Genomic DNA, 144,179 nt, shown 5'->3' on the forward strand with positions numbered 1-144,179 from the left:
AATGCAGCAGAATAAGGAAGAAAGGATTCTGGCATGAAAGTGTGTCAGGAAAACAGCTTTACGCCTTTGTCTCCATACCATGTGAAAACAGCAACCTGGTACCTAGTATAATGTTGTGATACCTTTATCTGATCATTAAACGACAGCTGATGCCCAGACAACGTCCACAGTGTCTTGATCTTGACCATATCTTCCACCAAATGCTGACCAGGAATTATATGCATTTTGCATAAATGCTGGGCAATTGTGTCCTTTATGGAAATAAATCAGAACACAGGGAGAACTGACATGCCTTCCAAAAAAAATAAAAAAGCTTTTACATAGTTTCAGCTGTCTTTCCAGACTAATACACATATATATACACTTTATATATACATTCCAGATCAGAAAGGGAAGGCATTTCCTAATTTATATGCAAATCAGTGCTCATCTACACAGAAAGTTATTCCAGAATAGCTATACCTGACTAACTCCATGTGCGGATGCTTTTATTCCAGATCAGTGCCTTACCCTGAATTATTTTAATCTACTTGCATCCACACATAGAGTTAATTGGGAATAGTTAATCCCCTTTAAAATTCACACCCTAATTTACCCAAATTAACTTTCACATGTAGACGGGCCCTTAGAAGCCTTTTACAGCAGCAGTGGAGTATTTTCACAGGTTTATATATTTTAAGGTCAGAAGGTACCATTAGGATGATCAAGTCTGACTTTCTACATAATATAGGCCATAGACTCTTACCCAGTGATTCCTGCAACAAGCCAATAACTTCTGGTTGAAGCTATTTGTGTGTGCATGAGCAAGAATAAGAGTCTGATCCAAAAGCAAGTGATTTTAAGGGGCTTATCTAGAGAGAAACCTATTGGATTTGGATAAGTTATAAGACTGCCCCTCCATCCAAATTCCACATCCAATGTTTCACAAAGAAACTTCTGCTCACAAGGAAACTTCTGTTCACCAATACACAGTACAATGTGGTCCACACAGTTTTATCAAGGACTTGCTAAGTACATTATATATTTTTTTAATGTATATTTATTTATATTTATATTTATTTTTAAGTTTCCCTGATTGCATGGTTATTTTTGTTGTGCTGTATGTGTAGGAATCACATTTCTGACACAGTCCAACAAGCCAGTTTTGGAGTATTTGTTAAAGGTACTTCATCCTTGTTTCTGAGTGTTCTAAGGTAACAAGCAGAAAGCTGACTTAGTTTGTTTTAAATGTCTGCTGAATAACCTGCACGTGTACCTCCTGTCTGATCATGTTTGGCAGAGTTTTCCATTCTACAAGGGTTTTCATCTGTTTTATGGTTGGTTTGGTTGCATTTGTGACAAATGTGAAAATGAATACAATTTCATAAAACATTTAAAATGGTAGCATGAAAGGGATTTGCATGGTCTACTACAGCACAGGACTGGGAATCAGGGACTGCTGAGCTCTCATCTTGGCTCTGATACCTATTGCTTTGAGCAAGTCACCATCTTGGCTTCTCCATCAGTAAAAGGAGCATCATACTAAGAGATGGCCCCAAGATGCAAAACCTGGATGTAGATAACAAATACGGCAGAGTCTGGAGGAGTTTTGGATGCAGAGTTTTTGTTCAACCTCTTGTCTTTACAAGAGATATTTGCAACATTCAGATCTGGGTTGGGATTCTGAATCCCTCAAAGTTTGGATCCCAGGTTCTGCTCAAGCCCATCTCTAGTCAATACTTAATATCACAAGGGCTGAGGAGTCATTCATATTTTTAAAAATGGTTTATGGTGGGATTTTAAAAAGCACTCAGTCACTGATGTTAAAGGGAGGAGAATTAGGCCACTGCTGAGTGCTTTTGAATATCCCAGCCTTAAAAAGTAAAAGGCATACAAAGAGCTGAGAATTATCACTGTATCACAAGCAGAGGTTTTCAAACAGATTAGAGCAAGCAAGAGCTAACAGATTCATAATCATGTTCAGCGGTAAAAAAAGTCTATTAATAAAGAAAGGAGAAAAGAAAGAGGGAAGTTGAGATTTGCAAAGCAACGCAGGGGATTTAGCATCTCCCATTAAAATTAATCTCAGCTAGAGTCTGAATTGTATCTCAGTGGAATTGCTTTTAAACATAATGCATTCCAAAGTTTCTCTCTGAGAGGTTAGCTACTCTTTAAAGACTACAGAACTCAAAGCATGAAGAAGTGAGGTTACTAAAAGGGGGTGACACTTACGTTGAAGTCAGTTCTTTCACTATACGGTTGAAGGCTTGGCACAAAGACTGTGAAAGGCCCATATTTTGTCAGTGCCAAAGAACACCCTGAAGCTGTTAAAAAACAAAACCCCAAAACAGTTACTAAGCATACAGAACAACATAAATTACCAGTTTTATTTTTCCTCTTGTTGGGGAAGGGGGAGAGGTTAACACATCCCTGTGTCTTCAGCCTAAAGTGAGTGACCAGAGTGAATTTATGGGGAACTGGACGGATCAGGGGATTGGTAGTGGGATATCACAATGCTAGCTTGGCAGTGAATGTTATTAGTTAAGAGTTAAGTCTTTCTGTTACCTTCAGTGGGTTTTAGATCAAGGCCTTACCTTGCAGAACAGTTTCAACACTAAGTCTCAGTTTTCACATGCTTATAACTTTCTGATGTGTAGGGTTGAACTTTCTTGGTCTCTGCACAAAGATGAGTCACTTCTGGATATAGTTAGACTTCATTGCATGAATTCTTTAAGGGCCTGATCCAAACCCCAGTGGTGTTGATGAGAGTTTTTCCGCTGACTTTATGGGCTTTGGATCAGAATCCAAGTGCCCAACTGCACAAACTATTTAGGAAAGTTTGTACAAAAACGAGCTTTTGCCAGGTTGGGGCCTAAATGTGCAGCCTTCACATTGCATTAACACATTCCTCCCCCCCCCGCTATGCTTATAAGAAGCACCCAGATTTGTTTCAGGGGAAAAGGCAATATACCACATTTATTGGAAATACAACAATTAGCATATGCATTTACTTACACACACACACACACACACACACACACACACACACAGAGTTCCACCAGTCGATGTTATAGTTACCAGTTTAGAGTTCAGATTAATTTAGTGGCCAGCTACGTTGATGACGGGTAGGTAGGAGCTGGGTTTTGTCGGTTTTATGGCAAGTTTTATGGTTTTATGATTTTTTTTTAATTGGGACCAATGAGTTTTGCACCATCATGCTGTAATTAATTGTTGTTTGATGAGTGCTTGTTTTTTTAAATTGTTTTCTTTATTTTTTATTAAGTTTTTTAGGAAGTTATTCCATGCTGATTTTGATTATAGCTATTTTGTTTTTATTGATAGGTGCCTGTTTTATTTTTAGACTAGTTAATTTGCCCTCCTTTGACATTTTAATATAATAGGGGCATGTTGCAATCTTTTGGCGCCCTTACATTTATCCTTGGTTTTGTTTTTTTTAAGAACATTTGGTCAGGTGATGGCCTTTACACTTATTTTTTAACAAACATACATTTCTCATTCACACACAAAACAGAATTGATTTACACAGAGCATTTGAACAGGAACATCAAATTGCAATGCAAGAGAAAACAATCATTGCATTCTTTTACTTATTTTAAAATACTATACCTACAACAGATTGGTGACCCTAAAAGGTCTGTTACTGCCTTGAAATCAGCTCAGACACAGAATCTGGCTGATGCATCTTTACCAGTGGCCCATTAAGCCATTCCTTTTTTGCTTTCAGAAAGGGTGGCTGGCAGGATATGATCAAAGCATACACTAACACATTTAGTACATGCTACATTATTATTCTTTATTTTTTAATTTAAATTATACAAAATACAAACATAAAATCCTACTACTACACCCCCCATGTGTGCAGAGCTCTGACTTACTTAAGGAGTGCCAAAGTGCACAAAAAGTGGAAGCCTTTCATCTCTACAGTGCCAGCTCAAATCCAGCCTGTTGTCTGAGGGTTGTTTGGTGGCCTACGTGAAATCAAGGAGGTGGATCTCCATGAAGTCTTAGCGAACAAGTATCCACAGCACAAAACCTCTTTCATTATTTGTACCATTTTTGGACGTCCTTACAAAGAGCCCAAGGAATGAAAGAGTAATGATCTACAACCTATCCTGAAGGACGACCCATCACTCTCACAGATCTTGGGAGACAGGCCTGTCCTTGCTTACAGACAGTCCCCCAACCTGAAGCAAATATTCACCAGCAACCATACACCACACAACAGAACCACTAACCCAGGAACCTATCCTTGCAACAAAGCCCGTTGCCAACTTTGTCCACATATCTATTCAGGGGACACCATCATAGGGCCTAATCACATCAGCCACACTATCAGAGGCTTGTTCACGTGCGCATCTACCAATGTGATATATGCCATCATGTGCCAGCAATGCCCCTCTGCCATGTACATTGGTTAAACTGGACAGTCTCTACATAAAAGAATAAATGGACATAAATCAGACGTCAAGAATTATAACTTTCAAAAACCAGTCGGAGAACATTTCAATCTCTTTGGTCACTCGAGTACAGACCTAAGAGTGGCTATTCTTCAACAAAAAAATTTCAAAAAACAGACTCCAACGAGAGACTGCTGAATTGGAATTAATTTGCAAACTGGATACAATTAACTTAGGCTTGAACAGAGACTGGGACTGGATGGGTCATTACACAAAGTAAAACTGTTTCCCCATGTTATTCCCCCACCCCCACCGTTCCTCAGACATTCTTGTCAACTGCTGGAAATGGCCCACCTTGATTATCACCACAAAAGATTTTCTCCCCCCCTCCACCCTCCCGCTGGTAATAGCTCATCTTAAGTGATCACTCTCCTTACAGTGTGTATGATAAAACCCATTGTTTCATGTTCTCTGTGTGTGTGTGTATATAAATCTCCCCACTGTATTTTCCACTGAATGCATCCGATGAAGTGAGCTGTAGCTCACGAAAGCTTATGCTCAAATAAATTTGTTAGTCTCTAAGGTGCCACATGTACTCCTTTTCTTTTTGCAAATACAGATAACACGGCTGCTACTCTGAAACCTGTAATGAAGTATGAACAACCATCTAAGTAGTCCCTGCTGGTTGAGGCATGTTGATGGACTGATGTTGTGAAGCTTATGCCACCAAGGTCTACGCTTCACCTGCTTTGTGGATAGAGGACCTCAGTCACTAGGGCTGTCAATCAGCACTAATACCTCTCACACAGGAATCATCTCTGTGGTTTGTTAACACGCGCAGAGCTGGCAAGAGCCCCATCATGCAGGAAGAGTTCGGATGTAGATTCCTCTTCACTGCCTTATCTTTTCATATAACATTAGACATCTCAGTTTTCTTTCGAATCTTAACCATTCACTGGCAGCACCCAAGCCCCATCTTAGCTCCATTCCCCAAAATAATTCAGAAGAGCATTACCAAACATTTTGTTTGCACTGTTTAATTTCTTGTACCATCTTCCTCGAGTATTCAGCTGAGAGATCTCACTCATGAGATTTTTGTAGCAACTTCTTCCATCTCCAATCTCCCCATCTTTGCAGACGCAGCTAAAGAGTAAGATATGAGTGAGAAATAATAGTCATTACAAAAATGGTTCTTGGTATACTTGATAAAGTCTGGATGTGATCCGTTCATACAGACTAGAGACTTTGACTACACACTAATCTGTTAAAACCTAAATAAACAGCAGGGAGGAACAACATAGGAGGTGGAGAGATTGATGAGACCCATCAGATCAAATCTACCCCCCTCCCTATGAAATAGAATTAGCAATCCAAAAACACAATGTTGCAATATTTTATATCTGAAGATGCTACCTGGGAACTGCACATTAAACAAGATACCCATTATACTGAGAATATGACATACTCTTAAAAAAAAAAAGAGTATTTGACACCCATTAACCTACGACTTCCAAATGCAAGACAGAAAGGATGGGCTCTGCAGGATGTGCAGAATGTTAATAAATCTCTGGTGAACCAAGGGGGAAGCGGGGAGTGAATTCCAAAGCTGAACTTCCTTCATTGACAGAGCCCTGCCTGCAGCTCGTTTAAATCCAGGGGAGTGCTGCCACTGATCACAACTAGGACTATAATACATAGGGGAGAGGTGGTTTCTTACCCTGCACAGAACCCAAACCATTAGGAATTTACAAGTGAAAACCAACAACTTAAACTCCACCCAGAAGCTTATAGGCAGCCAGTGCAAGTTAGAGATCACCGACGGAAGGTTCTTTTGGTGAGGCTTTGATTGTATTAGGGCATTTTGTTTTCCAACAACAATGCAGCTGCACTGGGCGGTAGCAATAGTGTATTAGTGTAGACAGGACTCGGGCCTTTTAACCACTGTGTCATGAACAGCAAGTTGATATACTGAAACTGATAAAATGAGCAAGTGGCCTCATTCTGCACGAGCTTCAGTTTTCAGATAGTCTCCAGGTGTCATTCACATAGAGTGTGTGACAATAATTTCACCTTGGGGGTGGGCTACAGCTGCAATGTCAGTAGCCAAGAGGTGAAGTCACACCCATCTCACCAGGTACAAGTGGGATAAAACACTCTTGGCTACACCTGTCACTGGTGAATCTTAACGGCCACAGTCGTTCAGAACCTTGGTTTTACATCTCTTCCAAAAGCAGCTGTCCCTTGTACCATGCTGCAGCCTGGGGTTCAGGACTGACTCAGAAGAAAGAGCACCATCTAATGAACCACCCATAGCACTTCCTGATTGCCCTGAGATTCCCTTTGGAGTTTTCCAGTCCTACCTAAGGCCTAGCTATTGAGCTGTTTCGTGTCTGAGCACTTGAGGCCATGCTTCACACCCAAAGTATTAGTGCCAATCCAGGGAATGTTATTTTTCTAATGCTATGTCTCAGAGCCCTCAACTTCTACTCATCTCAGTGGATTTCCAGCTCTACTGGTCCATACAGACTGCCCAGTGTTTTCCAAGAGCCAGCTCTAGGCATATTGAGGCCCCAGGCAGGCTAATGAGTTTTGCAACAAAGCTTATCTGCATGTGACAATCTCTGCCCCAGTTCACACAGCTTTGCAGCAATCAGACAGCAGCTACTTGGAATCTCAGTCTGAAAACTGCACTTTTTCCTGCCTGGGTTCAATCCAAGTATCAGTTCAGCTATTGTTATTTCAGAATTGCAGATAGCCACACACAGGGCAAGGGGAGGAGGTTTACATGGCTCCAGCCTCGCAAAGGGCCAAATAACGGCTGCTCCAGAGCAGAGGCCTTAGAAGAAGAAGAGTGAGCAAGAAGCCCTTCCCCCACCTTGCACATCCCCAGAAGTGAAGCCATAATGTGTCTGATTCAAGCTGGGGAGCACAAGAGGAAGAGACCTTTTAGTGCAGCCAGCAGTGTTAATGGCGCCTGAGGGACAGCATCAGAGATGGGGCCATGGCTTCCCTCTCCTGTCCCTGCGAAAGGCCACGGCTACGCCTTTTGTACAGAGTAGCAAGGGGCACCCCTCACCATGCTTCCTCCGTGGCCCAAAAGGCATTACACCAGGGTTGTTACCAGACACTGTGGCTCAGGCAGCGCTCCCCTTTCCTAGGGCTGCTCAGCCTCACATGAAGCACGATTAAGCCCAAAGTGTTTGCTCCGATGAGCACTTTTTTCTTCTACAGGAATTGTTTTAAGGCTAGTTTTAGTATGTCTCTCCGCAGTGCTGAGCAGTCAGACTCGGCACTAAACTGGCCTAAAATCCTAATTCATTCTCCTGCACACAGGCCTACACTGGAAGAGTGTTGAAGATTCTTTCGTCAAACACACATCACAGGGCCCTGTCCAGGAGTCCTTCTGTAACGTGCTGACAAAGGGTGTGCTGTGTCCCTCTTCACATGTCTGTGCCACTAGATAGCTTACTACTGCTACCAGCTAATGAGGTTACTCCTTTAGCTCAAGTGGTAGAGGACTGATGAAACACTGAATGTCCCATGTTCAGCTCCTCTTATAGCCCAGGTGAGGGGCTGTCACAGCTACTTATGTAAGATTTTTATTTGTTTCAACGGACTCTTATTTTTGTTCTTTTCAAAATCCTGACCACAGCCAGTATTCCCCACCTATCTCTCTGGTTTTCCAATATTATTCAGCTCATCCAAATAAAAGCCTTATTTTAGTTACAAAAACAGGCATCTTTAATGGCGCTTTTTGGAGCAACTCACCTGGCAGTCCCATCTGGATTGATTTTACATTTTGAAGTCACGTCACAGAAGTACCACTGACACTCACTGACAGACGAGCAGCCTTCTGAAGGGTTCAGGCCACTCATTCCAGGCTTACACACACAAGATGACTAAGGAAAGCAAAATCAGATGATTAAAATCTTGCAATCACAGATCAATTTTTATTCAAGAGCATCCCACAAAAAGTTTGGATGATCTATCCTTGCAAAAACAAAGTTAGGATAACAGCTTTGGCCAATGCAATTTAACCCAGCAAGACTTGCTGGAAGAATTAGTTACCTGGTTTTCTACTACTACATACAAATTCATTAGAAGCAATTCTTCACCTTACCTTTCCTGGGCCTTTATAGAGACAGATGGTGGAATTTTCAGGGCAGCCTCCATTATTGGTAATGCATGGATTGATGGGTTGGCATATCTTCCCATCTCCATGATAACCATCTTTGCAAGTGCATTCATATTTTCCTGGTCTTAGAGCCTTACAGACCGCTAATGAGGAGCATGGTGATGAAGTACAAGGATCCTGAGCTATACATAAACACACAGAGATGAGAGGGGAGCATAACCAAGTCTCTCATTAAAAACCAGCACTTGAAGTACTACAGTAGAAACCCTCTGATATAATGGGGGATGTGGAATTTATTCAGTTTAAACTGGGAAACTTTTCGACTTATATAACCCAATGTCAGACAATGGAGATTTTTTGGCTGAGGGATTTGGACGAGTGAGCTGAGCAGTTCTCATTTCATATTAATAGCGTAAAAGTTAATAAGAAAAGGGCCAGAAATGAGAAGTTTGGGTCTCTATCTGAACTGTTACAAACTCTGAGGGTATTTGAAACCAGAGATTTGGTCCATTAAGATCACCAAATGTGTAGGGTGTTTGGATCCATCCACCTCTAAATAGTAATTTATGTTTAAATAATAGTGTCTTTTAGTCCTAGGAAAAGCAATTCATGAACATTAAACAAATTTTAAATGACAGAGAGAGAGAGAGAGCACTATCAATTTATGAAATACAGCCACCTCTGGGGTGGAAAACAGCAGCCATTAAAATTGCATAGTTTTACATGTCATTTAAAACTGGCACTTCCATAAGCACACTAACCTAGCTCCATTTTGGCACATTAACCTAGCACAGACAGAGAAAAAAGTGCTGTTATGGCCCAGGTTACCAGGAGTTCCTAAACACAAGGTCATTGAGGACTTCTCCATATGAACACTTAGTTCGTGGCAAGCTGGGGTATAAAGCCACCCTGCACTAGCCTGTCATGCACTAACTGTCCATGGTGACCGGCACACAAAAAGTTTCCTACCACACTTGATCTATTCCCATTTCAAAGTGGGGCAGTGCACATCAGGCTAGTGAGGGGTAGATTGATACCCCAGCTTGCCACAAATTATATGTTCATGTAAACAAGCCCAGAGACTCCACAGTGAGGTACATAATTACATGCATTATTTAGCCTGGCTGCACCCTATGATTATTCACGCAGAACTGATTAACGCTCCAGAATCCTGTCCCAACACGACACATTCTCTCCAGCTTATCTACCTACACAAGGAGCAGCCTCGAGGTCTTTACACTTTGGTTTTCCAAAGCTCCCTTACACAGAAATCTGTTGAATCCAGAACAGCTCTTGACACTCAGTTCTGCCCAAGTCTAGGGCTCAGGCTTGGGCCCCATGCATGTGGGAAAACCTGGCAGCACAATCACATTCTGCTAGAGGTACAGCAGTGTTTGGTGCGTCATTGGCAGCCCCACACCATATAGATCCAGTCACGGAAGATTGTCCTGAATATAGGATTAGGAAGATTTGGTCACAGGGAGGTGTCTCACCTTGGCATATGCTCCCACTCTTTCTATACCCTGGCATGCAGTCACATATTGGCATCCCGTTCATCAACACACACTGGGCATTGTTCTCGCAGGCTACACCTCTGCATAGGGGAAGTTCTGAAATCATAAAACAAAAGGAGGGTTCCCTCAGCTGCAGCGAATGCCTCTGGATAATACAATTTATCATCTGAGGAGGCCAAGAAATAATTTAAATGATTCCTATTATTATTTGGGTTTCAGTAGCATGCAGAGGCCCCAGACCGAGATCGGGGCCCTGTTGTGCTAGGCACAGTGAACAGCACATGTGAATAATAAGGAAACTGCCCACGCCAAGGAGTTTACACTTTAGACAGATAAGGCAGACAAAAGGTAGAAGAAAGGAAGCATTAGCCCCATTGCACAGATAGGGAACTGAGGCCCAGAGAAGGCTGTACGACTTGCTCACGATCAAAGCCAGAGTCTGTCGCAGAGCTGGGATTGATTCTTGCTCTCCTGAGTCCTCACCCAGTTCCTTAACCACAAGCCCATCCTTCCTCTGTATTTTCAGACTATTTCTCCTCCTTGACTATATCTAAAGAACTCCTCCTCTGGGGGCACATATATTGAGCCCACTTCATGATTTCTAAATTATTTGGGAGGGAAATGCCAACATTTACCTTGATCACACTTCGGGCCAGTGTAACCTCCATGGCAGGTACAGCTTCCATCACCAGAGATCCCATGATTGCACACTCCATGCTGACAGTCACACACTGCAAGAGAAACCCATACAAACACGTACTGGAAGCTGCAGGGAACAGCATGGGTGCTTGGGATACATCCATTAAACACACTGAAAGCTTATAAATCCAATCCAGGCTTTTAAGTCTACAGTAGTGTGACCAGATAGCAACTGTGAAAAATCAGCATGAGGGGATAATAGGATATAGGACAAAGCTCCTGATATTGAGCCATCTGGACACCTTAGTCTACAGGCAACTGTACTTTAGCCTCTCGCTCTTAGAGGCCAGGGCCATAATGAGGTTTTGCAAGCCACTCTCAAAAGGTGGAGGTGCAGGGACTAAGAGCACTGAATCCCTGGAGGTGTCCTGTCTGGGGAGTGCAGGGGCAGGCAGAACACGCCCATGGGTGGAGCATGCAGCTCAAATGCAGCATCCACACCACCTTTTCAGAGATGCAGTTCGTCCTCCGTCCCCTCCTCCTCCAGTGATTGCTGCAGTCCACCAGCTAGCATGGAAGGAGAGAGGCCAGGGGACAGTTAGTGTCACTAAAGATGCTAGCACTTCTTGAATGTAAACACGAGGATCTTGGCTATCCCCTATGCCAATACAAGGGTGGGGGAAGAGGGGCAGGCATAATCTGGTTCTATGAAATGCATCATGTGAGAAGCAGTGCAGGGATCTCTGCCGACATCAAATTTATTAGCTTCATGGGAAGGGCAATGTGGGGGAAGCTGAGAGACACTTGGGGGTGAGAGGGAACCAGCAAGCAGCCAGTGGGTGGGAATGGAGGTAGCAGTAGAAGATGTGTGGTTTTGGTTTGGGAGTTTTTTAAACCAAAAACTGCAAAGAGTTTTGGGTTATGGATGCAAAGGACAGTGGGAAAGGGGGAGATAGGAGAAAAAGGGACTGATCTGCGATCCCAGGTGGGAGAGACTGAGAACACCCATACTAAGAGATGGCTGTGATGATTCTTCAGTTTATTGACTATAGGAACAACAAGCTTACAAGTGTGCGGCAAACTGCTTACTCTGTTCCCAATGATTAAAGCCATCGACTGCGGGCCTAACTTTCCAATGTGGGCACCCTAACAGGACGCCCAAATCCACATCTGGGAGCTCAGGAGTAGGTGAGGAACACCAGCACTGAACAAGTCTCAGTGCTGATTCCAGTGCCCAGAAGTGGGATTTAGACATTCTAATGCTGGACCCACATTACACACTTGATCCCATAGTTTCAGCATCCTCCCTGTCAGGCAAATGCAAAACAGCCTTGTCCCGGAGGAGGAGAATGATGAAAAAAGGCTGCAGTTGCAGTTATAATTTTCAGACAGCAGCACCCGCCTCTCCACTGATCAGCCCTCCTATGCCATCCTCTTCCACTGCAATCATTTAGCGGTACGTGGGGATGTCTCTTTGCAGTTGATTTAGATTGTTCATTGCTGTAGTTTACCTGATTTACAGTCAGGGCCAAACAGATTCTCATCCAGACAATCTTGACAGGCAGAGCCGCCATACCTCCCCTAAAAGGACAAAAAAAAATTGGTCAATCATTATTTTCTTATGATGTCACTTAGTTCAAGCTGCAAAGTGATAAATAACTCTTATGTCTCCCCTCTTCCCCTTTTTATTTTCTGTTCATGCTCAAGTGATACAAAATAGAAACCTGCTCTTACAAGTGCCTTACCAATAACCCTTGCAGTAGAAAGGAGAGTTGATGAGCAATGAGCAATGAGCAAACAGCAGAACAATCATGGCAGTCATTGAAGAAACAATGTCCTTATCATGACTAGAAACAAAAGTACCAGTTCTCTCATGTGCTCTCTCAGAGGGCTTGATCCGAAGTTCATTCATGTCAATGGGACTTTTTCTGTTTACTTCATAGGGCTGAGTATCAGGCCCTAAATTATTAGTATATCCAGTTTTCTTTCAGGCTTAGCTGTGCTGAACCACATATGTTAAACCCAGTTTTGATTTTTAGCTGGCCTCTTTTTCTGCGGATCTGGAGAATATATTGAAATTTTGTGGCCTTTTTTGGTCTTGCTCACAGGTCTCGTCAGTCAGTCAATGGGGTTGTGATTTTACAATCCTCACAGTGTCTGGGTGAATTCTTTTATGACTGGGTTAGACCCTTCCTATGCTCTCGGGAACCAGCTGGGTATATGAGGCATGTATGGGTACTGCGAGGCAGCTGCAGGTCTCATCTGTTAGATCTGAAGCAAGGAAGGACCTGACAAGGCCAGAGAGCTGTGTGCTTAATTTTGCCCCATTGCCTCCTCTAAGGTGAACTACCACATGCACGTTTAAGCACATGTAGGAGGGGTGTCTTTCAGCTTGTTCCCACAGGACTTGTATGAGGGGCAGTACTGACCTGAATCCATAGGAGCCCCTGTAGGAGCAGAACAGAGGCCCCTTGGACCCTCCACCTTCTGGAGGGTGTTTGTCAGAGGAATAGGTACCCAGACCCCTAACACAGCAGGCTGAACAGGGCCCTGGGGATGGTCTCATGTGGACAGCCCAGCTAGAACTAGTAAGGATTCTGCTCATCTAGGTCAGTATAAGGCCCAGATCCTCCAAGCTATTTAGGCATTTTGATGGGAGTTAGGCAGCTAAACACTGTTGAGGACCTGGACCCTAAACTCCTTGGTGTGCACATTATTGTCAAAAAGAAAAAGTAAATGTGAGGAAAGTCCTGCCCATTAAGGTCCAAACACACCAGGCCTTCTTTCAGCCCAAGAGAAGCTATAAGACACAGCTTATTTCACTCAGGGAATGGGGAAATCCCCCCACACCACCTATCAGCTCCATCTCTTCCTAGAGATTCTTCCAAACTCTCACAGTCCTTGCTTCCTTATAGCACATGCCTTGTATAACATGCGGAGGGGAATTCATTAGTCCTCCACAGCTGGCCCAGCCCTGCTCCTCTACAAATCCGTACACTCATGGAAAACAACTATACACTTTTGGCCAGCCAGAGGGTTAACGCCTTCCCTGCCGGCCCCTGGGCTGGACCTATATACCTCCATCACGTGGCATTACATTTCCTCACATTTCCTCCTCAGTTCCTCATCCCATACTGACCTCACAGGTGCAGGTTCCATTCCGTGTTATACCATCCAAACAGGTTCCATGGCCACTGCAGGGCTTTTCAGGTCCACCAGGGCATTCTGGCAAACAGGAGGCAGGCCACAGATAAGCAAAATCAACACTTCTGTGTCCCCATATGTGTGTTTACAACAACCATTATTGTTATTGCAAACAGATGGGCTCGGAAGGAATGAAATGTCTGCCTGTAGGTGGCTTCAGTTGTGTTAAAAATGGGGGTTCCCATCTCCACTGGATCAAAATGGTTTTATTTTTCTGTTGTCATATATGACAAATATTATTCATTCCATTAGGGACAAAGAGCTATAAAAGAGTCTAAGGAGCTGTAATTTACTTAGGCCAAGGGGAGCTGAAGACATTCAGATCTTTGCAGGATCAGGCCTTATATTGTTAGCTCCATTAGAAATAGGGAAAACCTGGACAGATTTTCAGCCAAATATTCGGGAAATGCCAGTCATGTTGGAAGCTCAAATTGAGACAGCCCCAGGCCTACTTTTCAGAGATGTGGAGTGCCTGTAGCTCCCACTGACTCCAACTGGAGTTGAGGTGGGCAGCACCTCTGAAAATCAGGTGCCTGGTGTCTCCAGATGGGTCCTCCAGAACAGGAGGGGGCTGCTTTAGAAAATGTTATGCTTGGCCTTTTGGGTCATCTGTGCTCTGACAGAGTCTAGATGCTTATTCAAGCCACCCAAGGCTGAAAGTGGGCTAGAAATCTCATCACCTCAGGCTCTCTCCAGAAATGGGGAGTCTTTTCTATTTTCAACTGGGCTGGTAAGCGCGTGGGATTTGCCTTGTGTAACTTAGGCCGTGTCTATACGTACAACGCTGCAGTGGCGCAGCTGTACCAATACTGCAGCGCATCTGGTGAAGGCGCTCTATGATGATGGGAGACAGCTCTCCCGTCAGCATAAAAAAACCCCATGTCCATGAGTGGGAGGAGCTTTTCCCACTGACATAGGGCTATGCACATGAGCGTTTATGTTGGTGCAACTTATATCGCTCGCAGGCGTGGTTTATTAACACCCCTACATGACATAAGTTATGCTGATACAAGCTGTATTGTAGACATAGCCTTAGTAATTCAGCTTCTTGGCCTCGCTACAACCAGCAAGTGTTAAAACAACAACAGGAAATGAGCCAAACATTTTCGGACTCAAATAGTTTGGTCTGAAATGTAACTGAGGATTCAGATTGATTATTTTAACTCCTGGCTGGAGATGTCATGTGTTTACAAGTGGCTGTAGAGGCGACGAGCTGCAGAGTATACAGTGGTACTGAAGTTCCCAGAAGGGAATCTCTTTCTTTTTCCTTGGAAACTTAAAGAATAATTCTCTTTTAAAACATTTTTTTTAAAATAAGAGCATCTTCTGCAAAAGGGAGTTTTGCCATAAGTCAAAACACAACAGGGCTCAAATCATGTGCTGGGGAGAGATTCCCTTCCCAAGACCTTCAAACTTCCCTACATGGATATTGAAAATCTTGGGATCCAGTCTAAGCGTCTTGGAAACATGAAAGAGAATCCTGAAAATAAATCTCTCCCCATGGAGTTGACCTGCAGGACTGATAATTCTAGGGCAGCACTTTGAAGTGCCTTGATCTGTCAATGACTGGAAGGACCCATGAAGAACCTACCATAGCACTCAGTACCCCAGAATCCCAGGCAGCATTTTTTCTTCTCAATTTCCATCTTACACATGTGACTGCACCCTGGTAGGGAAAGGGTGTCTTCTCCAAGCTTTACGGTGTATCTTAAATAGAAAAAGCCAAGATCCAAGATCAGTGATTGTAACAAAGAGTTTGGGACCCAACCTATTCCGTATGGATTGGACTTGATAACAGATCGGGACAATGAGGGGAGATTTCTGAGCTGCTTTTTGATCCATACTGAGTAAACTGTTTGAAAAGCACTCCATACGAATGAAGAGTGCAATACACTGTCCTGGGGCATGGAACCACAAGCACAACCCAGACTTAAGAGGTTATATTATGCAGGGCTCCGATTAATTCATTAGCTTCCAATCAAATACTGGATCATGTTTTGAGTCCTAGTCTTCATCTTCAAAGCTCTGAAAGGGCTGCGTTGTCTCCAAGACCGATCCTCCCTGCCTCCCTCATATTTGCGATCCATGGAAATAATGACATATTCACTGGCACGGTCAAGGTTAGTGGGAGATGGAGACAGATCACCAGCCTCACTAAGGTCACGGTGTGCTGCTGAAGGGGCTCAAAGTGACCTTAAAGTGGCCCTAAAGAGCAAACTGAGGATTCCGCCCCGGGGTGGCGGGGAAGCATGTCAGAAACGTAAGCTGATATACAGCAGGCATGGCTGGCTTTAGAGCTCCCTTGCCCTACTTCTGCCAGAGGGGTCATGTTGTGGGCAGGTGGGGACAGGGGAAGATGCTCCAGAGGCAGAGCCAGAGAGCAATGCACTCTGCTGATCTCCAGCGTGGTAGTGCAGAGTGCTGAGTTAAAGTCACTAATGCATTTTTAATCCTTTGTCTAATTCACAAAGGAAAGAATGACCTTGTGATTAATGCACTCGATGGGGATTCAGGAATCTCAAGGTCAGTTCCCAATTCTGCCACAGGCTCCCTGTGCAACTTTGGAAAAATTACTATGTTCCCTCAGTTGTAAAATCAGTCTGATATCCTTCCTCTCTCTCGTCCCTCTGTCTGCCATATTTAGAACATAAGCTTTTCACAGAAGAGACTGTGTACACAGCTCCTAGCACAGTGGAGTGTTGATCTCACTTGGGGCCTCTAGGTGCTTCAGGAATCTTAATAATCATCATTTATAAAGGAAACATTAAAAAATATTAGTGCCCAGTTTTATAATTATTACTCCCTTAAATTTATCTTTGGCAAGAGCTTAACCTTCCTTCGTCGACTCAACTCAAGTCTCAAGCACCTTGTTTCACACTTTTATTGCTTCCATTGTGCCAGTCTGATTACCAAATATATCTGCAATAACTGCAAAATGGCTGGGGCTATTTTAAAAATGTTTCCAGCTAGTAGTAAGGCACAGAAAACAGTGGACAATGGAGCTCCATGTTAGCTGCTAAAGTTCACGATTGACTAGATTTGCAGATAATAAACTACAGTGTTCTGTTTTTTTACAACCTTTTGGTAAATTCATTCTCCTTTCACCCTTTTCCCATTACAGTTCAGCTACAGAAACATGTGCGGCTTAACAGAATGAGCATAATAAATACAGGAAGAAGCAGCACTTCAAAAGGGAAATAAGAGGGTTAAAAAATTTAAAGGTGACACTGCATTTGGTTTGGTTGTTAGAACAGCAGAAGGGAAGTAATGACTTCTGGGTCTATAACTGGTTCTGTCCTTGACTCAATATGTGACCTTGGACAAATCACATAGGCTAACATTTTTAATCTTGGGTGCCTAGAGTTAAGTACCTCACATCCCAATCCCGCAACTTGTTCTGTGTGTACAGGCCCCTGTGACCACACAGAAGTCAATGGGGATTCACAAGGGTCTATTCCCAAGAAATAAACTGCAGGATTGGGGCCATAGACTGTATTTAGGCCCCTAAATAAAAGTGTCTTGATTTTTATGGGTACTAGTACCTGCAACTCCTGTCTGAACTCAGGTGAAGCTGTGAATTCTCAGTACCTCTGAAAATCAGGCTACTTTTATTAAAGGTGCGTAAATATGGGTTTTGGTGCTTAACTCTGGGCGCTCAACTCAGAAAATTTTAGTCACAGTTTCTTCCACAGGGTTATGAAGTGTAAGGAATTAATGTCTGTTCAGTTCTCTGAGATCTTCAGATGACTGCACTAGAGAAATATCACTATTAAATACTCATTATCTGTATATCTATACACATGACCATGAGTATGCATATGTGAACTATGCACTTCAAGCTGCCTCTTCTTTAACCCTAAACCAGAATTATATTGCTCCCCACTCAAAGGTAGAAACCAGCCACATCTCTCTTTCTTTATTCTTCTATAAGGCAACTTCTCCCTGGCCAGCAAAAAGCGTGCCTTGAAATGCTGACTTATATGTGAGTATATACAATAAATACAAAAGAGTTATAGAATGGCCCTGTAAACCTGATGGGGCAGGCTGAACAGGGAAATGGGCCTTACCTGCAGCCTCTCTCTCCTAGTGCCTGGGTCATCTTTATCCACCCTTTTGGACACACCACTTTGGGGGCCGCAGCGCAGGAGGTGCACGGTGTAGCCAAGGTAAACATCGTCTTGACATTGCATTGCATGGATTTTAACTTTAAAAAAAAAAGAGCAAAGATGAAATTGTTATCTTTAGTCATGGATCTGATCTTCCCCCATTATCTCCCCACCCTGAGGACCCTGGTTTACACTGGGAATTTCATCAAGCGAGGCCAGCAGGCTGTGTGCAAAGCACAAATGCAGACAGGCTAAACCATGACTTTACACTGGTAGCCGCTTACTCCTGCTTGATCTGGATAAGGTGCATCAGTGCAAATACAGCGATTCTGGTGGCTGACTCCAAGACCTGATTCTAATTTTATTTTCTTTCATTAGAGTAACAAATGTTAGTGGGTAAGGTTCCTTAGGGCTAGTCTACACTGGCAACACTAAAGCGCTGCCACTGCAACGCTTTAAGGTGGCTTGTGTGGTTGTGTGGTCACTCTCCCAGCGCTCTAAAAAACCCACCTCCACAAGGGGCATAGCTTCCAGCACTGGTGCACTGTCTTCACTGGCGCTTTACAGCGCTGAAACTTGCTGGGCTCAGGGGTGTGTGTTTTTCACACCCCTGAGCCAGAAAGTTGCAGCGCTGTTAATTGCCAATGTAGACAAGCCCTTATTGTGCAACAAAGATGAGGTCAGATGCTGACTTTGCTTCTCTTTGTAAATAATTGAGCTTTTTCCAGCACATAGAGGCTCCCACCACAATCAGAGCCCCATTGTGCTAGGTGTGCACAAACACTATGTACTGCTGGAAAGAGCTTACCGTCTAACTAGACAAGACAAAGGGTGCAAGGGGAAAAAGGTGTGAAGTAATTTGCCCAAGGCCATGCTTCAGGACAATGGCAGAGCCAAGAACTGAACCCAGAGTCCCAGTCCAGTGGTCTGTCCACTAGAACACCATGCACTCCTGTTTTGCTCGACCTGCTTCAGGGCTCCACAAAGTACTGTCACCAACATGATGGATTCATCCACGGCCTTTGTGGTATGTTCAAATTATTGACAGCCCACCCAAAAAGAAATGACACCCTAATCCATCCTACCCATTCTGCTGAGACTCTGCCCTGCTGTACAAGTGATGGCCTAGGCCGGTTTGGAGAATAGGTCTGAGGCCTGCATGGGTAGAATGGATGGGTAAAGTGGAATTCATGGCCTGCATCTGCGGGGTAGGAGCTCTGACTGTCATCGGGGGATGACTATGGAAGGTCCCAGTCCGTACAGAAAGGACAGAGTGGTGCATAGTGGAATGGTGAACAGGGTAATGGTGTTATTTATAGACTGTATATGGAAAATAAGGTATGATAAAGCAGCAGCAGCAGCTCGAGCCTAGGACTGTACAATGGAAGGCCTGCATTCCAGTTCTGACACAGTTTCACTGGGTGGCCTTGAGCAAGTCACTTATGCTCGATATTCCTCAGTTTCCCCATCTAATTCCCCTCCTTCACAAATGAGGTGGCAATGCTTCATTCATTAATGTTTCTAGGCACCTTGAAAAGTGTGGCTGGAAGGCATGACAGAAATACAGTATACATTAGATTCCTTGTTCACTGCACTTTCCAGACAGAGTCCCTCCAATTTTGCATTATATCTGCCTTTGATCTGATTAATAAAAGAGCCACTTGAAGTTTTGGCATTTGAATGCCCTTTAAGTGCTCTACCTCCTCCTAAATCATGCCTTTTTAGATGGATGGACATCCCTAGCTCCCTTTGCTAATTGTCATAAGGTCTCTCCTTCCATGGCCAACCCCTCTCTACTTTTTGATAGCCCTTCCACAACTCTTTCACTAGAGAACAAGATTCCTAAATTTCTCATGCAACTTTTAACTTTATAGGCTCTGTCAGCAGGAGACAAGAAACGCAGTGGCAGCAGACACTTTGTAATATGAATTAACATGCCTTCCATCCTACTGAAATGGCTAATCTCCACCACAGAGCTGAGAAAACCAGTCTAAATAAAGCCACATGTACATTCCTCACAATGCTGCTAAACATGAAAATTGAACTGGATGTATGAACCAAAACAAAAATCTGTCTAAGGGAAAATATTTCTTATTACTCATATGGACACTACCAAGAAACAGGTTTCATGTTTTTCTTGTTGCATCAAGGTGCTTAGATACAACAGTGAATGGTGTGAGGTATTCACCTAGATAGATCTATTTAAAAGTTAATTACACACCTACATAGCACTGACATATAAGTCTACAATAACTAATCACTAGGTCCACTATCTAGCACTTACATGCAGTTCTACAACAAATCAGTATGCAGGTAATGAAGGGATTTGTTTATTTATTTGGTAAGGAGAGAGATTTCAATTGAAAGTTTTTAAGGTTTTATTGTAAAATCTTACCATTTTTTAAAATCTGTGAGCTATGACAGACAATTCTTTGACAGTGAAGAAGCCATTGTTTGTTCATTCACTGAGACAGCTGCACTGTCTGATACGAATAAACATGCTGTACAGATCAGCATGCAGTAGTTTACTGCCACCTTGTCATGCTCTCCTGGGCAGGTTTGGGATTGGATTCTGGACTGGGTTTTGCTTCTGTTGGGTTTTAAACAGGGTATCTTCTCAGTCTCTCTGAGAAGTATGAAGGCTCATCACTTAAATCTCACATTGGGCACAATGTCAACCTTAACCATTTTCAAGCCAACTTTTCAACAGCTGCAGTTTAGAAATACTTTTAGAAAACATTGAGGAAATTCTACAAGGCACTTTAGGGCTCAATTCTACCGGGTGCAAAGTCCCCTTGAAACCAGTGAAGTTTGTGGGAGTCGAGGATGCTCAGCCTCAGAGTATTGGGCCCACAGTCCTCATGCTACTATTGTATCCTCTTTGCATTTAGTGCTGATAATGTGTAAATCAAAGTTTACTTAAGATCCAAGCAAAACTCCATATCCTCAATTTTACATATACAATATAGACTATAGATATTACATACACACAGAGGAAAGGTAACAGATGGTCTTATAGCTTAATTAGGGAGGTAATTCAACATATAACTAAATTCACACTGAAACCATTGTTTGGGGGGGGGGTGTATCCTTCAGTAACACAGCAGCCATCTAAAAACAAGTAATTGCCCCACGATCATTTAACTGCGAAATAAAGACTTGCGAACTTACCTTCTGACTCTGCCCTTCCACTGTGGAAATGAACCATGCTGCTAAGAAGGAAAACAGTAACCTAGGAGGATGCATTTTCATGCTTTTACAGATGGGACCCTTTTCTTGAGGGGGGGGGTTGATGTAGAGGATGCAATATCAGTCAGATGAGACCGCCTACTAAGAATCAGATCCAAGAAAAACCAGAGATTAAACATAAACAGGGAGAAAACACTTTCGCACTCTGAATCTCCTATTCCAAAGTATACAGAAGTAATTCTGCTACTTTTAACGTCAAACATGAGTCAACAACAGCTTTTTTTCCTCTCTCTTCTTTTTTTAAACACACACACACACACACACACACACACAAAACCCTGTGAGTAGAAGGTTTACTGAAAACAGGAACATCTACGGATTTCCTCCCACATATCAGTTCAAAACAGATGGAAGGAAATCCTTAGCTTTCAACTGATTGGAATGAAATATGTTAACTGTATCCTTAACTGGAGGCAAACCCAAGAGACAAATATATACTGTAGAATCTGGATGGCAAATCAATTTCATTTCATTGCTGATAATATGACCAAGCCAACCAAAAAACACATACATCCACTGCCTGTTGCAGCAGATATTTATTTATTCTATAAGGCAAGTCTTTGCAGACGGTCTATACGGTACTTAATAAAGATAACAAATATTGCCTATAAAGCAAAATTGGCCCCTTCGTTGGAGTTTGATGTTTATTTAAAATGCATGAGTTGCTCAACAAAAAGAGTGTTACATTTAGCATACCAGCGACTCTGTGGGTGGCAGCAAAATATATAAATTTTCTAAACACTTTACTGGTAGCTAAAGTAATTCAGGGAGGATGTTTTTCAACACTTGGAGTAATCAAGCCCTGAAATTTAAGAGACATGCTTGGCCTTGCATTGAGTTTGCAACTGAATATCTCTTGCTGGTGACAGTAGAGAAAATTAAGAAGATTCACAACATGTTTGATGGGCGCTTTATCTACAAATGTTGCCAATAACATTCAATTTATTTAGTGGTGTAAGGAATTGTCCAAACAGCACTTAGCTGTAAACACCATTAGACCATGATGACAGTGACTAAGTATATTAATAGGTTTTTTTAGCCATTTCAAATGTGTGTATAAAAGCAAATCAGTCATTTTTAGACTGTGTTTGTGTGTATATATAGATGAACACAGAATGTATTAATTCTTAATACTTATATAGGACTTTGCATATCTATACACACATACACAGCATGTATTAATATACAGTACTTGGCATACTTGGCATTCCCACCAGAGTACATAAAAACATGATAGGAAAATAATAGGCACTGTACTTACTAATGCTGTTAATTGTAGTCTACCTCTTTTCCCATCTAACAGAGAGATACAGGCTGACAAACAGCGGTGCTATACATCTCCCAGCAACAGGAAGCAACCAAGGCAAAAATCCATCCACTGTGGCCTGCAGAAAAAGTCCCCGTCCTGCAACTCACTTCCAGCTTGATCAAACGATTCAGCCCTTTTGCCCTTATGAGGCATTCTGATGTAACTGCAATCGTGGGACAAGGGCCACGCAGGCAGCATATCACTACAGAGAACACCCGGATAGACCCAGCCTCCAGTCCATATCAGAGTGAAGTACAGATCAGCGGAATGGTGTCAGGTGCCAGCACAGTCACCACGGGGCCTGACATTCAAAAAGGTTGTGTTCGGATAGAGTGACGGGAGAAGGAGGCCAAAAGACAAACTGATATTCATGAGAGGAGAAAAAGGGTAGGCCATGCATCTGTCCTTCCCTTTTCCAAGCATCAAGTACTCCCAGCCCAGCTCTACTTCAGCCATCATCTCTCTGGCACCATACCCACCCCAATCCAGCCACCTTCCCAATGGCAAATTTTCCCTTGGCTTCCATAGTGAAAAGCACCAGCAACCTAAAGAGCTTCCTAGCTGGGAAAGCTTCCTCACCTTTCTTTCCTCATGAAAACCAACACCTCCCATCATGAGCATCTTCCGAGGCCCCAACCCATTGAGCCTTCTGCATCCCCCAACTGAAAGATATCCTGATTTGGCTACCCTCCTCCTTGAGAAAACCCTCTCCTTGATAATAGAGAGACAAGTATCTCGCTTTGCTGTGGAAACAGCCCAGCTACCCATAGCAACAATATCCTAAACTCACCACAGATGACTCCCTTGGGTCAGGCTGTAGATCAGAGCAATCGAATAGGTAGGGTAGTTGCAATATATAAAATATATTATCTGCTAAAATACATGAGCTCTGTTTACCACCACACTACTGCAATATATGCCAGTCAAGAAATTAAAGGCCTAAATCTATGTACCCCAAGTCATGTTACTAGTCTTTAGTCATTTACACAGACTTCTCCTTAGTAATTCTCAGTGAGAGCAAGGTTTGCAGGAACAAGTCCAATGCTCTCTATTTATAATCCCCCTTACATATAGCTGAATTTATTCACACAGCATATAAAAAAATCACTAAAAAGTTTGACCGCACAAGTGATCATTCAAAAATCCAGCTCAAATTATTAAAGCTGATCCAAGTTATAAAGAATGAGGAAGTCACTCATTATAAACAAATCAAGGCAGTGTGAAATGGAAATTTACATATTCAAATTGCTGACACACTGCACAATAGTTGGATAGCAACATTCTTCTCTGCCTCTGATTTGAGATTTAGGCTTATTCAGCAAATGGCTACATTATACATGGCCAAAGCAGAAATTCAGTACAATGCAATTGTTGGAACTGTGGTATGGTTACGGTTAACCTGCTACCAATGTTGTAGGAATGTGCTCATGTTCATATGTTTTGGGAGTGGGAGGGTAAGAGTTGTGCAAGGATAGATACGGTAATCTTGCTGGATCTTACACTTTAAGAGGGGACTTTGACAATTTATAACATTGGTACTTCCTATATAAATTCTCAGAGAAGTCCTTAAGAGCTGCCTTGGCAGCAAGAGAGACTTCAAAGCTTGAAAGAATGAAGAACCGGAATGTTCAAGAGATATTCCCAAACTGTGGCCCATAGATCACTCGTGCTGAGCAGCATACTTGAGTTGGCTGGTCACATGGGGACCAGATTTTTAATTGCTCAGCATCCACAGCTGGGGGATAGATTTTCAAGAGAGCCAAGCTCCTACTGAGGGACCTAAAGAAGGGCCAGATTTCCAAAAAAAGTCAGCACACAGTAGTTCCTAATGTGACAATGATGGCTAGATTGTCAGAAGTGCTGAGCACGCAAAGTGTCACAGACACAAAAGGTGAAACAAGGACCAATCTTAGGGTTTTATATTGCTGCCTATTACCATCGTATCTGACCTACTGTAGGGAAATTCCCTTCTGAGTTACATACATCATGGTGCCAATGGTTATACCTTCTTATCAGAGCATACTTCAGTTAAGACAAACAAGTTAGAGGAGGATACACAATCTAAAATGAACACTGAGCAGTTCCATTTTACGGTGACAGGGCATAAAGTAAGGGATTAAAAGGTTTTTTTTAAACCAGACAATGTTGCTGCCTCTTAATGGAACAGGCAGTTTATTCCAGTTATTATTCCAGCAACTTGTGTGAAAACTTGCAGCCCTAATGAAGAGAAAACTTTTATCTACATGTTACTGCAGGAGTTGGAATAATATAAACAGCTACAGTAACTTGCGGGACTGACAAAAACCCAGAAGCATTAACAGGGTCAGATACCTTTTGCCCTGGGTTTCTGGGTGACCAGTAGTAATTACCATCAGATAGCAGTCTCTGCCCCAGTTCTGAGACTTATTAGAGAATTCAGCAACTTGTTATGATGATGGAAATGTCTGGGACGTGCTAAGAAAGAAGCCAGACCATCTGCCATGACAGACCTGCCTTTGTGCAGCTGAAGGAAAACATAAAAGGGGCCAACTGAGAGAACCCCTCCATCAAACAGTGCTTAGAAAGGAAAAATGTATGGGACTTGACATCAAAGACATAGAAAGGGTAGCCCATGAGGAACAATGGTGGCAGAGCCTTGTTTGTGCCTTAAGAGACGTTTGAGAGCACTAGAAGGATTCAGATATTCAGATTAAAAAAAACCCAAAACCATACTCAGGAAATGTGCACTGTCCTCATTCAAACATTTCCGAATCCTCCCCCACACATTCTAGTTTCAGAATGGGAGCATGTATTTGTTCTCGGAAGCATTGTTCTCCTGGAGGTTGAAGAAAAAGAAGTGCTAGTGATTAAGTCACCAGACTGGGACTTTGGAGAGCTGGGTTCAAGTTCTGTCTCTGCCACACACTTCCTGTACAAGTCACTTAATGTACTTGGTGACTCAGCTCCCACGTATACAATGGGGTAATACTTCCCTACCTTCCAAGGGTATTGTGAGGATAACATGAGAGTAAAGCACCTAAAGTCCTTTGAGGATCTTGGCCTTAATAAGTCAGGCGCTTAAATACAAGAGTGATGAGAGCCACATAAATATATCAATAGATAGGTGTGGGTTCTCAACTCTCATTGACTTCAGCAGGAGATGACAATGATCAACACCCCTAAGGTTGTGAGCAACTACATTCAAGAGGCCTTTGATATTTATCCTACATGCTCTCACACACCCATCTAATTTGTCTTATCCATAACTGCGTGACCCAAACAAGCTGAGTGCTATAACTGCTGGGAAGGCAACTGCTTTTGACATTTGTTTTGTAAATACAGTAAATGTAGAGTTCATGGGTTTTAGTCAAGTAACTGAATGAACCCCAATTGGAAAATAAATTTCTCTAACAAAGGCAAGATATGTAGCAATGTCTACTAACCCTTCATACATCCTCATCCATCTGTATTTTGAAACACTGGATCATCAGCCTTCTTTCTGTAGTGTTTGCAGTCACAGCTAGCTTGGGCAATTTCCTGCTATTGATATCTTTTATTTACACAGTCTTGACTGAAATGAGAGAGACAAATGATTTACCATCCACTCTATCATACCATGTGGCTTTTTTTGGCGGGGGGCGCGGGGTGGTTGCAAATTATTTTAAAACCATGGAAAGAAATAAACACCCTTGTTATGCTCTTTGGAAGAACAAATTCTATTTGCTCAGAATTATATAAGCCTAGATGACTGTGGAACTGCAAAGGTACCGTTAAGGGGTACAACCAGCCAAGCCACAAGTACTATGTAGGAGAATAGGGCCTACTGTACCACAGAAGTGGAACAAAGTTCCTAGAGGCAGCAAAATTCCCTTTTGTTAGTTGCCAAAGCAGAGAGTTATTCTGCAAGGGACTCATTTTCTTCTTTGGCAGGTTGGAAGGGGCAGGCATTCAACAGTCTGCTTAGGACAGCAAAAAACAGAGGTCGCAGAGTGACTTGGAGAAAGGGTTTCTCTCTCTTTTGCACGCGCGCACACACACACACACACACACACACACACACACACACACACACACACACACACACACACACACACACACACACACACACACACACACAAAGCAACTGCCATATTCCAAGCAGCTGAGTAGTGCCTGTGTTGACTTCCATCTCGGAGCAAAAAAGCTGCTGAATGACTCAGGAGGATATTATCTAGGTTCACATCCCGTTAATTCAAGTAGTTCAGGAGCAGCATGACGTTTGCAATAGAAATATTGGCAAGTGATTGCTGTCTATTCTGGCTACTTCTCCCCACGGCCTACATCCAGATCTCTTACACACATACTAAAATCTCTCTCTACTCTAATGAGTGCCAGCCACATGTTCCCTTCTAACAGCTTCACTTTGCTGCCTTTCTAACCCACTAGGTAATGTCATGAGGATGGGATTTTCAAAGGAGTCCAAGGAAGTTAGACACAACTCCCACGGAAATTCAGTGGTTTAGGCTGCTTTGAAAACCCCAGTTCAAGCAACCACCAGCTCCAGCCAGCAAGACACACTAGTTTACTGTAGTGCAGCTCCCCATGACTGTCCTATACGATAATGACTTGGCATGGAGACACCTGATAATATAACTGGCTAAAGTGACAGCAAGTGGATTCAGCTGAAACAAAGCTAAGAGACTATGATTCAGCTGCTTGGCTCATGCTAGAAGTGCTGCAGAATTGAAACAACACAGTAACTTCCAGGAGAACATCTCTATGTTGCAATCTCAGTTTGAGCAGGTCAATGCGAGAAAGGTAGTGGAATATCACATTTAACATGCAAATTTCCAAAAGTTCTTGTCTCACAAGAACCCACAGAGCATTTAAGTAGCTATGGGCTCACTCTCTCTCTTTGTGGGAGTCTGCAAATCTCTTTTGATCCCTGCCCCACATTTTTAAGTTTCCCACCCTTTTGGCTTGTCCATCACAGTAACCCTCTCCTGAGTAGACAGCTTTACATCACTGTCCCACCATGCATCTACTTGAGGCCTGGATTGCTGGCAGGCAATACACAGTGCTCCCTCAGTCTCAGCCTGCTTTGAAGCATCCTAGCTAGTATTAGGGATATGGGGGTAGAAACCACCACCCTGAAGAGTTTAAAATTTCAAGGGGACACTGTTGTTCAACATACATGCAAATACCAGCCTGGTAGTTACATTAGATTTGCTGCTATTAGAAGTGATCAAGCAGACCATGCATAGCATAGGTCCAAGAGACATTTAAAAAACATTATTGTAGGAACTGAAGAATTACCCTATGGGATCAGACCAGAAGTCCATGTAGTCCAGCATCCTGCCTCTGACAGTGGCCAGTGGAAGAACCTCGCAGAAGGCAGATTTGGGAGATATTCTGCCTCTGACATATCTCATCTTGATCTCTAATAGAAATTGCCTTAAGCCCTGAAGCACGAGGTTTTATATCCCTTTTAGGGTGACCAGATAGCAAATGTGAAAAATCGGGATGGGGTAATAGGCGCCTATATAAGGCAAAGCTCCAAATATCAGGACTGTCCCTATACAATCGGGACATCTGGTCAGCCTAATCCCTTCCTAAATTTTTATCATTATGACAGCTCTGGATTCTATTACTCATATAAATGTTTGTCCCTTTACGAATCTTGCTAAATTTGCAGTTTCAATAACTTCCTATGATCAGCTCCACATTCTAACAATATGTTGTGTGAAAGTATTTATCAGTTTAATTTGCCACCTTTTAATTTGACTGCCCCCTTGTTGTATTATGAGACAGAACCGATGCTCCTAACACACCTTCTCTAGACCAGTGGTTTTCAAACTGTGGGTCGCGACCCAGTACCAGGTCATGAAATGTAAGGCACTGGTCACGGCGGCTCTGGTCAGCACTGCCAACCAGGCCATTAAAGGTCCTGTTGACGGTGCTGCCCGGCTAAGGCAGGCTAATTCCTACCTGTTCTGACACCGCGCTGCACCCGGCAATGGCCAGCAGTAGGTCTGGCTCCTAGGCGGTGGGACCATGGGGTGCCGCACACTGGCCAATGGGAGCTGGGGGGTTGGGGGGATGGTGCCAGAGTGCAAGAGCCATGCGGAGCCGGACCTGCTGCTGGCCGGCAGGAAGCCTGCCTTAGCATCCCCGCTGCGCTGCTGACCAGGAGCCACACGAAGTAACCCTTACCCCAATCCCCTGCCCCAGCCCTGAGCCCCCCAAACCCAGAGCCCCTTCCTGCACCCCAAACCCATCATCCCCAGCCCCACCCCAGAGCCCGCACCCCCAGCCTAGATCCCTGATCCCCTGCTGCACCCTAACCTCTGCCCCAGCCCTGAGCCCCCTCCCACACACTAAACCCCTCATTCCTGGCCCCACCCTGCAGCCCTCACCCCCGCCCCCCAACCCTCTACCCCAGCCCTGAGACCCTCCCACAACCCAAACCCTCATTCCCAGCTCCGTTGGGTCACAGGCATCAACAATTTTCTTCAACTAGTTCGCCAGAAAAAACGTTTGAAAACCACTGCTCAAGACCATTCATTATTCTATATATTTAATCATATCCCATCTTAATTTATTTTCTTTCTAAGGTAAACAACAACTGAAGATGAACTAACAATCTTTGGCATTAATCAGATAGAAATTTAAACAAAAAACACAGGGCTGGAGTTTTATTTTAATTCTCCCAACAGTTTATTATACAGAAATCTGCATCTAAGTTGACAAGAACAGGAAAACAAGTAAAAGAGGGGCTGATTATTATGTAAACACACATATTTCCAGGCAGGATGGTCAGCTACAATGGTGCAGACAGGCTATAAAAGTGGATATGGCACAGATGGGAAGTTATGGGGACATAACCAGCAGTGTAAAATTTCATCCTGACACAGGAAAGACAAAATTCAGATCAGGATAATGTGGATTATTTTCCTTCAGTCACATGTTCTCCAAAGAAGATTAATTTAGATGCACCCTTTTACAATAATAAAAAATAGGGGAAGTTAAAAATGTAGGGCCAGATCCTCATTTGGTGTAAACCAATATGGTTTGGTTGAGTTCACTGGGGCTACAGCAATTCATACCAGCTGTGGGTCCAGCCTGTACAATTTAGGTAAGATGGTCTTGGGAAGCCATTTTTATTCATAACTGGGTAATTTTCTTTCACTTATATATTTGTGCTCTCATAGCTCGTACCACCAATCTGAAGACTGTCTCAGAAGCATAGCAAGTGGTACATAGTACAGTAGAATTAGGGTAGAAAAAAAAATCACAAAAGAAACCTACAAAACTCCATACTGAAATTTAGCCCCAAGAGATAAAGAATGTTTGTTTTGCATTCCCACAAATGCTTACAATGCAGTTATATTTTGTAGGGCATCTTTTATACCGGAGATGGGCAAAATACGGCCTGCGAGCCACATCTGGCCCACAGGACTGTCCTGACCAGCCCCTGAGCTCCCGGCCAAGGAGGCTAGCCCCCGGCCCCTCCCCTGCTGCCTCAGCACCCTGCCAATGCTCTGGCCTGCTGCTCCTGCTGGGAAGCATGGCTGGCTCTGGCCAGGCGGTGGGGCTGCGAGCTCCTGCCGCTCTGAGCGGCATGGTACTGGGTTGGGGGGGTGGTTGGATAAGGGGCAGGGAGGTTCTGGGGAGCAGTCAGAGGACAGGGAAGGTTGGATAGGAGTGGGAGTCCTGGGGGGCCTGTCAGGGGTCAGAGGTGTGGATAGGGGTTGGGGCAGTCAGGGGACAGGCAGCAGGGGGGGTTGGATGGGGTGAGGTCCTGGGAGGAGGCCGTCAGGGGACAAGGAGTGGGGAGGGTTGGATGGGTCAGGAGTTCTGAGGGGGTCAGTCAGGAGGCGGGAAGTGGGCAGGGGCCAGACCATTTGGGGAGGCACAGCCTTCCTACCTGTCCCTCCATAGAGTTTAACACTGATGTGGCCCTCAGGCCAAAAAGTTTGCCCACCCGTTTTATACCAACTATATGCAAGATGCTTTCAGAGAGATATAAGAACAGAGGTATAGATATTGAAGTATAGGTGAGAGATCAGAGGCTTTGAATGAGAATAGAAATGGAGTTGATTAGGTGCAGAGATGAAGGGTGCCCTGAAGACATCTGAATACTGAGGATGACGTGCAATAGAATGCACAGGCAGCTGGTGCTGAGTGAAGGGAGTGGAATAGAAACAAACGCTCTGATCCTGTAGTTGAATCTGCATGGACAGATCGTGGCACCCACACAAAGCCCCAGTGATTTTAAGGGGGCTCTTCATGGGCATGAGGGTCCATGTAAAGCAGATCCAACTGCAGGATTAGGGCCAAAGTGAGAGGAGCTAGAAAAAATGCATAGAGATTTTAAAAACCAAACCCCCAGAAGAGCAATCATGAACTGAAACCTGACGTGAACGAAGAGCTGGTTGAGATGATTAAGGATGGAAGACGCTTTATACACACTACTCATGGCATGTCCTTCATCTGGCTGAATAAGTGATTGAAAATACTTAATTAGAAAAATGTCATTCAATTCACAGATCATTCACTCAGCTCCCTAAATTGGGTAAATAAAAAAAATATTTACATCATTTGAAAAATACTGCAATATTTGTCTAATAAATTATTTAACTAGCCCTGAGGTGGAGGAAAGTCAATCTGAAGCAGGTACAAAGATCCTGAGAAGGAATCCTACTCTTTTTTACTGGTTCCATGATTGCTAGTTAACTGAAGCTACGGGAGTGTGGATTTTAAAGCTTTTGTAGCCCTTTGTCTCTACATATGAACAGATCACATTTGATTGTTTCAACATTCGCGCAATTAAGGTATTGATTTCTTCTAGACAGATAGGTTCCATAACAGGAAGGCAAGTGGTTCTGGTTTTGAGCTGATCTGGCACATGCGATTCCCAGAACAGACCTCATGAATAGCAAGATGGAGTTTTCTCCTTAGAATATTGAGCCATACGTACACAAGGTGTGTAAGGAAAAGGCAAACCCCCACATCCCAAGTAGGAAGAATTATGAGCAATTTCCTCCAAACACACAAGGTGCATCTCATCAGTATTATAACAGCTCTTAATCAGGCTAGTAGCAGTCAAACGTCCCAATCAGACTCAAAACCCCCTTGTGGTAGGCAATCATGAAAATTTATGGAGACGAGGGTTTTCCAAGCCAGTATTTTGCACTGCTTGTAGCAACACTATCTGATGATAAAACGACCATTCTGTGTGTCCCCTGCCTGCCAGGGATTAGTGGCTGTTCCCAACAGAATAATCTGCACATTGTATCCTAGCTACATTACTTTTTGCTGACTTTGGAGAATTTTGGACTAAAGAATCTAGCAGAAGGCCAGCACCTGAGAGAAGCTCCTTCAAGAAGCCATTCCCTTCACATTTGCTCACTTTTATTTTTTTGAATGAGTGCTTCCTGGCAAGTAAGTAGGGGTACAGTAAAATAGGCATAGTATATTGCTTTCACCTTCCATTACGTTCAGGCCCAGGTGTTGCTTTTAGGAGGCCTCTATCTCTAAACACTCTTCTTCACTTTAGCATAGGTGCAAATAGGTGCTTTCACTTACTTGGGCACAAATCTAGAGTAACTCCAGTGGAGTCACTCTGGTTTTACTCTGGTTTAAACAGCAGATGCCGGCCCTTATACTTGTGTATAGAATCATAGAATATCAGGGTTGGAAGGGACCCCAGAAGGTCATCTAGTCCAACCCCCTGCTCAAAGCAGGACCAAGTCCCAGTTAAATCATCCTAGCCAGGGCTTTGTCAAGCCTGACCTTAAAAACCTCTAAGGAAGGAGATTCTACCACCTCCCTAGGTAACGCATTCCAGTGTACAAACAATCTGTTAGGCTTCTCTACAAAATATCTGCAAGACAGAGACTTTTTTAGTTGTCCTAAGGTAAAAATTTGCAGAAGAAATTAAGTCATCATTTTAAATGTGACTTAGGCACTGAGGAGCCTAATACTCATGGTAAGTCAACTGGACTCCAGCATTGTTGAATATTTTTTACCCTTAATTCTCCTCTTTTAAAAGAGGAAGTTTTTTTTGTCTAAAGGCAGCGAACCTTAGAAGAGTAAAAATGCTACTGGAGTTCAGTATGTATTAATTTCTTATGAAGTGAGCTATAGTTCACGAAAGCTTATGCTCTAATAAATTTGTTAGTCTCTAAGGTGCCACAAGTACTCCTTTTCTTTTTGTGAATACAGACTAACACGGCTGCTACTCTGAAACCTGTCATTAATTTCTTAGTTAACTAAAAGAGATGTCTTGCTTTCCTGAAGAGTCTGTGGTCACAGGGCAGTCTCCTTTGGTGCAAGGTTCACACCCACAATTGATTAATTCAGTCTGTAGTTTAGGAGTGGTCCTGGACTGCTCACTGATGCTAAATTCTGACATGGCAGCCAGTAACGCTTTCCAGTTGGAGATTCTGTCCTATTCTGGTGTATGACAGACTGGCCTCAGTTATTCACGCTTTTGTCATCTCTCAGCTGAACTATGGCACTGCAATATGCCTGGGAATGAAGACTTCTGTGCATAGGAAGCTCCAGTTGATATACATTTCCACAGCAACATAGGCTACTGCAAATATATCAAACCTGTCCTCTGCTCCCTGGCTTCCCATAGAATATCACATTGATATAAGGTCTTGGGCATTATCTTCAAGGCACTCAATGGTCTGGACCCAGGATATCTACAAGATCGACTGAAGCTCTGAGATGAAGACTGTGGTTGACAACTTTGCTCCTCTGGCGCAATGGAACTTTCTACAGTAAGGGTAACGCTCATCTGTTCAGGAGAGGACAGCTTTCTCTGGGCCTGGTCTGAGGCTGCAGAATGAACTCCCACAGGAACTAAGGACGAGCACAAACCTCAGCACCTTCCCGCTAAGTGCAAGGCACATTTCTTTGACCTTTCCTTCTCCAACATAAACACATAACATATGGGTATATAACACACAACATTCCGAAACAAAATTCTCCCTCTGCCATTAGATAGATTCTAGTAAAGTTAATGCACTACAGGAAGGCGCTCAGATACTACAATGATGAGTGGAGTATAAGAATGTATACAAAACAGCCTTGCTATAAATCAGAAGCACTTACTTACAATCATCATCAGAACAATTATTTATTCTTCTAGAGTTAGGGCCAGGGACTCAGTTGGTCTAAACTGGCATAGCTTTATAGCAGTCACTGCAGCTATGCTGCTTTACACAATCTTGCAAATGCTTGAAAGAATCAGTGTGAATAAAGATATACAGAAAACAGGTCAGGTAAACAAACTGTCAAATTTCACTTTATTTGTATTGAGAAAGTAGGCAACAAACACCACTTGGTACTCAGAGGTGCAAATTCACCATTATTTGCTGGCAAAATGTTAGTACATCAACGCTGGGCACTCTTCATTGCCATGATGGTTGCAAACTGATTTAATCATTTTACAAATCTATAATGAAAGAGTGCCACGGAACTATAATTTCAGATGAAAATGTAGCATTTAGTTGTGGTTCCTCCAGGTGACTTTTGCCACTAGGTTCATGATTAGCAGCAAACAATTAAATTTGACCTCAAAAAGACAGAAGTGTTTGTAGTCATTAAATAATAAGTGTTAGCAGCATACTCAATAAAATACATCTTGTACAAATATACCATTGCACTTTGAACATGTCACAAGCATTTTTCTTACCACTATTTACACAATAAGTATAATTTGTATAGAACAGCTAGACTGATATATATTGAAAAATAGTGGAAATGTTAACAGCCCTAGACAAAGTCTAGTGTTGACTCCTTTTGTTCAATACAGTTTCCCAGGATGCTTCATGAAAATAGTGTACGAATACCATTGCATAAAAATAGAATTTACAAAAAGCTTAATTCCCAGTTAACAAGTCAGAAGCTTATACTATATTACTGTATTAAATTGTTCACTGCACAAAGGAGGCATAATGACAAGAGAGTCGAGCATCAGCCTCTGATTAAGTTTTGAGATAATACCAGAAGTCCTGCTTATTCAAATACTGTGCTTTATTTCACATTCCAATCACTTAGCTGTGCGACAATTACCCAGTGAGTTCCAAAGGCAGCTCCCGACCACACAAAATCTCCCACTGTCTTGCAAGCAGCGATATTAGTTTCTCACGGCTTTCTGCACTTGGGATAAAGATGTACCACTGGATCTCTCTATTCCCTCTGCCTTTATGTTTAGCATTTAACTTTGGGGCACTGAAAGTATCTCCAAAGTGATCCAATGTTAGGTTCTGCATAAGATCTTGGTTCTGAACATCATCAAACACAAATGTGAGGGCCTGTGGATATGTCTGATAGCCCATAAGTACTCTGTCTAAATCCCGGATTCGTCTTCCATCTGTGAGTTGATACTTGTCTTTCTTTGGTGGTTCCTTTGCAAATTCAGGTAGCGGGTAACTGATATAATCCTCATTGAAAAGGAACAAATCAGAACTGGTTAAAATGAGTGTTTTAGGCTGAAGTGAACTATTGGCTTGAGCAGTTTCTTCTATACGATTCACTTGAAATGCCAACACATACAGAAGGATATTTAGCGACTGGAGGTTAGCCAAACTGTACATCTTCTCTGCCACTAGAAAAGCAAGGTCCCCAATTTCCTCTTCATTGGGATAAATAAACTTTACTCTACTAGAGTGAATCAGTTCATAATTCTCCATTTTTCCTGCAAGCACAAATATACATGAATTTTACTTTACACTCAATATTACACAATACTTCCCTGACACGTGGCTAAACATTAGATCCTTTGACACAGTTTGCTGCAGCTGGAACAACTTAAGTTTAGCAATTTATACACAGTTTTTATTTGTATAAAATAAATGAATAATTTATTTGGATTGCATGTCCTTACTGGATTTCTCATCTGCCTCTTGCATCATCTACAATTTTCAGTTCCAATTACAGAATCTTTATGAGTAGTGGTGACGTAACAGGCAGAAAAAAATAGCTGGATTCTCAGATGACAGATAGTGTTTGTCTTGCTAGTAGTTGGAGAGACAAATCAAGTTTTGAGTTCTAAATGGATTGAATCCAGTATGGAATCATTGAGAACACAAATATGAAATCCCTTATCACTTTAGCAGATGAACAGACATCTTTAAATGGTCCCTCTGAAAAGACCTCTCTCACAAGTTGTGTGTTATGTCTACTATTGCATCATGATGTGCACACTACTCCCTAAGGAGCAAGCTCCTGCGGTAGGAGGAGGATACACTGCTTCTGGTCTACCATAAATGGCTATAAGTAAAATGCTTTAGGCCAGACTTAAGCAATGATTTCCTTAAAAGATTTCTTAAAATAATCACAAGCAACATCAAAAAAATCAGCTTTATTTAGAGAACCCTCTGCTAAGTTTAGAAATCTAGCCAAAAGCAGATTTATCACAGCACATTTTAATGGCTGAAGGTACAAATTGAACATTTTTAAAATCCTTTAAATCTTATCTTATCTGTCATTGTTATTGGTCCATGAATGTACAATTTAGAGAGACCAAAAAGGTCCCTCTCCCTGTAGATGTTAAGAGAACTGTTCCTTAAAGAGCTATAAGTTACAAGTCTAACCTATAAATACAAGCTACAGCTGTAGATGGCCTAAAAGATTATGAAAGGGATGTAATTTATTGGATTCTACAAAAGGAGAAGGTATATCATATTGTCTCCCCCTGTGCAAATGTATTTGAAATTAAACATTTCTGTTCAGACAGGAAAGTCCAGGGTAAACTCACACAAGACTTCAAGTGGAAGTGGAAAGAGTTAACAGGAAGCAAACAATCAATGCATAAAATCTTTCACTTTTGGATTTTTTTTAAATACACGTTACACAGTATTTTATACACCAACCTAAGAGTGTAGAATGGACCATTTACCTGTATTTTTATCCCCAAATTCAGAGTAGAAGTCCTTATCTACTGGTTCTGGTGAAGGTGTGCGTGCCAGCAATGACAGAACTGCCATGAGATGCTGTATAAAGGCATGAGTACTGTAACTGTCCCTGGTTAGGCAGGTTACTATATGATCTGCAGAATGTCCTGGAGAAGATAGAACATAAGCCACTTACATATCTATTTGTAGCTTTACTACAACTTCAGAAGATGTTTATTCACTATCATAGAATATTTCCTGTAGTGATGGATTTGAGATGTGTCTTTATTTGGTTAACTAGTTAGAACTGATCCTCTGTCCAAAAGATAAGGGACCCTCCCAAACCCACTGAAAGATTAGTGGGTACTAATCTTGCACATTCATAAGGTACTTCATTTTGGAACACTGGATGTGAACATTTCTGAATGTAGACATTTAACTGCATGACTGTGCATTACTTTGAAAATGTACCTTCAAAAGAAAAGAAATTTCTGAAAATATTTTCATTACTGATGTTAAAAGTAAACTAAGTTAAAATAAAAACTCCCTGCTTTTTCAGTTTAATTTGTGCACTTACACTTTGATTAAGTTTCAGAGTAGCAGCCGTGTTAGTCTGTATTCACAAAAAGAAAAGGAGTACTTGTGGCACCTTAGAGACTAACAAATTTATTAGAGCATAAGCTTTTGTGAGCCACAGCTCACCCATCGGACGCACCCGGTGGAAAAAACAGAGGGGAGATTCACATACGCACACAGAGAACATGAAACAACGGGCCCATCATACACACTGCAAGGAGAGCGATCACCTAAGACAAGTCCTCACCAGCAGCGGGGGGGGGGGGGAAGGAGGAAAACCCCCCATGGTGACAAGCAAGGTAGGCTAATTCCAGCAGTCAACAAGAACATCCGAGGAACAGTGGGGGATGGGGTGAGGGGGGAGAAACAACATGGGGAAATAGTTTTACTTTGTGTAATGACTCATCCATTCCCAGTCTCCATTCAAGCCTAAAACTGCTGAGTTGGAATTAATTTGCAAACTGGATGCAATTAACTTAGGCTTGAATGGAGACTGGGAATGGATGAGTCATTACACAAAGTAAAACTATTTCCCCATGTTGTTTCTCCCCCCTCACCCCATCCCCCACTGTTCCTCGGATGTTCTTGTTGACTGCTGGAATTAGCCTACCTTGCTTGTCACCATGGGGGGTTTTCCTCCTTTCCCCCCCCGCTGCTGGTGATGGCTTGTCTTAGGTGATCGCTCTCCTTGCAGTGTGTATGATGGGCCCGTTGTTTCATGTTCTCTGTGTGCATATGTGAATCTCCCCTCTGTTTTTTCCACCGGGTGCGTCCGATGGGGTGATCTGTGGCTCGCGAAGGCTTATGCTCTAATAAATTTGTTAGTCTCTAAGGTGCCACAAGTACTCCTTTTCACTTTGATTAAGGTAACCTACAGTATCACCTTTTTACGGTCAGTTTCCTTATTAGGATCTTTGCCACAGCAGAGAGGATATAAGAATGGACATACCGGGTCAGGCCAATGGTCCATCTAGCCCAGTATCCTGTCTACTGATAGCGGCCAATGCCAGGTGCTTCAGAGGAAATGAACAAACAGGGCAATTACTGTGTGATCAATCCCATCATTTAGTCCAGCATCTGGTAATACTTGAACTCTTATATTAAATTCAGTAGATTTCAAGGTGACAGAGTCCTTTTAAACAAAGTATAAGGACTAGGTTTCAGTCTTAAAGTCTCCCATAAACTTGCCGTACAAATTGTACCTTCAATCGCAATCTTCACACTGCAGGGAAAGCGAAGAACAGAGTTGACAGCTGTAGCACTAACTTTGGGTTTCTTTGTTTTGTTGAGTCTCAGGTTCATAACATGAAATTTAATTTTTAATTTTTTATATTTTAATTAAATATCTGGCATAATGATGAAAAGTATATAATGATGAATTACTGATGAAAAGCTTTATAAGATCTAGATATTATTATTCTCTGATGCGGTTTGTTTTTAAGAGAGCTAAGCTACTCTATTATATTATGATCCCAAAAAGGAGGGGTAAAATTTTCAAAAGCTCCTAGGCTACTAAGTCACTTGAATCCCTTTGACTTTCATTGAGATTTAGCCATCTAAGTACCTATGTCACTTTTCAAAATGGGACAGGTGCTTTTGCAAATGTTACTCTAGGCCAGCTAGAAGTTTAGCGTCTACTTTTGCTGGAGGTCTCTGTTGGCATCATATCACTGAGACATGAAAATAGGACATACCATGCAATTTTAAAAAAATTGGTTAGAATGATGGAATAGAGGCTTCCAGGCATAAACATTTACAACAATTTATGGAGGCCAAAAGAAAAATTATAATGGGAAATGACATTTAATAAGTGACTTGGATACATTCACATTAAAAATGGAAGGTGCTACAAATTCTTAAGAATGAAAGACTAGGGGAGAATAGTTTTTATTTCCCTTGTTTACTAGCCCAATGTATCTGGGACGCGGTTCAAGCAAACTGGCAGAATGGTCTCTTGGTAAGAGACACTGACTCTGATAACAGAGTAAGAGTCAGGCGAAGTTTGCATCTATTTCAAAATATGATGGGAAATCTCAATTTGTGCGCAACTAGATTAAAGAGCTGGATGATCTCTACTCAGCAAGCCTGCCAAATAAACCATTAAAACATAACTTACTTATATTCAGTGTTTACAGTTCATTACTATCTCCATTTCTGTCCATTCAAGTCCTGAAGCAATAGCCAAATATCAAACCATCATAAAATCATTTTCTGCTTTTTGTTTGAATGAAGCTACAGCCACAGATTCAATAATCATCATCATTTTGTACTAGTTCATGGTTATCTGCCTACACAATCTTAATTGCAGAGGCATCACAAGGCTACAAGTTTCAATGAGAGCATTACATAAACACAAATATTTTCCACTTGTATAGAGCCACCCACTATGCACACAAATTAAGAAAAACATACTCAACATGCAGAGCACACCATTTTCATTCACTGATCACCTAATCCTTTGAGTGCACTGTGCTGTACAAATGTATACTTTAAATGCAAATCTTTATCAAAGTGCAAAAAGATATGAAACATTCAATTGGAAAAAGTTCACTCCTGGTTTCCTTGAATGTTTTACACATGGCTGAAGTGACTATTTCCCCCACATTTTATTTCACTTAAGATGAGGAAAGTGTAAAATTTTACACCCCAAAATTATTATTGGGCAACATAAGCCACTGGAAGTGGACAGTGTTTTCAGCCATGCTTATTTATATAGTGGCACCAGTGTGACATCATAAATGTTAACATACTGGAAATGTGTTAATCATAAAAAAGACAGCAGGATAACATGGTGCTCTGTATCAAGAGTGAAGCGAAGACAGGGATGAATTCAAGATGACAGTAGCATCTGTAACTAGAAAAATCTATAGTATAAAATGTTACTCACCAGCAATTCGAAAATATTGATCAAAAAGTCCAACATTCACCGATTGCAGATCGTTAAGTTTTAGCACAAAGCAGCAAGAGAGGTGGAAAGAGCGATTTTCACAATCTGAGTTTTCTTGGTTCCAAAAGTCTAATGAATGAGGAATATAGTATGATGAAGAGCAAGTCATAAAAAGGAAGTATGATAAGTTTAGACTACAAACACAATAATTACATTCATATCTTAGAGTGATCTTTATTAAAATTTAATTATTAATTTCTCCACTATTGTGCTTGAAACAAAGCCTTGAAAGGCATTTTTCTTTAATGATTATTCGTTTAATATTGGAAGATTTCTTTATGTAGATACATTCCAGAAACTCAGAAAGGAGAGACGATACTGCATTCAGTGAAAAATTTTCATCGTCACCATCTTTTTATTACTGACCTCGGCACAAAAAGTGGGAGTGTGCTAATAAAGTCTGTGGATGATACAAAGCTGGGAAGAATTGCCAATTTAGAGAGAGACCGGGATATCATACAGAAAGATTTGGATGACCTTGTAAACTGGAGTAATAGTAATAGGATGAAATTTAATAGTGAGAAGAGTAAGGTTATGCATTTAGGGATTAACAACAAGAATTTTAGTTATAAGCTGGGGACGCATCAATTAGAAGTAACGGAGGAGGAGAAGGACCTTGGACTATTGGTTGATCATAGGATGACTATGAGCCACCAATGTGATATAGCCGTGAAAAAAGCTAATGCAGTCTTGGGATGCATCAGGCGAGGTATTTCCAGTAGAGATAAGGAGGTTTTAGTACTGTTATACAAGGCACTGGTGAGACCTCACCTGGAACACTGTGTGCAGTTCTGGTCTCCCATGTTTAAGAAGGATGAATTAAAACTGGAAGAGGTACAGAGAAGGACTATTAGGATGATCTGAGGAATGGAAAACCTGTCTTATGAAAGGTGACTCAAGGAGTTTGGCTTGCTTAGCCTAACTAAAAGAAGGTTGAGGGGAGATATGATTGCTCTCTATAAATATATCAGAGGGATAAATTCCAGAGAGGGAGAGGAATTATTTAAGCTCAATACCAATGTGGACACAAGAACAAATGGATATAAACTGGTAATTGGGAAGTTTAGACTTGAAATTAGATGAAGGTTTCTAATCATCAGAGGAATGAAGTTTTGGAATAGCCTTCCAAGGGAAGCAGTGGGGGCAAAAGACCTATCTGGCTTCAAGATTAAACTCGATAAGTTTATGGAGGAGATGGTAGGATGGGATCACATGATTTTGGCAATTAATTGATCTTTAAATATTCATGGTAAATAGGTCCAATGGCCTGTGATGGGATGTTAGATGGGGTGGAATATGAGTTATTACAGAGAATTCTTTCCTGGGTATCTGGCTGGTGAATCTTGCCCATATGCTCAGAGTTTAGCTGATTGCCACATTTGGGGTCGGGAAGGAATTTTCCTCCAGGGCAGATTGGAAGAGGCCCTGGAGGTTTTTCGCCTTCCTCTGTAACATGGGGCACGGGTCATTGCTGGAGGATTCTCTGCGCCTTGAAGTCTTTAAACCACAATTTGAGGACTTCAATAGCTCAGACATAGGTGAGAGGTTTATCGCAGGAGTGGGTGGGTGAGATTCTGTGGCCTGCGTTGTGCAGGAGGTCAGACTAGATGATCATAATAGTGCCTTCTGACCTTAATATCTATAAATCTATGACAGGTTTCAGAGTAGCAGCCGTGTTAGTCTGTATTCGCAAAAAGAAAAGGAGTACTTGTGGCACCTTAGAGACTAAAGTGCCACAAGTACTCCTTTTCTTTTTATAAATCTATGAGGATGATATAACTTGCTTTCAGACTTTCTTAGAGTTCAAAGTATATCGCAAAGGCACAGGAGCCCTAAACACATGGACACAGGCTACATTCAAAGGCAGAGACTAGTCCTAAGATACCACACTTTATGAATGGTAGCTAATAGCTTTCTTGGGGCAAACTACAGCTCTGAACCTCATCTCTGGTAGTGTACCTGAAATAAGAATCTGGCCCACAATGCATATGCCAGAGTGAACAGAGGACTGTTAAGAGAAAAGAGGTTTATGAAGAAGTCTTATTCTTGCCCAAACGAGAAGAAACCCATCCATCACATGTGCCACTGATCTACAATGAACCACAGTATCATCATGATGGGAAATCTCTATTTGTGTGCAACTAGATTAGAGCTGGATGATCTCGACTCAGCAACCATGCCAGATAAGCCATTAAAACATAACCCTACTTATATTCAGTGTTTAGAGTTCGTTACTTTCTTCATTTCTGTCCATTCTTTGGTGGAACATGTACTTTGCCTTCTGAAGATGAGCACGTTCAAGGAACGGCTTATACATAATCAAAATAAAATTTGGCAACCTGAATCTAAAAATATTAAGTCTCACTCCTGAGAAGACCATCATGTGGTAAACGGGTAGTGCAGATTGGGAGACCCAGTATCAAAAGGAATTGAAGTGTTTTGCTCCTCAAGGGGGCAAATATCACTGGGAGCATATCACATTCTCAGGGCCACACTGTGCCCATGCACCACACAACTCCCACTGACAAGTACGTCAGTAAGTTACTCACATGAAAGAGGAGCACAATACAACCCTTAGGCCCGTCACACATTGCTGCTGGCAATGGAATGGCATTTCAATTGCACAGAAAATGCTGGGGATTGCTAAGTAACATCAGAAAGAAGCATGCACAGACGTCATGGAGAAGGGGCTATTTGAGGCGCAGTGCTGGATGAAGACCAAAAACCCTTCTTGCAAGGTAAAGCCCCAGGCATGCATACATGCTGCAAAGGGTGAGCCTGGAAAAATCCACGATGGGATGTTTAGAGTCCCTTGGCTGCAAAAATAAGAGTGCTAATCAAAATCACCTTGAATATAAAGGAAGACGAGTGTGAAGATAGAGGCTCACTTACCAATTAACCCTGCAACTTTATTAGAGATTCAAAATTAAGCCTTTTTGTCTTACCCAACTGATGCTCATTAGTATGAGTTACAGAATCATCCAACAGAAAGTAAATAGCTTTTGTTGAGAGCAACACACAAGCTGTCACTTCCATATCAGGAGTTTTATAAAATAAAACAGAAGACCACATAAGATGTCTCAGCTCTTCATTTTCCACCTGTAAGACAAATTGTGTTGCTTGATTTTGCACATCTTTCACCTCTCACTTGCTAGAAGCAGCTTTTGGGAACTGCTTTTCATGGTAAACCAATGAGAAACTAACATCTGAACACAAAAGGGTGATAATATTTTTCCAATAGTTGCTGAGTCCAGCTGTATCGGAAGAGTTGTCCGTGAAACTGTTCTAGTGTGCATGAGATTGAGAATGCGTGAAGTTTTTGTTGTGCTCTAGCCTGCCACACTATTTGACTCCAAGTTTCAGAGAGATGACGAGGAATTATAAAAAAAAATCTAAAACCAGCAAACCTGGCAGAGTTATGCCTGCAAAATCTAGTTAAGGCGCTTCTATAAGTAAATGTAAAGTTCACAATGCCTGCCATATCTCAAAGTTCACCACAAACCTTCAAATACTGCTGAGGAGATTAGTTTCAAACAGCTTTATGAAAAAAGGAGGAAGCATGACTAGCCACTAGATCAAGTATTTGCGCTAGGCCACCTGGCTTCTAGTCTAGATTCCCACAAATTTATTCTGCGACCTTGGGCAAGTCACCGAACCTCTTTACCAGCTTCCCCACATGTAAAAACAGAAGCAGCACTTGCTCATCTTGGTAAAGCACTTTGAAGGAAAGAGATTATGTAAAATGCATCTAATACCTCAGACACACGTTACACTGGGAAGTAGAATTAGAATGCATTTTACTATATTAACTTACTGGCATAGTTTCTTAGATGTTATGCCCAAAACACTTGACATCTGTTGAAGCTATGCTAATGATTTTTCCAAATTCAGTAAAACCAAACTGAGTTCACAAATCCTTCATCCAACATTTGCCACAATGTTGCTGTTTCTATTTCCTAAATCAGGGTTTCTGAGGCCCCCTTTGAAAATATTTCAGGTTGTGATGATCCCCCCGCCCCAAAGTGATAGCAAATTATTGTACATACTCATAGGAGCATACTCATGGTATTGCCACCCTTACTTCTGTGCTGCTGCTCTACCTCCCTTCCCTCTTCCCCTAGCAATATTTCTGTGATCTTGCAACCTCCCTACAATAGCCTTGTGACTCCCTTTTGGGTCAGGGCCCCCACTCTGAGAAACACTGTTCTAAACCATTATTTTAACAGCTCTTAATTTGATCTCATTCCATAAAAAGTCAGCAGGTTCTAAACTAAAACCATTGTCCTAAGACTTACGAACTGCAGAAATGAATATCATGTAGACTGAGTAAGTTCTACTGAAAGTCTGGTTAACTGCACTTTAAATAATTAGTCAGAAAAAAAAATTCTTTGATGTTCACTGCAAGTTCAAATAGCTTTTTAACTGACATTTTCATTCTGATCATAGTGAATTTTGTTTCAAACTACGGCAAAATGACTTAAGATAAGAGTTGTATTTTCAAGCTTGACATCCAATTCATTAACATCCCAACTAATATTTGCTTGGGTATCAGATATTGGATTTCTCAACTCAGAGAGCGCCAGTCTTTTTGGCATTGCAATAGCTGTGCCTATGTAATTCTGTATTTATACACAAGCATCACCTAAGAAGCCCTAAAACACTACCGTGAAATCTGAATGGCACACAACTACATTCCTTCAATTGTTTGTAACTTCCTAACTCTTACTGAAAAAAAGAGCTGAACCCTTGGAGAAACACTGTGTTCAAGACAAATATGACATTAATTCAGGTACCGATCCTGCACTGAGGACCTTGCGGCCAGACCCGGAGCTTTGTAGGGCCCCAACAACTTCCGTGAGGCTCAGCACAGGGGCTCACTCAATTGGAAGCAGTTACAGGATTGGGGTCTTGATTAGCAATTTCCAGATTTAGGAGTATCTATTATGTTCTGGGTTTAAGTTTGAACAAGGAAGATTTTTAAATATATTTCTAGTTTTAAAAGGTTGATGGTAGCCTGCATAAAGTCTCCCTAATTTGTGCACAATACCTCAGCAATGCTGTTATGGAAAAACTCCACAATCGCATTTCCTTTTAGCCCAGCCACATACTGAAGAGATGAAGAGATTGGAAGATAAGATGGAATTTGGTTATCTTCTGTAATTTTCTGCATCAGAAATCCAGATGGATATAAAGATGATAGCGTCAAACAAGGCCTGCAAAAGCTAGGAGGCAGAAGAGAGCAAGAGTCATGTCAGAAGGCACATCAAAAACTGTAACAAGCAGAGATGCAGAGTTTTTCCCCACATAAGCAACATTCCTTCTTTAAATTCCATTCAGTAGTTCAGAACAAGAGATTTGTGGTTTTAGTAGCAGTGCACTATATCTTTTCTCAATGGACTTCCTGTTCACTACGTAAATTATTTTACTTTAACATCTTTGTCGTTTGCTTTCCTTCTACTAGGTTTCAAGCAAATGCAAAGCTTCCTTTCACAAGAGCATACAATAGGTTGTAAACAAAGCTGAGCAGCAGGTGTGAACTCTCAACTGATATTGTACAACTCTGAATCCAGAGTGAAAGGAAAGACACTACAAGTACTAGTGGCCTGATTTTCATATACCAGGCCCTGCTGCGCAGTTAAACATAAGTTTCCAGTAACATCGTGCTGGTAAGGCCAGGTTAATTTCAATGCTGTACCATATGTATTTTAAGGGAGTCAATTACCCTGCTGTCTGGCCGTGTCTGTTTTTTGAATCCAAGAGGTGCTTTCTTACGGATTCCAAACTGTTAGAAGCTTTCAAAATAACTATAGTTTTAATATCCTGCAGAAGTTTCCTCAAAAGACTGTAGATTCTTAGAAAATGGAATTTTTCATGAGGTAGAACAAATACTGCTGTAACAAATTTGTGTCCGATGAGTAACTCTAGCACATGTCCATCTGAAAATGACCCTTTCTGCTGGATGGGATAATTGGTCGGATGTAACACAACAGAAGCCAGCGGAATCCTGCTCAGCTTGAATACATTTCTTGCATCTTCTGAGTCTATATATTTAGCTGGCATTACATTAAAATCAACCTTTACTATGTGCAAATGCTGGGGTGTCAGAAATATCCAACAAGGATGGAATGCATAGTGACTCTGTTCAGCAGATTTATACAATGTGGAATGAATTGCAGAACACAAGGCATGGTCAGACCATGTTCTGTTATCGCCCACTGATTCTGGTAGACGCAAGGCTTTCTGAACATCAGTTTTATTACTGTAAACTAGATAAGTTGGGAAGCAACCTTTTATCTCCATGTCATCTGGTGAAATGTGATAAAATCCCATCAGTTGGTAGACAAATTCTTGCAAGCTTGCTTTGCCACAGTACAATGTGGAACTTGAAAACAGGGACGTGCAGCTTTGAGAGCAGCATGTCTGTAAACAGGAATAGAAGTCCTGAAGATTTTGGGAATCCGAAACGACAAATAGGCAGTTGTCATTATTTCTCACTTTGAGGGTTAAACATATTTCTGGCATGAGAAAGCCAAACTCTGTAAGATCTGTATATGGAAAGCACAGTGCTAGTTTCAAGGCAGCAGGGATATGTTGGCAGCTGCCTTTTGAATCTTGATGAGGAATCTCAAACACAGCTACTACACTATCAGTCAAAACCAAACAAGAGGCAAACTGCCTGACTCCTCCTTTATGAATCTGAATAGAAAAACTCCAGAGAACTTTGACTATGTCTATGCTCTCTGCTCTTGTGCTATCCAGAGCTGGTGGAGCAATATCTGAAGTAGCACTGAACTCGAAAGTCCGGTCTCCAAGTCCCATTTCAAAATAGCCATCTTCAGTATCTGTGACACTGGAATCACTCACAGGGCTCCCTTTATTTTCTATTTCAGTAGAGGAAGAGGGTGATCTCTGCAAAGCCTGTGCTATCAAGGTGGAGAGGTGCTGGATAAAATCCTGGTTGGTGGCAGTGTATGACATACATGTAAAAGGCAAGATGATGGTGTTACGAGGGTCGGACAATGCACCATGTTCTTCATCTGAATGGTCCAAACTTCAGAAACAGAAAAAACAAGTGTAAGGTTGAGTTTAAGAGGAGTCATACCTATCCAAGATCTTTTCTACTGCGTATCAAGACACTGGTTCTCAAGCCTATACAATCACTTCAAGAGAAAGTATAACACAGCGTAGTTGGTACAGAATGTATGTGTTCTTCAGCCACCAATTTTTAACACAAGATTGGTATAACTTAACCCACAGAGCACTGACAAGTGCACAGAGGAACTCAAGTGTTCACTTATCTTCTCTTCCTCATCCCTAATAAATTTAATCACCACAGGTGAATTGATAGTTTAATCAGTATTAAAGCAGGATGGCACCTTGTCACTTGAACACTCCACTATACAGCCACTGAGGCAGTTGTGGACTTTCAAATACATCCCACAGTTCAAAAGAGAACTTTAATGAAATTTCATGAAGAAATTTTTAAGCTGAGAAAAATAGGGGCAGAGTTCCAGACACAGGAACATGTTCCACTTTAAAGGCCAGGACTGTGTCCAGAGAGAGAGACAGTGTCCAGAGACATTAGCCAACTATCATAATCAGATTTATATTAGAAGTTAGTCATTTTATCTCACCAAATGTGATGACCTCTTCCATATTCTTTTGATAAGTCCAACAGAGAAGCAGGCACCTAAGGAGAAGAAAGGAAGTTCAAGGAGCTGCCACATTGTATTTAATGAACAGAAGTGTCATACAAATTTCAGTAAACATGGGTTTAGTCATAGAACAATATTAATCAGTACAGGGTTCTTGAGCTGTTTACAGTTTGTCAGAACAATAAGTGGTTGAATCCAAAGGTGCAGCTGGTATGCCTCTTGAACTACTTGGTAATTAATTTTCACTTAAAGGACTTTATTTTGCCAAAATTACTTCAGCAGCCTGAACACCTCATGAGGTAGGCAGATATAGGTTCTATTCCTGGCTCAATTTCCCCACCTGTAAAATGGTTATTTACCTATCTCACTGGGTTGTTGTGAGACTGCGTATGAAAAGCAGTTTGAGATCTTTGGATGAAGGATGCTATGCAGTGCAAAACTTTATTGCTGATGGGTACAGGGAGGCATAGAGAGATAAAGTGACTTGTTGAATATCGTTTTAAGCCAGTGGCAGACCAAAGGCGCCAGCTGATTCAGCCTTGGATTCAGGAATGCTCCCAACATTGTTTAACAAATGCAAGTAGCTTAAAACTAATGAAGCTGCAGTAAAGGAGCCATCAAGAACCTGGAGCAGCTAGGTGGATGTTAGTGACAGTGATGTGATACTGACATTATGTCAATATGTCATGGCACTGAACTGCAACATCACAATGCAAGTACTGTGAAGCAAGCTCAGGACACTACATTCCTGTTCTCTGCAACTCCATACACTACTTGAGTGGTTCTAAAATATCAGAAGGTGGACCAAGCCCTCTAGCACTACAGAAGAGGTTACATTCAGTTCAGGTGGAAGAAAACTGAAAGTCAGTATTGAGTGTCCAAGGGACTGAAAGTTGTCTGTTACTGCAAATTAGGTCTTTAGTTCTTAGTCCATTAGAGCTGGATGGGCAGTGGGTTTGCCTTTAGCCCTCAGATACCTTGCTTAAAAGTTGAAAACTGATTTTATACCTAATTTATTATAAAAGTTCAGAGTAAAAAATTTAGTTTGAATATTTTACAAAACAGAAACCTCTTAATTGATAAGTAATTTGGGGATTTTCTTTGCCCCATTACAACAGATCACATAGTATAGAAATCAGATTTACAGGAAAATTCTGCTGTGGATTATTTTTAACAAGAAGAGTTTTTGCTCCAGAAAAAAACAAATTAAAAACCATTTTTAAACAGAAGGGACATGGGAAGAGAATTACAGTTACCTGATTTCTGTATCTGGAGTCTAATATGTCAGAGCATCTCTGGGTAACTGTATGGTCTGTAGGAGTCGAACTACTGGATGGCGATAAATTGCTGGCTAGGGCTGTTTTTCTACAAATTATTTCTAGAACAAATACAAATAGCTCTTAAAGAATGTTAAAACAAAACCAAAACACATTATCTAACTGCAACTGTATGACAAGTATTCTTAAAATATCTAAGCAAAACTTGACAAGCAGTCATTAATACAGTAGAGGATAGCTTCATACAACAGATTGTACCAATCAAAGGAAGTCAGTTTATATGGTGAACTGAAGTCTTACTATGAGGGCATCAGTAGCTGCATTGAGATCTGCACTTAGAGCAGGACTTTCAAACTAATGATTGGATTTAGCCTCCACATTTGGTACAATAAACTCAGTAGTTATCTGAAGAATAATGTATTTTAAACCTTTATTGGCTGGTAGAGCAATACTGAAAAATGCAGTGCTTCCTTTGAGATTCTCTCTCACCTCTTTATGTTTATTAGTTTACAGCTACAAAATCCCACCAAATCCAAACCCTTCACATACACACATGCTTAGATAACTCAAATGTGGCTGGTATTCCAAATACTAATCCTAAACTGTTATTTTACCTGATTCAGAATAGCTGATTTGAGTTACACAAGGATTAGCTGTCCAAACTACTTTGCCTGAGTGTGTATAAGCAAGGGTTGTATGGGAAGCTCTGTGTAATATTAATAGTGTTTATTCACGTGATATAGTGAATCAATTTTTCAATGCTACCAATAATAAGGATTGTTTTATATCAGCACTTCATATAAATACTTTTAATTAATGATTAGAAATGAATGTTCCTGGACCATTTGTTGATATTATAATTCTTGATGTGACGTACAGGCCTTGCATAGAAGTTATGGATGCAACTTTCTAGATCGGCTTTAAAAGATCATAAAGTCAAATCAAACATTCTTTCCCAACTCAGATGAAAAAAGTTATTTCCTCAGGGGAAACACTGCTTTAACTATTTAGGGAACAAAAGTATCTAAGAGGCCGCTAAAGCATTATTTCTGGTATATTGTTTCCTGTCTACCTACTTACATCTCTCCCATAAGCAATTTACTGTAACATTTAATGTGATTAATATATCATGGAAGCAGATGTTGTCTTGAAAGACAGCAAAGAATACAGCTCATAAAAGCAATGCGTCAGGGAGTGCAGTTCAGTTCTTGGTAGTTCCAAGCCTAACAGTGAAACTGATAATTAGATTGCATATTTCAAAATTTCTAACTAGAATTCTTAAAATCAAGTAAGATTTAAAAAATCCCCTTTCTGGATGCCCAAATCCTTACAATTATTAAGTCTTATAAATTGACTCCAATAGTAGCCAGCTGTGTTATTGGACTTCTTTTCCAAAATTTTTTCTTTTTTAATTTTAGCCTTTCCCATCTTGTTACTAGAACAACTTACTAAAGATTTAAGGTAAATAAATTTTAATCCTTTCACTACCTTTCTTGCAGCAAATTTCTATAAGATGACTGATCCGTTCAGTTAATAAGTCTCCGGTTCTTTCAGTCCACAATTTAACATACTCCTAATCATTTACAACAGGAAAAAGAATAAACCTAAATATTTCCCAACAATTTTTTAATTCCAATTTTTGCAGCTATTTCCCACCTTCCTTTTACTTCTTCATGGATAACATCTAAAGCTATAACAAAAACTCCACTCTCAAGCAATGACCTAGAATATGGAATACTTTAGTACTTGGAAAAGCAATTACAGAATCAAAATACCGAACACAAATTAAGTAGCAGCTGCCCAGAGTTTAGAAATATTGACTGCATTTTATCTGTAGATTACAAAAGAAATCTAAAATAGATTGAAAGGTTAGGTGAGGTACATGAAAAGGTAACAGAGTCTGCTTTGAGATGTCGGTTCCCCTATTGGTCACATACAAATAATCATGTGAGTGCTATCATAACAATCTTTGCCTTCTCATAGAAGATGATGTTGGGGAAACCCCATGAGATTTTGCAGAAATGTTGGTAACATCTTGTTCTTTCCCATAATAGGAGCACGAGCTTTGGACACTTCCACCTCCCTCACCCGGACTAAAATGCTTACAGGAAAAGGGTCAACTGCTTCCCATCCCAACCCATACAATTGACATACTCCCTTGTTTGCAATACCATCTCAAGGAATTAGAAATAATCTTAACCCCTACCATGTGTTTCCATTTAATCATTTTCTGTGTTTCTAACTCAACTGAAGCCAAAAAAGCTAGTGATGTTCACTTATCCTCAGTCACGCATCAGCATTCCTGTAAATCAGCAGGAATGAGCATAGCTCTATAAATAGTGTTAATGGCTGCTGCAAAATCAGTATACAGAGCACAAAGCCTTTTTGGGTATGACCTATTTATGCAGTGGGTTTGCTTTTATGAACATTTGTCAAAAGGATTTTGGCACAATGGGTATACCGAGATCACTGGGTTAGAATCAGTGTGATAACCCTCAAGTTAATATTACTATGGATGTTTTTCTCTGCTCCCCTTCTTTTTCTACCTTCTTTCTGGTTTCCTGACTTAACTGTCTCTTGTCAAAAAGCAACATGGGACCTACCAACACATCAATGCCCTCTTAATATCCCAACACCAAACAGGGAAGAAAAACCATTTTAAAGCATCGCTGTACATACACGTTTGCCATTAGGGCACTAGAGCTTTGTCTACATTAGGAAAACCTGGATGTGTAATCCTCCACCAGTGATTTGAGCAGGATTAGATACAGTGGTAAAAAGATTTGCACCAGGTTTATGCTACAAGCTACCCCAGTTACCACCACCAGAGGAAAACTACAGGTCAGAATTTTGCCAATATAAATATAACTGAGATATTTGAGACAATACCCGTTTCCCTTTATGCTTCAACTGATGCTGACAAAGCCCCATATTCAGTATATAAAGTTCATGTATACCAATGCAGCCTAGAAAAACAGGACCAAGAGGCTCAGCCCAGCAGCATGATACATACATGATTACCTTGGCTGGAGCTGACAGGATGAGGCAGAGAAGAAGAGGAAGGATGAACTGTAAGAGAACAGTTTGATTTGGAGCTGGCAGCAGTGAGCCTGGAGTCCTCACTGATCTAATAAAGAAAGTATGTAGTGGTTAAAGAAACAAGAATCTAGCACCCCTAACAAACATACAGAGCAAATATTAGATCCAAGAACTCAAACAAATCCACATAATCACATGGCTTGTTTTCTGTGAAAGCTCAGCTGTCATTAACAATTTTCAGTTCACATCCATTCAAGTCTATATTTTAATTTTCTGTAACAGTGAAATCCTGTTATAAGGATCCATTCTGGAAAATGCCATTTTGATTATACTGATAATATTAACCAGTTGTTATATCTAGACTGATGGAATAGTGCATTTCACAAGTCAGATGAGTGACTAAAAGGACAGAGCAACTTCTGCTAGTTCTTCTAATGCTAAGTCTGGACAGTCTGGTTATAACTGGCCTCACAGCCACAGTCAAAAGTGCAAACCTGAAACATACTTTAAACAGCAGGTGAGAGGTATGCAGGATATGTCTACGCTACAAGAGAGGGGTGTGCTTCCCCTGTTTATATACACCAGAAGTGGCCAACATGCAGCTCTTCAGAAGTTAATATGCGGCTCCTTGTATAGGCACCGACTCCCGGGCTGGAGCTATAGATGTTAAGTTTCTATTGTGCCTGGGGGTGCTCAGTGCCCAACCCCCTAATCTGCCCCAAGCCCTGCCCCTCCACCCCTTCTCCTGAGTCTGTCATGCCCTTGCTCTCCCCCACTCCCCACCAGAGCCTCCAGTGTACCGCGTAACAGCTGATCACGGTGGGCAGGAGGAGTGGGGAGAGAGTGGGAGACACTGATTGGTGGGGCTGCCAGCGGGCAGGAGGTGCTGCAGGTTGGAGTGGAAGGAGCTGATAGGGGGCTGCTGACGTATTAGTGTGGCTCTGGCAAATTTGGTAAATTCTGGCTCCTTCTCATGCTCAGGTTGGCTGCCCCGACGTACACATTCGCACTAGCTCTCATTGAGTACAAATGACAGTGTAGCAGTAGTAGCATGGGTAGCAGAAGCACAGCTGAGATGTGACAAGTACAAAAGAGCCAGAAACTGGTGGGTATGCACTCTGCTGCTAGCAATGCTACCACAGCTACACTTCTGTTTATACTTGCACTAGCTCAATGAGAGCAAGTGTGAGTACGTGTACCCGAGCAAGGGAATTGCCCTCCTACCTTGCAGTGCAGGCACAGTTCAGAGGTGGGACAGTCTCACCTTTGTTTCCCCGAGGGAAAAAAAAAAAATCAAAGAAACTCCCACCAGTGCCAAGAGGGAAGGACTTTCAGAAAATTATTTTAATACTTTACTGCACAATCAGTGGGAATTGTTTTTAGTGATCATCTTTGAATGGACTTTACAACTTATAACATGGACCAGCACAGCCGTGCTTCTCATCAAGTTAGCCACTTGGTATATTGTGAAGTCATTCTATCTATCTCTCCTTCTCCTCATCTGCTAGACCACCACAGAAAGGAAGGCATAGAAGACATTACTGCAGTTAAAGGAACAGAACAGGAAAAATGTGCAAAATTGCTGCATTTAAAGTTCATCAGACATTAAACAAGCAAGCAAAGCATGTTTTGTAGAAGTTGTTACAATATAGATGCTTCATTAGTAAGCCAAATAGATCCAAGAGTAATTTGAGATATTATTTAAGTCTAAGATATTCTACAAGTTTTTTTTTTTCCCCCAAGCACCACATTGTCCATGTTTTACTCGCATGGTTTCTAGCCCGATCCTCCTCCTCTTAAAAACTCACCTTCTTATCAGAGTTATTCAGTTTGTACTTAACCTCCTTTGCTTTTTGAATAGCTTTCAACACTTCTACAGTGTCAAGTTCCTTTTCTGTGGTACTGATATTATCCAAACAGACCTGAAGAAAATCCATAAAGACAAATTGTTTGGTTAAGCCTCAACAACAATACTGAAAGAATGATGCACTGATTGAAGCAAGACACCACCACTATTTTGAGTTGACCATTGTCTGTTTATACCAATACAAACATTTAAAGTAATCTGGTACCATAATGGCAAATTAAGTACATCTGTAGGGTTACTTTTCATGGAAAACCAGACCTCCCAACCCTAACTCCGAAAGGACTGAGACAAGTTTCAATGCAAATTCAAAAATGCCTGAAAAGCTATTTTCACACCTTTCTAGCAAACACTGTGTTCAAATGTAAATGTGCTGATTCTCTATTCACACAAGGCCTTAAGTTTTCTTCCCACAGATGATATGCCAGGAGTAAGTTGGTTTCATTCTGTAAAACAGAAAACCTCTACAACACATAGCAAGCATTTAAAGGAATTTTTGCAAATTTAACAGCTGTGCAAAAAAAGCTGAACTAGCCACTTGTTTTCTCTACAGATTTTAGAAAATAAAAAGATTTTTAGGTACTGAATTCAAATAAAAATTCCATGTGGCTTACCTCTGAGGCTCTGTCCCCAAATTGGGCTAGCACTTTGGTCCTGTAATCAGGAATGATGCTCAAAGGATTGTTGGATAAGACCACCTTTTCTAAACATGGAAGGCTTCCTATATTTCTTATTTCGTCAATCTGAAAATATTTGCATATAAATATAGGTGTCACTCAAATTTGCATTCTTTGAAAGTGAGCTTATGTATAAATGTGTAGACTAAAGTATATGGTGAATACAACAGGAAAACTATAATAATGCTGCAAGTACAAAAACCTATTATATCCGTATTTTAACTTTGAAACCAATTGCCCATAACCTGAAGGACAATGTGTTAAAATTAATTTTATTGTTGCAATGAAGTTAATCAGTTACCTGATCTATTTTGTTGCTGCTAAGATCCAGGTTGACTAGTGAGTACAGTTTGTTAAGGCCACATAGCCTTTCCAGAAGGTTTCCTGCTAAATTCAGAGTTTTGATGTTCCCAAGTTTTGTATGAACACCTTCCAATGATGCAAGTTTGTTGTAGGATAAGTCCAGATGAATGAGGTTGTAAAGATGCTGCAACACCAGAACACAACAGCAACATCACACACCAATTCAGTCAAATTAAACAACAACATCTATTGGAGACATTGTGCTAAGGCTCACCCCAGCTGTGTGCAAGATTAAATTGCACACTAGCCAGCATTGCTAAAAAATTTGTGCATGGTATCATTTACCCATGTGGGCCCATGTAGGGAGGGAGAGATCCCCCTGGCTCAATTCTACAGATCCACATTGCCTTCATTGCCAGCTGGCTGCCATGCAAAGTGATAAGAACTGCAGGGGAGCTGGTGAAACAAGAAAAAAAAATACAGGAGAGGGAAAATGGAGGACTGAAAGTAGTATATGGTGGAACATGGACATGGAGGGAGCCAGCCCAAATTGTTTTTAATGATGTCAAAATGTAATCTTTACAGTTAATGCACTATGCATGAGAAAGGCAGCCAACACAGAGTCCAAACAAAGCAGCTCTGTGCTCTCACATCCCAAGACTTCGGAGACAAAAGTGAATCCTCAATAATATCACTGACCTGTACATTCTCTATTAGCGACACGTCATTGTGACTCAATTCTAGGAATTCAATCTTCGGAATTAGTTTCTGGAAGAAAAGAAATGGTTTTATGCAGTAAAATGCCCTTTTGCTTCTGTCAATCGGCCCACATTTTTCAGGCTGTCACCTGATTAATGATTAAGAAAAAGGCACATTTCTATGTCCTGAGTCTCTAATGTAAAAAGAGCAAAACCAAAAAACACTCACTCACAATATGGTAGTTCAGCAATCTAAGCGGCACCAGGCACTTCTTGAAAAAAACATTAACTTTACTTTGAGAAGTGAGGTCAAGTTCTACTTTGAAATTCTGGCTTCATACTCAATACTAATGTGCTGTCTCCCAATTAAGCCAATTATTACAGCCCAAGTTCATTTGAGATGTTTCATCTTAGTAGGGATGCGTATTAGGGCTATGCAGCAGTCCAGATAAAGCTAAAAATTGCAAGAGTCAGCTCGAGAGAGGGCTCTGGATTCTTCGACCATGGGATGTTGTTCCGGGAAGAAGGATTTCTAGGAAGAGATGGGATCCACCTAATGAAGAAAGGGAAGAGCATCTTTGCAGGCAGGCTTGCTAACCTAGTAAGGAAGGCTTTAAACTAGATTTGCCAGGGGATGGCGACCTAAACACAGAGGTAAATGGGGGAGTGGGATACCAGGAGGAAACACAAGGAGGAGGGTACAAGACGGGAAGCCTCCTGATTCATACTGAGAAAGTAGGGCAATCAGCTAGTTATCTTAGGTGCATGTACACAAACGCAAGAAGCCTGGGAAACAAACAGGAAGAACTGGAAGTCCTGACACAATCAAGGAACTATGATGTGACTGGAACAACAGAAATTTGGTGGGGCAGTTCACGTGACTGGAGCACTGTCATGGATAGGTATAAGCCAGAGGTGGGAAAACTACAGCCCGTGGGCCCAACCATCCTGCCCAGCTCCTGAGCTCCCAGCCGGGGAGGTTAGTCCCCAGCCCCTCCCCAGTTCTCCCCCCCCTCACCTGCAGCCTCAATGGACTGTGCCGCCAGCACTCTGGTCCGCCACTCCTGCCAGGCAGTGTAGTGGCGTGGCTGGCTCCGGCAATATATGGGGGTGGGGAGTGGGAGGTCCCGGGGGGCAGTCAGGGGACAGGGAGCAGGGGGGGCTGGATAGATGTTGGAGTCCCGGGGGGGCCTGTTGGGAGTGGGGGTGTGGATAGGGGGCAAGGCAGTCGGGGACAGGGAGCGGGAGGTGAATAGGTGTGGGAGACTCAGGGGGCCTGTCAGGGGGCAGGGGTGTGGTTAGGGGTTGGGGCAGTCAGGGGACAGGGAGAAGGAGCGGTTGGATAGGGGGTGGGATCCTGGGGAAACGATTAGGGGTGGGGATCCCGGGAGGGGATGGTCGGGGACAAGGAGCAGGGGCGGTTGGATGGGTCAGGGATTCTGAGGGGAGGCAGTCGGGGCGGGAAGCGAGAGAGGGCAGATGGGGATGGAGGCCAGGCTGGTTGCGGAGACACAGCCTTCCCTACTTGGACCTCCATATAGTTTTGCAACCCCGATGTGGCCCTCGGACCAAAAAGTTTGCCCACTCCTGGTATAAACTGTTCAGGAAGGACAGGTACAGAAAGAAAGGTGGAGGAGTTGCATTGTATGTAAGAGAGCGGTATGATTACTCAGAGCTCCAGTTTGAAACTGGAGAAAAGCCTGTTGAGAGTCTTTGGGTTAAGTTTAGAGGCGAGAGCAACAAGGATGATGTCGTGGTGAGCGTGTGCTATAGACCACCGGATCAGAAGGATGAGGTAGACAAGGGTTTCTTCGATAACTGAAGTTTCCAGATCACAGGCCCTGGTACGAATGGGGGACTTCAATCACCGTGACATCTGCTGGGAGAGCAATACAGCAATGCACAGACAATCCAGGAAGCTTTTGGAAAGTGTTGAGGACAACTTCCTGGTACAAGTGCTGGAGCAACCGACTAGGGACCGTGCTCCTCTTGACCTGCTGCTTACAAACAGGAAAGCATTGGGAGGGGAAGTAGAAGTGGGTGGCAACCTAGGCACCAATGACCTTGAGATAGTTGTGTTCAGGAGCCGCAAAAAAGGAAGAAAGAGTAGCAAAATACAGACCCTGGATTTCAGAAAAGCAGACTTAGACTCCCTCAGGGAACTGATGGGCAGGATCCCCTGGGAAGCTAATGTGAGGGGGCAAGGAATCCAGGAGAGCTGGCTGTATTTTAAAGAAGGCTTATTGAGGGCACAGGAACAAACCATCCTGAAGTGCGGAAAGAATAGCAAATATGGCAGGTACCCAGTTTGGCTTAACAGTGAAATCTTTGGTGAGCCTGAACTCAAAAAGGAAGCTTACAAGAAGTGGAAATTTGGACAGATGACTAGGGAGGACTATAAAAATATTGCTAAAGCATGCAGGGGTGTAATTAGGAAGGCCAAGGCACAACTGGAGTTGCAGCTAGCAAGGGATGTTAAGGGTAACAAGAAGGGTTTCTACAAGTATGTTAGCAACAAGAAGGTGGTCAGGGAAAGTGTGGGACCCTTACTGAATGGGGGAGGCACCATAGTGTCTGAAGTACTCAATGCTTTTTTTGCCTCGGTCCTCACAGACAAGATCAGCTCCTAGACTGCTGCACTGGGCCATACAGTATGGGGAGGAGGTGAGCAGCCCTCAGTGGTGAAAGAACAGGTTAAGAACTATTTAGAAAAGCTGGATGTGCACGAGTCCATAGGTCCAGATATAATGCATCTAAGGGTGCCGAGGGAGTTGGCTGATGTGATTGCAGAACCATTGGCCATTATCTTTGAAAATTCATGGTGATCGGGGGAGGTCCCGGACTATTGGAAAAAGGCAAATATAATGCCCATATTTAAAAAACAGAAAAAAGAGAACACGGGAAACTACACACTAGTCAGCCTCACTTCAGTCCCCAGCAAAATCATGAAGCAGGTCCTCAAGGAATCCATTTTGAAGCACTTGGAGGAGAGGAAGGTGATCAGGAACAGTCAACATGGATTCACCAAGGGCAAGTCATGCCTGACTAACCTGATTGCCTTCTATGATGAGATAACTGACTCTGTGAATATGGGGAAAGCGGATGATGTGATACATCTTGACTTTAGCAAAACTTTTGATACAGTCTCCCACAGTATTCTTGCCAGCAAGTTAAAAAAGTATGGATTAGATGAATGGACTATAAGGTGGACAGAAAGCTGGCTAGATTGTTGGGATCAATGGGTAGTGATCAACGGCTCAATGTCTAGATGGCAGCCGGTATCAAGCAGAGTGCCCCAGGGGTCGGTCCTGGGGCCGGTTTTGTTCAACATCTTTATCAATGATCTGGATGATGGGATTAATTGCACCCTCAGCAAGTTCGCAGATGACACTAAACTGGGGAGAGAGGTAGATATGCTGGAGGGTAGGGATAGGGTCCAGAGTGACCTAGACAAATTGGAGGATTGGGCCAAAAGAAATCTGATGAGGTTCAACAAGGACAAGTGCAGAGTCCTTCACTTTGGAAGGAAGAATCCCATGCACCGCTAAAGGCTGGGGACTGACTGGCTAAGTGGCAGTTCTACAGAAAAGGGATTACAGTGGACAAGAAGCTGGATATGAGTCAGCAGTGTGCCCTTGTTGCCAAGAAGGCCAATGGCATATTGGTTGTATTAGTAGGAACATTGCCAGCAGATCAAGGGAAGTGATTATTTCCCTCTATTCGGCACTGGTGAGGCCACACCTGGAGTATTGCATCCAGTTTTGATCCCCCCACTACAAAAGGGATGTGGACAAATTAGAGAGAGTCCAACGAAAATGATTAGGGGGCTGGGGCACATGACTTACGAGGAGAGGCTGAGGGAACTGGGGTTATTTAGTCTGCAGAAGAGAAGAGTGAGGGGGGATTTGATAGCAGCCTCCAACTACCTGAAGGGGGGTTCCAAAGAGGATGGAGCTAGGCTCTTCTCAGTGGTGGCAGAAGACAGAACAAGAAGCAATGGTCTCAAGTTGCAGTGGAGGAGGTCTAGGTTGGATATTAGGAAACACTCTTTCAACTAGGGGTGGTGGTGAAGCAATGGAATGGGTTACCTAGGGAGGTGGTGGAATCTCCATCCTTATGGTTTTTAAGGCCCGGCTTGACAAAGCTTTGGCTGGGATGATTTAGTTGGTATTGTACCTGCTTTGAGCAGGGGATTGGACTAGGTGACCTCCTGAGGTCTCTTCTAACCGTAATATTCTATGATTATGTCTACAATTCATGCACCAACTTAATACCTCAAGGAAACATTTATAGGGCCACAATAAACTCTAGATCCCATATATACCCTTACCTTCAAAATCATTCATATTGCAGAATTAAAGTCTGTCTCATTCAGAGACTTGATGTTATACTGCCTGCATTATATCCTTGTTTTGATTCTGATCTCCCTAAAGATCAGTCTTTGCAAACACTGAAGGGAGGAAGAAATGCATTGTGGTTAAGGCCCTGGACTTGGATCTAGGAGATCCAGATTCTTTTCTGCCTATGTCACAGACTTCATGACCTAGGACAAGTCACTTTAATCTGTGTTCCAGTTCCCCATCTGAGTTATGAGGATAACTACTTTCCTGTCTCACACATTGGTTGTGAGGAAAAATGTGTTAGTGTTTGTGAGGCACACAGACATTATAGCAGCGACAGTTATAAAAAAACCCCATAGTTTACTTAATTATCTTTAATTTGGGAACTGCAGAAGCAGCATGGAAAGGAAAACAAAGGAAGCAATGTCTTGACTGAATACTTAGGATGTGGTTTTTACGTTTGGAAGACTTTTCATAGTGAGTCACTGTCAACTATGCTACTCTAACTGGTGGTGTTCAAGGCTGCCTTTAAACACCAATAAGTAAATGTCTGTAACATACAGTAAGTTCTAGCCCAGAATGGGATTTTGTTTTATATAACTGGGTTAAGAATAAAACTAGTTTGAAGCATAAAAGTTTCAGAAGATCTACAGCATTCCTGTAATTCAACTAATCATATACACAAAATGCTGCATACAGACACTGCATTTGCCGCTGCCCTTGCTTTGCCTGGGAGCAGAAACTACTGAAGTTAAACAAACCTGCAATTTCACTGCTTAAGTTGCTTCCAAAAAATATTGCTTTTTCTGTGATTTAGATTGTCAATGTACAATTTAAGTTAAAAGCAAAATATGAGTGCAAATGGAAATCCTCTAGACAAATGGAAGTTTCCTATGTAAATTTAAAGCCCTGCTGGCTATCTAGATTGTTCCACAGGATGCTCACTGTGCATTTTTTCCAAACAAGAAAATGTCTTGAAGACTAAGCTCCATGAGGTCTTACCACTGAATCATCAATCTGAGATATACAATTGTGACTCATATCTAAAGTTGTTAAAGTCTTCCATGTTGGGATAACTGCAATCACAGGAAAACTTGAAAGGGTACCCTCTGGCTCCCATTGGTCAAATTCAGAGGCCTCAGGCACTAGAATTTCCTGTTTAAGACAGACATTAAAGAACATTATTAAAACACTACAACTATGCCTTCAGGGAAAACTAATAGTTCTCAAAACAAGTCTTGCAACAGTTCAATAAGGAACGTTTGCAAGTGTTAAAGTAACTCATTCAGATTAAATTTAATAGAATTTAATCTGGACTGACAGGTTTGAAACTACAAGAATTATGCTTATTTTGGGCATATGGATGGGGAGTTCTGACAGCAGTAGCCAATCCAAGCGGAGAATCTGCTTGAACACTACGATTATTGAGAAACAAGTACAATTGTCAGACACCCTTCAGTCAATTAGAGTGCAGGAAACTGAAGCAAGAAATAAGTATACCATTATGGACTAATAACTATAGTTCCCTTGTGCTCTGATAAAGATATTTTAAAATCTGTCAACATTTTATTTGTAAAGACAGCTGTTAGTTAAAGAGTTGGTACATAGATAATAAACATTTCCTTCCGATTTATAAAAATGACATTACTTCTCAAGATAATATAGGACCCTTCAGTCATATGGCTTTAATAGTAACACTTGACACAGCAAGACATGACTTCAGATAAACACACCTGCAATTGCAATATTTTTGGACATAATTTAAACAATTGCCAGCCTTGGGAAATTGCACTTACTTTCATTGAGGTTGCTGAAAACCGAACACTCATCGTGGTTAAAGTGTGCTTTGATGATGTCAGCCCTTTAATAAGATTTGCACCACAGTGATTTATCTGTTTAAAAGGAAATACAGCCTTACAAAATAAATCACAAGTACTTGAGTATTAGAACAAACATAATAATTAAGTAAGGAAGATACTGGTGATAGCTGGTATACCAGGTGTTCAATTGTAGCAACAGAGAGAGCATATACAGTGTTCCTCAAAAATCTCTTTTCCAAAAGAATATAAATAAGAAATAGGACCAAACAGGAGCTGATCCAGTCTATTGTACCAGAAGTTGGTCAAGCCAAAGCAAAGCAGACAATGAAATCAGTTGGACAACTCCAAAGCAGCAAAATTCAAAAAGCTCTTTCATCAAAGTTGCCCAGCACAAGTAAAAATTCTCATCGTGCTGAAGCCACCCAGGAAACTGGACATAATACTTCACTCTTACCAAATGGAAAGGACTCTTGCAAGTAAGTTTAACTACATTTATAGCAGCAGATACTTGATCATACTAACAATCCTTGTGCATTCTCCACATTTTAAAAAAAGTAAGTGTCATAAGAAGTGGGAGACTAGGCAAGTCATGCCTGACTAATCTAATTGCCTTCTATGACGAGATAACTGGCTCTGTGGATGAGGGGAAAGTTGTGGACGTGTTGTTCCTTGACTTTAGCAAAGCTTTTGACACTGTCTCCCACAGTATTCTTGCCAGCAAGTTAAAGTAGTATGGGTTGGATGAATGGACTATAAGGTAGATAGAAAGCTGGCTAGATTGTCAGGCTCAACGGGTAGTGATCAATGGCTCCATGTCTAGTTGGCAGCTGGTATCAAGTGGAGTGCCCCAAGGGTCGGTCCTGGGGCCCGTTTTGTTCAATATCTTCATTAATGATCTGGAGGATGGGGTGGATTGCACTCTCAGCAAGTTTGCAGATGACACTAAACTGGGAGGAGAAGTAGATACGCTGGAGGGTAGGAATAGGATACAGAGGGACCCAGACAAATTAGAGGATTGGGCCAAAAGAAATCTGATGAGGTTCAACAAGGACAAGTGCAGAATCCTGCACTTAGGACGGAAGAATCCCAAGCACCGCTACAGACTAGGGACCGAATGGCTAGGCAGCAGTTCTGCAAAAAAGGACCTGGGGTTCCATTGGACGAGAAGCTGGATATGAGTCAACAGTGTGCCACTGTTGCCAAGAAGGCCAATGGCATTTTGGGCTGTGTAAGTAGGGGCACTGCCAGCAGATTGAGGGACATGATCGTTCCCCTCTATTCGACATTGGTGAGGCCTCATCTGGAGCACTGTGTCCAGTTTTGGGCCCCACACTACAAGAAGGATGTGGAAAAATTGGAAAACATCCAGCGGAGGGCAACAAAAATGATTAGGGGACTGGAACATATGACTTATGTGGAGAGGCTGAGGGAACTGGGATTATTTAGTCTGCGGAAGAGAAGAATAAGGGGGGATTTGATAGCTGCTTTCAACTACATGAAAGGGGGTTCCAAAGAGGATGGATCTAGACTCTTCTCGGTGGTAGCAGATGACAGAAAGAGGAGTAATGGTCTCAAATTGCAATGGGGGAGGTCTAGGTTGGATATTAGGAAAAACTTTTTCCACTAGGAGGGTGGTAAAACACTGGAATGTGTTACCTAGGGAGGTGGTGAAATTTCCTTCCTTAGAAGTTTTTAAGGTCAGGCTTGACAAAGCCCTGGCTGAGATGATTTAGTTGGGGATTGGTCCTGCTTTGAGCAGGGGGTTGGACTAGATAACCTCCTAAAGTCCCTTCCAACCCTGATATTCTATGATTCTATGACTGTTTATTCTCTCTGTATGGGCTGCATAGCAGAGCCATGGGGCCCTGAGTAAACAAGATGCCTTGCTAAAGGCTGCAAGGCTCTCGGCTTTGGAACTTTGATCAGTGCCTTGTCAAAGATGGTAAGGGTCCAACCAATAGAGGCAACTAACAGGGGTGGTTTCAGAGCAAATTTTCTTTCCAGGTTCAGCACTATTTGTGATATTAAGATGGCCAGCGATGGAACAATGGTGGTGACCTGCAATGGACGTATTCTCTTTCCTGCCTGAAGACAGAAGAGATTTCCTGTGCATGAAGTGCAAGTTGTTGACTGTGCTGGAGGAAAAGATTCTAGGATTGGAGGGACAAGTTGAGATGCTACTGAGAATCAGAGAAGTTGAGGAGACAACCAGGTTTGGGAAACACCAAGGAAAAATGGCACTGGCCTAGACTCAGAGACTTGAAGGCAGAAGGGATCATCATGATCATCTATCTGACCTCCGAGGAATCAGAGAGAGAGGAAGTCATAGGAGATCTGGTGGCTCATAACCACCAGAGGAAAGAGGTCAAAGCAGCATTCTACATAGCTGGAGACAGATAAGGATAGGCAGGCCGTGGCTGCTAGAGAGAAGATGACCGGGAAGAATTCCACATAGCTAGACGTTTCAAATTGATACCAGGTCCTTAACATGAAAACTATAGAAGATACCTCTCAAGATTTTGGAGGTCCAAGGGAACGGAAAGATGTATGGGATACACATGCGGATGGCAGTTGGGCCCAAACTGTAAGAAAATCAAGCTTGCCCGCAAAAAGTTCTCCAACTGTCCAAGGAACACAGACAATCCTTGTTGTAGATTCAATACTCAGAAGAATTAAAAAACATTCTGCAAGGCACAGGTGGACAACAGGACAGTGTGCTGCCTTTCCAGACCCAAGACAAGAGACGTCACTCTAAAACCTGGTCTACGCTATGAGTTTAGGTTGAATTTAGCAGCGTTAGGTCGATTTAACCTGCCCACCTGTCCACACGACCAAGCCTGTTTTGTTGACTTAAAGGGCTCAAAATCGATTTCTGTACTCCTCCTGGCAAGGGATTTAGCGCTAAAATCGACCTCGCTGGTAGTGTGGACGGAATTCAATGGTATTGGCCTCCGGGAGCTATCACAGAGTGCTTCACTGTGACAGCTCTGGACAGCACTCAACTCAGATGGACTGACCAGGTAGACAGGAAAAGCTTCAGGAACTTTTGAATGTCATTTTCTGTTTGGCCAGCATGGCAAGCTGATCAGCACAGGTGACCATGCAGTCCCAGAATCGCAAAAGAGCTCCAGCATGGACCAAACGGGAGGTACTGGATCCGATCGCTGTATGGGGAGAAGAATCCGTGCAGGCAGAACTCCGTTCCAAAAGATGAAATGCCAATATATATGCCAAAATCTCCAAGGGCATGATGGACAGAGGCTACAACAGGGACGCAGAGCAGGCAAGCGGAGAATCCCTTCTCACCAGCAGCCAGGAACTGTTCATCACCCTCGAGCCAATACCCTCCCAACCCAGGCTTCCGGAACATGAAGCCGGAGAAGGCACCTCTGGTGAGTGTACTTTTGTAAAATACAATACAGGGTTTAAAAGCAAGCGTGTTTAATGAGTAATTTGCCCTGAAGACTTGGGATGCATTCGCGGACAGTATAGCTACTGGAAAAGTCTGTTAAAGTGTCTGGGGATGGAGCGGAAATCTTCCAGGAACAACTCCACGATGCTCTCCTGGAGGTACTCTAAAAGCCTTTGCAGCAGGTTTCTGGGGAGGGCAGCCTTATTCCGTCCTCCATGGTAGGACACTTTACCACGCCAAGGGGACGTTCAGAGGTGCCCATTCCTGCTGGGTTGTTTGCCTTTGCCTGAAAAGAAATCATCCCCGCTGTTAGCCACGCGGTGGGGGGAGGCCCATTCATGCTGAGCTGTTCGCGTTTGGCTGACAGGGATCTTCCCTGATACTAGCCATGCAGTGCGGGGGAGGGACGGTGAGGGGGTGAAGTGATCATCCCAGAGAATTGGGGGGGTGTTGTGCTGCATATGCACCCTAAAACCACATCACCTCCTTTTAAATGGCCAACCCAAAGGGCTTTGATTGGTATGGGAAAGGAGGGCGCTGCTGTTTGAAACCATTCCCATATGATATGAAGGTTGAGGAAGCTGAAACCCTTTGCCTTATTATCATGGCTGCCTGCAAGCCGAATTCTGTTGCCCAGCCAAGCGTGTGTGATATCTCACACCAAACCGGCAGGCACTCAATATAACAGGCAAAATGCGACCTTGTACCAAAAGCACATGTGCTATGTAATATGAATCGCTTGATTCAGTGTGAAATAGTCTTCCCTTTGTTCTCTAAAATGTATCTTTTTAAATACTATTCTCTCTTTTTTTCCTCCTGCAGCTGCAAATGTTTCTACGCTCCCCCTATTATCTCCATCTCAGAGGCTAGCGCAGATTAGAAGATGAAAAAAAACACACTCACGATGACATGTTCTCAGAGCTTATGTAGTCCTCCCACACTGAAAGAGCTCAGCAGAATGCATGAAGGCAAACTACGGCAGAGTCCAGGAAAGCAGGAAATGAACCCGAGGACAAGAGGGAGGAGCACAATGAGAGGAGGTAGGATGCAATGCTGAGCTTATGGGGGAGCAAACTAACATGCTCAGGTGTCTGGTGGAGCTGCAGGAAAGGCAGCAGGAGCACACACTGCCTCTGCAGCTGCTGTATAACCTCCTGCCCTCCTCCCCAAGTTCCATATCCTCCTCACCCAAATGCCCAAGAACACAGGGGGGGGGGGGAGAGGCTATGGGCACCCAGCCACTCCACCCTAGAGGATTGCCCAAGCAACAGAAGGCTGTCATTCAATACGTTTTCATAGAATCATAGAATCATAGAATATCAGGGTTGGAAGGGACCCCAGAAGGTCATCTAGTCCAACCCCCTGCTCAAAGCAGGACCAAGTCCCAGTTAAATCATCCCAGCCAGGGCTTTGTCAAGCCTGACCTTAAAAACCTCTAAGGAAGGAGATTCTACCACCTCCCTAGGTAACGCATTCCAGTGTTTCACAACCCTCTTAGTGAAAAAGTTTTTCCTAATATCCAATCTAAACCTCCCCCATTGCAACTTGAGACCATTACTCCTCGTTCTGTCATCTGCTACCATTGAGAACAGTCTAGAGCCATCCTCTTTGAAACCCCCTTTCAGGTAGTTGAAAGCAGCTATCAAATCCCCCCTCATTCTTCTCTTCTGCAGACTAAACAATCCCAGCTCAGCCTCTCCTCATAAGTCATGTGCTCTAGACCCCTAATCATTTTCGTTGCCCTTCGTTGTACTCTTTCCAATTTATCCACATCCTTCCTGTAGTGTGGGGCCCAAAACTGGACACAGTACTCCAGATGAGGCCTCACCAGTGTCGAATAGAGGGGAACGATCACGTCCCTCGATCTGCTCGCTATGCCCCTACTTATACATCCCAAAATGCCATTGGCCTTCTTGGCAACAAGGGCACACTGCTGACTCATATCCAGCTTCTCGTCCACTGTCACCCCTAGGTCCTTTTCCGCAGAACTGCTGCCGAGCCATTCGGTCCCTAGTCTGTAGCGGTGCATTGGATTCTTCCATCCTAAGTGCAGGACCCTGCACTTATCCTTATTGAACCTCATTAGATTTCTTTTGGCCCAATCCTCCAATTTGTCTAGGTCCTTCTGTATCCTATCCCTCCCCTCCAGCGTATCTACCACTCCTCCCAGTTTAGTATCATCCGCAAATTTGCTGAGAGTGCAATCCACACCATCCTCCAGATCATTTATGAAGATATTGAACAAAACGGGCCCCAGGACCGACCCCTGGGGCACTCCACTTGACACCGGCTGCCAACTAGACATGGAGCCATTGATCACTACCCGTTGAGCCCGACAATCTAGCCAGCTTTCTACCCACCTTATAGTGCATTCATCCAGCCCATACTTCCTTAACTTGCTGACAAGAATGCTGTGGGAGACCGTGTCAAAAGCTTTGCTAAAGTCAAGAAACAATACATCCACTGCTTTCCCTTCATCCACAGAACCAGTAATCTCATCATAAAAGGCGATTAGATTAGTCAGGCATGACCTTCCCTTGGTGAATCCATGCTGACTGTTCCTGATCACTTTCCTCTCCTCTAAGTGCTTCAGGATTGATTCTTTGAGGACCTGCTCCATGATTTTTCCAGGGACTGAGGTGAGGCTGACTGGCCTGTAGTTCCCAGGATCCTCCTCCTTCCCTTTTTTAAAGATGGGCACTACATTAGCCTTTTTCCAGTCATCCGGGACTTCCCCCGTTCGCCACGAGTTTTCAAAGATAATGGCCAAGGGCTCTGCAATCACAGCCGCCAATTCCTTCAGCACTCTCGGATGCAATTCGTCCGGCCCCATGGACTTGTGCACGTCCAGCTTTTCTAAATAGTCCCTAACCACCTCTATCTCTACAGAGGGCTGGCCATCTCTTCCCCATTTTGTGTTGCCCAGCACAGCAGTCTGGGAGCTGACCTTGTTAGTGAAAACAGAAGCAAAAAAAGCATTGAGTACATTAGCTTTTTCCACATCCTCTGTCACTAGCTTGCCTCCCTCATTCAGTAAGGGGCCCACACTTTCCTTGGCTTTCTTCTTGTTGCCAACATACCTGAAGAAACCCTTCTTGTTACTCTTGACATCTCTTGCTTGTTTTGAACTGTAGTGCGGCCTTGTCCTTCCCTCCTCCCCTCATCCACCACCCAACTGGATGCTTCACTCCTCACCCACCCCTCCCGGGCTACCTTGCGAGTTTTCCCCCCTATTTGTGTGATGAATTAATAAAGAATGCATGATTTTGAAACAATGACGACTTTACTGCCTCTGAAAGTGATGATCAAAGGGGGGAGGTTGATTGGCTTACAGGGAAGTAGAGTCAACCAAGGGGGCGGGTTTTCATCAAGGAGAAACAAACAGAACTGTCACACTGTAGCCCGGCCAGTCATGAAACTGGTTTTCAAAGCTTCTCTGATGTGCAGGACGCCCAGCTGTGCTCTTCTAATCGCCTTGGTGTCGGATTGCTCATAATCGGCCACCAGGCGATTTGCCTCCACCTCCCACCCCGCCATAAACGTCTCCCCCTTACTCTCACAGATATTGTAACAAACAGCAAGCAGCAATAACAATGGGAATATTGGTTTTGCTGAGGTCTAACCTAGTCAGTAAACTACGCCAGCGAGCTTTTAAACATCCAAATGCACATTCTACCACCATTCTGCACTTGCTCAGTCTATAGTAGAACAGCTCCTGATTACTATCCAGGTTGCCTGTGTATGGCTTCATGAGCCATAGCATTAAGAGGTAGGCTAGGTCCCCAATAATAACTATAGGCATTTCAACATCCCCAACGGTAATTTTCTGGTCTGGGAAGTAAGTTCCTTCCTGTAGCTGTTCAAACAGACCAGAGTTCCTGAAGATGCGAGCGTCATGTACCTTTCCCGGCCATCCCTACATTGATGTCAGTGGAACATCCCTTGTGATCCACCAGTGCTTGCAGCACCACTGAAAAGCACCCCTTGCAGTTTACGTACTGGCTGCCAAGGTGCTCCGGTCCCAAGACAGGGATATGCGTTCCGTCTATCGCCCCACCACAGTTAGGGAACCCCATTGCAGCAAAGCCATCCACTATGACCTGCACATTTCCCAGAGTCACTACCCTTGATAGCAGCAGCTCAGTGATTGCGCTGGCTACTTGGATCACAGCAGCCCCCACAGTAGATTTACCCACTCCAAACTGATTCCCGACTGTCTGGCGTTGCAAGCTTCCAGAGGGCTATCCGCCACTCGCTTGTGAACTGTGGGGGCTGCTTTCATCTTGGTATTCTTGCGCTTCAGGGCAGGGGAAAGCAAGTCACAAAGTTCCATGAAAGTGCCCTTACGCATGCAAAAGTTTTGCAGCCACTGAGAATCATTCCAGACCTGCAACACTATGCGGTCCCACCAGTCTGTGCTTGTTTCCCGGGCCCAGAATCAGCGTTCCACAGAAGGAACCTGCCCCATTACCACCATGATGTCCAAATTGCCAGGGCCCGTTCTTTGAGAGAAGTCTGTGTCCGTGTCCTCATCGCTATCGTGATCGCACTGTCGTCGTCTCCTCGCCTGCTTTTGCAGGTTCTGCACATACTGCAGGATAATGCGCGAGACTTTACAATGCTCACAACAGCAGCGGTGAGCTGAGCAGGCTCCATGCTTGCTGTGGTATGGCGTCTGCAGGAGAGCAGAGTTGCAGCGGAAGCGGTGGATGGTGACGGATGCCACGAGAATAGATATTTATACAGAACAATGAGAGGACCTGCGAGGTGGGTTCATGGCAACAGGAAAGCAGAGTTGCAGCGGAAATGGAGGATGATGACAACATGGAGAAATTTGCTGTTGAGATTGAGCTCATTTACAAGAGCAGGAGAGCAGAGTTGCAGTGGATGACGACGGTTAGCAGTCCTACTGCACCGTCTGCTGACGGCAGCAGCCAGGACACAACAGCAGCAGTGAGCTGAGCGGGCTTCATGCTTGCCGTAGCATGGCGGCTGCACGGAAAAAAGGCATGAAACAATTGTCTGCAGTTGCTTTCACGGAGGAAGGGGTGACTGACAACATGTACCCAAAAGCACCTGCGACAACGTTTTGTCCCATCAGGCATTGGGGGCTTAACCCAGAATTCCAATGGGTAGCGGAGACTGCAGGAACTGTGGGATAGCTACCCACAGTGCACCACTCCATAAGTTGATGCGATAGTGAGGACACACTCCACCGACTGAATGAGTTTAGTGGGGACATACGCAATCGACTGTATAAAACAGATTTCCAAAAATCAACCTAATTTCGTAGTGCAGACATACCCTAAGACTGGATAGGCTTCTGAAGTCAATGGGCTAGGAGCCACTGGTGATGTTTCATACCAGCACTAATGATACTGTCATGGGATATCTCACAGATAGATGATGACTTCAGGGAACTCGGAAACATGCTGAATAATGGCCAAGCAATCTTCTCCGATATCCTTGTCCCACAAGCAAGGGAAGACAGAAGGCAGAGGATTCTGGATGTGAATCACTGGCTAGGTAAGTGATGTAGGTGAAGTATTTTGGTTTTGTAGAACATTGGTCCACCTTCTATGAGGTGAGTGTGATGTATAGTTTGGATGGTCTCCACCTCAGTAGAAGGGGAACCAATCTCCTTGGAGACAGGATGGCTAGAATAGTCAGGAAAGGTATTAAACTAATAGCAAAAGGAGAGGGTAAAAAGAGGGAAGATACGAGCAATGAGCTCAAAATCAAGATGAGAACAAAATTAATCAAGGAAGCAAAGGACATGAAGAGAAGAAATTCTTGTATTGCCTATACACCAGTGCTTGGAGTCTGGGTAAAAAATAAGAGGAACTGGAATTGCTCATATGAGCATAAATTCAACCTAGTTGGTAGTACTGAAACCTGGCAAGATAATTTGCATGATTGCAATGTTAAAATCAATGGTTATAACCTATTTAGGAAGGATCGAGAGGACAAAAGGGAAGGGGGAGTGATGCTACCTGCTGCTGAGTCACTGATAACTCGGACGAAAATGATATTGAAAGCTTATGGATAAATGTGCTAACTGATAAAACACAAGATGGCGTATTAGTTGGTGTCTGCTACAAACCACCAAACCACATTAGGGAACAAGATGACCATCTCCTTATGCATCTATCTACATAGTGTAGAAAGAAAAGGTGCATGATCACCGTGGACTTCAATTTCAGTGACATATGTTAGAGGTCTCATGTTGCCAAGACTAAAACATCCTAGCAATTTTGTAAACATTGCAGATAATTTCCTAACGTGAAAAGCATTGCAGTGAACACTGGGGAATTCTTTATTATACTTTGTCTAATAAAGGAACTGATCACAGACCTAAAAATTAATGCTAGCTTAGGTACAAGTGATCAAGACTTGATTGCATTTATAATGTGCAAGCAGAATAAAGCCCAGACCGGTAATATACATACTTGGTGCTTTAGTAGAGCCAGTTTCATGAACCTGAAAACAATTATGACCCAAACAGCTAGTAGGAAGAATTTAATCAGAAAAATGTGAATGATAATTGGGAATAATTTAAGAACACCTTACTAGATGTCCAAAAAGCAACAATTAAGGAAAAAGACTGAATTGGTTAAAAAACAATCTGATTTAGAGTGGAAGTAAAGGCAATTGTAAAAAATAAAAAGTAATATATAACAGGAGTTCTCAAACTGGGGGTTGTGAGGTTATTAAATGGGGGGCATGAGCTGTCAGCCTCTACCCCAAACCCCATTTTGCAGCCAGCATTTATAATGATGTGAAACATAAAAAAGTGTTTTTAATTTATAAGGGGGGGGTCGCACTCAGAGGTTTGCTATGTGAAAGGGGTCACTAGTACAGAAGTTTGAAAACCACGGATATATAACAAATGGAAGAAAGGGGAAGTTGATAGTAATGAATATAAATAAGTCAAGGGACACAAGGAGAAATCTATGGCCAGCAGAGTTAAGGACAATGAAGTTTTTTAATATATATATATTAGGAACAAAAAGAATCCTGACAATGGTATGCGTTCACTAGATGGAAATAGTAGAAATATCAATAATAACTCAAAAGACTGAAGTGTTCAATAAATATTTGTTTTGTATTTGGGGAAAAAACAGATGATATAGTCTCATCATATGGTGATAAGGTTAAACAGAAGCTATTAAAGTTAGACTTTTTAAAATCTGTAGGTCCAGATAACTTGCATCAAAGAATTTTAAAAGAGCTTGCTGATGAGTTCATTGAACTGTTAATGTTGATTTTCAATAACTCTTGGGACACTGGGGAAGTTCCAGACGACTGGGAGAAAGCTAGTGTGTCAATTTTTAAAGAGGATAAGCAGAATGACCTGGGTAATTATAGGCCTGTCAGCCTGACATCAGTTCTGGGCAAAATAATGGAGCAGCTGAAAAGGGACTCGATTAATAAAGAATTAAAAGAGGGTAATGTAAATAATGCAAATCAACATGGATTTATACAAGAGAGATCCTTACAAACTAATGTGATTTTTTTTTTTTTTTTTAGTAAGATTACACATTTGGTTGATAAAGGTAATCGTGTTAATGTAATATACTCAGACTTCCGTGAGGCATTTGACTTGATACTACATGACATTTTGATTAAGAAATAAGAATGATAGAAAATTAGCATTGTTGTCTACAGTGTTTTGTAGCCATGTTGGTCCCATGATACAAAGAGACACAAGATGGGTGATATAACATCTTTTATTGGACCAACTTCTGTTGGTGAAAGAAACAAGCTTTCAAGCTTACACAGAGCTCTTCTCTTACTCTGCACCTTGTCTCTATAAAATGGAACATGGCACACAATAAATGGATTACCAGCTGGCTAATTGATAGGTATCAAAATGTAACTGTAAATGGAGAGGTTTCAGAATAGTAGCCGTGTTAGTCTGTATTCACCAAAAAGAAAAGGAGTACTTGTGGTACCTTAGAGACTAACAAATTTATTTGAGCATAAGCTTTCATGAGCTACAGCTCACTTCATCGGATGCAGTGAGCTGTAGCTCACGAAAGCTTATGCTCAAATATATTTGTTAGTCTCTAAGGTGCCACAAGTACTCCTTTTCTTTTTGCGAATACAGACTCATTGAGGGGTGTGTTTCTAATAGGGTCCTGCAAGGATCGGTTCTTGGCCCTATGCTGTTTAACGTTTTTATTAATGACCTGGAAGAAAACAAAATCATCACTAATGAAGTGATGGAGCAGCAAATAATGAAGAGGACCGGTCACTGATTATCAAGTGATCCAAACTGCTCTGAAACTGGGTACCAGCAAACAATGTGTGTTTTAATACAGCTAAATGTAAATAGATACATCTGGGAACAAAGAACGTAAGCCATACTTACATGATGGGGGATTCTATCCTGGGAAGCAATGACTCTGAAAAAGGTTTGGGGGTTGTTGTGGATAATCAGCTGAACAAGACCTCCCAGTGTAATGGTGTGGCCACAAGAGCTAATGTGTCCCTGGGATACATAAACAGGGGAATATCGAGTAGGAGTAGAGAGGTTATTTTACCTCTGTATTTGGGACTCATGTGACTGCTGTTGGAATAGTATGTCCAGTTCTGGCACCCACAATTCAGGAAGGATGTTATTAAATTTGAGAGGGTTCAAAAAAGAGCCACAAGAATGATTCAAGGATAACAAAACCTGCCTTACAGTGACAAACTCAAGGAGCTCAATCTATTAAATTTAACAAAGAGAAGGTTAAGTGGTTACTTGATTACAGATTATAAGTACCTATATGGGAAACAAACATTTGATAATGGGCTCTTTAATGCTGAAGCTAGACAAAGTCAGAGTGCAAATATGGTGTAAATTTTTAACAATGAGATTAATCAACCACTGGAACAATTTACACAGGGTTGTCATGGATTCTCCATCACTGACAATTTTTAAATCAAGATTGGCTGTTATAAAAGATAGGTTTTAGGAATTATTTTGGGCAAGTTCTATGGGCTGTGTCATACAGGAAGTCAAACTATATTATCACAGTGATCCCTTCTGGCCTTGGAATCTATGAATCTGTATTGATTGATTGGAGTTCTTCTAGCTGATTCAATGCCTTCTTTGATGCATTTGCATCAGAGTCCTTTCATTTTTAACATTTACTGTACTCCCAAAATGGAAGTTTACTATTGCTTTACATCTCCTAACAAGGTACAGACATTGGCAGGTCTCCATAATATGTAAATATTCAGTCTGATAAGCAAGGTACGATGTAACACATTAAACGAGTGACTGAAGTTCTATCAGAAACTTGCTAAGTTCCACTAATGAATGTCAGACCAATTGTAAATAAATAAATTTTGCCAATTAACAAGTAAGCTAACGAACAAAAGTACTGCACCACAAAGTGTACTGTGGGAAAACATATTTTATTTCATGGTATATTTGTAAACATTTGGTATTTCAACAAATAAAGATGTTTTAGTAACGAGACCTTGCTAAAACTTTTTGTTATTAGATCTTTTCTAAGAAGGAGGGAGATCACCACTACTTTGGTTTTGACTTTTATATCTAAAACAAAGTTCTACTGTTATTCTATTAGGAATCTTGCTCTTTAGGGGGAAGTACAAAATCAGCTGTTCTAAATATCTAATCTGGCACCCATTTTTTCCAGACTAGAGGAAGTGGTATTTGTCTCACTTATTAACAATAAATAAATATAAAACATTGTAATTTCTAGTGCCAAGCCAAAGTAAACAATAGCTCACCAATATTAAGCAATACACTGCAATATTGGTATTGCTAAACTCTGCTTTTGAATAGCCATTATGAAGTTACTGAGCAAACAGTATCTCAACCATACCTCTATCTGATGAAGAGATTTAAATATTGACAAATCAAAAGGCAACAGATGCTCCAGAATGTTGCTGGTTCCAAAAGGTCCCTCTGTGCCAGTTACCTAGTAGTTAAGATTAAAGACGGAATTAATATACAAAACCAATCAACACACATCTGTTGCAGTGTCTGTGGTAAATTACAGGGACTGAACCATATAAATACAATAACTGAGAACCTTGTAAAATGACAACCAAAGAAGTTGAAGGATTCCACTGTTAATGACACTTGAACACAATTTAGCATTTTAAAAAACAGAAGGAAAAAATTAATTAAAAGGCAAAAGCCAAACATACAGAAAGCAAGGAACTGAACTTAAAGGCAGGTCTACACTTAAACACTGCAGCTACAGTGCTTCAGTGAAGATGCAACTATGCCGACAGGAGAGCTTCTCTTGTCAGCATAGTTATTCCACCTTTGCAAGAGGTGGTAGCTGTGGTGAGAGGCGGTAGATATGGCGACGGAAGAAGCCCTCCCATCAACATAGCGCTGTCTACACTGGGAGAACTGCGTCACTCACGGGTTTATGTAAGTTTATAGTGCAGACCTGGCCTAAGGCTGCCACCTTGTGCTTATATATTGTAGCACATGGAGTTGTCAAAGACTTCATAATTAAGATGGTAATTAGTTTTCCATTCTAAACTAATTGACACCCTAATCCCCCATTCACTAAAAATAATCTCTCTTCTTGAAATGAAATCAGAAAAGTACGCATATTTCCATCCCAGAGTTTCAAATAGGACAAGGCATTTCCAATTTGAGAGCTTGGAAAAAGTTGAGTATTCTCTTAGATTTCTGCAAACTGAAGTGCAAATTTAGAAACTACAAATTGGTTTTATTTGCTTGTCTTCAAATAATATTAGTACCAACACAGAATGTTCAGAAACACTTGTCATAACATCTGAATTTGAGAAGTCTGTAGGATATCTTGCTTGGACTCACCTGGGGTTTGTAAGCTCTGAAGGAGCTGACACGCTGTAGGCACAAGCGATCAGAGCTTACAGGGTCAAAAGACACCACTGCGGCCAAACAACACAGGTTTCTCTCTCTAAAACTGTGTAAATTCTGTAGTATTGGAGCTGCAAGGCTGGGAAATGGAAAGTTCCATAGAAATGGAACTGCAGATACATCTTTGCTTCCACAGAGCACAAAAGCTTCTGATGAAGTTTCCATATTCTCCCCAGCTGTTCATTTTTGCCTATTAAGGAACTGGACTCCCCCACTGCTCCTTGACAGTTTAACTATTCTAATCCCAGATTTAAAAAATTGATTCAGATTTATTTAAGGATGCAAGATCATAACGAGTGCTTTAACTTTTAAGTATTCTTGAAAGGTCATCTTTACAGCTGGACTTCAGAAACTAAGTTCAACTGGATAGATTTAAAATCAGAAGTCAGATAAGACAGGGAAGCTGTTCTCTTTTTGCTTTAAAGAGTAAAAAAAATCTGTCTTTTTAATTCTGATGAGCTCTCTAATTTTCATACATCAGAACTGAGGAAAACCTTTGCAATGCACTTCAGATTTGGCAGAAGAAAAATCTGCCATGGCTCCAGACTGAACCTACCAATTTTGAGGTTGCCATATGAGCTTTTATTGTTAAGATTACAAGGGGCTAAAATTGATTTTTAATGGAAACTCAGTTGCAACCCTCAACTACGGAACAGTTACTATTTACAATTACAGATGTAAAACAATGAAGTGAGAATGTTGGGGGGGTGGGCGCAGAGTTTTTATAAATTCTACATTAGACGGACAGTATCACGGAGTTATGTGCATTCCCAAAGGCCAACCAATGTTCAGAAAGATTACATGGTTGTATGCCTATGTACAAAGTGCCTACAGTGGGGCTCTGGGGAGGCCATGTTATGCTGGAAAATATCAGCTGCTATGCGTTGTTACTTCTAGGCATAATAAAGTGAAGATTCTGGGCCACCTAATCATCCTTAATATTGGCGTTTCCATGCTTTCAAAGGATTAAGTGACACTGACAACACACCATTAATTCCTAGTGTATACTGCAGGAAACTGTCTACATTATTTACATCAATACATTCTACCTTTAAATATTTGAGTCTACATGTGAAATCCAGAATATGACCTAGATCAGTTTTGGCATCTCCATTAGCGCACGTAGGTTTCCCCTGCCGCAATTGTTGAGTGATAGCATATAACTGCAATGGTCTGAGGCTGAAGACCTCTCCAGCCATTAGTAACTGTTCTCCTGAAAAACAAGAGTACAGTGATGTTAAACATGAAGTCATAATATTTTAAGATTTCATCCAAAGGGAGAAACAGCTGATGCCCACCACTGCTGTGGGGAAGGGGCAAGAGAGGAGAATTTATGGTGGTGTGGGTGTCATGTTGGAAATTTAACTGGTTGCCCTTTACACCCTAGCTCTGATTGAAGTACTGAAGCAACATCCACATTTTTTTGCCATTTTAACCAAGTATTTGAAGAACAGAAAACTATGGACTTCTTGCATCAGAATTGTTTAAAATAGGCCCTTCAGCCACAACAGGCCTAAACCTCCTAATGGAGTTAAAGACATTCTCCCATTACCTTTAAGAGACCAGGATTAGACCCTGAAGCCCCTTATCTAAGGTAAAAGATCTCTCTTTCTTCAAGCTATTCTTAGATAAATTCCCTAACAGTTTACACTAACCATTCCATTTGCAGAACAGTTGTTCCTTTTAATAAAAAATATTTACCAACTTCACAGCATTTGCTGTATACAATGGGGAATTATAGAAAACATTTATAATGGCTATACTGGTAGGTCTAAGGCTCTCACTGTACTCAAATGTCAAAACGAACTCCCACTATCTGAAATACAACATGCATCTCCACTTTCCTGATTTTCCATCAACATTTATTCAATCCCTTCTCACTTTAGTACCCTTATTTTGGACTGGTTTTCAAATAGTAAGAAATAGCATCAGGTTGTCAGCTCTTATTCTATCCTTTATCTAGCCAATAAACTACAAATACACTGATCTGGAATTGTTAGCATTACTCCTCTCACTCAGATGCAGAAATTAGACATTAGAACAGGACAGGAATCAGTTTTCATAATAAATGTTATAAATTATGGATGGGATTTCCAAAAGCACTCAGTCAATGATTCTCACCCCCACCCTGCCTTAATGGGAGCAGAGGAAGGCCAGCTGCTGAGGACTTTGGAAATTTCATCCTAAGTGCTGAAGTTACAGACTAATGCCAAGTTCTGCTTTTCTACTGGTACATCAGTGTAAACCTAGAGCAACTCTGCTGATACTAATGAGGTTGCATGTTCTGCAAGTCAGGATACAATTTGGTCCTGTAACTATTATTTTAAAGAGTTCCACAATTTTCTTAATACTCCCTTTGAAACGGTTTTACAATTTCATAAGTTCCCTACTGCTGCAATAGTGACCCGCTCCATCAGCAGCAAGAGCATAAGGTAACTCACTACACTAATGAAAAAGGCATTCGGTCTCCAAGTCTCAGGAAAGAATGCTATTTAACAAGCTGACTGGGATGCATTCATGATACTGTAATTATGAGGTGAACTAAACTATTAAGTTAGAAGTACAAAATAGCCATAAATTTACATACAGTGAACAAATTAAGTTTTAACTCAGCTTATGCTAAAATAGTATTAAAATTAATGTGGAAAAAACTTGTGTAAGTTGCAAGAGGAAGTGTTGGAATAATATGCCATGTCAAGAGGTCTGATGAAAGTTTCCTGACAAGGGCACCCTTGGCTCATCATATAAGAGTTCTGAGTTTGGGAGAAGTTTCAGTAAGTCCATTCCAAGAGCCGGGGAGAGCAGACTCATGGCAGTGTCTATTTACTGCATTTCCACATTGCTGTTGAGAGAGCATCTTTACAAGCCAGCATTGACAATGGCCCAGCATTGCTCAAACCAAAATACAACTATCCATAAGGAGCACGCAGTAGGGAAGAGTTGATAGCAAGAGAGAGGGAGGAAAGCAAAAAAGCACCAAAGAAAACATGATCCACAACATTCAAAAGGAAAATCTATATCTGGCTGCCTGGAGACATGTCACTCCATGTATATTCATAGATACTAAGGTCAGAAGGGACCATTCTGATCATCTAGTCTGACCTCCTGCACAGCACAGGCCACAGAATCTCACCCACCCACTCCTACAAAAAACCTCATATATTCATATGCAATATAATTTTAAGAAAATTTGCATACCAAATACACGCTATTGTTCTCTTAAATTCTAGGCAATTCATTACAGTACCTCTGTGAAAGAGCTCTTCAGCCAACGCAGCTGTGATCCCATTGATTTCCTGCAAAGAACAAATTACTGTAACTGACTAATTTAAATGTTTTCCATTCTTCAAATGTTTAACACTTCTGACATTTATCAGAAATCTCCCTTTCCTGCCATATTAGAAGATCTTCAGAAATATCTTAAAAAAATGAAGTATTGAGACTATAATTATATCTTATGGATTTTTTAGAATACTAAAGTCACTAAGGAAATAACCTGCAATAATTTTGAAAATTAAAATAGTCTTAAATTAGATAAAGAAAGCGCATTAGACTACAGTTAAATAGGCACATTCTTAACTAGATGTCTTTACTCTTTTAAATTTAACAGACGCTAGAGAAAATATTACCAAGAATATTAGCACTACTTGAAAGTAAGCTAACTCCTTAAACAAGTTCTAGTAACCTCTCAATGCTGAGAAATGGTAAGATGATTATTTTGAAAAGAGGTCTTCGAATAAGCTATTCATTTATTAAACATTCAAGAGTTCCTCTCCTATGTCAGACTGAGACTGCATGCCACTAACATGGAAAAGATGCCTTCTTTGGCTTGCACAGGTGTGAAGAAAAGGATAGCTATAGAAAAGGCAATTAAATTCATTCCTCTAGACTTTTCTTCAACATATTTGCTTTTTGACAACCATAAATGCTGTGCCACCCCCTCCTGCTCTGGCATCACCATTAATGCAGCCCCAGGAGTCAACAGGTAGATGTGTAGACAACTTTGGAAGGGAAGATGAGGGCAAAAAAATTTCAATAGAGGGATGTCAACACTTCTGCCTCCCCAAGTCCATAGAGGAGGGGAATGAAAGGTACCAAGATGGGGAATGAAATATTTCCCACCCACGATGAGCAACGGTCCTATGGAAATTCAGAGGCTGTTTTGGACACAATGCAACAGTAATAAGATAATTCTTGTATTGATTCTGTTCGACAGAAAGAAAGCCCTGCAAAAACAGTATCCAAAGTAAACATTCATGCAATAGTTAATCTTAACCTTGAAATATTCAGCTCATTTATAACGGAGGAAGCAACAGAAGTGAAATAATTCTTAATTCAGTATTCAACCAGAAGTTTACTTTGTCCACAGACAGCTCTAATGCTTCATAACAAGGGGATAAAGACAAGAAGAGTCCATCAGTTATACACTACTTTGCTCATTTATTGAAGCAAGTATTTTAGAAAATATGCTCCTAAAATATAAACTGACCTGAGTATGGATCAGCCTAAAGTGTTCAAACCAAATAAACTTAGGATGAAAAGCTACAAAAACTGCATTCTAAAAAATAATTCAGTGCTACAGAATTGTTCTTGCTCCTGTTTTAAATTAACAAATTACAACAAAAAGAAAAGGAGTACTTGTGGCAGACTCTAAGGTGCCACAAGTACTCCTTTTCTTTTTGCGAATATAGACTAACACAGCTGCTACTCTGAAACCTGTCAAATTACAACAGTAATTCTTAGCACACATGCACTTGATGACAAAGCTGTATAAACACCAGGTGATAATCCTCATCACCTCACTGGTAATGTAGGAAAGTAAGTTTTTCCATCTGTAAGATATGAACAAGTTAAATGACTTTGCCCAAGGCCACATAGCAATCAGCTTGTGGGTAAAGAGTCCTCTTCCTATGGCAGACCTGGGAGGTGGGGAAACAAATCTCTGACTCTTGCACTGCTCTAATCATATTTCTATTTGTCTAATCCACAGCTGTCACAGGATCAGTTTTCACTTACACTTCCAGGAGCACCCATCTTCTTTTCTTTGCTACAAGATTTTGTAAGTATAGCAGAGGAGACAATTCAGGTGTCAAAAGTAAAGTACAGGACTGTGCAACAAGTTTCTCTATGGATACAAATTCTATGCTTAAGTAATAAGAGTATAGCAGTAGGAATATACTACCAACTGCCTGACAAGAATGGCAATGGTGACTTTAAAATGCTCAGGGATATTAGAGGGACTACAAAAACAGAAAACCCAATAATGGGTGATTTCAACTATTCCCATATTGACTGGGTACATGACACCTTAAGAAGAGATGAAGAGATAAAATTTCTAGACACCATTAATAAAAGCTCCTTGGAACACCTAGTCCTGGAACCTCAAGTGTAGAGGCAATTCTTAATTAAGTCTTAAGTGGTACACAGATTCTGGTCCAAGAGGTGAAAACAGCTGAACCATTCCGTAAGAGCGACCATAATGTAATTAAATTTAACATCCTTGTAGGAGGAAAATACCAAAGAAACCCACCACAGTAGCATTTGACTTCACGAAGAGGAACTACTCAAAAATGAGGAAGCTAGTTAAATGGAAATTAAAAGGAACAGTGACAAAAGTGAAATGCCTGGAAGCTGCATGGAAACTTTTTAAAAACATTGTAATAGAGGCTTAAACTAAATGTATACCCCAAATTATAAAACACAGTAAAAATGCCACTGTGGCTAAAAAAAGTAAAAGAGGTGAGAAGAGACAAAAAGACATCCTTTAAAGTTTGGAAGTCAAATCCTACTGAGGAAAATAGAAAGGAGCATAAACTCTAAAGTCAATAGTAAAAGTATAATTAGGTAGGCCAAAAAAGAATTTGAAGAGAAACTAGCAAAAGATGAAAACCTAACAGCAAAAAAAAAATTTTTTTTTAAGTACATCGGAAGCAGGAAGCCAGTGCGGCCACAGGACAATCAAGATGCTAAAGAAGCACTCAAGGAAGACTAGGTCATTGCAGAGAAGCTAAAATAATTCTTTGAATCCATCTTCACTGCAGAGGATGTGAGGGAGATTCCCACATCCTTTTAATCGATAAATTAAACAGCAGTAAGTCACCAGGACCAGATGGGATTCACCCAAGAGTTCTGAAGGAACTCAAACACCAAATTAAAACAATGAGGAGTCCGGTGGCACCTTAAAGACTAACAGATTTATTTGGGCATAAGCTTTCGTGGGTAAAAAAACCACTTCTACAGATGCATGGAGTGAAAATTACAGATACAAGCATAAATATACTGGCACATACTTATGGTTGTATCTGTAATTTTCACTCCATGTGAACAAGGATGATCCAGTGGATATATTTCAGAGTAGCAGCCGTGTTAGTCTGTATTCGCAAAAAGAAAAGGAGTACTTGTGGCACCTTAGAGACTAAAATTTATTTGAGCATAAGCTTTCGTGAGCTACAGCTTACTTCATCGGGTGCATACACCAGAGGTTCTCAAACTGGGGGTCAGGACCCCCCAGGGGGTAGCGAGGTTATTACAGGGGGGGGTCACAAGATGTCAGCCTCCACCCCAAACCCTGCTTTGCATCCAGCATTTATAATGGTGTTAAATATATTAAAAAGTGTTTTTAATTTATAAGGGGGTGTGGGGGGGTCACACTCATAGGCTTGCTATTTGAAAGGGGTCACCAGTACAAAAGTTTGAGAACCACTGGTATACACAGACTTGCAGAAAGCCTTTGACAAGGTTCCTCATCAAAGGCTCTTAACCAAAGTAAGCAGTCATGAGATAAGAGGGAAGGTCCTCTCATAGATCAGTAACTGGTTAAAAGATAAAAAACAAGGGTAGGAATAAATGGTCAGTTTTCACAATGGAGAGTGGTAAATAGCGGGGTCCACCAATGATCTGTACAGGGACCAGTGCTGTTCAACACATTTATAAATGATCTAGAAAAAGGGGTAAACAGTGAGGGAGCAAAGTTTGCAGATTATAAAAAATTACTCAAGATACAAAGCTGACTGCCAAGAGGTCCAAAGGGATCTTACAAAACTGGATATCTGGGCAACAAAATGGCAGATGAAATTCAATTTTCATAAATGCAAAGCAATGCACGCTGGAAAACAATCTCAATTATACATACAAAATGATGGGGGATCTAAATTAAAGGTTACTACTCAAGTTCTTGGAGTCATCGTGGACAGTTCTCTGAAAACATCTGCTCAGTATGCAGCGACAGTCACATAAAGCTAACAATGTTAGGGACCATTAGGAGAAAGGAATAGAAAATAAGACATCATATCACTATATAAATCCATGGTACACCCACACCTTGAATACTACGTGCTGTGCAGGTTGCCCTATCTCAGAAAAAGGTATATTAGAATTGGAAAAAGTACAGAAGGGCAACAAAAATTATTAGATGGAACATCTTCCATATGGGCAGAGATTAAAAAGACTGGGATTGTTCAGTTTAGAAAAGAGGCAACTAAGGGGTGGATATGATAGAGGTGTATAAAATCATGAATGGTTCAGAGGGAGGAATGAGGAAGTGTTATTTACCCCTTCACATAACACACAAACCAGGAATCACCCAATGAAATTAATAGGTGACAGGATTAAAACAAACATAAGAAAGTACTTTTTCATACAATGTTCAGTCAACCCTTGGAACGCATTACCAGGGAAAGTTGTGAAGGCCAGAAACATAACTGGGTTCAAACAAAAATTAGATAAGTTCATGAAGGATAGGTCCATCAATGCCTATGAGCTGCGCTGTTCACGGACATAAACCCATGCTCTGAGTGTCCCAAAACCTTTAACGGCCAGAAGCTGGGACTGGAAGACAGAGGATGTATCACTCAATAATTGCCCTATTCTCTGCTCATTTCCTCTGCAGCATATGGCACCGGTCACTGTCAGAAGACAGGATACTGGGCTAGACTGACCATTGGTCTGACTCAGCATGGCCATTCTTATGTTATAGAATCATAGGACAGGAAGGGACCTCGAGAGGTCATCTAGTCCAGTCCCCTGCACTCATGGCAGTACTAAATATTACCTAGACCATCCCTGACAGGTGTTTATCTATCCTGCTCTTAAAAATCTTCAGTGATGGAGATTCCACAACCTCCGTAGGCAATTTATTCCAGTGCTTAACCACCCTGACAGTTAGGCAGTTTTTCCTTATGTCCAACCTAAACCTCCTTTGCTGCAATTAAAGCCCATTGCTTCTTGTCCTATCCTCAGAGGTTAACAACAATTCTTCTCGCTCCTCCTTGTAACAACCTTTTATGTACTTGAAAACTTATGATATCCCCTCTCAGTCTCCTTTTCCAGACAAAAACAAACCCATTTTTTTCAACCTTCCCTCAAAGGTCCTGTTTCTAGACCTTTAACCATTTTTGTTGCTCTTCTCTGCACTTTCGCCAATTTGTCCACATCTTTCCTGAAATGTGGTGCCCAGAACTGGACACAATACTCCAGTTGAAGCCTAATCAATGCGGACTAGAGTGGAAGTATTACTTCTCATGTCTTGTGAACACCACTCCTGCTAAAACATCCCAGAATGATGTTCTCTCTCTCTCTCTCTCTCTCTCTCTCTCTCTCTCGCAAAAAAAAAAAAAAAAGTGTTACACTGTTGACTCCTATTTTGCTTGTGGTCCACTATGACCCCCAGATCCCTTTCCATAGTACTCCTTCCTAAGCAGTCATTATGTTCTTAAAGGCCTGCTGGAGGGTATTTTTATTGAGCAGAATTGTTAATATTATAGTTAATATTTAGGGTTTTTTGATGTGTAGGTAATGTAAATATTTGAAAGTATTCTAGAACATCCAAAAAGATTTTACGAGTTCATACATCAACCCAGATTTGCCTACTGGGAAAAGAGGTATAATTTAAGCAGCACTGCACTTTGCTGCTAACACACAAGTAGTATCCAAAGACAGAATGAGGGTTGGTGTCTAGCTAGCTAACCCTAGTTCTAATTTTTTTTAAATAAAGATAAGTGGATGAATATGTAGCAGTAAGTTTCAATGAGCTGGGTTTGGATATATTCCTGACACAAAGGGGAAAGTAATCTAGCAGAAGATCAAAGGACAGGGGGTTGGGGCTCCAAGTCCTCTTTTCACCTTTAGCACTGACTTGCCAGATGGTCATCGGCAAGTTTCAACCTCTGTCCCTGAGTTTGAACAACTGTAAAATGTTATTACAATGCCTTTCTCATTATGTATACTTAGGCTTGGAAGGATTAGATTGCTATTGGTAAATGTCAATAAACGCTGATTTCAGCATACAAATATAAACAAGGAAAAACTACTACCCTGGATAATAACTGAAATGTACAGACAGGCAAAGGAAGAAAAGTGCTGCTTAAGAACTTATTCGAGTTTGATTGAAGGATATTTACTTTGTATATTTTGATATGTAATGTTGACAACTTGTGTATTAACAGCTATAAAGCTTTAAAACTTTTTGAATCTCATCTACTGTCAGTAAATTGTCTGACCCCTCTTACATATTCCCCCCATAATTTCTCACAACTGTGAAAATTTAAATAGAAAAAAATGCTTAAAAATAAACATCCTTATTATGTCAAAATTATAAAAAAAAATCTAATTCTTGCAAGCCTAGGTATAGTAAGGATTTGAATCTTAAAGTACTCTGAATTAAATTATTAGCTTTCATGCTAAACCAAAAATCCATTTAAATAGAGTATTACACATGCTGTTACAGTTGAGATGCTCAATGTCAGACACTTAAGGTTGACTTTCAGAGGTGTGGAGCAAGCACAATTTCAGCAGCAGTTACAGGTATACAGCACCTCTGAAATTCACACCTCACAGTATCTCAAACTGGGCAGCCACAGTTAAGAAACAAACAAAAAAAAAAATTTAGATCTAGAAGTCTGCCTAAATATGTTATTTTCCAAATCAATACTTTTTTGAAGGGGGAGAATATAGGTTAAATTGCCTACACAATAATGCTTTGCACGTCCACTACATAAGTACGTCCATTTGAAATCAAACACCTTCCAAAACATTAATGGATCAAAGTATTAACCCCCAATATACAGATAGGGAAGTACAGGGAGATTAAGTGACTTGCTCTTGGTCACACAAGAAGCCTGTGCAGAGTCAAACTAGAACCCAGAGCTATCTCCTAATCTTGTATTTTAAACACTATGCCATGTCACTATGCACAGTTATATTTTTAAAAGTTGTCATTTAATTTAAGCTAGTGCTTCTGCTCAAAATGACAGATCAATAGCAATAATATGAAACAAACCCTCTATTTATTCAAGTCAACCTTTATAAACTCATGATCACATTATGTGTTTTGAAATGGTTTTTGCTTCAGTCTCTAAAGCTTAATCAACATGCTTAACTGATCATTTGTGACTCAATTCCAAAACATCTGGATTGAACTATAATTAATGCTAGGTTTTTGTCATGGATAGTTTTAGTAAAAGTCATGGACAGGTCATGGGCAATAATCAGAAACTCATGGAAGCCCATGACCTTTCCCTGACTTTTACTAAAAATATCCCTGACAAAAGGGATAAGTGGATTCAGCACCCACTGTTGCTGGGGCTCCTGGGTCCCTCACTGCCACAGTTGGGCAGCTGTGGGGAGTTCCCCTGCAACCCGCGCAGCAGGGGATCTCTCACCAGGCAAGGGAGCTGTGAGGGCGGAGCTGGCTAGGAGCTCCAGCCCTGGTGCAGAAAATGTCACAGAGGTCAATGGAAGTCAGAGATTCCATGACTTAAATTACCTCTGTGACATAATCATAGCCTTAACTATAATGATCCCCCATCACATATCCATCCATTTAAAGCAATTACTACTTTTCCTTCCTGCTCAAACCCCAATGCATATTCCTCTTTGTAATGTCTGCTTATCCTTACAACACAACAGCATGCTACAAAAAGGAGAAACCCAATCACAAGAGATGAATGAACCGTTTTCAATCTGTGAATCACAATAAGAAGTTATTGTTTCTTACTTCAACCATTCTCTGCTATAATATTCTATCTGCTGTGTAGAGATACTTCTCTAGAGGCCACTCCATCAGTATGTTTTCCTGGAGAGAAACAATTTTTCTTCATTTGGCCTACTGGAAGCTGTCTTAATATGAACCACAGTTCTAACCACTAACCATTAAGCAGGGGTTGGGTTCAATTACATAATGTTCCTTTTGAGACCTAACAATATTGATTTCAGATTAACAATTAATGCAACTGCAGATTCATTCAGAAGCACCAGAGTATCCCTCCAACATATTTTTCATGTCAAAGGCCCTGTCAACATTATTTGCTAGCACAGTTTCAATGACAGTAGGGACAGCTTCAAAGATTTCACTGGAAAAGCTCATTCTATGGCCTAACTTTTTATGTTGCCCAAATCCTGAAAAAGGGAGTGAGTTTAAAGCTATTTTGTTTAATCACGTCAAAAAAACCCCAAGCTACTCAAAATTAGGTTGTGAACTTTCACTAGACTCCTGCTCTGCTCATTGACTCATGGGCAAGATATCACAGTGAGAGGGCACTTTATAAATACCTAGATAGCTAGGATGCAACTTACATATAAATGAAAGTGTAAGAAGTGTGACAACAATTTGGGTGCAGCAATGGGGAACTTGACCAGAAGCATTTGCAAGTAAACTTCTAATTCCTTCTCTCTTTTCTCCACCAGACTTTTGGAATTTTTCCCAATAATCTTCTTGGGAGGCAGCAGGTTTTTATCTATCTTCTTTTCTGAAACAAGCTGTAGAAACAGCAATATTATAAGTTATTACCTGAAATAGTTTTTGATCTTGCAAGAAGGATGTAATATTGTACAATTTAAGATATTAAGAGAATGCTTTCTTTTTTCCTATAACATTTCTCTGAAACTGCAGTTACTTTAGAAGGTTTGGCTTCTTATCTCAATTTCTATAAATTTCAGACAGATTTTTTTTGGAGGGAGTTAAGAATATTAGAACATGAAAACAACAACAGTAAGTTTAACAATAATAAGCATATTTTATTTTGACACTCAGTGTGTGCAAACTTTTGAACGCTAATCTCCCCCAGCCTCCCCAAAAACATTAAGTACAACCACCAGCACTGTTCCACAAGATCAGGGATATTTAATTGACGGACCACGGGACAAATCCAGACTGCCAGATGCTTTTGAATGGACCGCAAAATCTTTTTATTTACTTATTATTGCAGTGTGAAAAATGTTTCTCTGGAGTCTGGACCTTGAATTCCATATTTCGATATTGCTGTTTAAATCAGTACAGATTGGTAGGTATTAGAAATTACTATCTAATGGCTGCTCATTAGTAACCTATATGAAGCTAGTCTTTGGTCTGAAACTGGCTTCTGGTGAACAGATCACATATGGCACTCTCAGCAAAGAGTTTAAGGATTAGAGTCTGTAGGGCTGCTTCTAGGGTTTGGTGACAGGCAGATGCTAACTTCCAAGGAGCACAATAATGCTTTTTATTATTTGGTTTTGCTTTGCACTAATTGACCAGGTTTGTTTGGATTTTTTTTTTCCTCCACTGACTGGATAGCTGTGGTTGGGTTTAGGGGTTTCTTTGGGGCTTGATCCAAAAGGCAATGAAAACCTTCTTCACCCTGGCAAGCAAAATGGCCAGGGCCCGTCTAACAGCTGAACTACCTTCTTATTGGCCAATATGGTCCATCCAAGGGAGTATAGAAGAGGCAGACTGTACTGCTTCTGCAGTGAGGACTTCATTTTGCAATTCAGTTAATCTGCTCTTTTTCATTAACACTACATCCCAAAGGCAAAATATCCCTTCCTTCTAAAAAAAAATATATGAAGTATGTCAGTAAGCTTGTGCTATGGAGCAGGATTTGAAAAGTTCTTTATTTTGCAAGAGCTCAAGACCACAGACTTCTGATCTTTACCTTTTCATGCAAGTCATGGAAGTCATTGTAACGATGTTTGACTGTCCACTGATGACTCCCAACGCTGACTTGAATAATGTATACCTAAAGAAAGCAAACAGCAGAGTAAGGCACTTGAGCAGCATTTAAACTCAGCTACCATTTATCTGTATGATTTAAAGGTGAACCACAAATATTTTAAAATCCCACCTCTTTCTGCACTATGCTCTAAACATTCCCTCCAGCCAGGATAAAAGGTTCTTCAGAAGCACCTCGCACAACTCTAAAAGCTAACATCTCTCCTCCAGGTCTACCAAAATCATGCCCAGTGTGACACATAACTTAGCATATACCATGTACAGACTTCACAGCTACCATGAAACTCCAGCAGAGCTCTGAGAATCCTAGGCAAGTCCAATTAATGATTTTTCAGATTTTTAAATAACTGTATGCCGTTTGAGGGTACAGAAACTGAGAAATCAGGTAAGATAAACAGAATTACTCGAGGCCCAATGAGCTTGCTCCAGGCTATGACAGAGCTTCATGGCAAGTGTGACTGTGCCTGAATGGCCATTACAGTTAAGCTGGAAGCAACTGACATCGGGGGACCCAAAAAGTATTTTACTATGGATGTGCTGAACAGGTGACCCTTAAGATTTTCATTTGCAGATGACCTTTTAAAGCCACACTGATTGGTTCTAAAGGAAACTCTCAATCTACCTTCTGATGGATTGGAAGGAAGCCATCATGATGAAACCTGGAAAGTGCTGGAGGAAGATAAAAGGGGCAGCAGAAGTGAACCCTGAACCAACAGAGCCAACCTCCACGTGTACAACAATGGGAAAATACAAAATTTAAGGCACGACATTGTTTAACCTTCTTCTGGGATGTGCATGAAGTGAATAATCAGCTGATCAGTGAGCCCTGAAATCACTTGATATAATCAGGAATGTGGAAGAGATGGCAGGTCACGTGGTCCCATTTCACAGCTGTTGTAATTCAATGAAACAGTTCCATCACTAATCACATTTGAAAAAAAATTACTCATGATCAGTTTTCAAATCATCTTAATAAATGAAGAATGCCTTTGTTTTATGTAATCAGCTCAGAAGACTAGCATACAGGATATTAAAATAGGCTACAATTTAACACTTTAAAAGTGGTCAAAGACACTTAATTGTTCATAAAACATCAGAATTTATGCTAGTATGCTGCAAGAAAAATGAGGTCTACAACAGAACGCAATCAAGAAGTCTACCTAGCGCACAGCAGCTGCTACAGAAAACATTGCTTGGGTGTTTGAAGTACAGTAACAAAAAGACGGAAGTTAGGTCATACAAAGAATTACAAACTCATCTGAGTACTGTGTCCAATTATGAAATCTCAAAGGGCATGGTGGAACTTGCGCTCCATGAGAAACTGCAAAGCCTACAGGTCTACACTACAGCAGCACCACTGTAGTGCTTAAGTAAAGATGCTTCTACGCTGACTCGGTGTAGTTAATCCACCTCTGCGAGAGGTGGTAGCTATGTTGACAGGAGAAACTCTTTCGCCAACATAGCACTGTCTTCTACACTGGCAGTTAGATCGGTATAACTGTTTCTCAGGGGTGTGGATTTGACTAATCTAATTGCCTTCTATGATGAGATAACTGCTTCTGTGGATGAGGGGAAAGTTGTGGACGTATTATTCCTTGACTTTAGCAAAACTTAGCACAGTCTCCCACAATATTCTTGCCAGCAAGTTAAAGAAGTATGGGCTGGATGAATTGACTATAAGGTGGATAAAAAGCTGGCTAGATCGTTGGGCTCAACAGATAGTGATCAATGGCTCCATGTCTATTTGGCAGCTGGTATCAAGTGGAGTGGCCCAAGGGTCGGTCCTGGGGCCGGTTTTGTTCAATATCTTCATTAATGATCTGGAGGATGGGGTGGATTGCACCCGCAGCAAGTTTGCAGATGACACTAAACTGGGAGGAAAAGTAGATATGCTGGAGGATAGGGATAGGATACAGAGGGACGTAGACAAATTAGAGGATTGGGCCAAAAGAAATCTGATGAGGTTCAACAAGGATAAGTGCAGAGTCCTACACTTAGGAAGGAAGAATCCCATGCACCGTTACAGACTAGGGACCGAATGGCTAGGCAGCAGTTCTGCAGAAAAGGACCTAGAGGTTACAGTGGACAAGAAGCTGGATATGAGTCAACAGAGTGCCCCTTGTTGCCAAGAAGTCCAATGGCATTTTGGGCTGCAGAAGTAGGGGCATTGCCAGCAGAATGAGGGACGGGATAGTTCCCCTCTATTCGATGTTGGTGAGGCCTCATCTGGAGTACTGTGTCCAGTTTTGGGCCACACACTACAAGAAGAATGTGGAAAAATTGAAAAGTGTCCAGCGGAGGATAACAAAAATGATTAGGGGACTGGAACACATGACTTATGAGGAGAGGCTGAGGGAACTGGGATTGTTTAGTCTGCAGAAGAGAAGAATGAGGGGGATTTGATAGTTGCTTTCAACTACCTGAAAGGGGGTTCCAAAGAGGATGGATCTAGACTGTTCTCAGTGGTACCAGATGACAGAACAAGGAGTAATGGTCTCAAGTTGCAGTGGGAGAGGTTTAGGTTGGATATTAGGAAAAACTTTTTCACTAGGAAGGTGGTGAAGCACTGGAATGTATTACCTAGGGAGGTGGTGGAATCTGTTTCCTTTGAGGTTTTTCAGTCAGGCTTGACAAAGCCCTGGCTGGGATGATTTAGTTGGGGATTGGTCCTGCTTTAAGCAGGGGGTTGGACTAGATGACCTCCTGAAGTCCCTTCCAACCCTGATATTCTATGATTTTTCACACTCCTGAGAAAGACAGTTATACCGATATAAGTCTGTAGTGCAATGTTCCCACTGCAAGGCCCGTGAGCCAGTGGCGGCTCCCATGGACCTTAAGTGCGGCTCCCTGTCGATTGACCTCCCCGACGGCGCAGTGGGGCTGCAGCTAAGACAGGCTCCCTGCCTACCCTGGCCCCACGCCGCTCCTGGAAGTGGCCAGCAGGCCCCCGTGGCCCCAGGGGGTAATAGGTGGAGCGGAGATCTCCACACACTGCTCCTGCCTACAAGCACCGCTCCTGCAACTCCCTTTGGCCGAGAATGGGGAATTGTGGCCAATGGGAGTTGTGGGGGCGGTGCCTGCAGAGAGGGGCAGCGTGCAGAGCCATGTGCCCCCCCAGGGGCCGCAGGGGCAAGTTGGCCCCTTTCAGGAGTGGTGTGGGGCCGGGGTCACCCAAAGTAAGTGCTGCCCCCTTCAATGGGCAGGTTCTGAATAGCTCTTCCACCACCCAACCTGTAGCTTCCCAGAGCTTGCACTCCTCAACCCCTCCTGCATCCCACCCCTGAACCCCCTCCCAGAGCCTGCACCCCATAACCTCTCCTGCACCCCATACCCTCTCCTGGAGCCAGCACCCCATACCCCCTCCTGGAGCCCAAGCTCCTGCCCTGAGCCCCCTCCCAGAGCCTGCACCCAAATACTCTGCACCAGCCAGGAGTTTCCTCCTGCACCCAAACTCCCTCCCAGAACTTGCACCCCTCACCCCCTCCTGCACCCCAGTCCCAAGCCCCCTCTCAGAGCCAGCGTCCCATACCCCCTCCTGCACTGCAAGCATTATTACCAATAATCGTAATATTACCATATCAACCAACAAAGAACTCTGAGTGTTCAGCCATTTGTGTCAGGTTGATGTGGCTTTCACATTGAAGGTTTTTCGTCCAAGTGGCCCTCACTTCAAAAATAGTGAAGAGCACTGCTGTAGTGTATACCTGGCCTAGGACCATTCAACAAAAACAAATTGGAGTGGTACTAATTATTAAGTATACGATTAAAACTATCAGTCCCTTCCCTATAACCTGCTGCCATATAAAAGCAAGGGGAAGACTTAATAAAGCGGAGGGTATTAAATTTAGAACTAATAAGAGGAAATACTTTATGCCGCAAAATCAGCTTTATGAATTAACTACTATGGGAGGTTATACATTGTGGCTACATGTAAAACACAGACTGGATAATGTCTGATCAAAAATACTTGAAGTAGTCAAACTATGGTAAAGGTATAGTTAATCAAACGTCAAACTTCTCTGTATAAACTGATAACCTGCAGCAAGGAGGAAGGAATTTATTCTTCTCGCCTAACATAATAAAGTACTGCACGATTAACGTAGCTGCATTATGGAAGGCTCATACCTCCTGTTAAAGCAACAAATATTGGCCACTCTGTTAAAAGCAAATGGATCAGGATACGATCAGCAATGGATCTGACCAAATGACCATTTTAGGTGTATTGGTAGGAGTCACAAAACACTATTTTAAAATTACTGCAATAGGATTCCTGTGTATGGACTTCATTCACCGTGTATTAGCACACATATACACACACCCCTAAAAACATTAGCAACCAGAGTATTGGTGAATCACTTCACAATAATCCACACTGTCATAATTTACTCAGTAAATCTGAACAGAGCCTTGGATTTCCTGCAAAGCAATGTTTCAAAAACTGATACAGAATTAACTACCAATTGATTAAAAAAAAATTGTCAGAATAATGTTTAATAATATTCCTAACTGATTTTGTTTGATCCCACTAATACAACAAGGCTGACTATGCTTACTATATTAAGAGTTTTCATGGGCCCTGTGTCTATCAAGCCATCTGTTGGAATGATATAAACAAAGTGAAAAAGATGACAAAATTGCATCATCCTGTATGGTCTTGCAGACAAAAATTAACTTACTGCAAGAGATCTCTACATACATTTTAGTCATACACAGGTTTTTTCACTAAATCTCAGAACTGTTTACAACCCGACTGTTCACTGGCTTGCTCCTCTGAGCACAACTTCCACTTTGCAGGCAGTCTCATTTTACCAGATTTCTCTGTTTAGTACGGGGTTCTGTACCCTTCAGCATATTCGAATTGTCTTGGACAGGTTAGATCCTCTTTTGTAAAGTCTTCAGTATATTTATAGACCAATCATTTTTTCATGCTAATTCTCTTACAGTACTGAGCACATGTATCTCTTCATTCTCGACATGAAGCTGTTTATTCAGTCTAGTCACTTCAAGTTTTTAATTTGTTTGAAATGTTTGTATCAAAGACCATTATTTAGAATGTATAACAAATAGCTGATAAGAATTTTGATTTTTTTTAAGGTTGATGTAGTTAGGAGTTTATATCCTAGATAGAATTCCTCTCAAGCACATAAAGAAAATGTTATGTTAGTATTTCAAAAAGAACAGTATGATTTTTAACCCCATTTGCTTAAGTGAACATCAGTGCTACAGCCTGATTCCAGTTCATTTGCTCTATGTGCAAGGAAGAAAGCTGCTAGTCTCATATTAGAGAATTGAATGATTTGTACTTCCATAGCAACTTCTACCTGAGGATCTCAAAGCATAGTAGATGTTAATGAATTATGCCCAACACAATGGTGAAAATGGCAAGTACTTCCTTTTTTCAGAAGGAGAAACTGGGATTTGCCAAAAGTCTGGGGCAAGGGTGTGCAGATCAACAACTTCCAAATTTCAGACCCATGACATAACCACAAAATCATATTTCCTCCCTAATAAAGCTACAAGCAGGTAAAAACTCTATCAATCAATACAAGAAGCTGCAATAATTTCCTTTAAAAAGTCAAGATAAATATTTAGATTAAAAAATGCTTGCAATTGTCAGGAAATGCAGGAGCACATAACTTGGGGGTAATGAACGAGGTGTGCTGGGGAAACAAATGCAGTGCTAGTGGTATGAGTGTCCTTTCTTTAACCAGACAATCTTCAGTGAGTATCTAATAGCAATAGCATAAGTAGGAAGGACAAAGCTGGGGTATGTCTAAAGCTTAAATTGCAAGTAGAACAATACAAAGGTAGTAAAAGCAAGAGAAAGCCCTGACTCTTCACATTTTCGTTGATAAATGTTTTCAAAGACAAACAGAGACTCAATAGCAAGTTTAGTTTCTTTCTGGTTAGTTTAATCCTTCTTTCCATTCCTCAGCACCTGTAACAATTTCAGTGGTAATTGCCAACATCTGTTTAAGCCACCTAGAACTGTTGTCTTACCCCAATATCATTTTACAGGACAAAGCTGTTACGAAGATACAGGCATTAAAATGGCTCTTTAAATTTTTCCCAGTCTCTGTGACCTTCTTGAATTCAGTAGTCTCATGGAGTGGAAGAAAATAAGAAGCAATAAGCTAAAGCAACCTGATTCTTTTAAAACCAACAACATAAAATAAAAGTTCATGCAGAAAATTCAAAGTGGAGGAGGACTTTTACCTTATTTCCCCCTTAATTTAAACGTTTAAATTAATTCAGCGTTTTTAATACAGGTGCAGCTTATTAAAACCCAGGACCAGGCCTTGGTTTTTTGTTTTTTTCTTTTTGTTTGTTTTTTAAAGGGGAGAACTTAAAAAACACAATATAAATGTTGCTACCACTACCTTTGGATTACTAAAAGTGGAAATTGCAAAAATTCAGTTTGCTGCCTTTTTTTTTTTTTTTTTAACATTTTTCTCAGATTGAAAAAAAAAACAATTAAGTCATTTCACTTTTGTGTAGGCTCTTTCACCTCCAGGTTCTCAGTGTTGCAATGTTTGAGTTCCAAACACTCAAGACAAATGTTTATTTTTAAAAAAATCTGTAGACTTTTAAAAAATGCATAAAAACATTACTATTGGCCTTAGGTTTTATAAAAGCTTGATTTTATAAAATTTAAATTTTAGGTCAAATCTAAGTTTACAAGTGCCTGGCATTAGACTCAATACGGCCCATGCCAGAAAGCTGAAGTCCATCCATGCAGGACTGCCGCTTGGGCCCCAAGCCCCACCAACCAGGACTGATGCCAAAACCTGAGCAACTTAGCTTCACAGTGCCCGCTATGGTGTGGGGACCCAGGTAATTACCCTTGCTACCCCCTAACACCAGCCCTGGCTTTTATATGCAGAAAAACCATTGTTGTGGCACAGCTGGGCCATGGAGTTTTTATAACATGTTGTGGGAGGGGCCTCAGAAAGTAAAAGGTTGAGAACCCCTGCTGCATAGAACACAGTGATTGCTCTTAAACAGCAAACAAATTTGCTTGTCACATCTGCCTCATTGCAAAGTGTGGAAAAAATAGGGAGAACAATCACATTACACATGTTTAAAGGAACAACACCAACCTGAAATCTAGTCAATCTAAACAAAAAGAAAAGGAGCAAAAGCTTATGCTCAAATAAATTTGTTAGTGTCTAAGGTGCCACAAGTACTCCTTTTCTTTTTTCAAATAAATTTGTTAGTCTCTAAGATGCCACAAGTACTCCTTTTCTTTTTTGCGAATACAGACTAACACGGCTGCTACTCTGAAATCAATCTAAACAGTTACAGAATTTCAGGCACTACATCTATCCGAATCCTCCTGCCAATTCCTGGTTCTACACACTTTCCTATTTAAAAACTGTGTGAAGGTTCACAGATAGGTTCTGGAACTAGGGATTCTGCCACACCCATTGGCTTGAAAGGGTTTCTATCATATACAGTGTTTACAGTTTGGTTCAATGACTCTCAGCACCCCTGTTCACAAAGGTAACGTGAAAAAAAGACAGGATTTTTTTCAAAAATTTCAGCTACGGTAAGCTTGGATGTACTTGTAAAAATAGTAGGTAAAAAAATTTCAGAAAGGGCCATTTTTAAGTTGACTGTGTCCCTTTACATTTTCTAAGCATTTTCTGAGCACTTCATTCTGTGGTCAGAGTGAAGTTTGTGCAATCATACTGATGGATTCAGTGAGAAGAGATTGTTCTAATCACAGTAAACTAACCTAGGAGGCGAACAAATGTTTAGTTATATAAACAGAGTCATTTAATGGACATGTGCAATTACTTTTTTTTATTTTAAACAGCTTCTTCCTGAAAAACAGACCAAGGAACTATTTTATATAGCATAATTCCTATATACACGGTTTAAAAACAGAATTTGCGTGCTTTTAAATTCCTTCCCCAAGTTGTTTAAGTAAACTCAGAAATGTCTGCTGAGCATTTTAATCCCAATTGCCCCCCCAAATCATCTGATTTCCCCCAAGAAAGCTCTCAAAACTTTTCAACTAGGTTTGAAGTGTTTTCATTATGTCAACCATTAAAATATTTAATTTAGTCTAGTTTAAAAGCGATCTTCCCTTACTGACAAATTCTCAGAGCAAATAGATGCTGAGAACATGATAGCCACTCATACAAATCCTGCCAAAATAAAAGGCACTGCTTTGCTCCACTAGGGCTAGATTTTCAAATGAGCTCCTGGGCCAGATTTCCAAGGGCTCAGCACTAGGAATTGGGGCCAGATTTTGAAGAGTGCTCGTCCATTAGGAGCAAGGCTCATTCTCCAATGTCTTAGGCGCTTTTGAAAATCTGGCCCCAAGAATGGGGACTGGGCACTTTTGAAAATTCTGCACTTCCGTTCCCTAGGGCAGCCGATGGAGAAGTGAAATGAGAATACCCAAACTGGCCGCATCACTATTCAAAGCCAGCACTCAGACAACTCCCTTCCTTACTCCACGAGGAGACCCTCAGCTAAGTACTAGTGCACTGGGGGGTGTCCTGCTCCCCTCGCACCGGCCCCATCTCACCCATAGGACCTGGGGGCAATCTACTCCCCTCCCTGCCTCCCATGATCCCATTCCACCCCATGCCATGGGGCGGCCCCCGGCCCTCCAGCGTTACCCCCCCCACTGGTCCCCGGGGGCGGCCCCCGGCCCTCCAGCGTTACCCCCCCCCCGGTCCCCGGGGGCGGCCCCCGGCCCTCCAGCGTTACCCCCCCCCCCGGTCCCCGGGGGCGGCCCCCGGCCCTCCAGCGTTACCCCCCCCCCGGTCCCCGGGGGCGGCCCCCGGCCCTCCAGCGTTACCCCCCCCCCGGTCCCCGGGGGCGGCCCCCGGCCCTCCAGCGTTACCCCCCCCCACTGGTTCCCGGGGGCGGCCCCCGGCCCTCCAGCGTTACCCCCCCCCACTGGTCCCCGGGGGCGGCCCCTAGGCCCTCCAGCGTTACCCCCCCCACTGGTTCCCGGGGGCGGCCCCCGGCCCTCCAGCGTTACCCCCCCCCACTGGTCCCCGGGGGCGGCCCCTAGGCCCTCCAGCGTTACCCCCCCCCACTGGTCGCCGGGGGCGGCCCCTAGGCCCTCCAGCGTTACCCCCCCCCACTGGTCCCCGGGGGCGGCCCATTAACCCCTCACCGTGTAGCTCTCCACCAGCTCGGAGCCGAGTATCCGGGCCTCCTTAGGCGGCTCCTCACCCTCCTCCCCGGCCCCCACCGCCTCCATCCCTTGTCCTGCGGGGCGGCTGGCTGGCCGGGCTCCGGCTCCGCGGGGCTCACTCGGCCACTCTCCTCCGCCCGGCCCCCGCGGCAGCGCCGCCTCCCCCGGCACCAGCCGCCGCCGCCATGTTTGTTTGCATCCCGCTCTGTCTCTGTCTCTTCCCCTCCCCCTCCCCCGGCCGCCCCCAAGGCAGCGGCCCGGCCCAATCACAGCCACTTTATTGCGAGCCTGCGCCGCGGACTAGCACACGCGAGGGGCGGGGCTTACGACCCGGCGGCGTCTGAGGCGGCGCTGGAGGCCGGGCCGTCGCGCGGGGGGAGGGGCGGACCCTGATGCTCAAGGGGCGGGGCCTTCAGTTTGGGGGCAGTGCTATGGCTCAAAGGGCGGGGCATGCAGTTTAGGGGCGGGGCTATGGATCAGGCCAGGAAAGGGTTACCTGATGTCCCAATTTTAAAGGGACTGTCCCGATTTTTGGGTCTTTTTCTTATATAGGCTCCTATTACTCCCCATCCCCGTCCCAGTTTTTCACACTTGCTGTCTGGTCACCCTAGACCAGGAGGGTTACTCATGCAATACACTCTACCTAGTAAATCATTTTTCCAGGAGCCTTCCTCCAGTGCATACCCTCCCTGGTACATAGGGCTGGAAACAAAAAGAAATATGGTAGAGAATAGTGTTGTAATAGCCAGTTGAGGTCTTACTCATCTAATGGTAGCTGCCCTGCCTTTCAGGCAGGTGACAGCATAAGAATGTGGTAATGGCAGCTTTCACAAGCATCTCAACAGAACAGCTCTGTGAGGAAATCTTGTCCCAGAGTTGCCCCTGCCTGACATGGACAAGCACTTTAATCTGAAGATTGCCAGAATTAGAATGTTCCAGGGTAGCTGGAAATGGCAATTTAGGCTGAACAGAGAGGGTGGAACAGTTTCTGACTTCAGTGACAACAATGTTAATCCATGGGGCCAGATCTTCAGCTGGTGTCAATTGACATAACTACTTTGACTTCACTAAAGCCACTTTGTTTACTCCATTTACACCAATAAGGATCTAGCCCATTGACTGCATTGTAGTTACTTCAAAATTACACCAGTGTTACTGATAACAGAATCTAACCCCGGATGTAGACGTTAGAGAAGAAAGCAGAGAATCTAAGGATGCCAGACAAAGAAAGTGAAGGGGCAAATTCTCCCCTCAGTTATACCCACGCAATTTAGGATTGAATTAGGCTCAATTTGATTGAAATACTATAAGAAGTTAGGAAATACAGAAAATAGGCGGGAAAGAGAGAGAGAAACACAGATGATAGAAGAATTAATTAAAAATAAGGATTAGAATTAGGAGTTAAGTTAATTCAATTAAAATAAAGACCTGTGGAGAACTATGGAGCAAATTCTGATCTGAGATATGTCCCATGAAATGGGTGGGGTTGCATGGGGTGTAATTGAAACTAGAATTTGGCCCATATGTAAATAGAACCTTCCAAATCAGTTTCAGAGTAGTAGCCGTGTTAGTCTGTACCCACAAAAAGAAAAGGAGGACTTATGGCACCTTAGAGACTAACAAATTTATTTCAGCATAAGCTTTCGTGAGCTACAGCTCACTTCATCAGATGCATTCAGTGGAAAATACAGTGGGGAGATTTCTATACATAGAGAACATGAAACAATGGGTGTTACCATACACACTATAACCAGAGTGATCAGGTAAGGTGAGCTATTACCAGCAGGAGAGCGGGGGGGGGGGGACCTTTTGTAGTGATAATCAAGGTGGGCCATTTCCAGCAGTTGACAAGAACGTCTGAGGAACAGCGGGGGGGGGGGGGGGGGAATAAACATGTGGAAATAGCTTTACTTTTTGTGTAATGACCCATCCACTCCCTGTCTTTATTCAAGCCTAAATTAATTGTATCCAGTTTGCAAATTAATTCCAATTCAGCAGTCTCTTGTTGGAGTCTGTTTTTGAAGTTTTTTTGTTGAAGAATTGCCACTTTTAGGTCTGTAATCGAGTGACCAAAGAGATTGAAGTGTTCTCCTACTGGTTTTTGAATGTTATAATTCTTGACGTCTGATTTGTGTCCATTTATTCTTTTACGTAGAGACTGTCCGGTTTGGCCAATGTACATGGAAGAGGGGCATCACTGGCACATGATGGCATATATCACATTGGTAGATGTGCAGGTGAACAAGCCTCTGATAGTGTGGCTGGTGTGATTAGGCCCTATGATGGTGTCCAGCTGTAGCTCACGAAAGCTTATGCTCAAATAAATTTGTTAGTTTCTAAGGTGCCACAAGTCCTCCTTTTCTTTTTCCAAATCAGTGCAGAGGACAGTTTAAATTCTGCCATTGCTTACACTATGCTTTGTAAATGAGGGTAGAATTTATCATGATATTATTTTATGATTAATAATATCTCGCTCTTATATATCACTTTTCATCACTAGAATTCAAAGTGCTTTACCAAGGAGGTATCATTATCCCCTTTTACATTATGTAACACTTTTTATCCATAGACCTCAAAGTAGTTTACAATGGAGGTAAGTATCATTAGTCCCATTTTACAGATGGGAAAACTGAATCACAGAGTAAGTGTTGAGAGTCTCAGTGTCTTGAGAACAGATAGGAGCACCTTGGGACTGGACAGTAAATAAGCAGGACAAGTCTTCCACCAAGGGCAAATGCCAGCTTAATATATGCATGCTTTTTTTATCCTTCCCTGAGCGTGGGAGCGCTGGCCTTTTTTCCCGCAGCTTGTGGCCTCAAAGGGAATAGTGCCTGTGAGAAGACAAAGACCTAAGATGAATACATTCCAGGAAGAAGGTCTTCTGCCATCACCACAGTGTTGGCAGGAACTGCTGCTAAGCACTGTGTCATAATGAGATAAGTATTTTTAGAGAGCAATTTTAATTAAGATCCCTCTGAATGTTCCATCTTCTTAGATAAATAACAATTTGCTGTACTGGCATGTTTGTCATCTTGTCTCATCCTGTTCTCCTGTTCCTAATTAATTCTCAACTGTGCGTGGGTGGCAGGATTAGCATATGCAGTCAGCGTCCCATCAGACATTTCTCTATCACTGTCTAAGGAAGCATTACACAAAAATGTCATGCTTGGAAAAGAGATGACTAAAGGGGGACATGATACATGTCTATAAAATCATGACTGATGTTGAGAAAGTGAATCAGGAAGTGCTATTTACCGCTTTACATAATACAAGAACCAGGGGTCAGCTGATGAAATTAAAAGACAGTAGATTTAAAACAAACGTAAGGAGGTACTTCTTCACACAATGCACAGTCAACCTGTGGAAATCATTGACAAGTATGTGGTGAGGGTCAGAAGTATAACTGGGTCAAACAAGAATTAGATAAATTCATAGAGGATCAGACCATCAATGGCTATTAGCCAAGCTGGTCAGGGACGCAACCCCATGGTTTGCATGTCCCTAAACCTCTGACTGCCAGAAGCTGGGACTGGACAACAGAGGATGCATCATCTGATGATTGCCATTCTGTTCATTCCCTCTGAAGCATGTGGCACTGGCAACTTTGGGAAGACAGGATACTAGGCTAGATGGTCCTTTGATCTCATCCTCTGTGGCCATTCTTATGTTCTTATGCGGTTCAGAGTAGCAGCCGTGTTAGTCTGTATTCGCAAAAAGAAAAGGAGTACTTGTGGCACCTTAGAGACTAACAAATTTATTAGAGCATAAGCTTTCGTGAGCTACAGCTTACTTTACTAGGCAAACACAGAGTCAGAGTCTGTGTTGATTTAACCTGGGGTTGCACAGGATGTAAAACAGTGCAGAATTTAGTCTATTGAGGATAAAACCACATGACAATACTGCTTTAGTACCAAGAGTGAAATTTCCCTCTCCGTTACACCATTTAATTTCTATTGAAATCAACAGGGTTGAACTGATGTAATAGAGGAAAATTTGACCCTAACTGAGCATTTAACCTGCTTGAATAAATTCAAGAGCTCACAAAGGGTCTGATCTTCTTAAGTGCTAGACACCCTTATCTGCAATTGATTTGCAGGGAGAGGAGCGCACTCAATAGCTTACAGAACGTGCTCAGCCCCTTGCCATATCAAGCCCTCCCTTGTGACTAGTGAAAAAAAAAATCTTTCTTAAGAGCTCAGAGACTTACACTCCTTCCCCTTTTTGATTTCCCTGTTTGTGTAACCAAAGACAGTCACTCTTAGAGCCACTCTTAGAGTGTGTAAAGTGGACTATAGCTGCATCAGAAAATGTGTTGAAATCAGTACACAACCCTCCCACCCGTCTCTCTTTAGATGGTTTTGATTAACAGACAAATGAGGTTATAGAAATGAGAGTTATTGTACTACAAAGAGCCTGCCACCCACAATGTACTGCCTCCCATGATCTCCAGATTAAGTGAATTTCTGCTGTATTGACATCCGGCAGACTGATGTTCTGTTTATCCGCAAAACAGCTACACTGTGGACAAGCAGGAATGTTAGCATCCTCCATGCTGCTCCCTGGGGAATCACATCTAAAGGTTACAGGGAGATTCAGAAGCAGATGGCATTCGGGGCCCTCCCACAACTGCAAGAGCATGCCCTTTGAAACAATTCCCAGTAACCAGCACTGTATTTTGATTTCCCACAAAAGGAGGATGATGATCAAAATGGAGAGCAAACAGCCATGGAAGTCAGCAGGAGTTTTGCATCCATGAGGACAGCATGATCAGACTATATACTGAAAGCTTTTCTTTACTTGTGTTAATCATAAACTTCAGATTATTAAAAATGAAAGGATTCACATTTCCCCATTGATCCCATTTGTTCAGGTTTTGTGGTAAATTCTTTCCGGAAAGAAAACTAGTCTGGTTAATTTTACTTCGTGTTTGTAGTCAGTGAACTACAGCATTCTACAGTAATTGTGCAAAGCACTGCAATTTACAACACCACAATGATTAGAGACATTACTGTGCTAGTGTTGTCTTTTTAAATAAGGGAAAGCTTTTGAGACTGATTTTCCAAAACAGCAGGTTAGTTTTTAAAGGGACGCTGTTGAATAATTTCATTTTTAAAAAGTGTTTCAAGGAGTTCCAGCTACTACATCTGCCTCTACCCCCTGCAGCTTCTGTAGTTCACGGATTTTTTGTTTCCATCATTGTAGCACCTCAGCACTTATTTATAATGAACACACTGGGGTGTGTGTAACCCCTCCCCATTAGATGGGACTCCTTGAAATGCACCCCTTGCCAACACCACCACTTTGTTCCTAGTAACTCACAGAAATCAGGAGGCTGGTTTGAGGAGGAGAAAAAATCACCTTTTCTTGGCAGCAAGCAAGAGGCAGGGACAGTGAGGGGAGAAAGATTCCCCCTCCAACTGCCGAGAGGAGGGAGGAGAAAAAAGAAGTTCTCTATCTGAAACAGTCAAAAGGCAGCTTCCCCATCACAGCAATCAGGAGGCAGGGAGGGAAGAGAGCTTGATACATATCAGACATCCATTTGCTAAGGACCGTACGAAAAAGGGAGACACAGGGCAGGGCCTAGGAATAGATGGGAATCACAGTGACCCTTTCTGGTCAGCCAGAGCTGGGGAGCTTTGTGACAGGCTTCTAACCAGGTCATGCTCCTGGTCCTTGCGCAAGGATAGGGAAGTAACTTTCCCTTCTGGCTAATAGGTTTTGGACTCTGGGTATAGGGATTTTAGTACATTTTACAACCCCTTTCCATCATCTAATCAGCGCTTATACTTTAAGAGGAGCATGCTAATTTTTTTTCTGTAGAATTCCACATAACCAACCAGTGACTGCAGTTTTCATTCAGTGGAGACAAATACTAGTAATGGGCGAGCAGGGATTTTATTCACAGGGGACAGGCACTGTGCTGTTTACAGCAAGGGTTGGTGAGCAGAGAAAGACACCTTCCCTTCTGCCTTCTCAAAACACCATTGACTGAGATGTGTTACAGCTTTCCAACCTCTGCTCACCCTAACTAAATCACTGTTTCACTTCTCAGAGGGCCTGATCAAAAGCCAAAGCCTTCCAAGGGCTTTGGACCAGGCACTAAAAATACTATGAGGCATCCCACAGGCTTTACATAGGGGAATGACTCATAGTAATCACCTCCCAGAGCAGCAGAAAGTGAGCATGAACTGGGCATCACACTCAGAATAATGCCCACTACAGATGTGCTTCACAATAGATCTTCAAGGCTGTGGTGGGGTCACAAACAGGCTTACACATTAGCTCCCTGAAATGAGTATGGTATTATTTGGCACAGATTCCTGTATTATCTGCCTGGGAAACAAAAATGGATAAAATAACATATCAGATGTGAATAGAACTTTTCTGACAAAGAATTGTTATTGTATAGTATGCTACACTATTCGTAACACCCAGATCGAACTACTACTCTGTATTGATTATAAAGCCCCAATGACATTCGCTCAATCAAACTGTGAGCTAGAGAGAAGTGCAGTCGAGAGATTAGAACAGGGGGACTGGAAGTCATGATTCCTGGGGTTTGTTCCCAGTCCATTGAATGAACAAATTGAGCTCTTTTTGCTTCAGTTTCCCTTAACATAGTGTATTCTTGAAAAGTGGCCATGACTCACAGCCACAAAGCACTTTTCTGTGTGCTGACCTTTGTGTGTCCAAAGCACTGAACCCCTACTAATATGCTACCTATGAAAGGCTAATATGCTCTAAAAAGAAAAAAAATAACCCTTTTCTTTTAATTTCTGTGTTGGGCTGATGCTGACAAGAGGCCGGTTGTGTGTGGTGAACAGGTGTAACAAGGCTAGCAGGAGCCTGCAGAACAGCTAAAACACTGGCAACTGCACAATAAGTTTCTCCTCCGCCACTCTGGCAATGTGCATCCATCCTAACCTGGAACGACTACTTCTCACAGGAGTGTTCCTGTGGCCATTTGGTCCTTGGCCTCCCTGTAACCACCAGCAAGGCTGCCAATGAATGCTAATTATGATATGGATTAGAGATGGTCAAAATGTTTGCACAAAATGCCTGCCCCCCCATGGAAAAGTAACCTTTTTGCAAACTATTGTTAGCATTAACCAAAGGTTCCTTTTTTGGTTACATTTTTGGTGGTATTTTTGGTAATTTTTTTGGTATGGAAACTTCTCAGTTACTGGAAGTCATCTTTTCTTGCTGAAAACCAGTTGGTCAGTAAATGAAAAATAGTCAATTTCAGTAAATAATATCACATAATTTTTCTGGAGCAAAACTGAAAACAGGTTCATTTCCATGCCTGCAAAACAGAAAAAAAAAACTTTGAAAACTGTTCTCAAACTCATTTTCCCATTTTTTGACTAGCGCCAATGTGGATACCTGTCCAAAGAGAACTGGATAGAGGCCACCAAATTCATTTCACATAGACCACCTTTAGCCTCATTTTCAGAGGTGCAGAGCCCCCAAAACTTGCAATTAAGTGGGTGTTCGGCACCTCTGGAAATTAGGCCATAAATGATCATTACTGACTTGAGTTTTACATCATGTTATCAGTCCTCAGAGCCATCCTCTCCCCTATAGAACATCCCTTTTCTCAACAGGGCAGAGACGGCAGTTGCTTTTGGTATTGGCTAATTTGTAAAACAGTCCAAGAAACACGTGGGTGTCACGTTTGGCTGACTTCTTTTGCTGCTTTTCTTATTGTCTGCATTTGGACACAAGAGGGAGCCCCGGATTACTAAAGGAAAAGGACCTCGCCATGGATTCCATATTTGTTCCAAGATCTTTAGTAATGTGCCGAACACTTTTCATGTATTTATTTATGCATATAGTACAATTAATGATAATAAACTTATTCTTGCTGAGCCAGATTCTGCTCTCAGCTGCACTGGAGAAAATCCAGAGTAAATTCATCAACTTCAATGGATTTGCACCCGTATAACTGAGGACAGGATTTGCACCAACATTTGTGAGTGAATAGAGAGTCGTGAAGTCACTCGTGAGCATCACTAGGTAACTGAGAATTTACAATACAATATAACAATAGTGGCACTTAATAGCCTTTTCTTTAACATCTCTCAAGGTATTTTACAAAGAAGGCTAGGTATTAAATATCTCCATTCTGCAGACAGAGAAACTGAGCCACTAAGAGGTTAGGTGACTTGCTTAGGTCACTCAGTGAGTCAGTGGCAGAGTTGTAGATGAACCCCAATGGCCCATTGAATTATGTTCCTGATAGCTGTGCAGTGAGATAGAAATAGCATAAACTTAAGTGATAGCCTCTTCTGCTTACTCACTTTCTGAAGAGGAGAAATGTATATAAATTGCTCATTGGAAGCTCTTCCACTTGTTTGTCTTCTGTAAAAAAAGAAAGCAGAGATAGTTTGGATCAGAACCCAAACTATTCCAGGTATTGGGAGTGTTTGGATCCAGGGTTTGGGTCCAGCTTATTATAAAGAAAGGGGCTAGTTGTTCAAACAGATGCCAATATTTAGTTCCGGACACCCTTCTGTTCTCACTGACTTCAAAGGGAAATTTACCAGGGAACTCCAGAGGATCAAACCCATAGCCTGACACGAATATTTGCCAGTATTCACTTAATGTATTAAGCCAACTGACTTCAATGAGAGCTGGATCAGGCCCTTGGAATGCCAGCTGTAGGCCTCGCACAGTGCCCATTCCCTCCCTCCTCACAGGGGTGAGGAATTCTTGCTTGGAGTGGGTATCATTGATAGATATATGTTATTTTGCTGATGTGGTGAGCAACAGCCCCTGAGTGACACATTTAGGGCTGACACCTTGCTATATTAGCAGGGATAGAAGGAGGGGACAGCTGACAAAGACTTGAAGTTTGTCTCTGTAGTGTTTGCCCTCTCTGTCCAACTCCTGACCAGCAGTAACTAACCATGGATGATATTTACAAGGCAGCAGTAAGTAATATATTTAAGTTACCTTGGTGAGGGTGCCTTTGTTGTATTAGAATGATGTTTCAAAGAGTTTTTGCTGATTCCTAAAGCCACAATAAGGCACAACAATGATTGTCTTTACACTGCGAGTACTTAATGTAACAATGAAATGCACTTAGGAATGTTAGTTGTGGTGAGGCACCTTCTAGTTCTGAACATAGATTTTTTCATGCAATGGCAATTCTAAATATGTAATGTTCTTCTTGTAAGCAGATAATTCTAAAAATAAGCTACTAAATTATTTGTAATAAGTCTTTCTCTGGTTCTGTGTTGTGAAATAGAGAGATGGCATGTAAGTGTAATTTTAAATATATTTTGAAAAATCTACCGAAGTATCAGATATGGTTACTGCTTTATCCAGGACCTGACAGGTCTACTGTTTCAATGAGGAACTGAAGAAGCATTGTTATTTTCGTGTATTAAAATGCTGCCATTTCCAATTTCCATGGCTGAATGTTTTTCTGCAAAATATATTTTGAAAACCCCTTTTGATAAAGGCTTAGGAAATAAGTGATCTGATTTGCAATGTCTCTTTCCTTGTTCTTGATATCTATACTGCAAAAAATTATAATGTAAAATGTGCTTTCTAAAGAGGACAAGAGAAAGCAGTTTTGCCTTCAACCATTGCATAACAAGCTAACTGTATAAACCCAAACTGTTCTGTCTTCCCCCCAATAAAGATGCAGCATTATTTTGTACCTTAAATAGCTGATGATATGAAGGCAGAACAACATGAGAGTGGTATCTTTCTGGAATCTGTATTGCATGAATCCCTGTACTTTAAATTCTGTGTTACCATGTTCTGTACATGACTCTTGTGATTGGTTATAGGGTTATATATGGTGTTGCAGATAGCTAACAATTGGTTAGGTTGGTCTTCACATTTCTATCAAGAGCATGAAGATAAATCAAATGTGGATATTTCTTTCAAAAGTTCAAGATGTCCTAAAGGAACAGGATCATGGTTGACACATGGCAACAAAACAAGTTGTCCTTCATATTAGACTAATCTATGACCTGTATGAGCTGGGACTCCATTCTACAGACCCCAGTCCTCTTGGGTTCAGTGAGCCAAAAGTCCAGGTCTTCAAAAAGAATGAAATAAAAAAGTGACCTATAGAAGAAAACAAAATTCATGTCTCTGCAATTGGCTCTTTAATTAGACTCATGCTCCATAATGTTTAGAGGCATCACACACATTGTTATGAAGAAACGCTGAAACATTTTGAAAGCCAGCAATGCTAACAATTAGCCAAATGGATCTGTCAGTCAGGTGGATAGAATACATTCTCTAGTACAAAGAAAGAATTAGAGTCAAGAGACTGATAGAAGAAGGTTTCCCATACACAACTTTCAGCCTCTTTCATACCTCTCAACCTGCTAAACCCCATACAGGTCAAAGACCCAGAAAACCAAATTAATCCCTAATCTAATTCCATGGATTTCAATGGAGTCTGAGTTTAGTTCAAAAAAGGGCCACAAATACAAAAAATTCCATCCCCCATACCAACAAACTTCTTACTCCAAACCTAGTGTTCTATAGCCAAGAAAGAGAGAGGATAAGAAGACTCCGTGAAGTCCAGTAGAGACTTTGCTGTGCAAATTTGTTTTAGTTTGGGGCACATTCAGATACGATGTTGATGAGAACCAGTAAAAACTGCAATGTAGATAGATGAAGTGGGATTCCTGTCCTGAGTAGGTTAATATAGCTGCATTTGTACTGTAATTAATTTACAAAGGCAAAATAATATTGGGTTGGGGCACAAACGTGGTTCTAAAATGCAGTACAACTGAGTGAAAAGGATATTTTCTTGGACCATTTCATAAAGAAAGATCCTAAATATATGTACTGTAACAAAATATTAAACTGGAAGAAATCTAGAGAGTAACTAAAGCAAGGCAAAGTTGATTGGCTCTCACCAGCACAATTTCAGATGGAAACAGTGAATGAAGAACAAAGCCAAAAAAGGACTAACCACGACAGCACCTTATGGCACTGTTTATGTATCCTGACAGCATCCTCAGCATTTACACACTGAGGCAGTAATGAAAGAAGTCAATCCCCAAAACAAGAAGATACAGAGACTAAAAGAAAAAGGCCAGGAATAGATCATGGGGTCTTGGGGAGATCATAAACCACTTGAATTTCATCTCTCAGGGGATACCATCATAGGGCCTAATCACATCAGCCACACTATCAGAGGCTCGTTCACCTGCGCATCTACCAATGTGATATATGCCATCATGTGCCAGCAATGCCCCTCTGCCATGTACATTGGTCAAACTGGACAGTCTCTACGTAAAAGAATGAATGGACACAAATCAGACGTCAAGAATTATAACATTCAAAAACCAGTTGGAGAACACTTCAATCTCTCTGGTCACTCGATTACAGACCTAAGAGTGGCTATCCTTCAACAAAAAAGCTTCAAAAACAGACTCCAACGAGAGACTGCTGAATTGGAATTAATTTGCAAACTGGATACAATTAATTTAGGCTTGAATAGAGACTGGGAATGGATGAGTCATTACACAAAGTAAAACTATTTCCCCATGGTATTTCTCCCTCCCACCCCACCCCCCACTGTTCCTCTGATATTCTTGTTAACTGCTGGAATTAGCCTACCTTGCTTGTCACCATGAAAGGTTTTCCTCCTTTCCCCCCCCTGCTACTGGTGATGGCTTATCTTAAGTGATCACTCTCCTTACATTGTGTATGATAAACCCATTGTTTCATGTTCTCTGTGTGTGTGTATATAAATCTCTCCTCTGTTTTTTCCACCAAATGCATCCGATGAAGTGAGCTGTAGCTCACGAAAGCTTATGCTCTAATAAATTTGTTAGTCTCTAAGGTGCCACAAGTACTCCTTTTCTTTTTGCGAATACAGACTAACACGGCTGCTACTCTGAAACATCTCATGGTTTATTATCTTATTACCAGAGCCTTGCAATGAATTGATCTTCCTAGCATTATTGTTACCCATCATTTAATTTATGTACAGTACATTCCTATATTTATAAATTTATGCACACAAAGAAGGGCACTAGTTAAAGAGGCTTAGCTTGATTCAAGGGAATTGACCATTTGTGGTTTGTTGCAAGTTGATGGCACATTTAATAAAGCATTGAATTAGTTCCCACCAATTTCTCTAAATGCACCAACAGCATCCAGTGGATTTTCATCTTGCCTACTCATGTCTAGATAAGGGTATACAAATGCAGAGCTATTTTGGTAACGCTTTCAGACTCCACTGAACCGTGCTAAGAACAGTGCCAAGGACAAGTGTCCAGATAAAAGGGTCCAAGGATAAATACCAGTGCCATTCAGTTCCTGGGAACAATCAGAAGGTTTATCTTTATCTCCAGCACCTCAATCATTGGGGGCTTATAAATAGCTAACATGCCGAAAGAGTTGAGTTACATGGAAGGCACAAAAGTGGCAATAGGCATTTATTTACTGGGCATAGCTCATACTTTCAGAGTCCCCAGCTATCCTATTTTACTGCCAAAACAATGAAAGAGCAGCCTGCAGCTGCTTTCCTTCCATCATGAGTTGCTGGACAAAAAGGTTCAGATTTCGTGATGCAATGCTGAACAAGAATCCTGCTGCTATTGTTATCAGCATCTGATATGGATGGATCAGCTTCCCTGATCTGTCCTTTGCATGTGTGTTTTGTTAAAAGTCAACATTTCTCAGTAAGAAATGCTGGTCATTTTTGCCTCTGCCCTCGCAACAGTTTTCTAGCAGAAATTCACAAGGCTATTATCAACAAAGGCCCAAGGCTGAAATAGCAGACAGGGTGCTGCAGCTCCAGATTAAGGGGCATTGATAAAGCTGTGTCAGGGCCCAAGACTGGAATAAAGATCATGATACAGCTCGGGGACAGAGTGTATTGGCAACAATGGAGATATAGCACTAAGAAGTTGAGGAAGCTGCCAGTAATGACTGTGGTTCATTGGCCTTATGTTATAGGCTGGTAAAGTGGTTGCAGATTTGGGTCCCATTTACATAGACTGAATTCAGAAAGGGGGTAGGGAAATGGTGTGAGAGCAGGACCAAAGGCAGAACCCTGTAAGCATCATAATAGAGCCGCCTAGTGACAGGGGAGTGTGGGTGGCGACAAGCAGTAGCAGTTGGATAGCTGCTGGAGGAAAGGAACCAGGAAGGAGCTGAAAGTGCCACCGAATTCAGCAGGCTGGTTGAGTAGTATGTTATGGTCTGTGGTATTAAATGAAGCACTAACATCAGGAAGGAATGAACTGAGAGGCGGCAGTAGGTTCAGATAAGAGGAGAGGTGCTAACATTGTCCAGACCAGTGGTTCTCAATCTTTCCAGACTACTGCACCCCTTTCAAGACTTTGATTTGTCTTGCGTACCCCAAGTTTCACCTCACTTAAAAACTACTTCGACATAAAAATACCAAAATGTCACAGCACACTAGTACTTAAAAATGGTTGACTCTCTCATTTTTACCATATAATTATAAAATAAATTGAAAGGGCTATAAATAGTGTACTTACATTTCAGTGCAATATTTGAACCTATTTTTCACTTATGAGCCTTGTATAAAACTGAAGCCCTGCCCACGGGCTGAAGCACGTAACTTAGCTTCATGGAGCCCTGGGCAATTGCCCTGCTTGCCACCCTCTAATGCCTGCCCTGCACTTGTGATGCCCCAAACCCATCTCATGACCCCCCTGGGGGCTGCAACCCCAAGGTTGAGAGACACTGATCTAGATGAACTGAATACCCCCTGGAAGACCTCTGAGTACCTCCAGGGTTCTCATACCCCTGGCTGAGAACCACTGGTCCAGACCACTAGCACATGACTCAACTACACAATCCTATTTGCTGTTCATGATAAGTTCAGCAGCAATGGCTACTAGCCAGGATGGACAGTGATGATGTCCCTAGCCTCTGTTTGCCAGAAGCTGGGAATGGGCAACAGAGAATGGATCCTGTTTGGTTCATTCCCTCTGGGGCACCTGGCATTGGCCACTGTCAGAAGACAGGATACTGGGCTAGATGGATCTTTGGTCTGACCCAGTACGGCTGTTCTTATGTTCTGTTCCTGTAGATGTATCTTATTAATTCAAGTTTACACTAAGCCCCCACTATTTGTTTGCTCTTGATAACCAGGGAAGGAGATGGAAATTATCTTACAGTCTGGTATTAATTCAGTACTTGACTAGAGGAATTCATTTACATATGATGCATAGCAGACATGCAGGGAAAAGCCGCTATCCTATATAAGGCAGAGTAGGATGCTCCTCCAACCTGCAAAGGCCATGGGTATGTTGAGTTTGGGGATTGGACCAAGGGCATGACAGGCCAGGTCCACTCATTCTGGGATTACCCACAGACTTCAATAGACTATGGAAGGACTGTGGAGCTGCCCTCCATTCTGTCCATAGCTCCAGGTGTCCATTCCCACCAGAGCACAAAGCCTTCTTAATCAAGGACTTGGCAGGGTGAATTTTACACTAAGATTTTTCACATAAAACTGTAGTAATGCAATTTCATTTTGTTATCCTTATTTAATTCCTCTTCAGACTCTGTATTACCTCCACTTTTCAGCACACTTTTAGAGCACCAATGATGTAAGACTATAACAGAAAATGGAAGAACAGAAGTCCCAATGATCTATGTTTGGTCTCTGGGTTGATGGCATTAATTGTGATTTCTCACTTAATAGAGTGGACCACATGAAGGCAGCCATCTTCCACTCTTGAAGAAGGTACCCACCAAGATGAAGACCAGGGTCAACCTGGTCCAGAATCTGGCAAGCACAAGCTGGGGAGGCATCAGCATCTTTGTCTACCCGAGTACTTTTGCACTGGTATGGACCAGAAGTAGCCACACTTGACTTCTTGATGTCCAATTGAACACTGCAATGTGCTGCGTCGCTGGAACCATCAAGTTGATCCCAACACCATGCCCCTGCTGTTGCACATCACTTGCCCATCCATTCGCCGCAATGCTGCAACCCTCCAGGAAGTCTAATGAATCGAGGGACAGTAGTCTTCCCATCCACCAGGACCTCAAAGACATCCCTTACCACTGCTTGAAGTCATACAAGCCCTTTTGGATGATGTGCTTACCCTTTGAAATGTGACTTCAATACTGATGAAGCTTGGAAAGCTGAAGGGAGTTCTCAAGAAGTTACAAACAAACATCTTATGAAAGACCAAATGCAGAAGATCCTAGGCTTCAGTCTTCTGCAAAGCTTATGGGTAACCTTAAGCCGCACCCACACAAACCATGGCAGCTGCAGATACATGATGCACAAATGAAAAATTAAAAACTCTCCAGTGTGTGACTGCGGTCACCCAGAACAGACCATGGAATATAACGACTCAGTGTCCGATTCCCAAATATGAAGGAGGCATCACAGCGATGCTCTCCACTACTCCTGATGCAATTATCTGGCTTAAGCTAACTGTAAAATTATAGTTGTTCTACATCTACATCAGCCATAGGAAGAACCACACACAGTAGCTCTTCAGGTGTGACAAATGCTCCTCCCATTCAGTCCCCCAACGTTGCATAATTAAATGCTGCCCTGACTGTCTAAAACCCAATCATGCAACATGCCTGAGACTCGTACTCTGGTTAAAAATAATGTTAACTCCAGAAGAGTGTAAAATATTTAAAAAAGATGAACAGAATAATGCGATATACCAAAAAAAAAAAAGCGGGGGGGCTGTGCCAAAACTATCTAGGTAAAAGACCCTCTTACTCCACAAGAAGGGTTATTGTGAAGATTAGTTAAGGGTTGTAAAGCATTTTGAACAAATAGTGTGCAGTATAAGTGGTATTATCAATTAATGATAATGATTAAGTTTAATAAAAATGAATTTCTCTTTTTATTTTCATCACAGGTTGAGCAGTTGACAGAAGAACAGAAAAATGGTATGTGTATCTTTACTCTTACACCATTGTAGACAGAAGATACTCCCTGTAATGGATAGTCAATCCGCTATCAACCCATAGTGTTAGCCTGTGGCTTGAACAGGCCAGCTCAGGGTCAACAATTGCTGCCACAAGTGAAAAACCATACCTCCAGCTGCCAAAGTACAATGCAAAGCAAATGACTTCTAATCCCCAAGTTTAGGAAAAGAGCTAAGAGGCTGGCAGTGGAATTGCTACAATAATGTTTCATGGTATTTCTGGTCTTAATGCTCTTTGGGGCAAGCACAGAATCTTTGTGTGTGTCCAGCCAAAATCTAGCACAGTGGTTCTCAAACTTTTTAGGCTGTGTACCCCTTTCCAAATAATGTAGTCTACTGCATACCCCCTGCTGACATAGGGTCATAATATACCTATGATTCGTTTGCCAGGTCTTGCTAAATAAAGTGCATTGTCCGCTATTACAGGCTTTTCCTTGGGTATCCCCTGATGAGAGCTCGCCTACCCTAGTTTGAAAACCAATGGAGTTCTGTGCTGAACAGGGGCCTCTGGGTAGTTACGTGCCAAAAGTCTTGGATAATAATAAGGAAAGGGAGTACCAGCAATCCTATTACAAAGCCTGTTCTCATGAGAGTTCCAGCCCAATTTTGTAGAGCTAAGATGTTTGGAAAGTTCAGTGGTGGAGAAGTTGGAACCAGGGGCTGTTCTCACTATAGGTAAACTAGGCAGCTCCCTTGAGGAGCAGATTTCTGGGGATGGCATAGAGATTTCTGGGAGAAGTGATTTTTTTTTTAAATGCTCATGCTTGTCTACACGGTGCTGCAGGTGATTTACAGAGGTGTGAACTGCAAACAGGGCCGTCCCTACCCATACACAAAGTATGCAGCTGCGTAGGACACCAGGAAATTTGGGGCACCCCTGCTCCACCACAGCTCCACCCCCACTCCACCCCAGCCCCAAAGCTCCTGCCCCGCCCCCACTTCCCTAAGGACTGCCGCTGGGCCAGGCCTGCACTCACTGGTGGCGGGAAGTGCAGCGACCTGCCCCCAGCCATGCCGCCAGAGAGTGCTGGGGGGCGGTTCCCATCTGCCCCCCAAGCCAGTCCCGCCCACTGCGGAGGCTTGGGGCCCCACTCCTCTGTGGGGGGGGAGGCTGCATAGGGCCCCAGAATAGCTAGGGACAGCCCTGACTGCAAAGCTCTGTAACGTAAAGAGCTCTAATGGCTCCATCTAGACCCTGCTGGAATGAAAAGGTAGCGAGTTTGTGCTGATGTAGTCCTGCGTCAACTGGACTAATTTAACATGGACTAGGTGCCCTTTAGTTCATGCCAGAAGGTCTATACAGGGCAGTTACAGTGCAACACATTAGAGGGCTCTATAATTCATACCCCCATAGTCCCCTCTGTGGAAGGAAGGGGGGGCAGCACACTGAAGCTTTGCCTAAGGCAGCGGATTGTCTTGAGCAGCCTCTGGTTGGAACTTCTGGGTACTTATCCAAACTTTGAGCCATTAAGCTCTGTCTACTCTAGACTCTTCAACTGTACTTTACAATAGCTGACAAAGAATCCCTCAGGTTCTTCCATTGGGGTTGATCACACTGTGTTAAATTGGGTGTTGAGTGGAGCTTAGCCCAGTAGGATGACTGATTTCACACCAATGCAAGGGAGGTGGAGGAAATTAAGTTTGACTTCCATTGACACAGCTAAAAAGTCTTCCGCAGACACACCTTTGAAGTTTGTCCATTCTTGGATCACCACAGCAATGAAACTCCCACTGATTTCCTGCATGCTAACTCATATCAAAAGGGCAAACCCCTCCATTTCTCCTTTTCCTCTCTAGAATTCAAGGCTGCCTTTGACATCTTCGTCCTGGGTGCTGAGGACGGATGCATCAGCACAAAGGAACTGGGGAAGGTGATGAGAATGCTGGGGCAGAATCCAACCCCTGAGGAGCTGCAGGAGATGATAGATGAGGTGGATGAAGATGGTGAGCTATTCTCTTAAATCCTCTAGGTGTCTCATTGCACTGCAAAGCATTTACAGGGGGCCAGAATCACAGTAGTTATTGGCTGGACCTTAAATACTCTGCAGTTAGTGGTCAGGCAGGCTTTCCAGGCACAAGAATCACATGAAAGAAAACAGAGCGCACTCTACTTCCACCTGAGAAAGTAGATCAGTATCCCAAGCACCAGGAATGTTGAGACACCCTGGAAACAGAGAACCACACCACAAGTTTTTACTTGTTCCTTTGTACTTCTTGAATCAGAGAAACTGAATAACAACACTGGTTAATGCAGGGGAATCACTTCTGGTAATACTGTAGATACAGACGTTCTGTGGAGTGGATCATAAAGATACAATGCCATTTTGTGTAAGACTTTGAATTGGCCACAAGGCCATTGGCCACAATTTCATCTCTGCAATGGCATTGCAGCATGCTGTGCACCAGTTGGAAGCCACTACCCACTGCATAAATTGGTGCACTGCAGAGCTATTGTGGGCACATATGGCCGAATCCTGCAAGTTGAACTATGCAGGTGGACCGCTCCACCCTTTTGGAACTCTAACAGGACTCAATGGGTGCAGAGATCTGCCTGTGTGGAATAAGTTGCAAGACTGGGGCCGTAGGTTATAAAATGCTAAAGCTGAGGTTTTCAAACACCCAGACACCCACTGAATTTCAATGAATGCTTAAGTGTCTTAGATGCCTTTGAATATTACAGTGTAACAAATGGAAGGCACAAAAAATATTACTACTATAACGGATGCAAAGAGATTTCTCAAACTTTTTTTAAGAGACACATGTGCTCAGATACTATAGCGATGAGGGAGTATAGGGATGCATACAGAAGAGGACACATCAAAGATTATAGGTTGAAAATTTCATTCACCATTTTTTTTCTTCTGTGTTTGCAAATTCCATGGAATTATAGATGTGCAGCTTTTTAATCCCAAAACAAATTCTTCAGTGTGTGGATATGTAAACGCACAACAATATACCCTCAAACAACTTCACAATAACAAATCAGCATGTGCAGATTGGCGGAAAACAATCTAGGAAAGAAACTGATAAAGATTTCAGTTCCAAACTTCCAAAAGCTTGTTAAACACAAAAGCAAGAAAATTTATGCTATGAATTAAGGAAAATATCTTGCCAGTGTCATTTAAACAACAAATGATAACATAACATCAGCATAAAAAATATAGTGCTTGATTCTCCACTGTCTTGCACCTTCCATAGTAATTTACATCTGTGCAACAAGGGTGTCAAATGCTACCAGATCAGAATTTTCCACACATTTACACCAGTGGTTGTGTTTTATATTCAATTTGCACTTGTTTAAATGACTACATAAGGTGCAAGTCAATGGTGAATCCATTCCATAAGCTGTTACCCACTCCTTAGTACTACTAAGATGAAGTCTGTGGCTGGATTACTAAATAAAAGTTTAATCTCTGTTTTATGTATATGCCTGTTTGTCAAAACAAACAAACAAACAAAGCAAAACATGGAAGATTGCCTTCTAGATTGTAGTGTAATCTAAACCTCGTTTATTTTACCTTCAGGCAGCGGCACTGTAGACTTTGATGAGTTCTTAGTTATGATGGTCCGATGTATGAAAGATGACAGCAAAGGAAAATCAGAAGAGGAACTTTCAGATCTCTTCAGAATGTTTGATAAGTAAGAGACTGGAATGTAATACACTAAAACAAACGACACTGCTAGATATTATGGCGCTGCCGAATATGTCCCCATAGTTACAGTGGAGTTGAGTTTTGTGCTGAAAGCAGCAACCAACCACTTTGTGATATCTGAAGAACAAAAAACGACGGCACTTATTCTTTGAACATAGAATTAATTTTCTGAGAAATTTCAAGTAAAGCCATTCATAAGTTTATAAATTAAAATTAATTTTAAAACGGGTCCTTTTAGAAAGTTAGTTCTGCATCAGACCCTTTTTGTGCCAAGTGATATTAACTCTTAACTTTCAAATAGTTAAGACTCATTGAAATCTTGTGCATGGGCTCTATTGAAAGAAATTAGGTTGTAATTAAGTTCTGACGATTCCTGTATCTAATTGTTAGGATGATAGATTATAGGCTGAGCCAGCTCAGACATTGGCAATTTTTGTGTAAATAGGCAGAGACGTGAATCTTGAGTAGATCTGGTGCCACAAGTAGTTCTGAAAAAGAAATATATAGTATTAAGAGCTGTCTTTTGAAATTATTTTTCATAAGTTAACGTTTCCCCTTCAGCAGAAGTTGGTACGTAAAAATATCTCCTCCAGGGAAACTCAAAGAATTTCCCTCTTTCAAAATGGACCCAAGCACATGCTTCAGCAGCTTGCTGAATCAGGTCTTCAACACTTACAAAAGACTTTTACTTCTCCATGTACTATTTGTCCATGAAGACCATCCCTTAATTCACTAGCAGAAGCAAATAGTTACTACTCTCTGCTTTCTTTGTCTCAGGAGGCACACAAATCCCGTAGGGTTACTCCAATAGAGACCTGCAGAAAGGGGAGAGTTGTGTCCAGTCATTTATTTATTCTACCAATTCATGACAGGAAACCCAAGAGAATGAGTCACTAAAGGCCAGTTCACCTATAAAAAACAGATTTGGAGACCAAGTGGAAGCGATGTAACATGGGGTGCGGTTGTCCATCTATTTATAGTATTTTGGTTTTTATCTTTGAGCCATTCTGTCATTGCACAGAAATGCTGATGGATACATTGACCTTGATGAACTAAAGATCATGCTGCAGGCTACAGGAGAGACCATCACTGAAGATGACATAGAGGAACTGATGAAGGATGGAGACAAAAACAATGATGGCAAGATTGACTATGATGGTAGGCATTTAAATTTGGTTAAAAATAAAAATGGGATCTCTATTGTCCTCAGGAACTCAGAACCTTAACAAAAGATGTAAGTAGTATATATTAGAGATGGGCCCAAGACTCACAATTCAGATCCAGGTTTTAATTCCCACACAGTTTGAGAGTGTATGGGTATGGGATTAGGGTTTGGTCTTTCATAGAGTATGAACCAGCTTCAAAATTAGGCTGCAGACCTAGGTACAGAGTTACACCCTCTGCCCCCAATCTTGAAGGATGTTCAGACGCAGGTATTGGTTTCCACCCATTACAGAGGCAATGAACCTGTGCAAAACCAAGATCTGGATCCAATCCTTCCTCTCCAAATTCCAGAAGGTTTGGTTCAGGCTCTGAAACATGACATTTGGTAGTCCCACCCATTCAAAATAGCTTCTAAATGTACATGTGCAATATTTGGGGAGAACAAACACCTGAATTTGCTTGCACGAGTGCTACTTTGTTTGGTGAGAGGTATTCAAAGTGCCCCCTTAGCTCACATAGATATGGTTTATTATGCATACAAAGTTGCAGGTACAAATTTGGAGAGTTGGCTGGGGTTTTCCCTAGACCATACAAAGAATGATATTGATAAAGATTCTGCTTTATAACTGCCTATGCCACTTCTGTATTATTGTTATTGCCAGAACTACCTAAGGAAGGCGTGATGGGTGTATAGACCCCACACAGCAGCAAGACACAGAATGAAGAGAGTAATCACTGCTCTTACTGTGGGCTCAATGGCTTGTGAGCAAACAGCTGGGATAAAAAACAGCAACCAAACAGAACAAGGTGGCTGCTGGAGAGGCTGGGAGCCATCATAGGGAAGCTCCACAGCATCAGATGAGGCAAAGCTGCCTGGAGATACCAACTTCCAGGCAGAAGGGTGCCATAAGGAAGAGACCTACAAAGTCTGTAGGTAGAAAGCAGCCCAGAAACTAAACAAATGCCCGTGAGTGCCTAATACACATTTCTTGGGCTGGGACCCAGAGGAGAGGGTGAGTTTGGAGGGAAGGGACAGGAACTGCTGAAGCCTCAGATTTGGACTGGCAGCCCTAACATACGACTGTTGGACTTTATTTCTGTTTTTGCTTCCTTTGTTCCTTCCCTGGTGAAGAAGGGAGAGAGGGATACTGGGCCCCAGGCCTACTGGCGGGAGGCCCCTTACCACCCCAGAAGGGGAGAGATTCCAATGACCAGACAAAGGGTCTGGAGCTATAAAGAGAGGCCAAGTGCTATAGGCCACATTTCAGAATACCAAAAAGGAAACAGAGGCAACACTGCCGTTATCAAACTCTTGGCGATGAGGGTGCATTAAAGGGCTAGAGGCCTGACAACAGGAGGTTAGTGGCCAAATTCTCCTCTCCGTTACACACAAGCAACACAACTGACTTCATAGTGGGGAGTCTTGGATGGTACCTTCTTCAGAGAATATAATTACGTAGGCCCTGATCCTGAAATTGACTCCATGCAAGTGGACTCCTGTGCCCCACAGAACCCCAGTGACTTCAAAGGGGCTCTATGCGGGCACCTGGACTCACCTGAATGCACCAAGCTGCAGGATCAGAGCTTTCATCATACCTACAGATACACCAGTCTCCAGCACAATCCATGTTCTGGAGTCATCGTCACTGTCAGAAACTGAAAATAAAACTGTTACACACACGAGAGCTTGTCAAAAACATTTTGTCAGAATTTTAAAATTTCATCACTCAATGAAGCTGGTTTAAAAAAAATAAAATAAAAGGGTTGGGTTTTAACTTTTGTCAAATTTCTAAAATTCTCCAGCTCCAGTGAATATGATTTTTTTTTTAAATGGGAGCTGCAGTTTCAAATTGTATGCACAGGGCATTTTTAGAAAGTTGTTGCTCTGAACGTTAGAGATCTTGAGCTAGATCCTCATCTGATGTCAATTGGCATCTATCTATTGATTTCAGTGAGGCTATGCTGATTTATAAGAGAAATTTGATCATCTGTCTACTAAGCCCAGACTCCAGCTAGTAAGCCTCATCAAGTCTTTCTGTACTGCCGGTCTTTCGCTGTGCTGAATCATGTTAGTGGCACTTCCAGGAGGAGTAACAAACCCCTCCGTGACTGGAGCAAAGCTAGCTATGTTGTTAGGCATTTGGAATTGTAAAGGGGAGAAAAAAGGTGAGAGAAAAAGGGTGATTCTGGAGATACCCAGAAAGAGTGCGAAGTGCTACACACTGACTCTCTGGTTGTCATCTAAAATACATGTCTTTCATTTCCTTTCCTTTGCAGAATTCCTGGAGTTCATGAAGGGAGTTGAATAAATCTGAAACAAGACGTGCAGCCTCAACTTTTAAAGCCCTCTGATTCCTCATCTCATCTATGTGGTTGTGTCCCCTTGGCTGCTAGCATGAAGACTAAGTGCTGAACAGGGTGGCCATCAGGCGAATACACTGTTTGTTATTAAGTGCCTCAGATGGTCATTCCATGGATATTTAAGTAAGAGACCTAATAATTATCAAAGATGTTGCTCCTTTGAGCGATAGCAAATGTGAGTGAGCCAAGTCTTGAGTCCCTTGACACACTCTGGAGCAGATAACATAGTGAACATATCATTAAGTCTGTAAAGAATGTTTTTCCTATAGTCTAGTAAGAACCTATCAGCTGTAAAAAGCAAAACCAGTGACTGCCAGCAGACTGTGCCAGCAGGGCACAAAACTCACATGTAACCTCTTTTTGAGTTGCTCAATCCCTGCATATTTCTTACAGCTAGACATTGAATCAGGCATTTGGAGCAAATTCCTGTTCCTATGAAGTTGTTAGGAATTTGCCATTGGATTTGATGCTACCATGATTTGGCCCCCCAGTGCTCAATGGGTTGAATCACATCTCTTAGAACATATTATAGTGAAACATTTAGCATTTGAACCTTCAGTTGAATGATAATTTGAGACACTTAAACTGTCACTGAACATTCTGACAATCTCTACTCTTCCTCCACCTCCAACCATTGATTTTAAGTGCAATGTAAACGGGCAATGTGTACAGAAATAAGATTCCTTTTTGAAATGCTAATAAAATAATTCATAAGCTAGAGTAGTTATTTCATTCCTGCTTGATTCACAGAAGCAATTTATAGTTGCAGCTGTAAGACCAGCAAAAGGAATTCCCAGATGAAAGACACTCAGTGACGTGTCAGGTCTGAATAAAACCACACAGTGTTGGGAAGGAGGGAAGGAGGGGAGCAGGGAGGGGTATCTCAGGATGAAAGCTTTTCACTTCCCTCAGAATAACCTATTCATAATCTTCATTACTGAGTGCAGATATCACTGAGACTGTGCCACAAATGGCCATGGTATTTTACAAACACTGAGTAAGGTACATCCACGGCCCTAAGAAGTTTTTGATTAGAGCTGGGTAAAAATTTTTCGTCAAATAGTTCATTTGCTGGAAAATGCAGTTTTGTGATGAACAAAAACTATCCACAAATTCAGGTCAAATTCAAAACAGTTTTGGTTGAATAAAAAATGAAAGTCAAAAGTCAAAATGGCTTGTGTAGACATTTTCTAAATGAAACACTGACTTTTCATTTCAAAATGATGTTTTGTGGTTAAATTTAGTTAGAGGCGCTTAATTTTTTCCCTCAAGGGTAAAAACCACCCAAAATAATTTTTTCTGGTTCTTTGTTTTGGCACCAAACAAAAATATACACTCGTCTGTACTTATGATCTAAGAGAGACAGAATATGGCACTACAGTTTATGGAAGGGAGAACGAGGCAAGATTATTGGTGAGCAGAATAAGGTAGGAAGGATTCCTGGAGGAAGTAGGTTTAAGAAGGGATGTGAAGGAGCATTTGAGAGAGCTTGCTGGGCAGGACATGGGAAACTGTTCCAAGCATAAGGGGGAGCATGACAGAAAATGCAAAGTTGAGAGGCCCTGATTCAGCAAAGCACTGAAGCCTAAAGAATATCTACATTATGGGCACTAGGGCAGCAGAGCTATAGTGCCGTAATTATGCAGTTGCAACCCCATAGTGTAGACACAGACAACAGCAATGAAAGGGGTTTTTCCATTGCTGTAGGAACTCCACCTTACTGAGTGACAGGAGCTAGGATGATTGAAGCAATTTTCTGTCAACCTAGCTGCATCTCCTTGGTCAGCACAGCTATGGTGCTCAGGGTGTGGATTTTTCACGCCCCTGGGAACCATAGCAGTGTCAACAGCTGTTTTAAGTGTAGACCAAGCCTAAATCCGGTTGGCTTTAGTGGGATTTAACCACAAGTTCAGGCACTTAAGTTCTTTGCTGAATTAGGGCCCAAGTGCACAGAAAGGCAGTAAGGGGAGAGGACTCGGTGGGGCACAGGGGCAAGTGGAGAGCAGAAAAGAATGAGAGAAGAAGTCTAGACATGGGCAAGATTATGGAGGGGCCCAATGAGGAAGACAAAGAGCTAAGAGACAGGGATTTGAGGGGGCAGTCAGAGCAGCAAGAGAGGAAGGGTCAGAGGACTACTTCTTTAGGAGTATCTCCTCTGCTTTTCCAACCCTTGTTTCTCTTTAATAGTGGTCCCAAGGAATATTCCCCCCGCCCCCCCGCCCTGAGAAGATGATTATCACATTCCTGTAGCATTAACAGTTCCTCTCACGCATCGCTCAGCCATGCTGTTTATCTCCATTGAATTAACATTCACAGCTCAGCTCTCACATTGCTTTCATGTCGCTGAAATCAAACATTTACCCAAGCAAAGCAAAAACATCCAAAGGCTGAGAGAGCCGCATCATTCAGTGCCTTAAATATTGACCGAGATACTACTTATGGAGGAATTCTCCACTGGGCCTGTCAGAAATTGCCTAGTGACTTTGATAATAGGGAGAAAGAGCTCTTGATGCCTTCAGCTGCAGTTTACTCTAGGACGTTTTTATTCTAACTAAGAACAAAAAAAGTATTTAAATGATTAGTTATCTGAAATTAAAAATGTATGTGAAGCTGAGTGGCCTGTGTACCACCCTATGCATTTCTCTTCTTTTAGATGAGTGTATTGCCACTTATTTATTACAAAATGGGCAGAGTCTTAAAGGTGATCTGCAAAGGAAAATTGGGTTCATGTGCTATTTTGCTTCTTTTGAGGTATGAAGAAGGCCATAGATATTTCTTTCCTGGTTGTTTGAATTTTACATTGGAAATTCAGCCTTGTCTACTCTGTTTTACTTGAAAGGCCCTGTTGGCTGACTGGGATCCAGGAGAGCACCTATCCTGTAATGATCCACATACATGCTTTGCTTAACTTACAGCACTGTATGTAAAGCTCAATGCTTAAATTTGTGCCAGGGCTTTCCAGGGTTGAGCCTTGGCACCTCTAGGGTTGGCAATTCATCAGTCCTTGGGCTTGCTACATCAGTTATGAATGTAAAAAAAATTGCTTGAGCCCTGGTACCTCTTTCGTTACAAATTAAGCACTGGTTAAGCATATGAGTATGCCATCGCAGGATCTGTGTCTAGGTTTGTAACAGCAGAGAAGCCAAGCAAGTAAACCATGATTAATGGGGGGAAGTGAGGATGTGATTTTTATTCAGACTGTTTAAAACTCAAGGTAAAACAAGGTGGGTGAAGTAATGTCTTTTACTGGACCAACTTCTGTTGGTGAGAGACACAAGCTTTCGAGTTACACAGAGCTCTTCTTCAGGTCTGGGAAAAGTACTGAGAGTGTCACAGCTAAATACAAAGTGGAACAGACTGTTTAGCAGAAATATTTAACACGTATTCTAGGGGACCATTCAAGTTGAAGTGGCTGGTTCAAGAATGAACTCACACAGAAAAATGATAAAAAGACAATCACCCATGGGTGAACACTTTTCACAACATGACCACTCTAGATGTGACCTCTCAGTCCTCATCCTCAAATGAAACCTGCACAACACTTACAAAAGACTAGCCTTCGAACTTAAATTTATAACTTCGCTAGACACTAAAAATCATAGTCTTAATAGAGATACTTAATAGAGATACTGGATTTATGGTTTACTACAACAACCTGCAACTCCTTCTTTGTCCTATAACTGGAGGGGTATTAACTGGCCTTTTCACCTTGAATGGTCCCTTAGATGTGTTAACTACTCATGCTAAACTATCTGTTTCACCTGGTATTCAGCTGTGACACTCTGAATACCCTTCCCAGAACTGAAGAAGAGCTCTGTGTAATAGGAAAGCTTGTCTCTTTCACCAACAGAAGTTGGTCCAATAAAAGATATTACCTCACGCACCTTGTCTCTCTAATAGCCTGGGACCAACATGGCTACAACATCACTGCAAACAATAAAACTCAAGGTGTGTAACACCTATTCAACTCCTGGGAGTAATTTCTCTTTGTTGAAGATTCAGCACACAGTCCCCCTTCACTTAAATGGTGAGAAAACTCCCACATATCTGAGTCATCCAAAGAAACCTCCAGCAAAATCAGAGATCAGATTTGACATTCCTGAAATTTTGTAAGATTAAAAAAACAAGCAACCCTCTTCCTCCACAACAGCTGCTTAAAAAATCCCAAACTCTTTCAGGCCTGTTTTGCAGAGCTGGCCACACCTAGAATGGGTGCTAACCGAATAAAATTAAAACAGAACAACAAAAATGTGGATTAGCCATGGATACAAGGCCAAGTTTTCAGTCAGGATGCTCATTCCTGCACAGCAGAAAAATGACAGGCAGTGCACGTTGGAAGAAGGCTGGCAGCTAAGTTTTACCAGCTTTAGGAAGTCACAGAGCACAGACCACTCTGTAGATCGGCTGGAAGAGCAGGAGGTCAAAGGGCACAGCCACAAGGAAATGGGCATGGGCCACATGGACATATTCAAATACATATGCAGCCATCTAAAGCAAGAGTTGTTCCCTCTGAACAGCCCCCATGCAAACTGTAGCTACTCTTAGAACAGAGCACATGAGGGAGCAAGATGCACAAAGGGTTGGTCTCAAGCAGCATAGGTGCAAATTTTCATACTGCTTGTGATAGGTATATTTGTGCCCATCAGAAGTGAGAAGGTCACACATTACCTTGCATTAGCCAGAATTTGGCCCACACTGTAGTATTCTTACATTCAAAGCTGTGATATGCTATTTATCTGTATCGCTTCTGATTATAATAGAATTATGCTGGATTACAATGAATCTATCTATACAGGCCCCGCTGACAGCAATTCCGGGCCCCAGGGCAGAACAGTCAATGGGCTGCCGCTGTGCATTGGCATAGCATCGCCACATGGGCATGGAGCTGGACCACATGCAGCGGCTGGTGAGCACATGCACAAGCTGTGCTCACACGGATGTGGTCCGCCTGACATTTGGGCGGTGCTGCGCTTGCACTGGCTGGTGCCCAGCGAGCTGCTGGCTACGCTGCTGGGTGCACTCTTCAGCCGAGCGGGCATGTGGAAGCCCTGGCCATGCCGAAACCCTGGCCATGCCAGCCTCAGCTACCGCAGTAGCAGTGGCCTCCGGGCCCTTTTAAATCGTCCGAGCCCCTGGGCAATTGCCCCCTTTTCCCCCCCTTCGGTGGACCTGCATCTATATATGTGTATTTGAGACCTGCCTACCATTTATTTCTACCTCTAATAACAACAACAGAGGCAGATTTTAAAACATTAAGTATACAGCTGTGTACCTAGTTTTCATGCACAGTTACCAGAACTGTGTGCACAAATCAGGTAAATTGGTTCACAAATGGCCAGTTAAGGTGATGTGTGCACAATTACCCAATTTATAAGTGTAGCTGCAGTAATTGCAAACACAAATTAAGCATGAACGATGTGAGCATTTATCTCAGAGTGGTGCATCTGTGTTTTTTAGAATATATGGTCCATAAGCTTTAACTTATAACCATCTCATGCCTGAAAGGCCCTACTTGGGACCTTAGCAAAAATAAACTAAAAATGTAATTTACGATAAATAGTCCAAATGCCCAGTTAAATCTCCAAGTAGGATTAAAATCTAATGAGAACTCCAACACACACACTCAGCATATTCAAACAACATACAAAATAAATAGGATGTTTTAAACGGAGTCTTGAATTTTATTTTGAAGGATGCCACTGATGGACTTTTTAAATGTCAGGGGAGAGAGAATCTCAGAAGAGAGGCTGATTATTAATAATCATAATTCCTAATTAATAACATCAGTAATTCTTAGTAGTTACATAGCACTTTTCATCCAAAGTGCTTTACTAATGAGGATTTACATTTGCATTTAAGAGCTAGGAAAACTGAGGCACAGAGCAGTAATGTGATCTGCCCACTCTTTCCTCTACATCACACTGCAAGGTCTGTGACAGGGACAGAAATTCAGATCTCCTGACACCCAGCCCATGACACTGTCTGCTGCTGGGCTACACTACCTCAATTAGATACTAATGGCCACATGGTCAAAAACGCGCTTACATGCTTACATACCCACATAATGCACAGACATACCTTTCCATGCATTTTTGTATGCAAAGCCCATATTTGTATGTGCAAAGGGTACCCTCCCCACAACCTTGTGCACCCATGGGACTCGCTCTGGCCCCATCGTCACAGACTAAACAAAAATATGCTATGGGTATTAAGGTAAAATGTTAGCCAGCTAGAGTGTATTCCTTTAGTTGTGAAAGAACCTCCAAAATGTTCAGGGATTCGGTTCAGATGAGTTTCTAAGCCCTTGGATGCTTTTCTGAACTACCCAGACCTTTGGATGCTACTCTCCCCACTGAAATCAAATAGTGTCCCAGCTCCCCATCCCCATTCAACCCCTCCCAGCCACACAGAGCTCCTCTGGGGATCTTGTTCACATCTGTCAGCCTCTTTGCTGGATCCCAGGCTGCTGCTCTGCACCCATTCCCTGTATTCTGGGGCTCCCCTGACCCAGCATGCATTATACACGCTGACAAAGCACGTGTACAGCAGCGTGCCTTGCTGATTTACATACACAGAATGGGCTAGGGATGGGGCTCAATCTGGAATTCCACTCCCTGAACTGTGGGGGAATTCAGATCCAAACCCCAAGGCTTGGACCTGTCTGCTAACTAGGTCCAAATTGAAACTCTTCACACAAACACAGTGGGCTCTCTGACCCACCTCTGACATACACTTCATTTTCATAGAGTGGCACCTTCTCTTTTGCTATCTTTGGTTGCAGCATCACGTGGTTAATTTTACCTTATGTCTGATTAACAGTACCTTGGACTCTGCTTTCATGTGTTTTCCTTCCTCTGCCATTCCCAAGGCTGATGACCCTGTGGTCCTAAGGTGAGCGGTTTCTGGGGTTGTGCAGGCCATTCAAAGCCATCGGCTTTGAGAAGAACCACACAGTGCTGGCTTGCCTGTTTGTCTGGCTGTAGCATTTTGTTTGCTGCTTCCTGATTCCTTTGAGACTTATTCTTTTGTCCTATGGCAAACTCTTTTTCACCCTGAGAAAGGAGAATCTCCTTAGTCCAAAGGGAAGTGTTTATACTGAAGATATAATACTTTGCACTTACTGGGGAATCTCAGAGCACTTTGAAGGGGGTGAGAAGTGTTATCATCCTCATTTTACAACAGAGTAAACTGAGGCACAGAAAGGTTCTGGTATTCGCCTACAGACACAGAGTGAATAGCAGCTACAAGGTGCTGAGCGCCTCCTTGGAGTTGAGGGTGTTCAGCGCCTTGCAGAATGGAGTCCAGAAGGATCTGAAAAGTGTTCAAAAGGCTGTCTGCACCGGTTATATTTCTTAACAGGACATTCACAGGCATTTTAAGGGGAGCAATTGAATTTCTCAGACAGCTGCGCAAACACACTTAAAACTCGTGTTACAATCGCAAAACCACAGGTTTCAGAGTAGCAGCCGTGTTAGTCTGTATTCGCAAAAAGAAAAGGAGTACTTGTGGCACCTTAGAGACTAATCGCAAAACCAGTTTGCCAGAAGGTCCAGAGTGAAGCTGGGGGGATTCACGGTTTCGGTGGTTACACAGCGGTTACCACTAGGAGAGAGAATCTAGAGTATCAAGAACATCTTTCCGACAGGAGCTGAATTATGTAGCGAATGGCCTCCTACTGAAAATGGAGGGAACCACATTGCATGGGACTGGGCAAAGCACTGGACCATACTGCAGGGCGTTGTCGAGGAGATGGGCTGTACTGAGTGAGACACAAGGGGTTATTATAACATTATTCAGGCAGAAAACCAGCCAATCCCACTGGTTCCAGCTGAGCTCTGTGGTTCTGGGTTTGTTGGATGCAGCCAGCACATGCTCACAGGGCTCTGGGAACAACTGCCTTGTGGTAATTAAAGCCCCCCATTAAAACTATTCAGGCGAGGTATGTCCTATGCCAGTACGACAGTGTCTATTTCTAGCCATATTATTCCTCACATGCTGGGAATACTTGATGCAGGTGTTGATCAGGCAGCTGTCAGCTCATTCTGTCCCTGGCCGTCATTCCCTTTGACATGCTGGTGTCTACATGTCTCTGTCAGGGTTTAGTCTGAGCATCTGCAAGGCATGGAGAAGGTAACGCCTTGTCAGTACCATGAGAGCTGCTGCCAACAAGTCACATCAGTTCTCAACCCTTTCAAAAGACTGTGAAAGGCCCTGAGAGTCATGAAAATGGGCAATGCTCACAAAGGGCCAGATCTGGGCCCTATTGAAGTCAATGGCCAGACATCAACAGAGATTCAACCCAATGGAAGCACAAGGAGCCTGGCTTTCCCCCTGAGATCTATGCATGGAAGGTCCCATTCCCTGCCCCCCCCCAGGTCCCATGTGTGCATCTCACCCTTCAGAGGCAGGGAATGGGCTCTCAGAGTCCTCTGTGGAGATATGGACCCAGGACTGGTGAGGTGTAGGATGGGTACGGGCAGGGAACCTCCTGCCGTCTTAAGCCAAGGTTCCAGGAGCCACTGTTGGCAGGAGAAGCCCTGTGAGCACAACCCCATTGCAGCCATGTTGGCAGGAAGCCAGAGAGGGCAGAGGGGCACAAGAGTTCCTGTGCCTCAGTGGATCCCCAAGATCTGGATTTGTGTGGCTTGGGGGTCTCATTTCTCTGTTTCTTCCATAGGGTTGGAGGACAAACCCTTCCCGCACACAGAGAACACAGAGGTTCATCTACCCTGGGTCCCCTCCTGCGTGTGGGCTGATCTGGCCAAAGGAAAAGTTGGTTATTGTAATTGTGAGAGTTTTGAAGTCTTGGGAGCCAAACCAGGAGTCTTACAGGGAAACTGAGGAAGCCCAGGACTACAATGCAGAGAGCAGATCCTATGGAGGTCCTGAAAACCCGCAGCTCCTATTCACCTCAGTGCAGATTAAGGGCACTCATCACCTCACTGAGGGGTCAGGGATGCTCCATGCCACATGTGAATAGGGCCAAGTATTTTATGAGCATGGCCAGTCCATCTAGGGCAGTATCCTCTCTCCAGCAATGGCCCATGCCAGTTGTCAGGGAGAAAGGCATAAATAACGTTCCTAAATTGTGCACTATTATACCATGGAGGAAATTCCTTCCTGGTGCTCAATCCAGACTCTGAAGACTGAGGATTGGAATTCTGATCCTCGTTATTATAACTGCAGTTGCTATTCTACTGCATATACATGGGACAATTCTGATACAATTGCAGATGGTAAAAATCCCTCCCATCCATCAGAAAAGCATAGCCTTTTTTGCATCCAGTTATCCTAATACTTATGCAGTTTGAACAACACTATGCCCTCATTTTTCCAAGCCGTTTTAGTCACAGGCACAAACTAAGCAATGGCTAGTGAAACAGAAGAAACCAGTTTCTGATAGGTTTTCCCTTCTCTTTCATCTCCCACTTCACAGGTGAATGGGATATGTCTGCAACTACACTAATACAATTAGTACCTGCATTACAGCAACTGTCAGCAATGGCACTGTTGTATCAGTGCTCAACTGCTACTGGAAACAGGGCTCAGGCACTCTTTGCCAGGCACGTAAACCTGCTCAGAGCTGCATGTTCTGTGTACCCTCTTTAGCCGGCAGGGGTTGCATTCCTGCCACGGTGAGGGTAACCATATGGCCTGTTTTGGCCACTACAGCCCCTTTTTTAAACCCTGTCCCAACTTTTTTTTTTCTTTTCAAAAGGAGCCATTTGTCCCGTTAGCTCTTACTGAGTAGATCAGTTGGCAAGAGCACACGGGACAAATGCCCACTTTTGTCCCAAAAGTGGGGTGCAGTGTGGAGGAATGTGGGAGGGTGGTGAGCAGAGATGTCAGCCCCCTGCGGGGGTGGGATGGCAGGCAGAGCTGGGAGGGGTGGTAGGGTTCCAGCGATGGGCAACAACTTCATGGGGGGGGGCCCTCAGGTGGGGGGGGTCCCGTTTTCTCTGGGGAATATGGTCATCCTAGCTATGATATATTGCACATTCAGATCCTCACTTCACTCAGAGCTGGGCACAACAGGTTTGGTTATGCATTAAACCAGAGGTCCTCAAACTGTAGGGTGTGCCTAGGGGGGCGTGGAGGAACATTTGGGGGAGGGTGGCAGCAGGCCAGGCCAATCCCCCATGGGGCAGGGAGGGAGCGCCACCCAGCCCTGTCCTGCCCCCAGCTCTGCTCTGGCCCCGCCCCCAGCCCTGACCCCAGCTCTGCGCCTGACCCTGTCCCCAGCCTCTGCGTGGCTCCGCAACCCAGAGGAGGCTCGGCTGCCATCCCCCTCTTTGGCCCAGCTGCTGTTCTGCTCCCGAATGCACCCCCATCCTTGGCTCTAGCCTTGGCCCCCTTACTCCTGTCCGTCTCCCCCAGGCCACAGCCCTGCTCCTGGCCCTGGCTCTCGGGAGGTGCAACCCTCAAAAGTTTGGGGATTACTGCATTACGCTAACCAAGCTACTTCCTATGCATCTTGTTGTGAGAGGTAGACAGAAGGTTTATGACCAAGACACTGACAGTTGATCTTGTGAATAAAGTGTTGTACATGTTTTTTGAATGGGCATACGTTAGGGATCACTAGTGATAAATAATGTTTCACAATGTGAAAATGTCATTCATGCAGACATATGCCTAAGAGCTGTAGAACCTGATCAAAGCAGGAATATAGATCAGTTCACTTCCGGGACACCTGAGCATGTGTGTATAAATTTAGCCCAAAAGTACTCGTGAGCCCTGTGTATAAAGCGTTACAAATTAGACCCACATCTAGCCTTATTTCTGGTTGTCACCAAAGCATGATTCTATGCAAAAAGTTTCAACTGAACTGACTGTACCATGGCATTGTAAATACTGGCCCTCTTGGGTGAATGCCCTCATCAGAGCCTTTCTTGGTGTTTTAAATTGGTGCATGGTATTACATTCTGACATGGTCACAAAGCTTTGCACGAGGACTTACTCCATAATCAACTATTTCCCCGCGTTTCAGAGTAGCAGCCATGTTAGTCTGGTATTCGCAAAAAAGAAAAGGAGTACTTGTGGCACCTTAGAGACTAACAAATTTATTTGAGCATAAGTTTTCGTGAGCTACAGCTCACTTCATCAGATGTTGAACATGTTCTCTGTGTGTGTATATAAACCACTGTATTTTCCACCGAATGCATCCGATGAAGTGAGCTGTAGCTCACGAAAGCTTATGCTCAAATAAATTTGTTAGTCTCTAAGGTGCCACAAGTACTCCTTTTCTTTTTTCAAATAAATTTGTTAGTCTCTAAGGTGCCACAAGTACTCCTTTTCTTTTTTGCGAATACAGACTAACACGGCTGCTACTCTGAAACCTAAAATTTATTAGAGCATAAGCTTTTGTGAGCTACAGCTCACTTCATCGGATACATCCCCATGTACTTTGTTTAGAGAGGGGCCAAACCCAGAATTGCATCTCTGATCTGAACCCCTTTACATGCCAGGGTGGAGAGATGGGAAGGATACTTGTGATCTGAAGCAAAGTAGTCTAGTGAATAGGGCCATGTACTAGGATTCGGAACACCTGGGTTATATTCCCAGATCTCCAACTACCTGCTGTGTCACCCGGGGCAAATCTCTTCACCTCTCTGTCGTCATCCCCCATTCAAAGTGTAAGTGAATTGGGGAAGGGACTGGTTCTCACTAGCTGTTTGTACAGCACCAAGCACAACGGGCACCTAATCTCACTTAGGGCCTCTAGGTGTACTATAAAACAAAGAGTTAAACATAACAACAAACTTGGGCTGCACCACCACCAGAAGGGTTTCTGATTCTGGCTAGGACACAGCCAACCTTGTAAGATATTCACCCCCGAATACTGAAAATCTCCAAAGCATATTATTTTGATGCCAAAATCTTGCAAGAGCAGCTTGTGCTATTTCTGTACCACGTAATCTGATCCCAAACACAAGGACTGACACTGATTCAGCCTCAGACCAGACCTTGAACCCCACCTAAACTGATCCAGATCCACTCCACCTTGCACTCTTGGCCTTGTCCAGTTTGGTGTACTTCTATCAACAGCAATGTCACATGCATAAAGCTCGGACCCTTCATAACCCTGAGGCCACTCTTCCTCATCAAGCACCTTCCATCGCCTCATGAGCAAGAGGGACTTTCATGGTGGTTAAAGCTAACTGAAATATCAGTGCAGGCTTTAAGCAGAACATAAAATATATTTCTGTCTTACATATTCAGTTACAGCCATGTCTTATTTCACTTGTTTCCAAGCACTTCTGTAGCCACATTACTAGCTATCAAGGATGTTTGAAAGTTTACACAAGGGCCATCTCCTCCACTTGCTGCTGCTGTGGATTCATACATCTGACATTGGTGACATCACAGTGATATCATAAACACAGAGCTATGTTTTCATGACAGAATCAGGCAGATGATGAAGGCAAGTGGGGAGGGAGAAGGCTGGAATTTAAACTCGTATCTAAAATAAAGGAAAAAGAAATATAGAAAATCACTGACAAAGCTGACTGCTAATGGTCTAAGGGGTCTCTTGCTACCAAACACCATTTTTTGAAAGTCCCTGGGAATCCCATAATGTAATGTTTGTTCCTAGGACTCCTAAAATAAACATTAGGCACACAAACAGCATTTTGGTGCCCTAGATCTAGAGTGCAATCTGCTGCACTGTGCACTTGAGCCTGCATTCCTTGCACCTCCACTCACTTCTGTGGGAAGATTTCAGTGCATGAGAGGAAGCAGCAGCACCGACTCTGTGCTCAGCTACTCTTAGACCTCAATAAAGAAAACAGGCTTCCTTTCTTATTTCATAGCTTCTTTCCATAGGAACCGTTTTAGAACTTCTAAGTGACCAGTAATGTTTTGTGATATAGAACAGTCTCTTTGCTAGGTGGCTAGGGTTAGAACTCACCTGAAAATGGCTTTATAAATACTCCTAAGCAGCCTGAGATTACCAATGGGAAAATGAAAACAGAGCGTTTAAACTGTTTGGCCAAGGCCACAGGAGCAGTCGGTGTCAGTCCTGGGAACTTCCAGCCCTACACTCAAACCCACAGACCATCCCACCGTAGGCTGCCCCATCCATTCTACTCATATCACTTTCCACTGCCCAAGAGGATGTAGTGGAGCATCTGGCCTACATGCAGGTTGAGAGCTCTTTGGTGCAGGGACCAGCTTTTTGTGGTGTTGGTACAGTGCCTGGCACAACAGGGTGCCAGTCTAGGACTAGAGCTCCCAGGTGCTACTGTGACACAAATAATACATAATGGTGACCATAACCAAGCTGTGGCTCACTATGGACTTGCATTTAGCAGAAGTCTAGTAAGATAGTAAAGCAGGAAAGGACAGTACCAAGTGTGATTCTGCCTCCAGCTGCCTGGGGTTTGGAAATCAAATGTCTTGCTCATGCCAAGGCTCCTCTGGAGAATGCCCAAGCATGTACAGGGAAGAGTCAAAATGGCACACAGACAAGGGTAAACCTGACACTGAGCAGCTGTGAAAGCTCAAGAGTCCCCGTTTCTCTCTCTCTGCACAATGAAGCTCTGGATTAAGGTTACATTATTCCACGCTGCATTGTGTCACATGGGTTATTTTGGTCAGGAAGTAGCTGCGCCCATATTTGGGAAAGTATCTCACATTGAAGGGCAGGCTGAAGGGCAGCGAAGAGAAATGGCTCCTCAGAAAGGCAGCTTTACTGTGGGGGAGAAAGGATCAGAATTTCTCCCCTTAGGCCCGTCTCCCCATTAACACCAGAAGCCCCTGCTCTAACCCTGACCAAGTGCCTCTCCTGTGGCCGCTATGTATTGTAGTTTGTGAGCAAGGTACTCAAGGTGCTGATACTTCTGGGAGAAAATGCTGAGGGGACAAGGAAAAGTGGAACTTGCCATCCAGGAGTAATCGCCTCAGAGATTTAAGGCAAAGTTACAGCTGAGATTTTACATACACCAAAATGTACAGCAAAAAATTTACATGCCCCCCCCCCCCCCCAGCCACAATAACTCTGTTCCTGGCAATCTGTTCTTCCCATCAATTGCACAAAGCATTGTCACTGCAATGCCTTACTAGACAGAATGACAGATATATGGATGGATCCGCAGCTTTGTCAGGACTTGCATTAATTTCAAGGCTCTAGGTTTTTTGCTGCCCCAAGCCAAAAAATTCCCCCCCCCTTTTTTTTTGGCTTTTACACATTTGCACTTTGCAATGTTTTTGTTTTGTTTTCACTTTTTAAAATAAAAAACCATGAAAACAGAGAATTTGTAGTTAGTGAAATAAAACAATTTCCTACTAGTGTACTCATTTAATTTTAACAAAATCACAATTACAAACAATTTGGGTTCAACTATACCCTGTAATGAAAAACGTAAGTGTCTTCTGGTGCACCCAGTTTCTCATAAATTAAAAGAATTTATATGAACTGAATTTTTCTGGTTTTTATACTTGTGTAGTCTTTTAATTATTCAGTGAAATCTAAATTTTTTGCAATGGTACTTTCAATTGAAATTAATGCAAGTCCTGACAAACGATTTTGAGACATGGTGGACCTCAATAATTTTTTAGTAATTTCAGTTTTGAGAAACTGTGCTCACCAGAAGCCACTGATACTGGTGATGTTAAAAGTATGCGTAATGCTATCCCAGTGTTTGGAGTGAGGTGCTCGGGGCTGTACATCCCACCTGTGGGCCCCCAGCCTGATCTCAGACCCGGTCCCAGCCGCGCAGAGGGGACAGTAACCGACAGAGTGGCTGGGGGGGCGGGTCAGCCACTGGGAGGGGGGCGGACCAGGGGCACCCGCCCAGCGCCAAGCTTCCAGGGGCAGTGGGTCCCTTACTGGCCATGGATCCTGCCCCGATCCTGGGGTCCACTCTGCTCAGTTCCGGCTCCTCCACTGCTTGTGACATGTGTGGTGGGGTGGGCAGGGTGGGAGGAGCTGCATCACCCCTCTCCCCCGGTGGCGTGGGTCCAGGGCAGGGACCGCCCCCCAGCCAGGACCCCCACACTGAGCTCGCTGCCCCGCCCCACGCAGGGGCTCATTGGTTGACTGAGCGGGGCTGAGGGGAAAAAAAAGGATGGCTGGAATGCTGCCCCTGGAAATGTGCTGCCCCAAGCTTGCTTTGCTGGTGCCTAGAGCCGGTCCTGCCTTTGACCCCCTACAGAGACCGAGAAGTTGTTCATGAAGGGACCAGCCCTGTTCTTAAAAGTCATCAAGGCCTCAAGCCTAAAAGGTATTTAGATACCTATCTCCCACTGAAATCAATGGAAGCGAGGCACCTAAATATGACTGAAGGTCTGGGCCCAGGGGACTAGATCGTCTCCGGGGGATTTCTCTAAAAATAGACTCTGCAGGAAGGGTTAAAACTGACAGGTCTCTCTCCCGCCAGCTGAGTCCATTCAGGAACCTTGCTTCCCAGGAACACCTACTTGTAGAGTAGGGACTGGAGTCCCTTGCTTCAGAATGTATTTAACACAGGCCATCTCCATCTCCTGAACAAGCTGTAGCAACTTTGAATCAGGGCTCAGTCTGGCCTCTGGGCTCAGAATCTCCTCTCCCTCAGTCACTCTCTGGCAGGGGAACTTAATGTTCAAAGTGGGAAAAGCAGGATGCCTGCTGAGGGGGGTTGGGGGCAGGCAGAGACAAGCACCCGGCAGCCAAGGGAGGGGGGATAGGGAGGGACAGGTACTAACTCTTCATTCCCCCCCCTGCTTTCAGAATAAAAACTGGGTCATGTCCCCCCCGCCACTTCACTGTCTATCATTGGCCATCTTCTACCTTGTATCTGCACCTCCAGCTCCCTTTCTCCTAAGTCTCCCTTGTTCTGACTCTTACGTTATTTCTTGCTTTTCTCACCTCTGATACTTACTATGCTTTCTCCTTTTCTCACCCGCCCCCCCCCATACCCCTTCCTTCTCTCTGTGTCCTGCCCCCTCTCTCTCCCCTGCCTCCATTCATTCATCTCTTCCCGACACCAAGGCTGCAGGGGCTGATTTAGAGGAGATGTTCAAAGAGCTAACTCTGGTGAGCTTGTCAACTGCTGGGGTAGGGAGGGAGGGAGATAATAAAGCCTACAAATAACTGATTCGTTTAGAGCCTGAGAGGAACAGCCCATGCAGCACAGAGAGCTGGGATGGGGACTAGGATTAAGGGGGCAGAACTAAAAGAAGGACAATTGAGGCTAAACAGGAGAAAAATCTTCCCCACAGGGGGATGTGTTAAACCAGGGATCAGCAACCTTTGGCACGCGGCCCATGAAGGAAATCCACTGACGGGCCAGGCGGTTTGTTTACCTGCAGCGTCTGCAGGTTCAGCCTATCGCAGGTCCCACCGACCGCTGGTCACCGCTCCAGGCCAATGGGGGCTGCAGGGAGGGCGGCCAGCACATCCCTCGGCCCACGTCGCTTCCCGCAGCCCCCATTGGCCTGGAGCGGTGAACCGCGGACAGTGGGAGCTGCGATCGGCCGAACCTGCAGACGCTACAGGTAAACAAACCATCCCAATCCGCCAGGGGCTTTCCCTGATGGGCCGCGTGCCAAAGGTTGCCGATCCCTGTGTTAGACTGTGGAATAGTTTATCCAGGGAAGGCCGTCGCCAGCGATATTAGAAACTAGGCTAGAAAACACAAACACACTTTCACTGGCAGGGGGGTGGTCTGAGAGGAAGCCTTCACCATCTCTGACCTGTGACTTACGCCCCCTCCTGGCTCCCAAAGCAACAATCCAGCCCAGCTCTGTTACAGAGGAGGAAGAACCAAACACCCATAGCTTCTGTCTCCCTTTCACTCAAGCCTGCTTCTTAACTAGCCACAGCTGGCCACTGACTGACAGCCCAGGCAGCTTCTTCCTATAGCAGCTTTTAACCTGTTTGTTGTATGACTGGGTGTGGGGTACATGCCCCTCATTACAGAGCACCCTTCCTTGGGTCCAAGGGAGAGGACACTCATCCTCTAGATATCTAGAAGTTTTTACAGGCAGATCTCCTGGGGACTCTCTAGTTACAAGGGAGAAGCAGAAGGAAAAAAGGGAGCAGGTGTATGCCTTGAATAAAAACATCAGACCATTTTTCACCTGACAAGCATCCCTTTTGCACCATCTAGTGGTGAAGTGTCACTACAGCAACCCCACCACCAAATAATTGCTCCATGGTCATGTTCAGACAAAAACAATACATCATCTAAAGAGCTGCCACAGGGTTGGCGTCAGCTCTCACGCTGACACTTGTTCTTCCAGGTTGCACACTGGAAGGGGCATGTAGGGGCATTGTGTTGTCCCCTGCTCTGAGGAGCAGTAGAGACTCTCAATCTTCAGGACTGTCAAGTCACCACCAAGTTCATTAAAGAGACAGTAACAACTAATTTTAACCCAGGAACTCTGTAAAGCCATCAGGAATTGCTTAAAGTCTGGTAATTTTACATGGCCCTACAAACATGGATCACGTTTTCAACAAGGGAGCCATTGATAACATCCATAATTTCAGGGGCGACAGTTGCCACACCTGAACTCCCAACAATTATGCATAATTTTTCAAGTACCTTATTGAATCCTATTACAAATGACAATACACACAATTTCTTCCCAGTTTAATAAAATAGTCAGCTAGATCTATAGCATAGTTCTGCCTTTATTTTTATTACTCAATCTCCTTCCCAGCAAGCAAATGGAAATGTTTTCTGGGGGGCTGTCTACAAAGCAACTGGCTTTGTGGCCCCTTTCTAGGCAATACAGAAGCTTTCTTCTGACTAGCAAAACCAAGAGTGCTTAGAACAGGTCTGAGATAGTTCATGAACACCAGAGGCAAACCATTTCCAAATGGGCAGCTGGAGATCAGAGACACTCTTCTTCACTTAAGCCATCTTCACACTTTTCTAGTAGTGTAAAGGGACCATGAAATGAGGTAACTGATGTAGTAGGAAGAGAGCCTGAAATATAAGCCCTTGTATCAGAAGCCTGGTATGAGGAAGGACTTGCTCTCAAAATTTGGCAAGAACAGGGCTGACAATGCAGAAATACACATTCCTAAGAAATGCTAAGCACAGATTACTCACACAAACACATCCCGATATCAAGTGGTACCAGAACATCCCGAAATCAAGGATGGTACAAAAAACATTCCCCAAGGATAACAGGAACACACTGAGCCCTCCTACAAGATAAGGTCAGGATGACAGTGTGTAATAGAGATGTTTTGATTCAACCAACATGTACAAGGTGATGGGTGATAACTAGCCACATGAGGGGGAAGTAACTATGTCAGAGGTAGTACCAATTTGTTTGTATCAGGGTATAAAGATGTACCTCAGAGAGTCTCTTTGTCCAGCTGAGGGGCGGGGGAAGGTCCTGCCATTCACTGAGTTGCATCCATTGTCACAGGCATACATGTCGTGGTATCCTCGTAGAATCTGCCAGGTGCTATTATCATTCTTTGTCGACAATGAACCTGGCCTGGTGCCTTCGTACCTTAATGGATCTTGTGGTCATTGGGCAGTTTGCTTGAGGTCTGCTGGGCCTGCTCGCTGCGCAGAGCTGGGGCAGCATACAGGGAGAACACACGTACACATACAGCCAAACATCACCCACTTTATGGCTTCAAACACTACCAGAGTGCTGTGAAGAGGTCTTAGGACTTGTCTACACACAAAAGCTGCCCTGTTTTAATTACAGCGATAGATAGTGACACCCCCTTAGTGTGGATACAGTCATACAAGGCCTGGTTTGCACTACAGCTTACTTTGACCTGTCCCGTGTATCTACACTAAAATATAGCTCCCACTGATGTAACTTGCCCACTATGCTGACTTAACTCAACCTCTGCAAGAGGCGTAGCGCTTAGGTTGATGCAGTGAAAGTGTAGACACTGCATTGTGTACATCAACTATTGCTGCCTTTCAGAAACCATCCCACAATGCCCCACACTGAAAGTGAAATCTGTGCATTCTGGTGAGGATGCACACTGTTGACACAAGGACTGTAGTGTGGACATGCAAAAGTGATTTAATTACTGTGGTAGCTATACACTGATGTAACTTAGGTTGACTTAGTTTATAATGTAGACTTGACCCAAGTATAGGCTTTTCCCATACAGTATAACTGTAACAGTAAAATAAATCACACCCCTGACATGAGAATCAGGCCAACAGCATACTTTGAAGTGAACTGTTTAAAATGTTTGTGTTATGCAGGCTTTACCAGCATCATAACTCTACAGCCAAGAAACACCTTGTGCCAGTGATGTGTAAAAAGGGGCCGTTTTAATGACAGATGATATGCAAAGGTAGCCCAGAGTCATATAAGGCAGTGACTCATTGTTAATGTGGGGATGCCCACACCTCATAGGTGATGCTTTACCTTGAAGGCATTAGACAGGAAACTACAGCTACTGTGGCCCTCCCCAGTGTATTTAAAACTGTCAGCTATCCCATTTTATATATAATCCCTTGGCTTTAGATAAATTATCATTGACCTCAGTGATAGGTGCAGCAGAAATACCTAAATAGAATTTGGTTATGCAAAGTTAGGATGTCCCCTGATAACTACACTACCTTGTCGGTAAAGAACGTACCACCGCTAGAGCAAGAATTTTGTGCATCAAAACTATTTTTTAAATTGCAATTTCTGGAAAAGGAAGCTAGTCCTTTAGAGCATGTATTTTGGTTCATACACAGAAAAGACATTTTACTGAACTATACTTTCCTCAAAGTAATTTGATAGTAAATTTTACCTCTTAGGCAATGACAGATTCCTCAGGTTTATTTCTAAATGCAGAGTTTAGTGGACATCTTTTGGTACCAAGAAATACTGTTTTAACAGGACTACTCCTTTGGAAGGTATTCAACACTTTACATTTGAAGAAACTTACACAAGGTGCTCCATTTCCAGCTTTACTTTTAGAGTTCAAGTAACAAACATTTTGTAACTTGGAAAAATAGGCTAGTGTGAAACATGTACGTAAAATCCAAAACCAGAGTCACACCAATAATGTGTCAGACTAAAAAAGCACTGAGGGGGAACAGTCATTTCAGTTTCCTTTGAGGACAACAGACATCAGCTGGCAACTGTGAAAACTCCAGTTAATCTGAACAAAGATGCACACACAGGTGACTATAAATAGTCTCCAAGATGCCTCAATGATATTTAATATGGAATTCAAACAATTTGAATATTTAATATGGAATTTTTGAGAACTCAACATTTTGAAGGCTCACCTTCAAACTCAAAAGGCCAGGATGTTTACTCTTGAATTTTGTTACTTCTCATTTTATTTGTACAAAAATGCTTTGAGCAAAAAAAATGCCAATAGAAAAAACTGCTTTTCGAGTTCAAAACAAGCCAGTCCTTTCATTGCAGAGAGGCAAGCTGGTTACTTGGCATTGTTGGCCCGCATTTTTTTCAGTCCCTTCTTGTTGTGCTTCTTCGCAAATCGCATGTTCCTCAGAAACTTGGGATCAACCTATAAAACAAGGTAAAAATAAACCAAATTGGGGGAGGGAATCGTAGGTCATTTGAAATGTACATTCAAGCTAGGAAGTCTGCCAGTGTTTCCCCATTTGAGACAGATACATTACAAATAATAAAAAAAAATCCCCGAATATTGATGGCATTTAAATCTGAAACTACTTCAGAATTAAGAGTTCTACACAAGAGGTGTAGTTCTTAGAACTAAGCTAGTGTTTTCCCTCAGTTTTAGAAACAGTAACAAAGAGCACTTTGGAGTAGAAATTAGATAATGCTAATATGGCAAATTTAATTTCCATGCAATGAGATCAAAATTTCATGTAAAGATTTATTCTGGATCCAGTATCACCACAAAAAAATCCTGTTGATTTTTTTGGGGGTAGTTCTTAGTATTTCCAGGTCAATACCAACAGTGCCTTGTCTTCACTATGTTAAATGGTCTGTTCTTACCCCTTGTTAGCTAACACATGGTAAGATGAAAAGGAGTACTTGTGGCACCTTAGAGACTAAAGTACCACAAGTACTCCTTTTCTTTTTGCGAATACAGACTAACACGGCTGCTACTCTGAAACATGGGGTAAGATGATATCTTTTCCCCCATCTACTCACAAAGTATAAGGGTGAAATAACTATGTGCTTCTTGGAGCAATCTATACCACAGTACCACTGCAGTAGCATGTGTGGACACACACCGATGGAAACACAAGCTAAAACAGCCAAACACTATAAAATGGCCCTAATTGTGGCATAACCAAAAAACATTATGGAAGCTTTGAAGAATGACTGCATATACCAAGGTTTCAAGGGAATACAGATAAACCCATAAACAAAGGGAATGTCTTTGGGTTCTTATTCACTTTTGAATGCAAGTAAACTTTATTTTCCAAAAAAGGGAGGCGCTGTTATACCAGCTGTCTCATTTCACATTTAGAGGAATTTAAAGCCACTTCTGTCCTATAGAGAGGGGAGTTTCTCAACACCAGTAAAGACAGAGAAATAATACAAAGGGAACCAGTGAAGTTAGAAACATGGGCAGAAAACAAATAGATTCAAAATGGAAAATAATTACCCAACCCACATATATTCACTGAGGGGGGGGAAACATGGGAAATAATAAAGATAACCCTTGCCCAGACTAGGATTTGAAAGGTATCAGCTAATGTATGTTAGCAGCCTAGTATAGGTAAGGTAGCATGCTTTTAACAAAATGGTTCTCAAACTTTTGTACTGGTGACCCCTTTCACACAGCAAGCCTCTGAGTGTGACCCCACCTTATAATAAAAAACAAAAACATTTTTTATACTTAAACACTATTATAAATACTGGAGGTAAAGCAGGGTTTGAGGGTGGAGGCTGACAGCTCATGATCACCTGAGAGGTCATAACCCCCCAGCTTTAACATGTGTTAAGCCAGCAGAGTTAAAGTGGAGTCTAGACAAGACCCATGAGACTAAACACTGTTTGTGGATAGCTAGTTAGACAAATCTGCAACATAGTATATGACTGCAGGAAAGGAAAGTGCAAAACAGTGAAAAGAGAAAAATAACGTTTACCGTAGTAAGGTTTAAACCCATGCATATTAGGAAATGAGACAACCATTTTCAACCAGTGGATTGGAAAGTAAGTGCGCAAGTACTGATGCTGGATGTCTACAGCTCATGTGTAAGACTGCAGAACCTGACAGCAAAATTATAAAAAAGAGAAATAGTCACCCCCTTCAGTGATTCATATCTCTGGGACCTGGGTTTCTTGATACCATTTCTGTGCCATTTGCGAGCTGTTGACAGATAGAAACATTGACAGATTAAAAACAGAACTGCAGATATTATCTAACATTCCTGCTAGTATGCTATTTTTGCCCAAACATTTATCATATAAAAAACTCCAACTAAATACAGAATTTAGTACAACACATCTAAACGTTTTTAATACAATCAGTAATTTAAAACAAACAAAAAAGTTCCTGCTTTCTGTAATTCCTTCCCTTTGCATCACATGAAGTTTAATAGTTGCTGGAACAGTTATATTATTATTGTAGCTAAGTTTTGATGAGAAAAACAGCATAGAAAATATTTATTCAATGGCACAACTGATTTTCCAGAATCCATAGAAACCAGTTTTTCATCCTTTTTGAGGTGAGCATAAATCCTTTCTGTGCTGCTATATACCAATTTGACCATTTACATTTTATTTTTGCTTGTTTACAGTCACTTTCTTCAACTTGAGGCACATTAGGCCACAAAAAGAGCAGGAATACTTTCTTGTTGAGTGACATAAAAGTGTAAAATAACTCACCAGATTGGTTGGTTTTCTTCTAAAGGAAAAATAAAATGAGGACCCTAACCCAATCTTTCTCCAAACTAGTAGTCTAGCAAAACACACCTGGAATTATTCTGACAACCAGAGGATGGCAAAATATTTACCAATCCCAAGACCATGCTAAGTATTAGTGTTATTGGTAGATGTGTCCCCCCCGCCACGGCAATCTCCACCAACTCTCCGATGAAGTGAGCTGTAGCTCACGAAAGCTTATGCTCAAATAAATTTGTTAGTCTCTAAGGTGCCACAAGTACTCCTTTTCTT

General features: G+C 42.4%; 3 protein-coding genes across 11 annotated transcripts in view; 1 reads left to right on the top strand and 2 right to left on the bottom strand.

Moving 5' to 3' along the window:
• Positions 1–22,695, bottom strand: part of STAB1 (stabilin 1) — a 103,265-nt gene extending 80,570 nt beyond the window's left edge. For 2 of the 4 annotated variants that reach the window (XM_043518235.1, XM_043518236.1), the window contains exons 1-12: positions 21,167–21,469; positions 17,957–18,093; positions 15,481–15,596; positions 13,825–13,910; positions 12,197–12,266; positions 10,682–10,777; positions 10,026–10,142; positions 8,518–8,714; positions 8,166–8,296; positions 5,413–5,540; positions 2,212–2,303; positions 123–251 (exon numbers count right to left, since the gene is read on the bottom strand). In XM_043518235.1, coding sequence (XP_043374170.1) covers positions 123–251; positions 2,212–2,303; positions 5,413–5,540; positions 8,166–8,296; positions 8,518–8,714; positions 10,026–10,142; positions 10,682–10,777; positions 12,197–12,266; positions 13,825–13,910; positions 15,481–15,596; positions 17,957–18,093; positions 21,167–21,247 — 1,380 coding nt within the window. In that variant the 5' untranslated portion in view covers positions 21,248–21,469. Of the gene's footprint in view, positions 1–122; positions 252–2,211; positions 2,304–5,412; positions 5,541–8,165; positions 8,297–8,517; positions 8,715–10,025; positions 10,143–10,681; positions 10,778–12,196; positions 12,267–13,824; positions 13,911–15,480; positions 15,597–17,956; positions 18,094–21,166; positions 21,470–22,505 lie in introns of those variants that run through there. The other 2 variants (XM_038409579.2, XM_038409577.2) reach the window with 2 other exon arrangements.
• Positions 22,696–33,801: 11,106 nt separating this feature from the next.
• On the bottom strand, positions 33,802–98,283 carry NISCH (nischarin). Of its 6 annotated transcripts, XM_038408968.2 has the most exons (21): positions 98,036–98,281; positions 88,820–88,903; positions 87,483–87,665; positions 79,159–79,207; positions 76,961–77,124; positions 74,872–74,967; positions 61,594–61,689; positions 60,800–60,952; positions 55,459–55,527; positions 54,758–54,943; positions 54,394–54,522; positions 53,724–53,837; positions 51,898–52,003; positions 48,856–48,977; positions 47,579–47,634; positions 45,667–46,995; positions 44,992–45,166; positions 42,890–43,043; positions 39,885–40,013; positions 36,427–36,588; positions 33,802–35,223 (listed from the first exon to the last, which is right to left on the bottom strand). In XM_038408968.2, the coding sequence occupies exons 1-21, from the start codon at positions 98,120–98,122 to the stop codon at positions 34,595–34,597; spliced, it is 4,272 nt and encodes a 1,423-aa protein (XP_038264896.1). In that variant the 5' UTR covers positions 98,123–98,281; the 3' UTR covers positions 33,802–34,594. The 6 variants fall into 6 exon arrangements, 4 of the variants coding, with proteins under 4 accessions (XP_038264896.1, XP_038264898.1, XP_038264904.1 ...); XM_038408970.2 differs by lacking the exons at positions 60,800–60,952; positions 61,594–61,689; XR_005293883.2 differs by lacking the exons at positions 33,802–35,223; positions 42,890–43,043; positions 44,992–45,166 and having other exon boundaries at positions 36,449–36,588; positions 98,036–98,283.
• An 8,547-nt stretch (positions 98,284–106,830) lies between these two features.
• Positions 106,831–121,872, top strand: TNNC1 (troponin C1, slow skeletal and cardiac type). Its single transcript, XM_038410549.2, has 6 exons — positions 106,831–106,989; positions 113,908–113,938; positions 115,774–115,920; positions 117,501–117,615; positions 118,651–118,787; positions 121,071–121,872. Exons 1-6 carry the CDS (start codon positions 106,966–106,968, stop codon positions 121,100–121,102), a joined length of 486 nt encoding a protein of 161 aa, XP_038266477.1. The 5' UTR covers positions 106,831–106,965; the 3' UTR covers positions 121,103–121,872.
• Positions 121,873–144,179: the final 22,307 nt, after the last annotated feature.

Source organism: Dermochelys coriacea, chromosome 7 (assembly GCF_009764565.3).
Source record: "Dermochelys coriacea isolate rDerCor1 chromosome 7, rDerCor1.pri.v4, whole genome shotgun sequence".
NCBI classification, from domain to species: domain Eukaryota; kingdom Metazoa; phylum Chordata; order Testudines; family Dermochelyidae; genus Dermochelys; species Dermochelys coriacea.

Coding starts and splice junctions, on each gene's coding strand:
- NISCH (XM_038408968.2), bottom strand. CDS start 98,122: ATGGAGGCGGTGGGGGCCGGGGAGGAGGGTGAGGAGCCGCCTAAGGAG. Junction 60,953..61,593: donor TTTCAGCAACCTCAATGAAA/GTAAGTGCAATT, acceptor TGTCTTAAACAG/GAAATTCTAGTGCCTGAGGC. Junction 35,224..36,426: donor ATTTGGGGATAAAAATACAG/GTAAATGGTCCA, acceptor TTGTGCTTGCAG/GAAAAATGGAGAATTATGAA.
- TNNC1 (XM_038410549.2), top strand. CDS start 106,966: ATGGATGATATTTACAAGGCAGCA. Junction 106,990..113,907: donor ATGATATTTACAAGGCAGCA/GTAAGTAATATA, acceptor TTTTCATCACAG/GTTGAGCAGTTGACAGAAGA. Junction 117,616..118,650: donor CTCTTCAGAATGTTTGATAA/GTAAGAGACTGG, acceptor GTCATTGCACAG/AAATGCTGATGGATACATTG.